This window comes from Amblyraja radiata, chromosome 32 (genome assembly GCF_010909765.2).
Source record: "Amblyraja radiata isolate CabotCenter1 chromosome 32, sAmbRad1.1.pri, whole genome shotgun sequence".
NCBI lineage: Eukaryota > Metazoa > Chordata > Chondrichthyes > Rajiformes > Rajidae > Amblyraja > Amblyraja radiata.
In genome coordinates, this window is record NC_045987.1 from 232758 (window position 1) to 376028 (window position 143271).

The following is a 143271-nucleotide window of genomic DNA, read 5'->3' on the forward strand; positions in this document are numbered from 1 at the left end:
GCTTTTTCTGGCTAATTTGTGCGCATCATCCTTCGCTTTGATACTATCCCTGATTTCCCTTGTTATCCACGGATGTACTACCTTCCCTGATTTATTCTTTTGCTAAACTGGGATGAACAATTTTTGTAGTTCATCCATGCAGTCTTTAAATGGCTTCCATTGCATATCCACCGTCAACCCTTTTAGAATTAATTGCCAGTCAATCTTGGCCAATTCACGTCTCATACCTTCAAAGTTACCTTTCTTTAAGTTCAGAACCATTGTTTCTGAATTAACAATGTCACTCTCCATCCTAATGAAGAACTCAACCATATTATGGTCACTCTTGCCCAAGGGGGCACGTACAACAAGACTGCTAACTAACCCTTCCTCATTACTCAATACCCAGTCTAAAATAGCCTGCTCTCTCGTTGGTTCCTCTACATGTTGATTTAGATAACTATCCCGCATACATTCCAAGAAATCCTCTTCCTCAGCACCCCTGCCAATTTGATTCACCCAATCTATATGTAGATTGAAGTCACCCATTATAACGGTTTTGCCTTTGTCGCACGCATTTCTAATTTCCTGTTTGATACCATCTCCAACTTCACTACTACTGTTAGGTGGCCTGTACACAACACCCACCAGCGTTTTCTGCCCCTTAGTGTTTCGCAGCTCTACCCATACCGATTCCACATCCTCGAAACTAATGTCCTTCCTTTCCATTGCGTTAATCTCCTCTCTAATCAGCAACGCTACCCCACCTCATTTTCCTTTCTCTCTATCCCTCCTGAATATTGAATATCCCTGGATGTTCAGCTCCCAGCCTTGGTCACCCTGGAGCCATGTCTCCGTGATCCCAACTATATCATAGTCATTAATAGATATCTGCACATTCAACTCATCCACCTTATTACGAATGCTCCTTGCATTGAGACACAAAGCCTTCAGGCTTGTTTTTACAACACTCTTACCCCTTATACAATTATGTTGAAAAGTGGCCCTTTCTGATTTTTGCCCTGTTTTTGTCTGCCTGCCACTTTTACTTTTCACCTTGCTACCTATTGCTTCTACCCTCATTTTACACCCCTCTGTCTCTACGCTCACACATTTAAGAAACCCTTTCCCTTTAACTCCATCCTCCACTATCCCATTCGACACCCCACCCCCCTTATTCAGTTTAAAACCACCCGTGTAGCAGTGGCAAACCTGCCTGCCAGAATGCTGGTCCCCCACCTGTTAAGATGCAATCCGTCCCTTTTGTACAGTTCCCCTTACCCCAAAACAGATCCCAGTGATCTAAGAATCTAAATCCCTGCCCCGTGCACCAGTTCCTCAGCCACACGTTCAGGTCCCGTATCTCCCTGTTCCTGCTCTCGCCAGCACGAGGAACTGGAAGCAAACCGGAGATAACAACCCTGGAGGTCCTGCTTTTCAGCATTTTTCCGAGCTCTCTAAAGCAACTTAAACAAATTGGCACCAGAGACAGATGATGAACTGGCATTGATCTTCCAGCATTCTCTAGATTCTGGAATAGTCTGGGAATATAACATTTGCAAAGGTTGGGGAGTTGAAAGGTCTTTGTGGGTGAATGATTCAACCTGACACTGATGTAATATGAGTCGTTGGTCTCATTTTGAGCAGTTACCAGGGTTAAATTGGTAACATCACCTGTTCCTTCTCTCCAGGGATACTGCCTGTCCCGCTGAGTTACTCCAGCTTGTTGTGTCTATCTTTGGTTTACACCAGCATCTGCAGTTCCTTCTTACACGTTAAATTGGTAATCAACAGTTAAACAAATGCCAGTGGTGGGCAGATCATATGGCCACCAGTTCTGGTATCAACTGAAGGTCTCAGAACCTGCCCTCGGACCACATGACAATGGTGTTAATCCCTCTCTCAGGCACCAACTCCCTACAAGCTGTGGTTTGACAGTAGTCTCACTCTCACATGGTTACGTGGCAAGTAACCTATTTTCACTTTCTTTTGAGGTGAAGTGTTTTCCCCAGCTCTCAGCACTGATCACTTTTGTCAACAATCTCTCATTTGCACGATAAACACACTTTCAGCAGTTGTGCAAACTTTATGAAAAGGTTTTCTTATTTGTGAATTGTACTAGAGTAACCTCTGTTCCCACCACTTGCTCTTGTTGGCAAGTCCTCTCAGTTTTTCGTTTGTAACCTTTGCATTTCCCTTTTGTCCAGCACAGCCCCCAGTTGCCCTTTGTCATGGTTCAGGTCTTTAACCTGCCAACAACATGCGTGAGCCCATTGTTTAAAATGGGGAGGAACCGATGCCACAGATTAGTTAGCTTGATAAAAGTCACGAGCAAAATTCTGCAAAGGTCCAGATTTAGCATTGTGTGTTGGGCAAATGAAAACCATTGCATCCAACTTCCTGATTTACAGCTGGGAGGTTACGTGTATCCAAGGTATCTGTCATCTTGTTTTCCATCCTTAATTCCCCAAGCTCTCACAATAAACAATGCTCACTTTGTTATTTTTTATCTTTCTAAATATCTGACCCCTGATTATCTGTTGTTATATTTCTGGTTTCTTTGATGTTATATTATAATTTTTCCTTCCATGCTAATCTTTAAGTTACTTATTGCAGTTTTTAATATTCTGCTCAATCATCACTCGTTTCCCAGCTTCATGAAATGAGTTGTTTAAATTTGATACCATCCTCTTAGTTAACTGTGAATAACTAATCTGCCTCTTGGAATTTTTCATTATTGCTCAAATCTGGTTATCTCCTTCAAATGCCTGCTATGCCTCACCCCCATCAGCGAGGGGGTAAGATCATCTCTGACCCCTCTCACCCTGGCCACAAACTCTTTGAATCACTTCCCTCTGGAAGGCGACTCCAGACTGTCAAAGCTGCCACAGCAAGACATAAAAACAGCTTTTTTCCACGAGCAGTAGCTCTACTCAACAGCCAAAAGTCTGTAGCCTCCTTTTGCTCTGGTATTTTCTTTCATTCTTCACATGTTTAAATTATGTTTTATTTTTAATTATATACTGTATATCGTGTTGTTATCCTTGCGAGCAAAGCACCAAGGCATACATACTTGGCTAATAAAATGTATTCAATTCAATTCACTGCCTCTCAGTAGCCCGACCCTTTCCTTTAACTTGCCGGGAACTCTAACTGTCTCTTACGTTCATTCCCTCACCACTGCCCTTCTTTACCTTTACACAACTTGTCTTGGACGCATTCTTTTCTCCTCCAGTTATATTATGATTTCTGTTCCCTTGAAGTGCCTCCACACTACGGTTATTAATTATTCCTACGTTTATGACAACACGAGACCTGCCCAAGCCTGCGCTGTTATAATAAAACATCCTTGACAATGAATTTCTAATCAGTTTTTTCCAGACAGAAGTTAAAATCACCTTGATGTCTGCTGTACCTTACTGATGAGGATTGAATCTAATCTAATTTCACCTCCTTCTTCCTCTTCCCTAGGCGATCACGTCTGCTCAACGCAGAGGAGACGATGTGGAGACTACAAAGAAATGTGAGCATGGTTTATAATTGCACCCCACTCCTTGGACGGTGGGAGCGGGCAGCATTCTTAGACCCGCAAGCAAGAATGGAGAGCTTTTCTAGACACTCCAGTTTCCTTTACCACACTGGCTTTTATATTCCAGTACAACTATTCCATTAATGCTTTTGATTATTTTGTACACATCCATGATTATTTAGATATACCAGTATTCTCATTAACCAAGAGGGTATTATCAAACTTAGAAAATAAATGTATGAAGATGAGGGACAGGTCAGATAACTGAGCAAAATATAAAAACAGCGATTAGTGGCTTAAAGATGAGCAAGGGATGATAAATTAGAATGTAATATCAGTATGATATTATAGATTAGTATTCTGCTTCACTGTTTAGAGTTTTCCGCTTTTTAACCTTTTATCTCCAGCGTTACCTTTTTGGACCCAAAAATGACATATTTTTCCGAAGTTGAAATCCATCTTCCTCAGTTCCCGATTCACAGAATTTCTTTAATATTCCCGTTCAATTAATTTCTTTCACCTGCATTCATCATTTGCAATCTTGGATAGGTGGTTTCCTCTCATATTATTTAAGGCATTTATAAGTAGGATGAATCATTGTGAAACATCTTTGTGAAACATCATTTACCCAACAATAATCCTAGGGCTGTGCGAGTCATCCTTTGAGCCAGAATGGGGAGCTTTGTTGGACACTTGTTTCCTTCACTACACCAAAGGCTGCAGTCATCCACTCCAGTAGGAATTCCAGACTTATCACTGTGATCACCTGCCCATCAGATCAATGGTGTATCAGATCATGAGCTTCACCATGTAACAGGTTTCTGTAGAGCAGTCTGAACAAATGCCTCCCGATATCGGTAGCATTCCTTTACATTTCCTGTCCATTACCGTAGTTGCTTACGGTAATCTTACCTTAAGGTAATATTACCTTACCCAGTTGTTATGTTTGTATGCGTGTAGTTTATTTGGCAGAATGTATCTGCTAATAATTTAAGATAACATCTTGTCAATCTACAAACCTTTGTTGTGCTGGTCAGCTTTATCGTGGAATCCTCAGCAATAGACAATCATCAAATTGATCTGTACTTCCTCTGTCCTCTCTCTGTGTAAACTCCCCTCTTGCACAATTATATGTAAGAATAGGCAAATCTGATTGATCACAAAGTAAATGACTGTGTAATAATTATAATCTCCACTAATCAGAATAGTACTTTATTAGCCATGTATGCTTTGCAACATATGAGGAATTTCATTTACCAAGTCAGTCATACAAATAAAAAGCAACAGATCACCCAAAACACATTTTAACATAAACATCCACCATAGTGATTCCTACACGTTCCTTACTGTGATGGAAGGCGAAACAAAGTTCAAGTCTCTTCCCTTTGCTCTAAAGATGTGGAGAAAGCAATTCAGGAACTGGAGGCTTTGAGTGTTCACCCCTCTGTTAACCAAATTGTGGGAAACTTGTAGAGGGAATAAAAAAATTAAAAAAACTGAAAATGCTGGATCTCTGAAATGGAAAACTAAGCAAGTCAGGCAGCAGGTTGTTCAAAAGGGAACTGCAGATGCTGGAATATCGAAGGTACACACAATTGCTGGGGAAACTCAGCGGGTGCAGCAGCATCTATGGAGCGAAGGAAATAGGCGACGTTTCGGGCCGAAACCCTTCTTCAGACTGATGGGGGGTGGGGAAAGAAAGAAGGCAAAGGGGAGGAGGAGGAGGAGCCCGAGGGCGGGCGGATGGGAGGGTGGGAGGAGACAGCTAGAGGGTTAAGGAAGGGGAGGAGACAGCACGGGCTAGCCAAATTGGGAGAATTCAATGTTAATGCCATAAGGACCCCAGACGGAATATGAGGTGCTGTTCCTCCAATTTCCGCTGTTGCTCACTCTGGCAATGGAGGAGACCCAGGACAGAGAGGTCGGATTGGGAATGGGAGGGGGAGTTGAAGTGCTGAGCCACCGGGAGGTCAGGTAGGTTATTGCGGACTGAGCGGAGGTGTTCGGCGAAACGATCGCCCAACCTACGCTTGGTCTCACCGATGTAAATGAGCTGACATCTAGAGCAGCGGATGCAGTAGATGAGGTTGGAGGAGATACAGGTGAACCTTTGTCGCACCTGGAACGACTGCTTGGGACCTTGAATGGAGTCGAGGGGGGAGGTGAAGGGACAGGTGTTGCATTTCTTGCGGTTGCAACGGAAAGTGCCCGGGGAGGGGGTGGTGCGGGAGGGAAGGGAAGAATTGACGAGGGAGTTGCGGAGGGAGCGGTCTTTGCGGAAGGCAGACATTGGGGGAGATGGGAAGATGTGGCGAGTGGTGGGGTCACGTTGGAGGTGGCGGAAATGGCGGAGGATTATGTGTTGTATTTGACGGCTGGTGGGGTGAAAGGTGAGGACCAGAGGGACTCTGCCCTTGTTGCGTGTGCGGGGATGGGGAGAGAGAGCAGTGTTGCGGGGTATGGATGAGACCCTGGTGTGAGCCTCATCTATGGTGGCGGAGGGGAATCCCCGTTCCCTGAAGAACGAGGACATTTCCGATGCCCTGGTATGAAATGTCTCGTCCTGGGAACAGATGCGGCGTAGGCGGAGGAATTGGGAGTAGGGGATGGAGTCTTTGCAGGGGGCAGGGTGGGAAGACGTGTAGTCCAGATAGCCATGTGAGTCAGTGGGTTTGTAATGTAAGCAGTTGTGGAAAAAGATTGCAGGCACTGCTGGGCCTTCCAGCATGCTCCATGGGTTGACCATCAGACTGAGTAATGTTCTCGTGCAAGGAAATAAGGCATAGCAGGAAAATGTAGGGAAGCTACAAGAATCTCAGCAGTGTTTAAGCCTTAAATACTCCCTACACTTGTGTTGTTTCAAGGCATCTACTGCACAGGGACATGGGCATAATATGTAAAATTAATGTTTTATTTCTGGCTTCCAGCATTTGTAGGCTTTTGTACTTCATGTGGTATTGGTTTGTTATTATCAGGCTACAGCTTTGCATTGGTTGCGATCAAGGCAGATCACCCCATATTTGAGTGCAATCATACTGCACATGAGTAAAATAGTGTTGCAGTTAGAGAAAGTGTAGATTCAAAAAAGTGCAAGGGCTGCAAAGAGGTAGATTGGAAGGTCAGCAATTCATCCGTAGCATTTGAGGTCCATTCAGAATCTAACAGCAGGGAAGAATCTGTTCTTGAACCTAGTGGTATATGCTTTCATTTTTTCCCCTCTGCTTGATGGAAGAGGGGAGAGAATAACCAGCGTGTGAATGGTTCTTGGCGGCTTTCTCAAGGGATTGATGTAGACTGGCGTATGCGCGTGAGGTTGATGGCTAGCACCTTGCTGACATTGAGGGAGAGCTTGTCATCTCAGCAGCATGCCACTAAGCTCTGGCTATCCGTTCCTGCAACAATTTCAATGGAGAACGCAAAAGGAACTTTGCTGTGTCAGATCCTCACTATATTTGCCCTGGAGCACAGTTGGGTCGCTGCAGACGGAGCGGAGCCTCAACCTTAATTGGGCCTTGTCCACTGTGAGGAATTGGTCTTTAGTAGATGGATGTCCCTGTTCGCTTGATGCTGTGACTGGCTGAAGGAGATCTCTGCTTTGTGTTTTGTCAGGGTCTGCGGGACAAAATAAGCAACACACAATAACCAAGAACACTGCAAAGCTAGATCGGGAAACGGAGGAGCTGCACCATGAGCGAGTGTCGCTCACTGTCGGCAAACTAATCCAGCAGGCCCGACAAAACATGGGGATGAATCAAAAGGACTTGGCCACCGTAAGTAAACAGGCCGACCAACATCTGAAGTTGTCTCTTCTGTGTCGTGTGGAGGAAGGCACTGGGCAGGGTGGGCTGGTGGGTGGCAAGGGGGTAAAATGGTGGCACTGTGCAGGGTGGGGGGCAGGGGGGTAAAATGGTGGCACTGCAGGGTGGGTAAAATGGTGGCACTGTGCATGGTGGGGGGCAGGGGGGTAAAATGGTGGCACTGTGCAGGGTGGGTAAAATGGTGGCACTGCAGGGTGGGGGGCAGGGGGGTAAAATGGTGGCACTGTGCAGGGTGGGTAAAATGGTGGCACTGCAGGGTGGGATGGTGGGTGGCAGGGGAGGGGAATGGTGACACTGCAGGGTGGGCTGGGGGGTAAAATGGAGGCACTGTGTAGGGTGGGTGGGATGGTGACACTGCATGGTGGGTGGCGGGGGGGAATGGTGACACTGCAGGGAGGGCTGGCATTGATAACGGATAGCTAGCGGTGGAAAGGGCTAGGACGGGTAACTGGCAGCACCGTGTGGGGTGGGGGCAGGACGGGTACCTTGGGCAACACCGTATAGGGTGGGCTGGTGGAGTGAGCAACCCTTCTGCATAATGTGGAGGTGAGGGGAGGGTGATATGCAGGCTGTTAGAGATTGATCACAGCGGTGATCCATGCCTTGGCATGTGCTTTCTTCACAGAAGATCAGTGAGAAGCCCCAAGTCATTGCCGACTACGAGTGTGGGAAAGCCATTCCCAACAACCAGGTTCTTGGCAAGGTTGAAAGAGTGCTCGGTGAGTCCACAAGTCCTACCAGGGTGGCAAGGAGCATCCAGACCAGAGCTCAGTGAAAGCAAGGCTGAAAGGTTCACAATCCATCTGTGTTTCCTTGTGAGGGAATCACCCACACCATTACTTTACTCTGATGCACATTGATTCACTCCATGTGAATACAAGTGTTTGAAAACTCCTGTTACTGCACAGGTGGAGGGTGTCAACAACTATCCAACTGCAGTATCTTGAACGATGACATAGACTAACCCCATGTAAGGCATCACCTTGTGTACACAACAGTGGTGTCATACAGAATACCAATTACAGTAGGCTGGACAAGGAGCATTCCTGAGAGACTGACCCAGTGTAGCCCATTGTCTACTTTTAATCATCAGCAAAATGATGGATGGAGCTCCACTTAACTCACCAGCATGCCCCTGGCCACCTGCACCATGAGCATCAGCTGGGGGTGAGTGTGGTTGAGTTCCATGGTTAAAGATTCAACTTCTTATCCTACAGATCACTGCAGGAGTTTGTCAGGATAGTGTCCGGGACCCAAGGTTTTCCAGTTCAGCCATGTCACCCCCAACATAGGTTCAGCAGGGAACACATTTGTCAATGAATAGACTGTTCAGATCACAGTTCCATGTACAGTAAGATCTGCTTAGTTTTAGATGGAAGTAGGGTTTTCCTCCAAGACAATCTAATCTTGTCACCTAGACTTTCCAAGGTATTCTCATCATAGGATACTCCAACTAGAAGATTCTAGCCATAGCAGAACTGGACCAGGCAACAGATGGATATCTTCCTGTCAGTAGAATACTCTCCATTTGCCTGGGAGAGCCGATTGCCATTTGCAGCTTACATCCATCTGTACAAAGCCGCTGTTCGTCCAATACTCCATCCATCATCATGGACACTCGTGTGCTCCATACCATCGCCCCACAAACTTGCCACATGGGACTGTCACCACTCTCAAGTTTGCTTACAGATGCCATGGCATCCAGATTTAGAAATCTGCTTCATGTTCGTTGCTGTTTGGTCAAAATGTTGGATGTCCATAACTGGGGGATGCTGAGGGAGAGGGCTTTTGTTTCACAAGGCTGTGGGTCGAGGAGGGTGCAGTGAATGGTGGCCGAGCTGTGGCATACATTAACCATCCCCCATTGCACTGCGTTTGTCCCGTGTGAACTTGCTTGGTGTTAAGTAAACTTTCTGTTTCATTTAAAAGGCCTCCGGTTGCGTGGAAGGGATATTGGACAACCGCTGGAGAAGGGCCCCAAGAAAAAATGAGAACAAAGCCTCGAAATCAGTTCTTTCTTTTGAACTGGTCTCCCCTGGCTTTTCCACAAGTCAGAATGACATTGTTGCCAAGCTGATTCTGGGCTGCTGTGCCCGAGTAAACCAATCCATCTGCTGGCATTATACTTCACCCAAAGAAAAGCTTGCTCTCGGATTCCCAGGCATGGTTTTGAATGCAATTAATCTCTAACCAGGACAGAAGTGTGAAAACTTTATTTGTGCTAAATTTTCATTTCCCCAACTGCCACCTCCAGGGAGGTGCTTATGATTTCCTCTCACTTTTCCTCTAACTTTCTGTAGAAATAAAGTTTAAACCTTTGGACTTTGTGTCTGAGTGTGCTGTGTGAGGATTGCGAGTCAAAGCCCTTGGTGATAAACTCCATAACCTCAGTTAGACACAAAATCTTGGAGTAAGTCAGCGGGGTCAGGCAGCATTTCTGGAGAAAAGGAATAGGTGACGTTTCAGGTCGAGACACTTCTTCAGACAGAGTCAGTGGGAAGTGTGCAGGTTAGGTAATATGAGTTTTACTTATGGAACCACAGCCCAGAACTTGAAATGTTTATTAAAGATAGGTAAATGTTGCAAATAAAGTGAATACAATAGAATATGAACTAAAATAGCTCAAGCATATTAAAGATAGCGTTATCCTACAAACTAGCATGCATTGTTTGGAGAACTGTAACTGAACTGTTGGTGTAGTTTCAGCTCTTGCCCTGCAGTGAGCTGTCTGTCCCATATCTCCCTGTGCATGGTCACACTCTAACTACACAGATACTTCATGGTTGAGACCTGGCTGGGTCTGTGCAAAGTGCCTGTCCAATCCCCTTGCAGACACATCCTAAATCACATTATTTGTGTCCCATTTAACACGTGAATAAGTGGCAGTTCTCTATACTATTCCTTCTTTCTGACTGGGATAGTTGCCTTCATGATGGACCACCTCAGCTTTCATTAATGCTATTTCCACTGGCTCACATCTGGTGAAATCCCTGTTAATTGTGTGAAATGTCCACGGCTGATTCTCCCGGGTGCATTTCCCTATTCTGTAGTCAGTTCTCTTTCCGAGGTCCCACCCATCATGCTGGGCTGCCCTGGAACTGATGTTTGACCCTCCCTGACACCTTTTCAGGTATCTGAGATAGCATTAGTGGGCTTTACATGCTTTTCTGTAAACTATCATCTCTGGCTTTTGGCCAAACATCTCCTCACCTGTTCATGTATATAGTTTCCTCATTATAACCACCCAGTCTATATTACTCAGAGTGGGTCCATTCTGCAGCCCGGGAGAGTGTAGAACACTCAAGTGTAATTGCAGCACATGGATCAGTCTTTTGGGAGGATGAATGTTCCAATCATACCCTAGTCTTTATGTGACTTGATACCTGCGGCAATGTCGTTGATCATTAACTGTCCTCTGAAGAGGTTGAGATATCTACTCACTTTGACTACAACTGATGCACCAATGAAGAATTACACTGGAAAAATGCCCGGCATCAAACTGCCACCAAAATTGGACATGGAGAAGTTGCCCTTTGCCTATTGATCTTGCGAAGTGTGGCCAACAAACGTCTGGGGACTGGTGCAAATTAGGAGACCTGATCCACAGAGCAGTGAAGCATAGGCCTGAGTCCTACAGGATCAGACCTTATATAGAAGGTGCCAGTCTTCCCACTCACATGCCCTGGTTCAGTGCTGTCCCCCACCAGGACAGAGCTCCACATGATGTCTCATGGTATTGGATCACACATAGGCGAGGAAAGTGATTTCCACCTCTCGACTCCTTCAGCTGATGAATTAATGTCCATGCGGATTAACATTTGGAAGTAGCACTGGGAGTAAACAGGGCACTGAATAAATTCTGGCTGGTAAACTTGCATGTGCATCACCCAAAGTGGCCTGTTAGCATTACCAATGTCTGGGCTGGGCTGGCCAGGTACTGAAGGATTGTTTTTGCAACAGGTAGTGTGTGAACCAGAACCAGGAATAAACTTCCTCATCCTCACTCAGCTACCTGTGACAGATTGTGCAAGGGATCACTGCACAGGCCTTGTGGAGAACTGGATGACACCCTCCACCGTGTTGTCTGACACTACGGTTGTGCTAAGTGGGTCAGACTCAGAACTGGGCATCCGTGAGATACTGTGGACCTTGTCCACCTCCATGTGTAAGGTTGTCTCTCACTCCATTACAGTCGTCCCAGGAGAACAGCGACTGCACTAACTCACCCAATTGTGTTTTGTAATCTGGGATATGCTGGTAATGTAATTTAAACCAAAATAAACCAATAATAATCGTGAAAATAGTAACAGCAGGACAGGCAGCATCTCTGGAGAGGAATGGGTGATGCTTCGGGTCGAGACCCTTCTTCAGACTGGTTAGGAATAAGGGAAACGAGAGATATAGACGACGATAAGGAACAATGAATAAGAGATATGCAAAAAAGTAACGATGATAAAGGAAACAGGCCATCATCAGCTGTTTGTTGGGTGAAAATGAGAAGCTGGTGCGACTTGGGTAGGGGAGGGATAGAGAGAGAGGGAATGCCGGGGCTACCAGACGTGTGAGAAATCAATATTCATACCCCTGGGCTGTAAGCTGCCCAAGCGATCTATGAGATACTGTTCCTCCAATTTGCCTCATTCTGACACTGCAGGAGACCGAGGACAGAAAGGTCTGTGTAGGAATTGGAAGGAGAATTGTAAGTTTAACCAATTGCATAGATGTCACCGCAAAACATATTTTCTAATAAATTCCACTCACCAACATGATATCAATGGCACTGGAATTGACCTTTGTCGCCGTTCTGTGTGGATAAATAACACAGGCACTGACCACACTATCTCGTAACTAACCAAAGGGAAAAATACCAGGGAGAACTAATTCTGGCTGCTGCTGCTCTTTATTGCCTCCCCTGTGATGGTCAGGGAGAGTGACTGTCGGCAAGGATAGTGTCCGCACCACACCCCAACCGCCAGCAGTTGGTGGCAGTGTTCATGTTGACTCCCTGAAAGAGAATGCACAAAGGTTACCTGTTACCACCTGAAGTAAGTCAGTTAACTGCAGTCTATACAGCATGACTGACCATGAGAGTGGAACGGGGGCTCTCAAGTCCCAGGGATACGAGTTCATACTCCTGCAGGCTCTCATCTCGCTGACTCTAAGCTCCAGTAACACTCTGTAGCCGATGGCCACAGCTGGATTACCATGGCCACAGCTAGATTACCATGGCCACAGCTGGATTCCCATGACCACAGCTGGATTCCCATGACCACAGCTGGATTACCATGGCCACAGCTGGATTCCTATGACCACAGCTGGATTCCTATGACCACAGCAAGCCACAACCATATAGGGGGCTAGAACATGTCCTATGTTTTTTTTAATGCCATATCTCCAAATTCTCATTTTGGACATGTTACGGTGGCAACACAGTTAATGAGAGCATCAAGACTTACCTGTATCCCAGATTCCCTTGTTGTTGTTGTTGTTGCAAGCAGGAAAATGTGTTTGACACAAATACCCGAGAGGGGCATGATGACTCGGGGTGACTTGCCAAGAAACAAACAGATCATTATTAGGCTTGTCAGTAAGTCAAAGATAAAATGATGCACAAATTACAGTACTGGGTCAGATACTCTCACCATTGGATACTTTCCCAGTGGGTCAGGCAATGTCCCTATACAGGGTCGGTGGATCAGTGCCCCAACACTGGGTCTGTGGATCAGTGCCCCAACACTGGGTCTGTGGGTCAGTGCCCCAATACAGGGTCGGTGGGTCAGTGCCCCAACACTGGGTCGGTGGGTCAGTGCCCCAGCACTGGGTCGGTGGGTCAGTGCCCCAACACTGGGTCTGTGGATCAGTGCCCCAACACTGGGTCGGTGGGTCAGTGCCCAAATACTGGGTCGGTAGTTCAGGCAGTGCCCCAACACTGGGTCTGTGGGTCAGTGCCCCAACACTGGGTCGGTGGGTCAGTGCCCCAATTGTGGGTCAGTGCCCCAACACTGGGTCTGTGGGTCAGTGCCCCAACACTGGGTCTGTGGGTCAGTGCCCCAACACTGGGTCGGTGGGTCAGTGCCCCAACACTGGGTCTGTGGGTCAGTGCCCCAACACTGGGTCTGTGGGTCAGTGCCCCAACACTGGGTCGGTGGGTCAGTGCCCCAACACTGGGTCTGTGGGTCAGTGCCCCAACACTGGGTCGGTAGTTCAGGCAATGCCCAAATACTGGTTCGGTGGGTCAGTGCCCCAATACTGGGTCTGTGGGTCAGTGCCCCTATACAGGGTCGGTGGGTCAGTGCCCCAACACTGGGTCGGTGGGTCAGTGCCCCAATTGTGGGTCAGTGCCCCAACACTGGGTCGGTGGGTCAGTGCCCCAACACTGGGTCGGTAGTTCAGGCAGTGCCCCAACACTGGGTCGGTGGGTCAGGCAGTGCCCCAACACTGGGTCGGTAGTTCAGGCAGTGCCCCAGCACTGAACGGCACGGTGGCGCAGTGGTAGAGTTGCTGCTTTACAGCATTTACAGTTTGATCCTGTCTACGGATGCTTTTCTGTACTGAGTTTGTACGTTCTCCCCGTGACCTGCGTGGGTTTTCTCCGAGAACTTCGGTTTCCTCCTACACTCCAGGCTAATTAGCGGTGTAAATGTAAAAAATTGTCCCTAGAGTAGGATAGTGTTAATGTGCAGGGATTGCTGGTCGGTGTGGACTTGGTGGGCCGAAGGATTTGTCCACGCTGTATCTCCAAACTAAACACCGGTTCTGTGGAGCAGTGGGTCACAGTGGGAGATGGGGTGCTATCAAGTGCTTCAGTGGGACAGATACTGTCCTGGCCGGCATGTGTGAGTTTGCGAACCAAACCTTGCCTCCATAGCAGGAGCACTGGTCAGGGGTGAACAGTCTATGGTCTCAGGTGGGTCAGAGTTCAGGCACAGTCCCTTCTATGGGGTGTGGAGGTCAGATCTTGTTGTGTCAGGGGTTTGGACTCGGCTAAAGGGCCCATCAGTGGTTCATTTGAGAAAAGTATGTGGAGGATGGGTGGGTCAATAATTCAGTCAGGTCCTGAGGTCAAGAGATCTGCAGCTCTACGGGGCTGGTCACTGGACTCCCAATGGAACGTAATCCACAAGAAGCTGCACTGGCCCGATCAGCTTCTGCACCATTCAGCAAGGACATGACTCAGCTGATTTGGCCTCAGCTGCATCTTCCTTCCACTCCACACAGCCCTCGCGTTCCTGTACACCATCAATCCAGATACAATCAGCAAGAAGCTTCCCTCTCTACTGATTCGGGCAGGATGCAGAGGGAGGCAGCTCTCTCACCGGTCCAGTGCTGATGAGGCAAGGTAGGGTACGAGCTGGCCTGCAGCCTGGATCAATTAGTGTAGTGGAAGATTGACAGGGGCCTGGGGAGAACAGTGGTGATATGTTAAATGATGGGGTAGCCTTGAGGGACCAAATGGCCCACTCCTGCTCTCTTGGGTTTTTATTTTTGTATTATTGGCCTCAAGAGGAATCAGAAACTGCAAGCTGGACTGCTGGGCTAAGCAATGCTCACAGGCAGTTTGCATTGTAGCCCATTCCAGGATGACAGCAGTGTGGCGACCCCACCCGTGCAACAAGGACAGGGCCCCAGTGCAGCAGAGAGGGCCCCAGTGCAGCAGACAGGGCCCCAGTGCAGCAGACAGGGCCCCAGTATAGCAGAGAGGGCAGGCACACCCTGGCCTCCTGCAGCCAAACATGGGCAAGGGGCAACTTTGCTCTGGGAGCTCTGGCTCTGGGAGCTCTGCCCCTTGAGCATGACAACACAAAGTGCTGGAGCAACACAGCAGGTCAGCCAGCATCTCTGGAGAACATGGATAGGCAACATTTCACAAAGTGCTGGAGTAACTCAACAGGTCAGCCAGCATCCTGAGCTAACATGGATAGGTGAAGTTTCAGGTTGAGACTCTTCTTCAGTCTGAAGCAGGGACCCGACCCATCACCTATACGTGTTTTCCAGAAATACTGCCTGACCTGATGAGTTACTCCAGCACTTTGTGTCTTCGTTTGTAAACCAGCATCTGCAGGTCCTTGTTTCTACATTTCACTCTTTGAGCCGACGTGATGACCTCTCTGATACATCACATTCACTTTATGATGTCAAAGTTGCTTCCATGTGATGTCATAAAGCATCCACCACCCTGGTGTGAGATGACCCTCAGTGGTCTAACTGGGCCAAGTGACTGGGAACCATGCCCGACCCTCACTGTACACACAGTACAGCTACTCATTACCAGAATCGTGTGAAACCTGGCACTGAGGCAGAGGGACTGACCAAGAGCCCCTTCTACTGATTGCGTGCCCTAATATTAGATAGTTGTGGAAGTGCAATGCCTGGGAGATGTGTTATACCACCGGTGAACTTCAGCCTGAAGCAATGGAGGATCGTTGTGTATCAGGTCAGAGGTTACACAATTCTAATTCTATGTAAAATTCAGATTCTATGCACTCAATATCAAAATTATTGAAACTTATAGACAATAACTTCTAAGACTTGCACTTCTTTTTAAAGGAATAATTTTTCTGCCAAGGTGTCAATGTTTACCTGGTGATCACGGTTCACTTCTCTGCTTGTTCGTTGATAGGTGTTTCCATCGTCTCTGCGAGAGCTGTATCATCCTCTGTTGGTTCAGGGGACATATCTGTCTCCTCTGCTGGTTCTGTGGACATATCTGCATCTTCTGCTGGTTCAGGGGAGATCACATCTGTCTCTTCTGCTGGTTCAGGGGAGACCACATCTGTCTCTTCTGCTGGTTCAGGGGAGACCACATCTGCAGGGGCCTCATCAGCCTCTTCTGCTGGTGCAGGGGCTTCATCAGCCTCTTCTGCTGTGGTTGGGGAAACCATATCTGCCTCCTCAGTTGGTTCAGGAGAGACCACATCAGCAGCTTCTGCTGGCTCCGGGGTAGCCACACCCTCCCCCTCTTCTGCTGCTTCTGTGGGAGCTGTATCTTCTGGCTCTGCTGGTTGTGTGGGACCGGTATCGGTGTCCTCTGTTGGTTCTGCGGCAGTTTGTTCTTCTGGTTCTGTGGGCTCTGTTTCCTGCTGATCTTGTGGCATCTGTTGTGGAGCTCCAGCCATTTCACCTTCCTGTATGAGCTTACAAGGGCAATAAGTCAAAGTGATCATCTCACATGGACACTGCGGCTGAAACCCAGGTATTGGAGATCTGGTAGTGTCGGGGCAAACTCCTGTGGTTGCTCGCATGCAATGCCTTAGATCGCGTGTCACGCAGTAGTCTGGGGCCTGGGTGGGTGCTATCTGCTGCTCTACAGGGGCCTGGGCACTGGCTGTTCCTTGGCTGTCCTGCCGAGTCTCCTCCTGACCACTCTGGCCGGCCTGGGCCTGGGCCTGGGCCTGGGCCTGGCCAGCTGCTGTTGACGGCCCCTGTTCGATTTCCTGGAGGACTTCCTTCAGAGCACGCTGCTCCTCTGGGGTTGGGATGTGCGTTCCCACGCATTCCAAGCCAGCTTGTGCCATCGCCCGTGCCTCGTAGTGAGCGAGAAGGGTTAGGAAAGCCTGGCTGCCGTGCGGGATGTACTTCTCCTTCATGAAGCGGCGGTGGGTTGGATGGGTGCGAGTTTTTTTGCCGCAGGGACCCCTGTTGCATCGCGTGCCATCACACTGGCCGATGTTTACCGCTGTTGGTTTGAGGAATCGCCCATGGCTGTCCACACCTATCTTTGGCCAGTGGGAGCGGAAGGGGATCGAAGAGCCCATCATTTTTCCTGCCCAATGTTCTTCGATGGCAAGCAGCAAGTTGAGGACCTACTCACTGGCGATGCTGCCAATGCTGTTGTCATGGGCACTGTCAGCTGGTTGCTTAGTAACTGCTTGACATTGACAGTAGGAAAGGGGTTGTGCCCCAAGTCTCCTAAATGTCAAGAGTTAATAACATACCTGGATTAGGAGCATGGCTGCAAAGAAACACCATCTTTTCACTCCAGAACCACATCATATACCTGGGTAAGTAGCTCTCTCAGGTTATGAATAGAAGCATTTCCTTGTTGAATAAAACAATGGACTGTAGCGTTCATTACTCCTTTACACTGAGTCAGCCCAGCAACTGCCGTGTTTTGCCATCATTGCATTCAGTAGTTGTTGAGGACCAGCAGCAAACATTCTTTGAGGTCTTGCCCATTCACCCTCTCACCAGCTCAATAACATTGCCCATCTCTGCCACATTCACCCTCTCTTAGGAAGGTTTATGAAGTTCGGCATATCCCCAACAACACTCACCGATTTCTAGATGCGCCATACAAATAATTATATCAGGATGCATCATAGCATGGTTTGGGACCAGCTCCATCCAAGACTGCAAGAAATTGCAGAGAATTATGGATGTAGCCAGACCATCACATGAAGACCTTGCTAAACTGGACGAGTACTGCAAAACCTGGCGCCCAAAACCAAGCCCAGAAAAAACGGTCTCCAGTGTGTTCCACCTCCATAATGCAGAAGCCACAAGAGAACCAAACATCTATCTGAGCAGGACCAAACTGAAGTATGCCCCCACTCCAACCTACCTCGGAGTGACCCTTGACAGGACCCTATCCTTCAAGGAACATCTCAAAAGAACGGCAGCTAAGGTGAAGTCCAGAAACAATCTCCTCAGTAAGCTTGCTGGCTCAAAGTGGGGGGCAGCAGCCCCCACACTGTGCATTTCAGCACTAGCCCTTGCATTTTCTTCAGCCGAATATTGTGCCCCTGTTTGGTCCAGGTCGTCCCACACACACCATGTGGACACCCAATTGAACTCAACAATGAGGATCATCACAGGAACAATCCGCTCAACACCACTCCCCTGGCCCCCTGTCCTATCCAACATAGCTCCTCCACACAGCCGGTGAGTAGTCCTCACTCAAAGGATGCTCCAAAAGACCAAAAACTCCCCTCACCTGCCAATTCACATGGACATCTTCAGCCCACCCACTGCTCGACTTCCATCTAGACGACCAGTTTGGAAGAACCCACCACCAGCTGATTTCACCATCCAATCAGCTTGGAGGGAGGAATGGGAGTCCAAGGACGTCCCAAATAAACATCTGGTGTCAGACCCCACCCTACAGGTCCCTGGCACCAATCTCCCAAGGAAGCAGTGGACGACGCTGAATAGATTCAGGACTGGTCATGGCCCCTGCTTGGCCAGCCTTCACAAATGGGGCAGCAGCCCAACCCCACGGTGTGCTTGTGGAGAGCAGCAAACAATGCAACACATCATTGAAGCATGCCCTCAACAAAGACTCAAAGGAGGACTTGTCACCCTTCATACAGCAGATCAAGAGGCAACTGCTTGGCTAAAGGACTTTGCATTCGCTAAATAAAATAAAAATCACACAATCCAACCTCCCTTCCATTGACTCCATTTATACCTCACGCTGCCTCAGCAAGGCCAGCAGCATAATCAAGGATGAGTCACACCCTGGCAACTCCCTCTTCCCCCTTCTCCGATCGGGCAAAAGGTATAGAAGTGTGAAAATACATACCTCCCGATTCAGGGACAAATTTTCCCCAACTGTTATCAGGCAACTGAACCAAGTTACCACAACCAGAGAGCAGTTCTGAGCTACTATCTATCTCATTGGAAATCATCGTACTATCTTTGATCAGACATTACTGTCTTTAGCTTGCACTAAATGTTATTCATGTTATCATGTAACTGTGAATGGCTCGATTGTAATTATGTATCGTCTTTCCGCTGACTGCTTAGCATGCAACAAAAGCTTTTCACTGTACCTCGGTACGCGTGACAATAAATTAAACTCAAACTCACCAGCTCAGTAACATTGCCTGTCTCTGCTCCTGTTTCGGGTTATTTTATTGCTGGGGCACCCTCCGGTTGCCTCCTGCAGATGATGATTGATATCTTCAGGCAGCCTCCTGTTACATCCCGCCTGCAGTCTGCAGCCCGTGTTCTATTCTGCACCCACCCAATTGACACGACTCCCTCACCTGACACCACAGCTTGTATCTCTTCATGGGCTCCTTCTACCCCACCTCAGTCCTATCTTCACCCCTCACCCAGTCTTTTCACTTGCTCACACCATGCCTTTGTCAGGGTTTAGGTGTTGAGCTCAATTCCCTTACTTTCTTTGCCTCCTCCTCAACACACACATCTTTGGTTCAGATTATGGTCACCCATCCCCACTCCCAATGTTTTCTCTGGATGGCTGTCCATTTTTTCTTCCATTCTGATTCCGTGAGAAATTGCTGGAATGTTACTCTCTGCATTTCAAGTTACCGACACCTCAGTGCCGAGACTTTGTGGCAGATTGCTCACTTCCTTCCATCTCATTCAGGAAGCATTAGGACCAGAAATTGCCCATTCTTCTCTTCAACATGTACAGGTTTTAAATAGTTTGTGCTATTGAATATATATAACTATTATGCATTCTGTGCATTTACTGAGTGTGTGTGTATCATTGAGTGAGTTCTGTTTGTATTTATGTGCACTGATCAGTATAATTACTGACTTGATAAAGAGTGTGTAACATTGCATGAGTAGATTTACCGGCCTGTGTGTGGCACGCAAGTTGGAGATAGCTGGGAGCTCTGTGATGTGGAACAGTGTGCCACCTCCACTGATGTTTCAGTGATGAGGTAAAGTGGATGGGGGCACGGGCGCTGGGGTGATGCTTTGGGGTGAGCCTCTTGGGCTCTGACTGCTATGAATGGTGCCTGTATGGTCCATCCAGCTGCCCTGGAGTGGAGGGAAACCAGGCAGGGTGGTGTGAACACCAATGCTGAGGAGGGATCACAGCATTTGGCATTGTTCCAGGGGAGGAGATTGATATCCAGATCTTTGAGGAAGATAAACTTGACTTTTTGAGACGAAAGTGAAGGGGCTCAGGGTAATTGTGATGGTGCTGGTGTTTATGACACCAATTTTGTTAATGGTGAGTTTAACATATTTTAGCCCGGGTTGCACAAAACCGGCCTTGATACAAACTACAGCTGTCAGGTTCAGCAGTAGCTGTACAAGGCTACATTTAACCCTGTATGTAGCTATCACTGCTCATGTGCACTATTCACTTTGTCCAACAGAGATAGTTGCAGAGAAATCCAATTTTGTCCTATCTCAACCTTATGTCATTTCTGGCCTTTGTTCAACCATGTCTATCAAAAACATCCCTCACCTGTATCTACCCATCACTCGCTAGACTTTGTCCTATGCCTCCCTTCTCCCAGCTTCCTCTCTCAAGAAGGGTCTCAACACAAAACGTCACCGATCCATGTTGTCGAGAGATGCTGCCTGACCTGCTGAATTACTCCAGCACTTTGTATCTTTTTCTGAAATGTGAATGATGCTGGAAAATGTCACCATGACCTTGAAGAAAACCTTTTTCAGGCCATTAGAGCCTTCAGTAGTCACACATCATTTCACAATAAAGACACCCACCACTCCCTCTGTACAGCAGCATCTTGCAACCTCTCACCATTCAAACAAGATTCCGCATCCTTCTTCTTCCTACCAATGTGGATAAACCCCACATTACACGCAATCTGCCATCTAGAGATGCTTCCTGACCCCTTGAGTTACTCCAGCATTTGTGTCCTTTTTAGACATAATCCATCCTATCTATGCCTCTCATAATTGTGTATACTTCTACCACATTGCCACTCAGGCTCTATGCTCCAGGGAAAACAGACCCAGCTATTATAACCTCTTCTTATACTCAAGCCTCCAATTCAGACAACATCCCTGTGAATCTTTCTTGCACCATCTCTAGCCGCGGGACTTTGTGAGCGCCCGCCGGGGCTCCAACACCAAGACCCGGTGTGTGGCCTTGCATCACCCGGCGTGGCTTTAATGGCTGCGGGACATTTAACATCGCCCGCTGGGGGCTTTGACTCTGTCATGGGGGGGAGAGGGGAGTGCAGGGGAGAGATACGTTTTTTTTGCCTTCCTTCACAGCGAGGAGAAGATGCGCTGTGAAGGATGTTTGTGTGAATTGTGTTGGGTCTTGGGTCTTTTTTGTTTTGTATGTATGGCTGCAGAAACGGCATTTCGTTTGGACCTCAACGGGGTCCAAATGACAAATAAATGTATTGTATTGTATTGTATTAATCACATTTTTCCTGTAATGTGGTGATCAGAACTGCACACAATACTGCAAGTGCAGCCTAACTACAATACTGTAAGTGCAACCTCACTGCAATACTGCAAGTGACAATAAGTGCAGGAGAAGGCCATTCGGCCCTTCGAGCCAGCATCGCCATTCAATGTGATCATGGCGGATCATCCCCAATCAGTACTCCGTTCCTGCCTTCTCCCCATATCCTCTGACTCCGCTATCTTTAAGAGCCCTATCTAGCTCTCTCTTGAAAGTATCCAGAGAACTGGCCTCCACCGCCCTCTGAGGCAGAGAATTCCACAGACTCACCACTCTCTGTGAGAGAAACTGTTTCCTCGTCTCTGTTCTAAATGGCTCACCCCTTATTCTTAAACTGTGGCCCCTGGTTCTGGTCTCCTCCAACATCGGGAACATATTTCCTGCCTCTAGCGTTTCCAAACCCTTAACAATCTTATGTTTCAATAAGATCCCCTCTCATCCTTTTAAACTCCAGAGTGTATAAGCCCAGCCGCTCCATTCTCTCAGCATATGACAGTCCGGCCATCCCGGGAATTAACCTTGTAACGCTGCACTCCCTCAATAGCCAGAATGTCCTTCCTCAAATCAGGGGACCAACACTGCACACAATACTCCAGGTGTGGTCTCACTAGGGCCCTGTACAACTGCAGAAGGACCTATTTGCTCCTATACTATCCTATACTCCTCGTGTTATAAAAGCCAACATGCCATTCGCTTTCTTCACTGCCTGCTGCACCTGCATGCTTACTTTCATAGACTGATGAACAAGGACCCCCAGATCCCTTTGTACTTCCCCTTTTCCCAACTTGACGCCATTTAGATAGTAATCTGCCTTCCTGTTTTTGATACCAAAGTGGATAACCTCACATTTATCTACATTAAACTTCATCTGCCATGCGTCTGCCCACTCCCCCTACCTGTCCAAGTCACCCTGCATTCTCCTCACAGTTCACACTGCCACCCAGCTTTGTGTCATCTGCAAATTTCCTAATGTTACCTTGAATCCTTTCATCCAAATCATTGATGTATATTGTAAATAGCTGCGGTCCCAGCACCGAGCCTTGCGGTACCCCACTAATCACTGCCTGCCATTCTGAAAGGGACCCGTTAATCCCTACTCTTTGTTTCCTGTCTGCCAACCAATTTTCTATCCATGTCAGCACTCTACCCCCAATACCATGTGCCCTAATTTTGCCCACTAATCTCCTATGTGGGACCTTATCAAATGCTTTCTGAAAGCCCAGGTACACTACATCCACTGGCTCTCCCTTGTCTATTTTCCTAGTTACATCCTCAAAAAATTCCAGAAGATTAGTCAAGCATGATTTCCCCTTCGTAAATCCATGCTGACTTGGACCGATCCTGTTACTGCTATCCAAATGTGTGGCTATTTCATCTTTTATAATTGACTCCAGCATCTTCCCCATTTGTCAGGTGCAGCCTAACTACAATACTGCAAGTGCAGCCTAACCTACGTTGGAATTAGTTGCTTTGGGTGATTGGATGCGCTGGGTTTTTATTTGTTCAAGTGCAGGAGGCTGCGTGGGGGACTTGATTAAAGTATACAAAATCATGAAGTGCAAAGATAAGATTGATCATTAATGGCAAACATTTCCCCAGAGCAGAAGTATCGGAAATATGAAGGCATAGCTTCAGGGTAAGGGGTAGGTGGTTTAGAAATTGGAAGTTTTTCATGCCTGATTGACTGGTACCCCAACAACATTCCGAGTATCCTGACTAGCACTTGAATTATCACGGCACAGAAGGCCACAGACAAGGTGCTGGTAAATGAAATTAGAATAGATGGTCGGCATGAACACGGTGGGCCGAATCGCCTGTTTATTTGCCGTTTAATTCTGTAGTTCAGCGTTACTGTCTGTAGGCTGCTTGTGCAATTACATTTACTTTTGCTCCCATGCAGATATGGAGGATACTCCCAGACATTCCCATTCCGGTTTGGCAAGACCTATGGAAGGACTACTCATGATATCCTGAAGGATCCCAAAAAGTCAAGAGCCGGCCAATCGATCCTGTGGCCAACGACACAACCTCCAGAACAGTGTTTTCCAGAAGATGAGGAATACTGTATGCCTGATGTGTCTGACCAGATCCACCCACAGAAACTTGTTCCTGGTTATACTGGTAAGCAGAATTGACAGGACAGAGGGGCAATGCTTACAATGTTCCACATGCTTTCTTCATCAATAGCCCAATCGCCTCCTCTCTGTTAAGCAAAGATAAACAATTGCCTCTATGCCCACCTTCCCTAAATGCAAGCAATTACATAATAGGTGGCAAACTATACAAAAAAAACCATGCTTGATAGACTGGAGCAAAAATATTAAGCCTGGTGTGGCAGGCAGAGGAATGGAAAGGGCCGATAGTTCAAGCTGAAATGTGATCCATTCTGGCTCTGAAGCCAGAAGTATTTCTGTATTACTAACCCCCCCCCCCCGCACACACTTGCTCTGCACACACATACTCTGCACACATCATTGCCAAAGGAGGTAGCAGGAACAGATACAATCACTGTTTGGAAAATTGGATTAGATTAGTGAGTTGAGGTCAGCGTGAATGTAATGGGCCGAAGAGGCAGTTTCTGTGCTGTATAACTCTATGGTCATTGCCCATACATTCACCACGTACATAGTACCTTGTACATAGGCAGCCTGTGCAAACTCATCTCCACTCACTCTGAACAGTCACCTTCTATATGCTTACTCTTTACACTCACCTGTACACACATTGTACTCGTACATCCACTCGTACTCAGTCACCTTTTATACATTAACACTGTGCACACTTGTCCTGGACATGCTCAGCCCTGTACACATTCCCTTAACTATCCTCTAGTTGTGACAGACGTGCACTTTACGCATTTGTCTTGCACATATTCATCCAGTGACACTATACATAATGACTTACAATAACTTAACGTACACTCACCCTGTATAGGCTTACCTGTATCTGCACTCACCTGTATATGCATATGCTGCACATATACACCTCCAGTCACTTTGTACATGGACACCTTGTACAGATTCATTCAGTAAACAGTGCCCTGTATACTCAACTCATCAACCTGTTGACATGTATATTGCTCACATTCACCTCCATTCATCCTGAAAGTGTTCAAGGGAATTTAGGGGTTCTTGTACACAAGTCATTGAGACCCAGCATACAAGTGCAGCAGGAGATTGGGAAGACAAATGGCCTTTCCCTTGATCGAGAAACAGGGGATAGACAATAGATGCAGTAGGCCATTCGGCCCTTCAAGTCAGCACCGCTACTCACCGTGATCATGGCTGATCATCCACAATCAGTACTCCGTTCCTGCCTTCTCACCATATCCCTTGACTCCGCTATCTTTACGAGCTCTAACTCTCTCGAAAGTATTTAGAGAATTGGCCTCCACTGCCTTCTGAGGCAGAGAATTCCACAGATTCACAACTCTCTGGGTGAAAAAGTTTTTCTTCATCTTTATCCTAAATGACCTACCCCTTATTCTTAAACTGTGGTTCCTGGTTCTGGACTCCCCCAACATCGGTAACATGTTTTCTGCCTCCAGCATTCCCAATCCCTCAATAATCTTATATGTTTCAATAAGATCCCCTCATCCTTCTAAATTCCAGTGTATACAAGCCCAGTCGCTCCATTCTTTCAACATATGACAGTCCCGCCATCCTGGGCATTAACCAGAAGTTAACCACAACTGTAGAAGGACCTCTTTGCTCCTATACTCAACTCCTCTTGTTATGAAGACCAACATGCCATTAGCTTTCTTCACTGCCTGCTGTAGCTGCATGCTTACTTTCAGTGACTGATGCACAAGGACACCCAGATCACGTTGTACTTCCCCTTTTCCTAACATGTCACCATTCAGATAATAATCTGCCTTCCTGTTCTTGCCACCAAAGTGGATAACCTTACATTTATCCACATTAAATCGCATCTGCCAACTCACCCAACCGTCACCCTGCATCCTCATAGCATCACACTTCACACTGCCACCCAGCTTTGTGTCATCTGCAAATTTGCTAATGTTACTCTTAAATCCCTTAATCTAAATCATTAATGTATATTGTAAGTAGCGGCGGTCTCAGCACCGGGCCTTGCGATACCCCACTAATCTCTGCCTGCCATTCTGAAAGTCTTCTTTCAAGTCTGATGAGAAAAGTTTATAAAGGTGGAAGTGAAAGTGGAGACGGATGGAATTGAAGGTGCGTAGGGCTTGAGGGACCAGTGTCCATGGTGTAGGTGGTGTACAGGGTGGAGGTGAAGGCAGCTAATATCATCAAAGTCCCATACCACACCACTATGCTATCATCTCACTGCTACCATTGGGAAACAGGTAAAGAAGTCTGAGAACCATTACCTTTTAAGGTCAAGAACAGCTTCTTTCCATCACCATCAGGTTCTTGAACCACACTGTACAACCCTAAGCACAACTCTACCTCAGCACCGATCCACTGCGGACTTTGCACGACTATAGCTTTTTTAACTATCATGGCTCAAGAATATCTAGTTTAGTTAGAATAATTAATGCTCCATTGCATATCTACCTACCTACTCCCCCATCTATCTATTAGAATGTAATTGTTCTAGTTCATATCCGGTGCATGACAATTAAACACTCTTGCTTCCTGTCCTACCAGCAGCATGTTTAGTTGAGTGTCACGTGTCCCAAGGTACAGTGAAAAGCTTTTGTTGAGTGCTAACCAATCAGCAGAAAGATAATACATGATTACAATCGATCCATTTACAGTGCATAGATACATAAGGGATACATGTTGGTGGATTCATGCAGTGCCCCTTTAAAGCCTTCCTGAGGAACAGTGCCCAACACTGAAAACTGTCTTGAACAGGGTCCAATCAGATCCCTACACAGCAGTAACATAATTTATAGCCCTTTGTACTTCACTCTCCTTAAGTTGAAGGAAGACTTCCCATGCAAAGGATAGAGCAGAGATGACCACTCAGTTTTCTCATCCCTCAATGTCTTTTCTTTACAGGCTACATCCCTCAAAAGTTATTCAAATATGGTGGGAGCTACTACAAGGAGACCCTGGAGTCAGGTCTGGACTTGCGACAACGCCAGATGGAATACATACAGAAAATGAAAGAGCCTGAGCTCATCACTTATGTGGATGGGAGAAGAAAGGTATCACTGTGGGATGTTGAGGGAAGTTGAAAAACTAAACCTCAACTCACTTTGTCAGCAGCACCACAAAAATGACTGGGAAATAAATGCTTTGTCCTTGACCTTTTACAATATACTGTGGAGAAAATTTACATTCAACTTAACTACTTACCAAATAGTGAAAGGCCTGGATAGAATGGATGTGGAGAGGAATTTTCCACTAGTGGGAGAGTCTAGGACCAGAGGCTATAGCCTCAGAATAAAACATAGTACCTTTAGAAATGTGATGAGGAGGAATTTCTTTAGTCAGAGGGTGGTGAATCTGTGGAATTCGTTGCCGCAGGCGGCTATGGAGGCCAAGTCATTGGATATTTTGAACGCAGAGATTGAGATTCTTGATTAGTGTGTTTAGTGTTAGTACGTGTGTCCGTACACACGGAGAAAGCAGGAGAATGGGGTTTGAGAGGGAAAGATAGATCAGCCATGATTGAATGGTGTCGACTTGATGGGCCAAATTGGAGGAAATATTTATATTATGGGGAGTAGGAAGAGACCCGTGAATAATGGGATCAACACCTATTATCTGGAGGAGTTAAAGATGAAGTGAGTTTAGGCAACCACAGTTTACTTGTAGCTGGACAGGGCCAACAATGCAGGATTCATTGCCAAGCTCTAAGGAGAAAGAAGCAGTTCTTCAAAGATTGGGGCAATGGACCACTGTTGGGGTAACTAAGCTTTAGGCTGTAGTTATGCAATCTTTACCTAACCTAGATACAATTGAGGATGACACAGGGTGGCTAAAATCAGAAGATGGTGCATTCCCCCAATGTCTCACCCAGATTATAGAGTCAAGAGTGTGGAAACACACACTTTGACCCACTTGCCAACATGTCCCACCCAAACCTGTCCTATTCATGCAGTAGCATTAAAGATTAGAGATTAGCATTAAAGTTCATTGGATAATGTATTACAGTAATGGATAATTATTCTGATATGAAAACATTGGCTATGCAATATTCCATACAAGGGAACATGTAAGAACCTAATGATCTACTGCTTATTCTGAAACTGTGATCCCTAATTCTAAATTCCTGAGCCAGGGAAGATATCCTCCATATATCCACCTCAATAAACCCTTGAAAGTTTTGTATAGTTAACATTCACACCCGATGCCATGAAACGCTCAGGCATTGGATAGTAGAACAGAGAGGTGCCACAGAAAAGGAGTGATCAATTCCATCTACAGGCAACCTCAGGAATTAGTTTAGTTTATTGTCACGTGTATCGAGGTACAGTGAAAAGCTTATGTTGCGTGCTAACCAGACAGCAGAAAGACAATACAATTACAATCGATCCATTTACAGTGTACAGAGGGAGTGTGCTGATACTCTCATCAGCAATATAAATGTGAAATTAACTCTGCCTCATATGCCCATCTTTAGCTGGTATCCGTCAATGAGAACAGGCCACTGAAACCTGTAGCTGCAAATGTGGATCCAATAACCTGGACTCATCTGTACAAGGACAAGCACCTTTTTACCACCCAACCTCCTGAACTGCAGAGAAGAGGTATCGCAGGTAGGTGACAAGCAATCTTGAAAAAACGGCGAGACAGAGAGGCGACAAAGTCCAAATTAACCAAAACATATTCCTGAATCTCCCGCTGCACCCGCTGAGTTTCCCCAGAAATTTTGTGTACCTTCCTGAATTTCCTGGTGGCTAAACATTTTAACTCCCCTTCCCATACTGCCGCTTCTGTCTTGGGCCTCCTCCATTGCCAGTGAGGCCAAACACAAATGCTCCACTTTCGTTTCTTCTTCTGGCGTCACAATTTGCAACTCTTCAATCCTTTTTTTTCCATTTCTGCCTTTTGTCCAATCATCCGTCTATTAAACATTACCTAATCACATTGCATGATTTCAGTCCAGTACATTGTGATTTAATTCAGCTAAGTTGAAAGAGGTCTGAGGAACATTTTCACCCAAAGTGGACCAGTAGAATTATTTCTTAGGAAGGAAAGCAGAATGGAGAAAAGGAAAAAAGTATAGGGTAATTAGCTGTTTCTAATGACAGAAGAAATTCAACAGTGATAACCAGGTTTAAAGGATAGTGTTAGAGATGGGTGCAGTCTTTGAAGTTTTGGCATGTAGTTGCGTGATGTTGAGGGTATTACAGAATAAAGTAGGTTTGAGGGACATGGTGAGGAGGGAAGATTGGAGGGATTGTAGAATGGTTAAGATGGTAGAAGGGACAGTGGGACGGATGGAGGTTACAAAGGGCTGTGGGTGGGAAGTGGGTATGAGGGGCTTTGGACTGAGGTAGGTAGGAGGGCTGTGGCTTGGAGAATAGGATTTTGTTGAATTTGAAGGCCTAATAAAAGTTAATTGCTTATTTTTAGCATGAATAGCTGAGTTCCATATTTAAGATGAATCTTAGGTTGTTTTACAATGTCCCAAGAAAGAAATTATAGCCTTAATGCAAAATGTTATCACCAGTGAGACTCATCTACTGGAGAGCGACCGTGGACTATCGTCCATAGATCAACCAGGAAAGGTAATTTGCAGGAAGGGAAGTGCAGGAAATGTAATCCACAGGGAACAGACAAGATATCTAATACATATGAGGAGGGTACAGAATGTCATCCATATGGAGGGCCAGCAAGGTACCAACAAACTGAGTGCATAACCACTATACCACAACAGCCCAAGTGCTTGGTAGTATCGACTCCTCTGTAATGGACAGTATAAGTGGCAGCTCATGACATAAAGTTCAGTTATAGCCTTTCCTATTTTTGTTTGGTGTAGGTTACACTGGATTTATTCCACGTATTGCCAACGAATTTGCACATCCTTACCAAGAACGGGCGAAGAGTGCCATGGACAAGTTTCAGCGCAAACAGGTCTCTGCAATTTCTGTCAACGTCTTTACAAAATGTTAATTGGGAGCTGGTGTAGTACACTCAGACCGTCAAATCTGCTCTGCTATTTCTTCACATCATGGCTGGTCCTCTGTAACCTCAACTTTGCATTGCAGTCAACCTGCAGTAACCTTTCACCATCTTAAACTTGTCTAATCTCAAAAGATGATTGGGCACATTGTCTTTAAAATTCTGACCCTACATTGGCTTTAAAGATAGATTTGTTTTCAGTTTTCTAGAAGACTTTTTGCAAGTCTCATCTCCAAAGCACAGTTGTGAGCTTGGAGACAGGGGCAGGAAGTTGGGGAGGGGTTGGTGTTTTCCATATTTTAATTTGAGTTCCCAATGATTAATTTGGCTCAATAGGGGTAAAGGTACCAGCATCTAGATCCTGCAGTCCGCAGGGATGCCAGGTTGCCATAATTTTGTTATGCAGAGCCTGGGTATAATGGTTGCATGTCCATGAGAAACTCAACCTGTGCCAGATGGCACCTGAACTGTTAGAAGCACAGGCTTGGAAGACAATAACATACATAATCTGATGAAACACACCCTGATATTTTCCTACATCTAGAGACATGGTCAGAAAAGCACAGGCTAAAAATGAGGAGACCCACTACTCCTCCCTCGTTTGAGAAGCCTGCTGGTTCCAGCGCTCCTCCACTGGTCTCCAGCGACACTTGAGTAACCTGAATGTCCGATGGTAATGGAGCTGAAGAGGCTGAATTTCAGCTCCTCTCGGGTTCAATTACATCCCAGCTTCTCTGCAGCTCTTTTGACACCAGTGATCTCCCAATAAGTAACTAAACACCCTTCATGGGCAGCCTCTACTATACCACTTGATGGGTGCAGGAACATGCCAATAATAGAAATAGTGTAGTTTATTATCATGTGAAAAGCTTTTGTTGTGTGCCACCATGGCCTGAATTGTGACTCAAGTCATGAAAAGTTTGCCCCAATTATGATTTTTGTTTTCTTTTCAGTACTTTGTGAGGAATAAGCTAAGAGGTTACCGTGAAGATGATCCTCAACCTAATAGTAAAATTTACATTAACAAACCGATGGTTCCCAACTACGGAGGTCACCTGCCAGGTATTTTGTTTATGACTGTACGCGTGCTCTGCAAGCAGCCCAAATATTATGCAGATGTATTCATGGCTTCTTGACTTCTCATGGAACATTTACTGAAGATGCATGTATATTTGCTGAATTTTATCCGACTGATGGACGTTTTCCAAGTAAATGAAGGAATGATCAAAGATCAGAGCGGGTGTGCCATTGATAGATCTATTGTGCTGACATCTCGAAGCTGAACACGGGTCTTCAGCCATGCTCCTATAAAACTAAATTTAATGTTGTTGTTTGGCACCATTTGATGAGATCATCTTGCCCAACAGCTTGAAGAAACTAAAGAAAATTGGAACTGCAGCAGGCCATTTGACTTCTGATCCACCTGTCAGCTAAATCATTCAATCATACCTGATCTGCCTCTTAACTTTAGCCATTTTGAGACAATTTCCCTAATATTTTTCAATTACAAGTGCAAACATTTCGATTGATCCAACCTCAAAAGCTTTTTAAGGGAGCTCTAGATCTCCTTAGTCATTTTTGTAAAATCATGAAAGTCCCAGATCTAATATTACACATGTTCTGGTCTTCACCAACAAGGGAGAGTTCTCACTTCCTAACCCATTATCTCAACCTATCTGATAATCATCCAAAAATCTCAAATTAGATTATTTTTCCATGCTCTAATGCATGTTAATTTTCATTTAAATAGGCATGGATTAATAAGGGAAGCAACATGGATTTCTTAAGAGGGCATGTCTGACTGAATATATACATATATTTTTTTAAGATTATAAAAGTGTAATGAGATTAACTCATGAATTTTAGCAACATGCTTGACATGTAAAGAGCTATTTTCCTTGGCAGGGATGTTAACAACCAAAATCCTATATTTTCAGATAATTTGTAAGAGTATTAAAGGGGTGCTACAATAGTATATTCATCTGAAAATATTGGGTATCTGGAACATATAGCTCAAAACGATTGCAGAGTGCACACTTGGTGTTATATCTACAATGCCAAGACAAAGAGTTGGGAAATAGAATCAGCTGGGGTGCTCTTAATCATTTGTCATACACATTGGGACAAATAGCTTTCTTCAGTTACTTCTGGAGAATGAGTGAATTGACATGACAATTGAGCCTATGTTCACTCAAGTTAGAATGAAGGACGACCGTACTTAAACATGGTGGTCCAAAAGGACTGTTCCTGTGCTGTACTGCTGGGAGTGGGTGTGGGAAGGCCAGTGGGTTGGCATGGTGGATGCTAAGAGTATGTTTCTCCTAGGGAAGGTTATTTAGAACTAGGAGCATAATCTCAGAACGAGGTTGCCATTTAAGATGACAATGAGGAGAATTCTCTACCTCAGAGTGTTGTGGACACAGGGTCATAGAATTATATTGAAGGCAGGGATTTAAAGTTTTTTGAACTACAAGGGAATCAAAGCATACGGAAAAAGTGAGTAATGCAGAGTTCAAGACTGCAAACAGTCATGATATAATTGAATAGCAGCATGGGTTCACGGGGCCAACTAATTTATTCCTGCTCCCGTTTCTTATGCTTAAACATTTTGCTTGACTATTTCTCAATGCTTCATCGTCTTGTGTTTTACAGGAGCGAAGTTTGATATTGAATCAACATTCGGAAAGAATTCCAGGATTGCTTCTAAACAAATCCATTGTCTCTGATTTAAGCTCAGCGTACAATCTGTAATGGTTTATATTATTGATATATGTCAAGCAGTTGTAACTCGAGCAGAAAAAAACAGAAAAGTAGCAAAGAAAGGCACTGTTAAAATAGGCTTGAATTTGATAAATAAAGGATGGTTCTGAACAATCTATACATATTACTTCTTGACTCTACAGTGTTGTCAGTATATTTTATTAAATACAATAACACAAAAACAACTAATAACTGCCAAAGATAATTCTGACAGTATCAAAGCTCACATTGATACCAATACATTTATAATGGACCAAGCCTAAGGATAATCTTAGCTGGCTGGGAAGGTAATAGAGAATGGCACACAAAATGCTGGAGTAACTCAGCGGGACAGGTAGCATCTCTGGAGAGAAAGAATGGGTGACATTTCGGGTCGAGACCCTTCTTCAGACTCATTACCTATAGGTAATAGAAAATGTTGGACAGTTGAAGATACGGAGATCACTGAGTAAGTAGAGTGTTTGATTTGAAACTGTTTTGAGAGTTATATGCTGCAGAGATTGGGGTGCCTCAGCAGTGAGGTGGCCCAAATGTATTAAAGGCTGATAAAGAGAGCAGAACTTTATTAAATACACCAACAACCTTCCAGATCTTTTCTGGCCCTCCGTTATCTTTCTGTTCCATGGATCTGGTGGGGAAGCCACACCAAACTCTCCGTGCAAGAGTGTAGTAAGAACAGGAATAAGAGGTCATTTGGCACCCCATACCTGCTCTGCTGTTTAGTAAATTCATGGTCTTCAACATTATACTATTTTCCACCATTTATCCCATAGTATTCAATTTCTTTAATATTTATAAATTTATCAACTCAGTCATGAATATACTGTTATGGGCCTCCACTCCCCCTATGAGGAGAAAATTCCAAAGATTCATAGCATCTGGGGGAAGACATTCTCGTTGGTCCTGAATGGGGACTCCTTTATTTTTAGGCTGTGTTAAATCCTTAAAGCTTTTCTGCATTCTCCTCACACTTAACATGGCCGCTTAGCGTTAGATCTTCCTACACTTATCTCCACGTCCAAAAGCATTTGATAAAATGTGAACACCTAAGGCCTCAGCTTCCCATTCCTGAATGAGTGGGATGCTGCTGCCAACTCTTAACTGGACTTGTCCAACTGGCCTTGTCCAACGACAATCACCTTTTATATTGGATAAGTCCAGTTCCAAATTAGTTTCAGTTTCCCGATGCAGAAATGAAGGCTTGTCAAGATAGAAACATCCACAATTAAATTAGCAACCATTTTTATTTAAAATTTTCAAACCACGAGTCAATATAAAACAGAAAATACATGAAACTACAAGAAAAAAGACAAACTTCAGAAACAGGTCTTAATGTAACAAAGAAAACAGGTTTAGAAGTTCATATACAATGCTGTTTATGCAGCCTCTTCCTCCCCCTCCTCCTCAAATTCACCTTCATCTCCAATTGTAGCATCCTGATATTGTTGATACTCAGATACCAGGTCATTCATGTTGCTCTCAGCCTCAGTAAACTCCATTTCATCCATACCCTCACCAGTGTACCAATGCAAGAAAGCTTTCCTTCGAAACATAGCAGTAAACTGCTCAGAAATGCGCTTGAACAGCTCCTGAATAGCTGTACTGTTGCCAATGAAAGTGGCAGACATTTTGAGCCCTCGAGGTGGGATGTCACAAACAGCAGTCTTAACATTATTGGGAATCCATTCCACGAAATAGGTACTATTCTTATTCTGTACATTCAGCATCTGTTCATCAACCTCCTTCATAGACATACGGCCTCTGAAAATGGCAGCAACTGTCAGGTAACGGCCATGTCGAGGGTCACAGGCAGCCATCATGTTCTTGGCATCAAACATCTGTTGGGTAAGCTCAGGTACTGTGAGAGCACGGTACTGCTGGCTACCACGGCTGGTCAAAGGGGCAAAGCCTGTCATGAAAAAATGCAGGCGGGGAAATGGAACCATGTTTACTGCTAGTTTTCGTAAGTCAGCATTCAACTGCCCAGGGAATCTCAAACAAGTTGTTACACCACTCATGGTTGCGGACATTAAATGATTTAAATCACCATAAGTAGGAGTTGTCAGTTTAAGGGTATGGAAGCAGATGTCATAAAGAGCCTCATTATCAATGCAAAATGTCTCATCAGTGTTCTCCACGAGCTGATGGACAGATAGAGTTGCATTATAAGGCTCTACTACAGTGTCTGATACTTTAGGTGAGGGCACAACACTAAATGTATTCATGATTCTATCAGGATATTCTTCTCGAATCTTACTGATAAGGAGTGTACCCATGCCCGATCCAGTACCACCACCTAGCGAGTGGGTGAGTTGAAAGCCTTGAAGACAATCACAACCCTCAGCCTCCTTCCTCACCACATCCAGAACAGAGTCAATCAATTCGGCACCATCAGTGTAATGACCTTTGGCCCAATTGTTACCAGCACCACTCTGACCTACAAGAAATGAAAGGACAATCAATTCTTACTGTTTTCAGGTAATGTGCACATAACGAGTTTTTAAAAAATAATCCAAAAATAACCATATGCCTGCAAACTGATCCATCTCCAGATGTAGTGAAACAAAATGTTAGTTTCCAACCATCCCCAGTTCCCTGCAATAATAAATAAGCAATCTTTTCAAAGGAAGTTCCAATAATTTTACGTCAGCTTCCTTAAATTATTTAAAACAAAAAACCTGAATAATCAAGCAATTGTTATGAAGATAAAACAAAAAAAAGACAATTCTACCGCTTGAATTGCTCTACATTCAATAAAATCATGGCTAATTCAATGTTTCTCAACAATCTTATCCCTAGCCCCGTTTCATTTCCTGATTGAACATTTTTAGTTTTGAATATATTCAAGGATTCAACCTCCAGTTGAGAAGAAATGTATTCAACTGTCCTAAATGTGCAGACTTTCTCAGGAGAAACATGTGCCCAGGATTTACCCTGTCAAGTACTCTGAAAACTGTATGTGCTTCAATGTCTTTTCTCATTCTTCTAAATGTAACCAACATATACCTAGCCTGCTCTTCATAATCCCTCCATGCCAGGTAGATTGCAGCTTCATTATTCAATAATTTTTAACAATCTGAGACAAACTCAAGTTGTGCCATCCCTATTTTCACCTCTACAGACCAAAACGGTCTGAAATAGCAGTTTCTCAAATCAGCATTTATTTAATGCAAGGTGACTATGCTTATGGCAGCCTATCCTCTGGAATTCTCTGCAAAAACCTTTGGTTCTCTTTCTTTTAAGATCTTCCTTTAAACCCAATCTTTTAGTCATCTTCCATATCCCCATATTTGTTTCAATGTCAGAAGTTCATTCATGAGTAAAACTTTGAAAGTGTCCATCCCCGACCGTTTCAATTTCTCAATACTATGGCAAGAGGTTCCCACCTCTTTAAAAAGGGATCAATAATACCGATGCCCAGAATTAGGTGACATGCCTCAATTACTACTGAACACCCATGGTGATGCGGTGGTTTGATGGGTTGGTTGTGATGCATATTAGTAAGAATCTGAACCAACTATAATTTCACTGCCACATTAGATCAATAGGCTATACGATCTCGCTGGCCCTCCCCTCTGCACTGTACCAACTGGACAATAAGAAAGCATATGTCAGGCTGTTCTTTATCGGCTACAGATTGGCGTTCAAAATCCCCTTCAAACTCAAGAAAACTGAGTCTCTGCTCATCCCTATGTAACCGGATCTTAAACTTCCTCATCGACAGATCACAATCAGTATGAATTGTCAACAGAACTTCTCCTCAAACAGCAAAGGAGCACCTCAAGGCTGTGTGCCCAGTCCACTGCTCTACTCACTCTATACCCATGACTGTACAGCCACTGTTCCTACACCTGTCAGATCATCGCCTTGATCCCAATATAAGCACACTTCAAGGACACTGAACATAAACGCTTTGTTTTATTCCATTCCTTTACATAAAGGTAACAACTCCTATGACCTTTCTGACTCTTAGTAACACATGATACATTTAAATTGGACATCAGTTACCGTGATATCCCATCCTTATCAAACAAAAAGGATATTTGCATTATGACATTGTAAACTGAACATTCCACCACCATTTAGGATATGGCATTCGTTACATTGATAACACATAATTTTCACATGTTAATATCTCATTGTCCCCATATCTCTTGGGTGGTCTTCTGACGTTTTGGTCTGACCACCGCCTCAGTTTGCACCGGTACTGGATTCTGATCTGTCACGACCAGTTTGTGATCTGTCATGACGAGTTCAGCATCTCGATTCTGGTTTCGTAGTCTCCTCCTCAGATTCGTGCATTCATGGCTCCTCAATTTAGTAGTCTTGAGTCTAATCCCAGTCTTGACTTCAGTTTGCAGCAAAGATCCTATAGCAAACTAGATAGTGCACTCCTGCTAAAACCAAAGGGCTGACGTGTAGTACGCTACGGAACGTCAGCCTTTTCAGTAAACCCGATCCGACTTTGTAAATCTCTCTCGCAGTGTAATCAGCGTTGCGGGGGAAGTTTGTGTGTATGAGATATAGGGTTAGACCCATTATTCATAATTCTGCTATTTTTGTTAATTAATGTCAACAAATTATAATTCTGTAAAATAAAAACTTTATTTTTTTCCTTCTTTTTTAAGTTTATTAAAAAAAAACTTTTTAAATGGCTCATGTGCTGTGATATCTTTAATTTATCCTTCGATAACCATCTTTGTTATCTACAATACCACCCACTTCATTGTTATCGGCAAACTTACTAAACACGAGTATCTGTCGGCAATAATGCAAACCATTAAACAGTGGAACAAGTTGATTGGCCGATTAATTCCTGTTAATTTTTCTATTTCAGAAAGTTTGTAATTACTCTGAAAATATTTACCTACCAAACACAAAGTTATCTGGCCTGAAAATCTGTCCAAAGGGTCCAGAACGAACAGAGTCCATAGTACCAGGTTCTAAATCCATGAGAATGGCTCGTGGTACATATTTTCCACCTGTTCAAAAATAAACATATGTTTCTGCATTCACAATATAAGCAAAACATAAGTGATATATTTTATTTATACCTGTAGCCTCGTTGTAGTAGACATTAATCCTTTCCAGTTGAAGATCGCTATCTCCATGATAGGCTCCAGTAGGATCAATGCCATGCTCATCACTGATGACTTCCCAAAACTAAAAGACAAACAGGAATATGGTTAGGGGAATTAGAAGGCATTTTGTCTTTTCAGTCAGTTTTATTGTAAAAAAGCATCATGAAGCAGTCATTCTATTGAGTGGCATCAGATAAAATTGGGTGGCATTAAAAATGTCACACCAAATTTTTAATGATGTTCAAAACAAAAATGTAGTTCACGCTTCAAAAACAAGGTGTCAGCCATAAAAATGACTTCAAGAGCATAACGTTATGCTTGGCAACAGGTGGTAACTTTCCTCGAGATTATAATGTTGCAACTTTAAGACCCATTTTTGGATAAAATACTTCATGATTGAAAATTCTATAATCTATTTGAAATGCCAGATGTTCAACTGCTGCACCCGCTGAGTTTCTCCAGCATTTTGTGTACCATTGAAATTATCAATACAGGCTCGACAGACTAAGGCTCAAATGTCATTAGAATTGAAGACACTTCGCGCCTTCTCCGCGGGCCAGAGCATTCCCGCGCCGCACGTGGCGAAGCGCATGCGCCCAGGCCCCGCACGAGGCGAACGCATGCGCTTGAAAGCGCGCGCTTTCCAACCGTCCTCCAACGGTCACCGACCCCTCACAGCGCCCGCACAGCCCGGCTCCATCAAAGCGGGTCCCGACCCCTCACCGCGCCCGGTCCCGACCCCTCACAGCCCGGGTCCATCAGAGCGGGTCCCGGTCCCGACCCCTCACCGCGCCCGCACAGCCCGGCTCCATCAAAGCGAGTCCCGGTCTCGACCCCTCACAGCGCCCGCACAGCTCCATCAAAGCGGGTCCCGGTCCCGACCCCTCACCGCGCCCGGTGCCGCTCCCCCACCCCTACCGCGCCCGCACAGCCCAGCTCCCTCACAGCGGGTTCCGTTCCTCCATAGCGCCGGTTCCGACCCCTCACAGCGACGACCGGCGGGGAGCTCGCTCTGCCTTCCCCCGCCCGCTGCTCGACGCCAACATCACGACGGCAGCTCCCACCTCACTGATGCGCCACCCCATCACGCCCAGTGGGTTAACTTCCTCACTCCCTGACACCTGTACAAACCTTCGCTCCAATCTGGTTGCCGCACTGGCCTGCTTGCAGATGGACAATCTCCCTCATGCTGCTATCACTTTACTAACGACAATCACCTGCAGACTGAGCGCAGCTGCCCGCGCCACCATTTATATACCCGCGCGTTACCGCCACCCGGGCGGTGGGCGGGCCTACTTGCCAGACTACTATTGGTGTAGCCCCATGTCAATCAAAGGAAACGCCCGCCCACTGCGGGGAAGCTGTGCCCTCATTGGTTGAACCCGGCTAGGCGCGTGTGTTCCAGCCGCACCATGTGCTGGGCGGGAGTTTGGCGGGAACGCTGTGGCGGTGTCGCCCGCCCGACGGCGCCCTGGACAACAGCCTCTGCACGATGCCGGCAGCCTCAGTACGATGCCGGTGCCCTCTGTCTGATGCCGGTGCCCTCAGTACGATGCCGGTGTCCTCTGTACGATGCCGACAGGCTCTGTACGATGCCGGCAGCCTCTGTACAATGCCGATGGTGTCTGGCCTCTGTACAATGCGAATTGGCACGTATAATTGCTGCAATTAAACTCCAAAAATACAGGCAGCATCAAGAGAGAGCTAGTGTACACTGCTAAATCTGCCTCCCTCCCCTTAAATATTGCTTATCCTGTTGACATTTCCAGACTTTCCTGCTTTTAATTCACAAACCATTACCTGATTATTATAAACTTATTCTGCACTTGTTCCTATTGTGCGATGAAATGAAATCCCACCAGATTTCTATGGTAAAACGCACAGTATTTATCTCGAGGCTTCCTCAAATCTGCTTCAGGCAGCAAAGGTGTCAATGAGTGCGAACTGACAGAAATATAGCACCGTGGCATATATACACACACCTATATGGGATATGTTTGCGGGGCAATGGCTCATTTATGAATGCAACCCCACATTGTTAACAAATAATCTGTGTAATCTATGGATGTCTTAATTGGCATTTGTACAACGGCAATCCAACAACCGTATCAAGCATCCCCTCATTCTCTGGAGAAAAGGAATGTGACGTTTTGGGTCGAGACATTTCTTCAGACTAGAGGTTTCCTTTAGTTTCACTCTCCCTGACTGTTTGAAGAAGGGTCTTGAACCGGAATGTCACCTATTCCTTCTCTCCAGAGATGCTGCCTGACCCACTGAGTTACTCCAGCATTTTGTGTATCTTCGGTGTAAACCAGCATCTGCGGGTTCTTCTTACACATCCAGACCATCACTCTGCTGTCTTCACGGGCCTGGAAAACAATCCATCAGATATCTGCCATATGCAGACACTATATCAGGCTCTGATAGGGTTGTAGAAGAATCCAAAGTTAGAAGATTTGAATCTGGTCAAGAGTCTAAAGTCGGAAGATTTGTGAAGCAATGGCATTCAGGTTGAACTGGCAACATGTTACCCAGAAGGACTGTTGGTGCAAGTCCATCAATTACCAAATACCAACCCAGTAATCTAGTGGACTAACAAACAAGCCATCACTGTGACCATGACACTTATACTGTTCAAATTAATTAATTTTAATAAAATCTGTTTAGTTAAAAAAATAATCACAGCCCCTGGGTGTATTTTGGTTCAGAGGCGATAGTCAAGACCAAAGGGAGTTGCTCTGCCATTCCTTAACATCAACAATAGTATATCCAATTATGAGATGCATAGATAGGGCAGACAATCAGCCTTTTTCTCAGGGTGAAAATGTCCATTAGCTATAAAGTGAGAGGGGGGAAGTTTAACGGAGATGTGTGGGGCAAGTGCCATTGGTGGTGGTGGTGGATGAAAATATGCTAGTGCCGTTTAAGAGAATTTTGGACAGGCACATAGAAGTGCAGGGAATAGAGGGATATGGATCATGTACAGGCAGATGAGATCAGTTTAAATAGCCATCATGTTAGGCGGCATAAACATTGTGGGTCGAAGGGCCCGTTCCTGTGCTGCACTGTTCTACTTTCTAACTCCTGACCATGAGTTCCTCCACAGATCAAACATGAGCCAGGATACATCCCCCTGTTTACCATTTCCCATCCTTCCCTAGCTGATGAATCAGTGCTCCTCATATTGATCAAGCCAGAATAAACAGAGTAGCACGGGCACAAAATGTACTCTGTGTGGAAAACTAAAAATGGCTCAGCAGTGCCACTAGTAACAACTGGCTGAAAAAACTCCCTACACGACAATGCAACATAGAGTGCAAAACGGCAAGCAATGGCTTACCACCACTTGGAAGACAATTTGGAATTAACCCTGACCCAACAGAGAAATACTCAAGACCATAATCATACATGACCTACTGACATAAGATCATTGTTGGAGTAATGTAGTTGACTACACCATGAGGAAGCTACTTCACCTGTTTGAGAAGCTGCCATTGCTAATGCTGGCTGCATGCAATGGCACCCCCAATCCATTCAACAAAACCTCAGCTCCAGTTCACATTTTATTGACCTTTGATTTTAAGTAGAGCTGGTCCAAAAATATCTAGAAAATGTTTGGAAAGATTTGTGGGAAGGTCATTCAGTGGCTAGACAACATAATAGCCCACTGATGGGTTACATGGGCAACATGGTTTCAAAGTAAAACAGATTCTCTTGTTTGAGTTTAGGAGCAGGGAGGTTCTACTGCAGTTGTACAGGGTCTTGGAGACCACACCTGGAGTATTGCGTACAGTTTTGGTCTCCTAATCTGAGGAAAGACATTCTTGCCATAGAGGGAGTACAGAGAAGGCTCATCAGACTGATTCCTGGGATGTCAGGACTTTCATATGAAGAAAGACTGGATAGACTCGGCTTGTACGCGCTAGAATTTAAAAGATTGAGGGGGGATCTTATAGAAATGTACAAAATTCTTAAGGGGTTGGACAGGCTAGATGCAGGAAGATTGTTCCTGATGTTGGGGAAGTCCAGAACAAGGGGTCACAGTTTAAGAATAAGGGGGAAATCTTTTAGGACCGAGATGAGAAAAACATTTTTCACACAGAGTGGTGAATCTCTGGAATTCTCTGCCACAGAAGGTAGTTGTGGCCAGTTCATTGTCTATATTTAAGAGGGAGTTAGATGTGGCCCTTGTGGCTGTAGGGATCAGGGATATGGAGAGAAGGCAGGTACAGGATACTGAGTTGGATGATCAGTCATGATCATATTGAATGGCGGTTCAGGCTCGAAGGGCCGAATGGCATACTCCTGCACCTATTTTCTATGTTTCTATGTTAGATGAGCACCAAATTTTATATATAATTAAATACTTCATGAAGCTTTCTTACATTTTATTGAAATGTCCAATTTGGCCACTGATTATCATCTGGGGATTGAGGGTTTCCCATTAAATAGCACAACGCAGGTATTAACTTTGTAAACAACACTTCAAACAAAACTGTACTGCAATTATTTAAATTTATTCCTTTTAAAAGTAGCATTTGATATGAAAACAAAAAAGTGCAGAATGGCAATAGGCAAAATGCACAATATATATCTTAATTTTCTTCTCCGCCTAATTCTTCCTCTTCAGCCTCTTCTCCAGATGTGGCATCCTGGTATTGCTGATACTCAGACACCAGGTCATTCATGTTGCTCTCAGCTTCAGTAAATTCAGTCTCTTCCATGCCCTCGCCAGTGTACCAATGCAAGAAAGCTTTCCTTCTGAACATAGCAGTAAACTGCTCAGAGATACGCTTAAACAGCTCTTGGATGGCTGTTGTATTGCCAATGAATGTGGCAGACATCTTGAGCCCTCGAGGTGGGATGTCACAAACAGCAGTCTTAACATTATTGGGAATCCACTCCACAAAATAGGTACTATTCTTATTCTGTACATTCAGCATCTGTTCATCAACCTCCTTCATGGACATACGGCCACGGAAAACAGCAGCAACTGTCAGGTAACGGCCATGCCGAGGGTCACAGGCAGCCATCATGTTCTTGGCATCAAACATCTGTTGGGTAAGCTCAGGTACTGTGAGAGCACGGTACTGCTGGCTACCACGGCTGGTCAAAGGAGTGAAACCTGGCACAAAGAAGTGCAGACGGGGAAAGGGAACCATGTTTACAGCTAGTTTTCGCAAGTCAGCATTGAGCTGCCCAGGGAATCTCAAACAGGTTGTGACGCCACTCATGGTAGCAGACACAAGGTGGTTTAAATCACCATAAGTAGGAGTTGTCAGTTTAAGGGTACGGAAACAGATGTCATAAAGAGCCTCATTATCAATGCAGTAAGTTTCATCAGTGTTCTCCACGAGCTGATGGACAGATAGAGTTGCATTATAAGGCTCTACTACAGTGTCTGATACTTTAGGTGAGGGCACAATACTAAAAGTGTTCATGATTCTATCAGGATATTCTTCTCGAATCTTACTGATGAGGAGTGTACCCATGCCAGCACCAGTACCACCACCTAGTGAGTGGGTGAGTTGAAAGCCTTGAAGACAATCACAACTCTCAGCCTCCTTCCTCACCACATCCAGAACAGAGTCAACCAATTCAGCACCTTCAGTGTAGTGACCTTTAGCCCAGTTATTACCGGCACCACTCTGACCTGCAAGAAATGAGAACACGTTAAATTCCTACAAGTCCTATGTAGTAGAACATTAAAGCTGGGTTGTGTTCTTTGGTAATGCAGTGTAACATTACCAGGATACCACGTTTAAAGCTGGTGCCTCTCTGTATGATCTTACTGGTGTCATTGATATCATTGATGACTGGCAGGAATCGAATGGAGGATGAATGACTGCACGAGTTTTGCTTCATCAATGACCCAAAGGGACCTCTCAGCAATCTTACAGATGTCCATAAACCTGCCGTCCAGGTTTACGTGTTTTAAAATAAGCAAAACTGCAGGGTTCGTTTAATGGAGATTTGCAAATTAAAATCAACCAGATATGTACCTAGAGTGGAGTGACTTTCAGAACACAGGTAAAATAGCAAGCATGTGACTTTTAAACCAGTCATATTCTTCAAACAGCTGCTGGCAGTGACATTATGAGCCAAATGGAGTCATAGAAACATAGAAACTAGGTGCAGGAGGCCATTCGGCCCTTCGAGCCAGCACCGCCATTCATTGTGATCATGGCTGATCGTCCCTTATCAATAACCCGTGCCTGCCTTCTCCCCATATCCCTTGACACCACTAGCCCCTAGAGCTCTATCTAGCTCTCTCTTAAATCCATCCAGTGATTTGGCCTCCACTGCCCTCTGTGGCAGGGAATTCCATAAATTCACAACTCTCTGGGTGAAAACGTTTTTTCTCACCTCAGTCTTAAATGACCTCCCCTTTATTCTAAGACTGTGGCCCCTGGTTCTGGATTCGCCCAACATTGGGAACATTTTTCCTGCATCTAGCTTGTCCAGTCCTTTTATAATTTTATATGTTTCTATAAGATCTCCCCCTCATCCTTCTAAACTCCAGTGAATACAAGCCTAGTCTTTTCAATCTTTCCTCATATGACAGTCCTGCCATCCCAGGGATCAATCTCGTGAACCTACGCTGCACTGCCTCAATCACAAGGATGTCCTTCCTCAAATTAGGAGACCAAAACTGTACACAATACTCCAGATGTGGTCTCACCAGAGCCCCATACAACTGCAGAAGAACCTCTTTACTCCTATACTGAAATCCTCTTGTTATGAAGGCCAACGTTCCATTAGCTTTCTTCACTGCCTGCTGTACCTGTAAGCCAACTTTCAGTGACCGGTGTACAAGGACGCCCAGGTCTCGGTGCACCTCCCCCTTACCGAACCTAACCCCATTGAGATAATAATCTGGCCCCTTGTTTTTGCCGCCAAAGTGGATAACCTCACATTTATCTATATTATGCTGCACCTGCCACGCATCTGCCCACTCACTCAACCTGTCCAGGTCACCCTGCAGCCTCCTAACATCCTCTTCACAGCACACACTGCAACGCAGCTTTGTGTCATCCGCAAACTTGCTAGTGTTGCTCCTAATTCCCTCTTCCAAATCATTACTATATATGGTAAACAGTTGCGGCCCCAACACCGAGCCTTGCGGCACTCCACTCGCCACTGCCTGCCATTCTGAAAAGGACCCGTTCACTCCTACTCTTTGCTTCCGGTCTGCCAACCAATTTTCTATCCATGTCAACACCCTACCCCCAATACCATGTGCTCTAAATTTAGTCACCAGTCTCCCGTGCGGGATCTTATCAAAGGCTTTCTGAAAGTCTAGATACACTACATCCACTGGCACCCCTTCACCCATTTTACTTGTCACATCCTCAAAAAATTCCAGAAGATTAGTCAAGCATGATTTCCCTTTCATAAATCCACGTTGACTTGGACTAATCCTGCTATCCAAATGCCCCATTATTACCTCTTTAATAATTGACTCCAGCATCTTTCCCACCACCGAAGTCAGGCTAACTGGTCTGTAATTCCCCGTTTTCACTCTCGTTTCTTTCTTGAAAAGTGGGATAACATTAGCAATCCTCCAATCCACTGTTCCTTCAATAGATTCAGGAACTGATCCTCAATTCCTGAATCTATTGAACATTGGAAAATAATCACCTAAGATATAAAATGAGTCATTTTATCTTAGGATTTTATGAACAGGAGTGCAACCTCTGGTATTATTCTGATGCTGTTTTTCAATATTTCAATCTTTTTGTAAGAATAATTATCTTGAAGAAACATAAACAGTATCAACTTGAGGGCAGCTCGGATTCTGGCACCAAAATAATTGTAAAATGGCAATAGACTCGTATCTGGTTAAATATGAGGCATCTACCTTGAAATAATTTCTAGAATACAATGGGCGGTACAGTAGCACAGTGGTAGAGTTGCTGAGAGACCCGGGTTCGATCCAGACTACGGGTGCTGTCTGTACAGAGTTTGTATGATCTCCCCGTGACCGTGCGGGTTTTCTCCGAGATCTTCAGTTTCTACCCACATGCAGGTTTGTAGATGAATTGGCTTGGTATAAGTGTTAATTGTCCCGAGTGTTTGTAGGATAGTGTTAGTGTGCGGGGATTGCTGGTTCTTGGTTCTTGGTTTCTTGGTCCTCCAAAATATTCCAAGTAGAATTTAAACCGGAGGTGGTGAAGGGAGGGCTTAAGCCAGAAAGGGTTATTGGGAAGAAAGAGCTACTTTAAATTTAGTTGCATCTGGTTGGGTAACTATAGTTGGGTGGAGATTATTCCATGCTTTAATTGTGCAGGGGAAGAACAAATTACTGTACACATCTGTCTTTGTAGCTGGGATCACAAATTGGATCGAATGCCCTCGTCTGCTCCTAATTGGTTTGGGTTTGGTGTAGGTCTTGTAGTGAGCTTCACGTCTATCTTGGAGAGGGTTCCACCCCAGAGAATTCAGAAGTTTGGTGACACTCGCTTCTCTCTCATAGGTGTTAGTAACAAATCGAGCTGCCTGTCTTTGGACACGTTCGATGGAAGAAATGTTTTTATTTGTGTATGGGTCCCATGCTGTAACTGCGTAGTCCAAATGAGGTCTAACGAGGGTGAAGTATAGCTTCTCCTTGACAGAAGTTGAACAATGATGAAAGTTGTGCCTCAGGAAGTTTAGGACACCTGTTGCTTTCATCGTTGCATGATGAGTCTGACCATTCCAACGCAGATCATTCTGCAATTTGATGCCAAGATACTTGGTTTGTTTGGATTCTTCAAGGGTGGTACCAAGTATATTGTAAGATGTTTCGCCTGGATTCCTCTTTCTGGTGACACGCATAGTTTCACATTTGGAAGGGTTGAACTGCATGCCCCATTGTTGTGACCACTCAACCATAGTATCGAGATCCTTTTGGAGAGCATCTTCATCATCAGCTGACTTAATTGGATGGTACAGCAAACAATCATCAGCGAATAGTCTGGTCGTACTTGCGACTTTTTCATGGATGTCATTTATGTAAAGCAAAAATAGGTGTGGGCCAAGTACTGTGCCCTGTGGTGTACCACTCAACACTGGATGCCAATTGGAGCTCTTTCCGTTCACACACACACGCTGAAGACGTTTTGTCAGGAAACTGGAAATCCATCGTTTCGTGTTGGAACGAATACCATAGAAGTCAAGCTTCCGAAGCAGTCTCTGGTGTAGGATGCCATCAAATGCTTTAGAAAAGTCCAGCACTACTAAATCCGTGATGACGTTACTATCAAGGTGCTTGGCCAGGTCATTTATCGTCAGGATAAACTGAGACTCACATGATCTATGCCTCCTAAATGCATGTTGGTTGTCAGCAAGAATGTTATGTTTGCTCACGTGTCGCATCAGATTACTATCAATTTAATGCTCCAGCAATTTGCAGCAAGTACTTGTTAATGAAACAGGACGATAATTCGCTGGGTTGGTGGTTGAACCCTTCTTAAAGAGAGGAGCGATGTTAGCCTTCCTCCAATCCAGCGGAACATCACCTGAGTCAAACGATTGTTGGAAAATGAACTGCAAAACTGGAGCCAGTTCTTCGGCTGCGATCTGGTTGGTGCAGACTCGGTGGGCCAAAGGGCTTGTTTCCTCGTTGTCTCTCTAAACTCAACAAAAAATAATGCCAGAGGCTAAAGCAATCTTCTTTTTCTCAGGCCGTGAGATAAGAGATAAGAGATAAGAGAACTAGAGGTAAGGGAACCGCATGGAGGTATTTTTTTTTTTTGTTTTTTTTTTTTTCTTTTAATGACCACACAGCCAGGCTGGTGGAATTTGTTCTCAGTACAGCTCGATACAGGTTCCAACATTTCATCAAACATTCAACTCGTAACGTAGATATACATACAAACAGACACATTTCATAATACATAAGGGCCACGCTTATTCGTATTTCCTCACCGTACGGAGTTTAAAAAGTTAATTGCGGTAGGAATGAAACTGTTTTTGAAACGGGTTGTTTTGGAGGCAATTGACCTGTAACGCCTCCCAGAGGGCAGTAGCTGAAAGGCATAGTGTGCAGGGTGAGTGGGGTCAGTGATGATCTTGCGGGCTTTGTGAAGTGTCCGTTTATGGTAGAGTGATTCAAGTGATGGAAGGGGTAAGCCAATAATTTTGGAAGCTCTGTTTATAATGCGTTGTAGTTTCTTCCGGGAGAGTGAGTCGAGGTAGTGATCATAATATGATTTGTTTTAATCTGCAATTTGAGAAGGAGAAGGTTAAATCGGAAATGTCAGTGATGCAGTTGAACAAAGGGGACTATGAAGGCATGAGGGAGGAGCTGGCCAAGGTAGGCTGGAAAGGGATCCTAGCAGGAATGACGGTGGAACAGCAATGGCAGGAATTTCTGGTCATAATCCGGAAGACGCAGGATCATTTCATTCCAAAAAGGAAGAAAGATTCTAAGGGGAGTAGGAGGCAACTGTGGCTGACAATAGAAGTTAGGGATAGAATAAAACTAAAAGAAAAGATGTATAACACAGCAAAGAGTAGCCGGAAGCCAGAGGATTGGGAAACTTTCATAGGACAACAGAAGGAAACAAAACGGGCAAGACGGGCTGAAAAGATGAAGTACGAGGGGAAGCTGGCCAGGAATATAAAGAAGAACAGTAAAAGCTTCTTTAGATATGTTAAGGGAAAAAGAGTAGCAAAGTCAAATGTGGGTCCCTTGAAGGCAGACATGGGTGAAATTATTATGGGGAACAAGGAAATGGCAGAAGAGTTGAACAGGTACTTCGGATCTGTCTTCACTAAGGATGACACAAACAATCTCCCAGAAGTACTGGAGGACAGAGGATCTAAGGGGGTAGAGGAACTGAAATAAATTTTCATTAGGCGAGAAATAGTATTGGGTAGGCTAATGGGACTGAAGGATGATAAATCCCCCTGGGCCTGATGGTCTGCATCCCAGGGTCCTCAGGGAGGTGGCTCTAGAAATAGTGGATGCATTGGTGATCATTTTCCAATGTTCAGCAGATTCAGGATCAGTTCCTGTGGATTGGAGGATTGCTAATGTTATCCCACTTTTCAAGAAAGGTGCGAGAGAGAAAACAGGGAATTACAGACCAGTTAGCCTGACTTCGGTGGTGGGAAAGATGCTGGACTCAATTATTAAAGAGGTAATAATGGGGCATTTGGATAGCAGTAAAAGGATTAGTCCAAGTCAACATGGATTTATGAAAGGGAAATCATGCTTGACTAATCATGATTAGTATTCTGGAATTTTTTGAGGATGTGACAAGTAAAATGGATGAAGGGGAGCCAGTGGATGTAGTGTATCTAGACTTTCAGAAAGCCTTTGATATGATCCCGCACGGGAGACTGGTGACTAAAATTAGAGCACATGGTAGGGTGTTGACGTGGATAGAAAATTGGTTGGCAGGCAGGAAGCAAAGAGTAGGAGTGAACGGGTCCTTTTCAGAATGGCAGGCAGTGGCGAGTGGAGTGCCGCAAGGCTTGGTGTTGGGGCCGCAACTGTTTACCATATATTAATGATTTGGAAGAGGGAATTAGGAGCAACACTAGCAAGTTTGCACATGACTCAAAGCTGGGTGGCAGTGTGAACTGTGAAGAGGATGTTAAGAGGCTGCAGGGTGACCTGGACAGGTTGAGTGAGTGGGCAGATGTGTGGCAGATGCAGTATAATATTGATAAATGTGAGGTTATCCACTTTGGTGGCAAAAACAAGGGGGCAGATTATTATCTCAATGGGGTTAGGTTAGATAAGGGGGAGGTACAGAGAGACATGGGTGTCCTTGTACACCAGTCACTGAAAGTTGGCGTGCAGGTACATCAGGCAGTGAAGAAAGCTAATGTAATGTTGGCCTTCATAACAAGAGGATTTCACTATAGAAGTAGAGAGGTTCATTTGCAGTTGTATAGGGCTCTGGTAAGACCACATCTGGAGTATTGTGTACAGTTTTGGTCTCCTAATTTGAGGAAGGACATCCTTGTGATTGAGGCAGTGCAGCGTAGGTTCACGAGATTGATCCCTGGGATGGCGGGATTGTCATATGAGGAAAGATTGAAAAGACTAGGCTTGTATTCACTGGAGTTTAGAAGGATGAGGGGGAGATCTTATAGAACATATAAAATTATAAAAGGACTGAACAAGCCAGATGCAAGAAATTTTTTCCCAATGTTGGGCGAGTCCAGAACCAGGGGCCACAGTCTTAGAATAAAGGGGGGGGCCATTTAAGACTGAGGTGAGAAAAAACTTTTTCACCCAGAGAGCTGTGAATTTGTGGAATTCCCCGCCACAGAGGGCAGTGGAGGCCAAATCACTGGATGGATTTAAGAGAGAGTTAGATAGAGCTCTAGGGGCTAGTGGAATCAATGGATATGGGGAGAAGGCAGGCACGAGTTATTGATTGGGGCCGATCAGCCATGATCACAATGAATGGCGGTGCTGGCTCGAAGGGCCGAATAGCCTCCTCCTGCACCTATTTTCTATATTTCTATAACAGTTTTCATTGAAGGACATTGAAGAAGTATCCCATTAGCACAACATTAGTAAGTATGCAGATGATACCAAGATAGGGGGTGTTGTGGATAATGAAGAGGATTTCCAAAGTCTACAGAGTGATTTAGGCCATTTGGAAAAATGGGCTGAAAGATGGCAGATGGAGTTTAATGCTGATAAATGTGAGGTGCTACACCTTGGCAGGACAAATCAAAATAGGACGTACACGGTAAATGGTAGGGAATTGAAGAATACAGTTGAACAGAGGGATCTGGGAATAACCGTGCATAGTTCCTTGAAGGTGGAATCTCATATAGATAGGGTGGTAAAGAAAGCTTATGCTAGCCTTTATAAATCAGAGCATTGAGTATAGAAGCTGGGATGTAATGTTAAAATTGTACAAGGCATTGGTGAGACCAAATCTGGAGTATGGTGTACAATTTTGGTCCCCCAATTATAGGAAGGATGTCTACAAAATATAGAGAGTACAGAGGAGATTTACTAGAATGTTGCCTGGGTTTCAACAACTAAGTTACAGAGATAGGTTGAATAAGTTAGGTCTTTATTCTCTGGAGCGCAGAAGGTTAAGGGGGGACTTGATAGAGGTCTTTAAAATGATGAGAGGGATAGACAGAGTTGATGTGGACAAGCTTTTCCCTTTGAGAATAGGGAAGATTCAAACAAGAGGACATGACTTCAGAATTAAGGGACAGAAGTTTAGGGGTAACATGAGGGGGAACTTCTTTACTCAGAGAGTGGTAGCGGTGTGGAATGAGCTTCCAGTGGAAGTGGTGGCGGCAGGTTCGTTGGTATCATTTAAAAATAAATTGGATAGGCATATGGATGAGAAGGGAATGGAGGGTTATGGTATGAGTGCAGGCAGGTGGGACTAAGGGAAAAAAGTTGTTCGGCACAGACTTGTAGGGCCGAGATGGCCTGTTTCCGTGCTGTAATTGTTATATGGTTATATGGTTATATCTGAATGCATTTCTAACCTTCCTTTGACAGAACAAACTAAAGAATTGCCAGTAAACGGAACAAGGAACCAAGATTGAGAAGGTTTGTACTTGGTTGGTTGAGATTTGTTGCAGTCTGTGATTTAGTGCACTTTTAATACAATGACCAAACAAGGACAGGAAATATTTCAGAATAATTCAGATCAGCAGGAGATTGATATCTATATTACTAAAAGTCTGATCTTGACCATTTCCTGTTGTTCTGTATATTGATTTTAGAAAAAACACTGCTACTTACAGCTGTGATTTTTGGCCATCTTACTCAGAGAGTCCCCCTCCGCTGTGCAGGACAAGAGGATTTTTCCCATCGATGAAAAATAAAAGAGTTATTAGTGTTTAAAAAATGTTGAGATTCACTCTCCTGAAGGCCACACCCCTTCCGGAGGGACTATAAAGCCCGGAAGTGTTGAGTGTCTCAGTCAATCTCTGCAAAATGGGGGAGCGAGAGGGTCACGTCTCTCAGTCTGAGCTGTGAATAACACTGAACACATGTCTACTAAACTGTGAGTGACTTTACTGACCTGTCAGTGCCCTTCATGTGGTTTGAAATTATAGTTTGGAAATGCTACAGCTGTGTTGCCTTTGGTTTAGAAATGCTAAAGCTGTGTTGCCTAATTAAAGTTGCCTTGCCTAATTAATGTTGCCTTGCCTTCTAGATAATTAAAAGTCTAATCTTGACCACTTCCTGTTTGCGCTTTATATTGATTTTAGAAACAACGCTACCACGTACGGCTGTGATTTTTGGCCATCTTACTCAGAGAGTCCCCCTCCGCTCATCAGGTGCCGAGGATGTTTCTCATCGATGAAAAGTAAGAGTTATTAATGTTTAACAAATGTTGAGATTCTCTCTCCTGTCAATCACGCCATGAAAGCCACGTCCCTTCTGGTGGGAGGGGGGGAGGGACTATAAAACCCAGAAGTGTGGGCGTGGTTCAATCTCTGCAAGATGGAAGAGGGAGAGGTCATGGCTTGCTTTCTTTAGTGGCCTTGCACCCTGCTTGAAATGGTATGAAACAGCACTTGAATTTGGTAGCCTTGCACCCTGCTTAAAGTGGTAAGAAACTGCACTAATATTTGGTGACCTTGCACCCAGCTTGAAATGGAATTTCAAGGAATAGCTGTGTGTCAACTGTCAACCCACCAGCTGTGAGTGACCTGCCAGCACAACGGGCTTGAGTGACTGAGCCGCCTGCCCAAGAATCCATTTGGCCCACAATATCCATACTAGCCCTCTGGAAACCAGTCCCTTCAGCCGACATCACCCATACTAGCGCTCCAGAAACCCACCCCCCCCACTAGCCACCAATATTGGAATTGGTGGAGAGGTGGAATATTGTGTTGGGGGAACCAGCCCTCCCGTGTGATGCTGGGACCCAACGGGTCCCACTTAGCCTAGTTAAGTCCTAAATTTCCTGCTCAGTCTTCAATTCAATGGTATTAAAATAACATTAGCTGAGAATTCTTACTGTATATTGGACTTTTAACCGAGCTGTTAATTCGTGTTTCTTGATTGCACCAGGAGGCTTTTCAGCCCATCGAATCTATGCCAGCTCTCCAAGCGATCCCATAATCTAATTTCCCCACCTGTTCTGTAAACTAGATTTTCATGCATGCCCAGTACCAACCCGCTCCTGATGTTACCACCGTCTACCTAGACAAGAGTCAAGAATGTTTTATTGTCAGGTGTCCCAGATAATGACATTCTTACTTGCTGCAGCACAACAGAATATGTAAACATAGTACATAATGGGAGAAAAATAAGTTCAGTGTGTGTATACACATGCACACATACTCAATAAATAACAAATATAGTGCAATAATAATAGTCTGTTGCAGTTCAGAACTTATTTGTTGTAGTGTTCAATAGCCTGATAGGCGTAGGGAAGAAGCTGTTCCTGAGCCTGGACGTTAGTTTTTAAGCTCCTGTACCTTATTCCCGATGGCAATGGTGAAATGAGTGTGTGCCCAGGATGGTGTGAGTCTTTAATGATGTTGGCTGCCTTTTTCAGGCAGCGACTTCGATAGATCCCTTCGATGGTGGTGAGGTCAAAGCCGGTGATTGGCTGGGCAGTGGTCACAACGTTTTGCAGTCATTTCCGCTCCTGGACGTTCAAGTTGTCGAACCAGGCCACGATGCAACCAGTCAGCATGCTCTCTACTGTGCACCTGTAGAAGTTCAGGAAAATCCTCTTCGACATGCCGAATCTTGGTAATCTTCTCAGGAATTAGAGTCACTGATGTGCCTTCTTTATAATTGCATCAGTGTGCTAGGTCCAGGAGAGATCTTCAGAAATATGCACACCCAGGAATTTGAAGTTTTTGACACCTCTCCTTGATGTAAACAGGATTGTGGGTGCTCATCCTTCCCCTACCAAAGTCCACAATCAGTTCCATGGTTTAACTGATGTTGAGAGCCAGGTTGTTGTGCTGCATCATTTGGTCAATCAGTCGATCTCACTTCTATACTCATCACCATCTGTGATTCGTCCAACAACAGTGGTGTCGTCGGAGAACTTGATGATGGAGTTCGCACTATGTCTGGCTACACAGTCATGTGTATAGAGTGAGTAACGGAGGGGGCTGAGCACACAGCCTTGAGGTGCTCCCGTACTAATTGTTACTGAGGATGAAGTGCTTCTACCAATTCGAACTGATTGTGTTCTGTGGATGAGGAAGTCGAGGATCCAATTGCAGAGGGATGCGCAGAGACCCAGTTCCGTGAGCCCGGCAACCAGCTTTTTTTTCTTTTTCCGCCCCCCCCCACCAAAAAATTTATTCAATTATTAAAAATAATATTACACTACAATAAAACAAGCCAGAACCCACCACCATAATACAATACAAACATGTATCCATAATAAACTACTATACAACTATGATACAATCCTTATTGAGGATACATTCAACACCCTGCGGAGCCCAGCGGTCCCGGAACTCCCTCAAGGTGCCCGCAGACAGGGCGTATTCCCTTTCTAATCCCACCCGGGCACGGACGTAACCCCGGAAAAGGGGCAGGCAGCTGGCTCGGGTAGAGCCCTCCACCGTCTGGCGCCGTGACTCGCGGATGGCCAGCTTGGCCAGGCCCAGGAGCAACCCAACCAGGACATCTTCAGCCCTACCCTCTCCCCTACGCACAGGGTGTCCAAAGATGAGGATGGTGGGTGAAAAATGCAGCCAGAAGGCAAGGAGCAGCCCCTTTAGATATTCAAACAGTGGCTGCAGCCTCACGCACTCCATGTACACGTGGTACACAGACTCTTCCAGCCCGCAAAAGTGGCAGGCGGCTGGCGAGTCTGTGAACCGCAAGAGAAGCAGGTTGCAGGGAACACCTCGGTGCAATACCCTCCACCCCAGGTCCCCAATGTAGAGGGGGAGAATCCCTGCGTAGAGGGACCCCCACCGGGGGCCCCCCTCGCGACCGGAAGGCAACACCGATCGCCACTTGGTGTCCGGACGGTTGGCAACCAGCTTGGAGAGGATGATGGTATTGAACGCTGACCTGTAGTCTATAAACCATAAACTATAAACAATTTACAATGGCCAATAAACCTACCAACCAGCACGTGTTTGGGATGTGTGAGGAAACCACACATGGAAGGCAGCCAAGGTCAGAATTGAAGCCTGTCCCGAGGGCAGTGAGGTGGATGCACAGTGCCTCCATCTCTTAAACTGCTCCCAAAATTAAACCAAATGCCCAACCACCTGTATGGAAACAGCCCCAGTATCCCAGTAAATGTTTATTATGATGCTCGCTGTGAGGTCAAAGATGTCAAAGAGGCAAAGCAAATGTGAGTCCCTTTTTGCCTCACAAACTCTACTTACCAAACACAAAATTATCAGGTCGGAAAATCTGTCCAAAGGGTCCAGAGCGAACAGAGTCCATAGTGCCAGGTTCCAAATCCATGAGGACAGCGCGAGGCACATATTTACCACCTGCACCAACAGAACACATGTCAATTACCCCTCAAAGCCCATAGCAAAGTCGAGAAACTTGTTACAGGAAATTCAACCAAAATTCATCACTTTTTGCAATTCCATCCAAAAAACAGATTAATTTCCGTACATAGCATTCCTGCGGAGTGCCTCCGGAGGATTGCTGTCTGAGTGCGATGTCCGTGCAGTGACTCTATCAGCTAGTCCTAGAGTGGGGCACTCAAAGTGCAAGGTGGAAGTTTGAGGTTCTATATCAAAAGAACATTGATACTTTAAATTGATAGTTTGATGCTTTAAAGATAGTTACACAACTGAGGTTTGTGAAAAGAGTCCAAGAGACTGCTCTAGAAAGGCTATAGTAATCTAAGCCATCTCTCCCACCACTATCTCACAACCGCATTACAATTATGTGGATAAATGTGAGGTTATCCACTTTGGTGGCAAAAACAGGAAAGTAGACTATTACCTAAATGGTGGCCGATTAGGAAAAGGGGAGATGCAACGAGACCTGGGTGTCATGGTACACCAGTCATTGAAAGCAGGCATGCAGGTGCAGCAGGCAGTGAAGAAAGCGAATGGTATGTTGGCATTCATAGCAAAAGGGTTTGAGTATAGGAGCAGGGAAATTCTACTGCAGTTGTACAGGGTCTTGGTGAGACCACACCTGGAGTATTGCGTACAGTTTTGATCTCCAAATCTGAGGAAAGACATTCTTGCCATAGAGGGAGTACAGAGAAGGTTCACCAGACTGATTCCTGGGATGTCAGGACTTTCATATGAAGAAAGACTGGATAGACTCGGCTTGTACTCGTTAGAATTTAGAAGATTGAGGGGGGATCTTATAGAAACTTACAAAATTCTTAAGGGGTTGGGCAGGCTAGATGCAGGAAGATTGTTCCCGATGTTGGGGAAGTCCAGGACAAGGGGTCAGAGTTTAAGGATAAAGGGGAAATCCTTTAGGACCGAGGTGAGAAAAACATTTTCACACCGAGAGTGGTGAATCTCTGGAACTCCCTGCCACAGAAGGTAGTTGGAGGCCAGTTCATTGGCTATATTTAAGAGGGAATTAGATGTGGCCGTTGTGGCTAAAGGGATCAGGGGTATGGAGAGAAGGCAGGTACGGGATACTGAGTTGGATGATCAGCCATGATCATATTGAATGGCAGTGCAGGCTCGAAGGGCCGAATGGCCTACTCCTGCACCTATTTTCTATGTTTCTAATCTCTCACAATTTCCATGTCTGGATTAAACTTGGACCGTCTGTGATGATAGCAATGACATCAGCCGAACAGTGCTGGCTGCATTAATCAGTGCACCAACTTTGGAGATGCATGATAACCAATTAACTAAGTTTTAAAGATCGGGGAATGTGGGTAAATTTGATCTATTTTCAGTGGATCAGAATGAAATGATTTCCACAACCATTATGTAAATAAACAGAGCCTTCACTTTGGGAAGCTACTAGGGCCTGCATTTACCTGATGGTTATCCAGCTTTAGAGACAGCCGGTGAAAGACATTAATTTTCATCCATGCAAACATTCAGCTGTGTGCGCTCCTGCCGCAGGGTTATACGTGCCAGGCTGTTCCTCAGAGAGATTGCAGAGCTCACATTCTCAGCTTGAGAAGTTTCAGACTGATCGATTTAGTTATTAGATGAACAGATTTCTTACAGAAATATAAGGACACTATTTCCTCTGATGGAAGCGTTGAGAACTTAAAAGGGATATGAGACAGGGAGCATGGAAACATGTCTTCTGGTCCAACTTACCTGCCAACCAAGATGCACCAACTACACCAGCTTACACGTTTAACAGCTTCATTATGGTTTTCACCAATACATTGTTGAAAGTTAAATTTTCTGGAGTGAAATGTGATTCCATTGCATCCCTCTGGAGGTACAACCCAGCACACCTGGGCACAGGTGCCCTTGATGCACACCTGGGCATGGGTGACCCCGATTCCCTAACCGTGGGTCAAGGTGCATTAGAGTCACATTCGGCATGTAATGTTACTCTGGAGCAACACAGGGGAACTTGGAGCAGACTTGGAGCCCCAGGAACACTCACCTCTTGGCATTGTACGGATAACCAGCTCTTTCCATTACACACATCAACCACTAACTATAGGTGGGGATGGATGGGGGGAGGACTCCCTAGGGAACATTATATTCCCAAGTTTGTACGTTCACCCCGTGACCTGCGTGGGTTTTCTCCGGGTGTTCCAGTTTCCTCCCACACTCCACAGACGTACAGGTTTGGAGGCTAACTGGCTTGGTATAATTATACATTGTCCCCAGTGTGTGTAGGATAATGTTAGTGTGTGGGGATTGCTGGTTGGCACGGACTCGGTAGGCTGAACTGCCTGTTTCCGTGCTGTATCTCTACATTAAATTACATCAGCCACGTTTATGGCACCAGGTGCCTCTGGTGTACAGGAAGGGAGGAAATAAACTGGGAGAGCTCTAATGATAGGGGATTCCATCACAAGGGGAATCACAGGTGATTCTGTGGCTGCAAATGAGAATCCAGAATGATCAGCTACATCCCCGGCCCATAGTGGAGGAATTTATGGTGTGCATTTGTGAAGTACTTTTAAACTCAGTTGTCAAGAGATCACCCAGGGAGCAGACCGTGCGGGATCCGTTGAGGAAGCGGGGCTTATCATGATGGAATTCTGCTTCAAGATGTTGGTTCAGAGTTGACCAGAATCTATATAAACAGTGAAGATATGATGTCGAATTGGCTGTCATAGATCTGTAAACACTACTTTAAAAATTGGACAATGGATAGGCAATAACAAGCATTTAAAGAGTGCAAGGATGAATTTCAACAGTTTTTCATTCCTGTTCAGTACAAGAAATAAATCAGGAAAAACCATGGATTTCAAAATAAATTAACATTAGTTAATCCTAAAGAGAAATATAAAAATGTCAGGAAAGGTAGCACACCTGAGGATTGGGAGCAGTTTGGAATTCAGCAGAGGCCAAAAGATTGTATAGATATGTGAAGACAAAAGTAAATCTCTTATAGTCAGGAACAGGGAGATTTATAATGGGGAAGAAGGGAATGGCTGGCCAATTAGATTCATTCTTTGGTCCTGTCTTCAAAATGGAAGCTGCATATGACTCCCAGGAATAGTGGGCGGGGAGTGATGGAGAAGTGCTTAGTGAGGGAAATGACAAAAGGAAATCAGTTTCAGGAGGGGAATGGTGGGAGACAAACTGACTGGATAAATCCCCAGGGCCTGATAATCTGCATCCTAATGTATCTAGGGAAGTGGCCCCTTGGTGGTCAATCTGTAAGCTTTGGATCAGTTCCAACCAATTTTAGGGTAGTTAATAGACCAGAGAGAAAACAGGAAATTATGGAGCAGTTAGCCTGGCATCGGTCATGGAAATATGCCAGAGTCCAATTGGAACAGATTTTTGTTGGGTTGGGACAGTAAGCGATATAGAATCAAGGCAGAAGTTGATTCATAAATCATACATGATCTAATTTAGAGGATGTGAATGGGCCATTCCCATTGTTAGGTTTCTGGAAACATTGGGAGGGGTTTAAATCACACCATAGATTAATGACAGAACTCTTCCTGCCAGCTCTCAGAGTGCAAATAACTTGTTGCATTCTCTCCAGTTTGCTAGAAATGTGCCTGGCAAAGATATTAAAGATTACAAAAGCAATCTAGGAGGATGTAGTACTGGGTTGGTCATGATCTAAACACATTGCAGAAAAGGTGCTATGGAGTAGTTGGTCATTTTTTAATTAAAAAAATAAAGTTTATTTGTAATAAAACATATATACAATATAAAAGAACCATGCAAAATTCTCAACACATTCTATACATTCAATATACATGATTTCTCTAGTCTATTTAAGTTTCAAAATAAACTTTTTGTGATGAAAGATATATACACACAGTTCAAATGGAAAGGGGAAGAAGTTCTACTTGAGTTGTACAGAATCCTGGCTGGGTTCTAATAGGTGAACTTCATTTAGTTTGTGGTACAGAGTTACAGAAGGGCAGAGATATTGCCTCAATGGTGGCGATATAAAAAGTCAACTTTATTTGTTACGACATGCAACCTGAAGGATCCAGTGAACATCCTGAGATTGCTGCCGTGACCAATGTCAACCCTCCGTCCATTCCGTCTGATCAACAATCAGGGAATGGATCAGGTGTAGCAATGATCACAGGTCAGGATACTGAAGCCCTGGGCTGCTGAACAAACAGCAGTTACCGTCAACGTATTCTTGTGGCTCCAGTCACACTGTGATTCCTATTGGCAGATATACCCTGTGCACTACAAGGACAAATCTAACCAGACTTTACATTAGGAAAGTGATGGAAGGAATCAACAATCAAGTGGCACCCATTCACCAGTAACGTGATCATTAAAGGTGGATTGGAATTTAGATAGGCAAGGCGTGCAGCAATACACCTCTCATCCTTAAGCATGGTTACCTGTAAAAAGTTGCACTGTGATGTAATAGGAGCTGCATTCTAAATATAATGCAAGAATGGCTGCCTTTGTCATTAAGAATGTGCAGAAGTGTGACTAAAAGTTTATAGAAAATCTTAAGTCACAAAGCATCACAATACAAGGTGGTGGCATAACTTGTCTGACAAAGATGGTTATCACTGAAGATCAATGGTCTCGGTCCAAATGATGGTTGAAGGTTCCTCACAGCAGTATTCAGGGTTGAACCATGTGTGGCTGCTTCATCAATGACTCTGTCATATGGCCAACTACTCAGGACTACACACAGTTGAGTCTGAAGAAGGGTTTTGGCCCGAAACGTTGCCTATTTCCTTCGCTCCATAGATGCTGCTGCACCCGCTGAGTTTCTCCAACACTTTTATCTACCTTCGATTTTCCAGCATCTGCAGTTCCTTCTTAAACACAATTCAGTGCAATTGGCAATTCTTTAAGTAATGAAACAATTCATGGCTACATGCAAAATTTCATGACAACATTTCAGCTTGGATTGATATGTAGTATATTAGTGACAATCACACTTCCCAAATGTCAGGCAGAGACCATTTCCAGAAACTCATCAAGGGTTTTTTATTAAAAAGCATCATCCACACCTGGAACCTCCGTTGCGTGCATGGCAGGTTTGCAACAAGACAACACATCACTTTCTCTCGATCCTGACAGTTCCACAGCTTACAACACTGTGATGCAACAATATTCGTAGCACAATACTTCACTCTCCTGCACACCACTCGTGATATGAACAATAAAAACAATATTGTGGGATGTTCACCAACTCTTAAACCATCAGTTTGCATGATTCTCACTGTTCCTTCAAAACAGCCAGGTCAAAATCCAGGAGCTGGCAACCTCATACTGACTGAGTGGCTGGCTACCTTCACATTGTAGACTCTGGGCCATTACTGCCTTCTCAGGAGCAACATCAAATCACCAAAACCCATAGGCAGAATATGAAATTAGATTTTGTAAATGGTGTGATTGATCTTGTTTGACCAAAAAGGGTCATTGAACTTTGTGGCACTGCTTGATTTTACGCAAAATGGTTGCCTTGAAATTGACCATCTAAGCTCCTAGCTCCTTTTGGGATCTCTTCATGTCGTGGTTTGTGTTAACAAAATCTCTGCTTCAGTTTCTTTTCAAAAAGGAGACCCTGCTACTACTTTTGTATGTTTGGAGATTCCTTGCTTTCTTGTAAAAGATCTTCTAAGTATTTAACAATCATATTATTATTATTATATCAGTACGCCAGAGATCCAGGCTCGTTCTTGATCCCGGGTACTCTGTGTGTGTGATGTTTGTAAATTATCCCTGTGACTGCGTGAGTTTCCTCCAGTTTCCCCTACATCCCAAAGAAGTGCAGGATTGTAGGTGAATTGGCCCCTGTAATGTGTAGGGAGTAGATGTGAAAGTGGGATAACATGGAACTAGTGTGAATTGGTGATCGACAGACATTGAAACCTACTGCTTGGCAGACTGAAATAAAAGCCTTGATATTCTGGCTGGGGCAAAGGTGACCATAAGGATTATATAATGGGACAATCACGATTGTGGGGATGGAAGCTGCTTGAATTTCAATTCATCGCCAATTTTAATATAGAAACATAGAAAATAGGTGTAGGAACAGGCTCGAAGGGTCAAATGGCCTACTCCTGCACCTATTTTCTATGTTTCTATATTAAAACTGGCGATGAATTGAAATTCAAGCAGCTTCCATCCCCACAATCGTGATTGTCCCATTATGGTCCTTATGGTCACCTTTGCCCCAGCCAGAATATCAAGGCTTTTATTTCAGTCTGCCAAGCAGTAGGTTTCAATGTCTGTCAGACACATGCAGCTCAGCCAAGGATGATAGTGCACATGCCAAATGATCATCCTATTCATATAATGAATGTTCCACTGAAACCAAAGGACCAAAGCCAAACAATAAAATGTCTGCTTCCATGGAGATGTCATTTTTTCTGAGAAGACTCTTCTGATTGTCTTTCTGAGCGGCTTAAGGTCAGAACTTGAACTCCACAAAGTTCTCCAGCTCCAGTGTGAGAATGTAAGAATGAAGAGCAAGGAGGTAATGTATAAAAAGTAAAGAGATAACCTTCAATCTCATGGAGAGTTTTGGCCAATTCTGGTCCATGCATGAAAAGGGAGTGAAGGCCCCAGCTATGGTGCATGATAAGTTGTAGTCGAATGGAGCCAGGAAGGCAGATTTCAGTTGCAGATAGACTGTAGAAGCTGGAATTCTTCTTAAAGGTCATGAAATTTGACAGGTTGAGAGGAATTCAAAATGATGAAGGATCTAAATACCATAACTGTGTGGCCTATTACAACCTTGATTTTTAATTTCACCGACAATAGCACTGTGGTTGGCCGGATTAACAATGATGAAACAAAGCACAAGAAAGGCTTTTGGACAGTGCTGGCATGTAGAGAATTGAGGGATAAGGATCATGTGCAGGCAGAGATTAGCTTAATTTGGCATCATGTTCTGCATAGGCACTGTGGGTCGAAGGGCCTGTTCTAATGCCGTACCGTTCTATGTTCTATGAAGGGGATCGGGAATCTTCTGGCCTGGTGTTAGGAAAACAACAACCCTTAATCAAGGGTTTCAAGGTGAGTTTATTGTCACATGTACCAATTAGTGAAATTCATGCCATAGCCATACCAATAAAGAGCAACAAGACACCCAAATAATTGTTTAACATGAACATCCACCACAGCGACTCCCCCACATTCCTCACAGTGATGGAAGGCAAAACAAAAGTTCAACCTTCTTCCCTTCTTTGTTCTCCCGCGGTCGGGGCACTCGAACCTTCCGTTGTCGGGGCGATCTTGGCTCCCACAACCGGCGGTCGATCAAGCTCCTGCATCGGGGGGATCTCAGCTCCCCGCGCCGGGCGATCGGACTCCGGAGTCGAGGCTGATCAAACCTCCTGTGGCTTGGAGCTTCCCAGACATCAATGACAGCAAGATGAAAGAATAAGTTGTTGAATTAGAGAAGAAAAAGGGGTGAACACAACCATATTCTCATCAACATTGCTGCTGTAGAGATGGCCGACAGCTTCAGGTTCCTCGGCATCCATATGAGCAGCAACCTCAGCTTGTCCCATCACACCAATGCAGTGAGCCTTGGCATCCATGAGAGCAGCAACCTCACACCAATGCAGTGAGCCTTGGCATCCATGAGAGCAGCAACCTCACAACAAATCACACCGGTGTATTTCCTCTCAGGTGTATTGCGGTTTAGCGTGTCCACAAAATATGATCTTGAATCTCCAGATGTGTTATACAAGGTATTCTGATGAGATGCATCCCAGCCTGGTCTGGCACTTGGTCTGCCTTCGACCTGCAGAGTGGTGAACATAGCCCAGTCCATCAGTCTCGGACCTTCCTTCCATCCTGTCCCTCTTCACAGAGCGTTGCATCAGGAAGGCTGGAGGTATCGATCGTCAGGGATGCCTGACCCACCCTGGCCATTCTCTTTGCTCTCCTCAGCTTACTGCGAGAATATACGGGCAGTTTTCCAGCGCCAACAACCATACTCAAGAACAGCTTCTTTCCCACTGCTATCAGCCTCCTTAACCAATCCATTCTCTCACAGCCCAGTCCCAGAGGTAAAAAATGTTAACTCTACCCTATTCGGTTATTCCATTATTTTACGTTAATATGTTTGCCACTATTTTCAATTTTGCTATCTAGCATTCATTGTAGGGGCATTCATCCCCCCCCCCCCCCCCCCCTCAGCAACTTAACACATCTTTGACTTCTAAAGTTTCTTATATTTCATTACAGGTCATTTATCTGAAACATTAATTGTGTTTTTCTCCACGTAAATGTTGCCCAACCTGCAGAGAATTTATAATCTTTTTTTGTTTTTCCAGGTATCTGTAAACACTCACATATCTGGTTAGGGTAACAGATTCTCAGCATTTATGAACACGAAGAGGTTTTAATCTGAAACCTATTCTCAGAGCCTCATGCCTGAAGTGGAAGCTTTGTACATAGATAATCATGTTTCTATAGTTTTAGGATATGCAGAGGCTTGAGATGAATTCCCTACACTCACGGCCCAAGCGTCAAGGTGGCAATGATCTTGGGTGTTGGAGTTCATGCCCACAACAGCGAGGAGGCAAAGAGTTACTGAAGATTGGACAAATTCACAGCTAGAGTTCTATTGATCTGGGACCATGGAGCAGGGAGTGGAAGCCCAAGTCTCTAAATATGGAGCTGCAATGAGCTTCACAGGTAAGTGAATGCCGAAAACACACATTCCTCAGTGCTAGGTGGTCACGTCTGATTGTATTGCATGCAGTGGGTACAGGTTGTTTCATAGCAAACCTATCCCGTAATAAAAGCTTCACATAGACCAGAGGGATAGTGAAGTAGACAGCACTCACTATTTTATTTCCCTGCACACCAGATGGGGGTGAGGTTATGCAGGTGAAGGCCAATCAGCAGTTAGAAAGCAGCAAAATGTCCCCAGATTATTCCTCTTGTCAGCTTGGTGGATTCACATATTCACCACACCTGTCTGAACTTGGACGGGTTCTGCGTTGGTTTGTGTTTCCATATAAACAACAGACAATTAAGCAAGTTATCAATGTTTATAATTTCCCAATGTGCATTAATTACAAAAACGTTCCTGTGATATGGAACTGTTTTGGCAAGAGAAGACATTTTAATACCTGGCATATCTTTTCAAAGCAAGTGCTAACAATAATCTTTGTAAAGTTTGTGGCAGTTTGATGCAATCCACAAGCCAGGGATTCCTCAGGAAATTCCCCCTCATTGTCCCAAAGTACAAGGTTTGCACCTTTGTGATGGGACACAATTGATCAAATTTGCCATTGGCAAAAGAAAATGAAAAAAACTACTTCTTACATAGAATTTTAAAACTGTGGGATTGATTGTTGGATGTGATATTGGGAGTAATCATCATTCTTATTCATATTATACAGCCTAAAAGGTGTAAAAAGATGCCAATGAATACCTGTCGCCTCATTATAATAGACATTAATTCTCTCCAGCTGGAGATCACTATCTCCGTGGTAGGTTCCAGTAGGGTCGATGCCGTGCTCGTCACTGATAACTTCCCAGAACTAAAAAAAGTATAAAGTCAACATTAACAAATATAAATAACTAATACACGTTTAAGAGGACTAGATCAAGTATGCATGGGCACCATCATTAATTAATTGGAGACACTGTACTTTCATTTCAGACCCCTGAGCAATTTTACTCTTTTTTGGTACATTCTTAACAGAGCCCACTTGAACGAATGAAACAATCTGAGTATTCTTCAACTTTCTAAGACCAACTAATGCAGCATATGCTAAATATGGTGGAGATATAGTTTGGTCAGTTTACCACTAAGTATTGCCCATTCCAGCCAGAATATCTGATTGGGGGATTGAGACCAGATGCTGGACTCGTTAAGGAAATAGCTTTAAAAAAATAAACATGGAATTGGGAAAGAAAAAGATCAAAAAGCTTTCTTCATTAAACACTCAGCAAGTAACAATGTACAACAATGTTCTCACCTTTGCAATAACAGGCAAGAGCAACTAAAAAGTCACTTTCTCTCAAAGGGTAAATGATAAAATTCCACTTGAATGAGCGGGTCAGAGTACACTCTATGTGGATCGGTCCGTGATGAAGCATGGATTCAGTGGGCCGAACGGCCCGTTTCCATGCTGCGTGATTCTATGACACATCTCTTCTCATTTACTCTCCAGCAGTCTGCCCACCTTATGGGCCATCTGTTTCCCACCTCAGTACAACTGAGGGCCAAAGAACCAAATGTAATGGAACTGGGGAAGGTCATGAGCTGTTGACCAGTCATTACAACACATGGACATAACCAGTCATTACAACACATGGATATGGTTGTGGGAGCTCTGAGGGCAACATCCTGTATACAGTTACCTTAAGTTGCTTTAGCAATCGCCTTTCAGCCTTCAGTCAAAATGATGATTGGCTGATGACACTCTGCAGGAATTGTTATTTATGAAGAGGTTAATTTATTTCAAAAGATGTCCAGTGAGAATACATACACAAATATTGCAATGCAGAGTTGAACTCTAATTACTGGACACCACTGGGTTGTTTCAGCTATTCAGCAAAGGTTATGTTCTGAGGTAAATTGTAAATGTCCAGTTCAAAAAGTTGCACTACAACTGTTTATATGTATATCTATGTTACAAGTTTAATGTTTGATGAAATGTTGGAACCTGTACCGAGCTGTACTGAAAACAAATTCCACCAGCCTGGCTGTGTGGTCATTAAAATACAATACAATACAAAATACAATACAATGTTTGCCCGATGCAACAAAACATGGTCAATGGAAAAGATTAAGACACCAATCATGACGAGTCAAGTAATGAAAGATTTAAACTGCTGACCCTCTCGGCAACTTTACACTAACTTGCTTCTCTCTTTCCCAGTTCTGAAGAAAGTTCTTCGGCCTGAAACAGAAAATTGTTTCTGTTCCCACAGGTGCTGCCTTCAGCTACAGAGTGCTTTTAGCATTTTCTGTTTTGATTTTACTTCCTTCCAAGTCAAGAGATCCTAGGTTTCCATGTTCACATAGGGTTCAAAACCGTTGAATATTATCGTACACATTAACTCCATAACATTATCTTCAACTTTTGAACTATAATTCTAGTTAGTGAACAACTAAGAGAGCAGGACTCCCAGTCCAGACCCAAATACATTCCAACACTCATTACACTGTCTTCGCTAGCAAGGCCAGCATTTACTGTCTGTCCTGCAGCTTGGTATTGTGACAGTGCAATAGCTGCTTAGAGTCAACTGTGTTCTGAGTCGTGTGTGGGGCAGCTTTTACTCTCTAAATCTAACTGAATCAGTTCGGTTTTTAATGTAATCTCAAAGTTCCATAATTTAATGGGTACAGGCTTTATAATTAGATTCTTAACTGAAATGTTTCTTAACTGAGGGTGCTCCATTTTGCACGTCTACATTGGGGCAACTCAAACATGCTCATGGAGGAATCAATATAAATCACTTCTATTTCCTCATAACATTTCCCATATTGGCCACACACTCACAGGAATACTTCTGTAAACTGACTTTTATTTCACATTCTTTATTGAACATGCTGATTAAATCCGGAGTTCCTTTTGCTACCCTCACAGTAGTGTCATGTTGCCTTACGGCAACCTCAAACTGGAAGAGTAGTACCATTGCTTCTTCATGGTTGCATCTTACCCAGTTTTTCAGCGCTCTTTATCTTACGTTTGAAAGCTGACAAACATTGTGAATATTCTTACATCCCAGCTATTCTTACAACCATTTGCTAGATCAAATAGGTTCTCCATTTTCCACTGAATTAAAACTGAAACAAAAGATTGGAACACACTGTCCCCTTATAGAAAATGTAATTCTCCAGCCTCCATAGTTGGCCACTGACGGATCATCATACGCCCCCCACCTTGTGGCATTGTCGCGTGTGTGTTCGCAGTGTAAGTCCAGAAGCCCAATGCATCACCTGAGCTCGGGATAAAAATCATTCTCATTTCAGAAGCCGAGCAGAATTGCCATTGCGTAGGGGTAGGCCACTGGCTGTGAACAACTGGTTACTCTGTGCAAAAATATTCACTGGCCACTTCAAACTCCAGCCTTGAAATTTGTTCTAAAACAGATTGAAGTAATTGATTCCTTCTGACATAAAGGAATGCACCAAGTCTCTGTCGGAGCCCTGAATTTCCCACTCAGCCAGGAAGCCAAATCCAGGCACTGGACTACATTGGGATCTACATACTGATGAAGAATATAATGCAACCTGAATTATTACATCAAACCACAGCTCCAGCTGTGTGATACACAATGAGGTAAGATTGAAGACATGCAACATGATGGATTCCATCAGTGGCTCATTCTCCACTGCAAACACAGCTATTTCACCAAGCAGACTTCTGCACCACAGTCAGCTTCACACACATGGACTGCTGTTGAAGATGCTGCAAAGATCATTGCTTACTGAAAATAAGCAATTCAAGTTTGCAGCATGGTGAGTGATATTATCAGATACATTCATTGCCAGCACGTCGTGCTGTGTCTACGCAGCACGTGGCAGAGGCAGCCAAACACCCACTCAGTGAGGTGGAGAGTTCCATCTGATCACATTCTCTGTCATGTGGAGCTGTTTATTAGTGCGGGGCTCTCACACCTTTCACCTCACAATATTGGATCTTTAAAAATTAAGATGACTGAATTTTTGTTAGACAAAAATATAAAAAGATACAAAACAAAGTTTGGTACAATTTAACCATCATTTTAATACACATTCTACTTGAATGGAAAGTGTCAGAAATGCTTTGTAGGTCAGGTAGCATCTGCAAAAGAAAAAGTTTCAGGTCAAAGACACTTTGTTAGAACCAAGGAAGTAAGAAAATCAATTGGTTTAAAGTTGCAGAATGGATGTCGAGAGGGATGTTCAAGACAGAGAATAAGCCACTATTAATGAGCCGTTGTATTAATAGATTCATGAAGTCCGTGAGAGGGCATGAGAACAAGGGGGCCTGTGAAATTTGTAATTGTGAGAGCTGGCAGCTACAGGAGGGTTCCACAAATCACCAGCAGACCAGGCAGTGTGTATGGGCAGGAAAAATAAAGTTCATATTACATGATAACCTTACAGTAGAATTGATCAGTCCTGGTAGCAAAAGCACGTTATCTGAAATTGTTGAATTAGATATTAAGCCCAAAAAGCTGCAACCCATTCAGATTTTCCCCAAACTTGCATTGGGCCTCTCTGGAATCGTGCAGAGGCCAGACTGATCGGTCAGAGAGCGAATGAAACAGAGATTAAACAGAAATGCAATGCACAAGAACTTGTCATCTTTGTTCTAACTTGACGCTCTCCAGGGTATGTGATATAATCAGTGGATCCCATCTTCCCGGAGGTGAGCCATTCACAAAGATACTGTACTTTCCATGACATTAGCTTTGTCTGTTCCAACAGCAGCTTGTGTCAGCTCAGTCACTTGTGCAAGTGTGATGCCTCCCCGATGGTTGAGCAGAAAATCACAAGAAAGTCTCACATCAAATCACAAAGAGAAACCACAATTTTAATCTCATAGTTAACAGATAAACCAAAAGATTTGAATACATACAAAATTAAAATAAAAGATAGTATATTAAAGCACACAAATCAAAACATTTAAAAAGCCAATGTAGCTTGAAACATGTAAGGCAAACCAAATTTGTAACTTTAGAATTACGTCAGATAATTGTGTCGTTATTAAATTGTGACGTTATTAAAAGATCAATTAGACCACATCAGAAAGCACAGCAACTGCAGCATATTTTGCAATAATACAAGTTCATAAATGCTTTAGTCAATTTGAACGTGTTCTTTAGTTGCAGCAGACTAGATAACCTACTGCCAGCAGAGGAGCACTGCACCGCTGACAGTAACTCTGGCATTCCCATATTAAACTAAGCATCCACAGAAATGTTAAAGTTGCTGCCATTTCTTCATGCAACTGCACAGTGAACCCTGAGAGTTTCATATCAGTTAATGAGAAATGCTGCCCTCAGAGTAATGCTAAATATAAATGTGCGTTTGCTCAGGTCACACATAGCACCAAGCCACCTTTAACTTCTTAAACATTCAACCCATTCTCAGCCTACACGTAACCCCCATCGGTACCACCTACATATTCTATCACTCTCTTACTCAGATTATTCTGCAAAAACTGGCCTCCTTCCATCATTCCTCAGATCTCAATGTCCAATTGGAGAGAGGCAAAACAGATAGCGATGGCTATAATCTCCAGTTCCCCCAAACCCATCAATTCCTTTACAGTTGGTCTTCTTGGGGTCTAATTTAAACACTCAATCGCTGTTGGTACATTGTCACATTTACCCAGATGGTGAAAATCTTTGTTTTGTGTGCTATCCAGACAGTCAAGTCAAGTCAAGTCACATTTATTTATATTAAAACAACTCTCGTTGGCCAAAGTGCTTTACATTTGTTATAAGAATAGTATAAACAAACAAACTACATACATATATACATATAGCCCTCGCTCAGTGGACGTCAGGAAAGGCTTGGGAGTATAGATAAGATTTTAGTCTTGACTTAAAGGAGTCGATGGAGGGGGCAGTTCTGATGGGAAGGGGGATGCTGTTCCACAGTCTAGGAGCTGCAACCGCAAAGGCGCGGCCGCCCCTAAGCTTATGCCTAGACCGCGGGATATTCAGCAGCCCCAAGTCGGCCGATCTGAGGGACCTGGAGGTGGAGTGGTGGGTGAGAAGACTTTTAATGTAAGGAGGGGGCAAGCCCATTGAGGGCTTTGTAGATCATTCCATCCAAAAGTGTAATCGTACCATACCATACACAAATACAAAGGGTAGTGCAAAAAGGGAGAGGAAACAGAATAGCTTCTGTTCACTAAAGTAACTTGGCTCCTCAAACTTCTCATCTACTAACACTCCATCCACAAATTTCTTAAATGTGTGATCAGGTTGCAGCCACCTTTGGCTATATCTTTTTCCTATTGTATTAAATGCAGCGTTCCTGTCCCTTTTAAAGTGTTTTCACTATTATAAAGGCAATACAGTAACATTCCTATCATCTGCTATTTGATTATTCACAAATCCTGACGGTTTTGGCGTTCACTCACTAGGTGAAGCATCTCAGGCTGCGTGTTAACTCACTGGGTCTGTTTTCACGCTCTTTTACCCTCCTCCCCATGGCCCCGATTCTCACTCTCTCAGACCGCAATCCGAAACATCACCAATCTATTCCCTGCTGCCTGACCTTCTGAGTTACTCCAGTACATTGTGTTCAGCTAAACAAATAGTGGTGTTGTTGATGATGACCATAGTCTTAGGCGACAGAAAGATACTGCTCAAATGGTAAAATGGACAAAAAATGCAATGGAGGCTGGTGTGGAAAATTAAGAGGGACAAGAACAGGGTATTCAAGAAGGAACTGCAGATGCTGGAAGATCGAAGGTACACAAAAATGCTGGAGAAACTCAGCGGGTGCAGCAGCATCTATGGAGCGAAGGAAATAGGCGACGTTTCGGGCCGAAACGCTTCTTCAGACTGATGGGGGGGTGGGGGGGAGAAGGAAGGGAAAAGGGAGGAGGAGGAGCCCGAGGGCGGGGGGATGGGAGGAGACAGCTCGAGGGTTAAGGAAGGGGAGGAGACAGCAAGGGCTAGCAAAACTGGGAGAATTCAACGTCCATGCCATCCGGACGCAAGCAACCCAGGCGGAATATGAGGTGCTGTTCCTCCAATTTCCGGTGTTGCTCACTCTGGCAATGGAGGAGACCCAGGACAGAGAGGTCGGATTGGGAATGGGAGGGGGAGTTGAAGTGCTGAGCCACCGGGAGTTCAGGTAGGTTATTGCGGACTGAGCGGAGGTGTTCGGCGAAATGATCGCCCAACCTCCGCTTAGTTTCCCCGATGTAAATCAGCTGATATCTAGAGCAGCGGATGCAGTAGATGAGGTTGGAGGAGATACAGGTGAACCTTTGTCGCACCTGGAACGACTGCTTGGGTCCTTGAATGGAGTCGAGGGGGGAGGTGAAGGGACAGGTGTTGCATTTCTTGCGGTTGCAACGGAAAGTGCCCGGGGAGGGGGTGGTACGGGAGGGAAGGGAAGAATTGACAAGGGAGTTGCGGAGGGGGCGGTCTTTGCGGAAGGTAGACATAGGGGGAGATGGGAAGATGTTGCGAGTGGTGGGGTCACGTTGGAGGTGGCGGAAATGGCGGAGGATTATTTGTTGTATTTGCCGGCTGGTGGGGTGAAAGGTGAGGACTAGGGGGACTCTGCCCTTGTTGCGAGTGCGGGGATGGGGAGAGAGAGCAGTGTTGCGGGGTATGGATGAGACCCTGGTGCGAGCCTCATCTATGGTGGCGGAGGGGAATCCCCGTTCCCTGAAGAACGAGGACATTTCCGATGCCCTGGTGTTGAACGTCTCATCCTGGGAGCAGATGCGGCGTAGGCGGAGGAATTGGGAGTAGGGGATGGAGTCTTTACAGGGGGCAGGGTGGGAAGACGTGTAGTCCAGATAGCCATGTGAGTCAGTTGGTTGTAGTGTATGTCGGTCAGAAGTCTGTCCCCTGCGATGGAGAGGTCAAGGAATGGTAGGGAAGTGTCGGAAATGGACTGAACATTGGGATTTCCAGCATCTACAATTTTTTTCTTTGCAATTATTGATAGGTTTCCCCACCCCCAATCCCACCTGAACAGAGGAGCAGAAGAAGCAAGGTGACAATGGCAGAATGACAATGAACAGCAGAATATTGTATCGCACACTTGACCTCATGAGGCGCCAGCTCAGATCTTGGCAGCACAGGGAAAGTGCCAATTAGAAAGGGGAATGGCACACAGGAACCACCTACATCGTCTGGCAGGGGTCAGCAGCCATTTTGGACCAGTGACTCGCTGGAGGGGCAATCCTCAGAGCACAAGTATCCAAAGGTCAGAGGAATATGACAGGTCATTGATTAGAAGGTTGCTGTGAATGTAGTGGGTGACACAAAATAATCAACAGAAACAGTCCATTGGCAGGCAGGACAGGCTGGATTAGATGGAGGTGACGTTGTAGTGCTGCATGTAATCTGGAAGCAGTTACAGTCACAATCTTCTCCACACGTATCATTTCCCATCACGTGGGACGTGATAATCCCAGCCTGGGAAAAAGATTGTGTAAACTCAACGTACTGCCTGAACCATGTCATCAATACAATGAAATGTGATTGAATCTCCATGCATCATTGTGGCATATTGAGGGTCATTGTTACATCTCCACTATTTAAATAAATAAACAAGATTCCAAACCAATCACCTCTCCGTTTGATTCACATTCCCAACATTTCTTCAATCATGTTATTGGGTATCTGGGACATATGACAATAAAACACTCATGACATGGCTAATTGCACTCATGGAATATTTGTACAAAATGGCATTCAGAAATTAAAAATTATAACCGTCATAAATATTCAAAGGAAGAAAATGCTTTTTTATTACTGAATCCCTCATCCATGTTTATAATCCCAAAACTTGTGACCACTTTCCTTTGTTCCTCACGACAAAATTATGCACTCATCCAAAATTCTCCAGCTTATCAGGTGGAATGGCCTAATTCTACTCCTATCACTTATGAACTTATGCATTTTACTGGCCGACGTACGTACTTTTTTTCATCGTGGTGCTCCTTAAACCCCAACGGGGTGGGCATCATTCTGGATTTGATACAAAAACCTCCAGTGCATTCACCAGATGAAGGGGAGATGGTGATGCGGTTCTGGGAACGTGAATGTCATAAGGACATAAGTGATAGCAGTATTACACCATTCGGCCCATTGTCTACTCCACCATTCAATCATGGGTGATCTATCTCTCCCTCCTAACCCCATTCTTCTGCCTTCTCCCCATAACCCCACACCCGTACTAATCAAGAATCTATTTATCTCTGCCTTAAATATATCCATTGACTTGAACTCCACCGCCTTCTGTGGCATAGAATTCCACAGATTCACCATCCTTCGGCTAAAGAAATCCCTCATCTCCTTCCTAAGGGAACGTCCTTTAATTCTGAGGCTGTGGCCTCTAGTCCTAGATTCTCCCGCTGGTGGAAGCATCCTCTCCACATCCACTCTATCCAGGCCATTCACTATTCGTTAGTTTTATTGAGGTCCCCCCTCAACCTTCTAAACTCCAGCAAGTGCAGGGCCAGTGCCGACAAACGGCCATCATATGTTAGCCAACTCATACCTGGGATAATTCTTGTAAACCTCCTCTGTACCCTCCCCAGAGCCAGCACATCTTTCCTCAGGTATAGTGCTCAAAATTGCTCACAATATTCAAAATGCAGCCTGGCCAGTGCCTTATAGAGCTTCAGCATTACATCACTGTTTTTGTATTCTAGCCCTCTTGAATTAAATGCTAGCATTGTGTTTGCCTTCCTTACTACCGATTCAACGTGCAAATTAACTTTTGGCGAATTCTGCACCAGCACTCCCAAGTCCCTTTGCACCTCCAATTTCTGGATTCTCACCCCATTTAGAAAATAGTCTACGCCTTTATTCCTGCCAAAATGCATGGCTCCACATTTTGCCATGCCATATTCCATCTGCCACTTCTCTGCCCACTCTCCCAATCTGCGAAAGTCTTTCTGCAGAGTCCCTGCTTTCTCCACACTACCTGCCCCTCCACCTATCTTCATATCATCCGCAAACTTGACCACAAAGGCTCCAATCCCCTCATCCAAATATGGGGTATGTGTCTGTGCCTGAGGTTGGATTGGCTGGACAGGGGCAGGGAAACGTGATGAGATAGCACCGAGTCAACACAAGTGCACATCAAGACCTACAACGCTCTGATTATGTCCGACGGCTAACTTTCGCAGAGGTTTAGTGACAAAGTTTGATATGCTCATACACCTGTAAAACGCTTTCAAAACCTTGGGCTTCTTTATAAATGCAACCTACTACTTAGCGTGATGGGACCGGGATAGGTTGTTGATGACAGAGGTGCCTAAGCACGATAACCGGTAGGTTTTTCCCACGGTAGTTAAATACTATTTGAAGTGTAAACGATGCCCCACTGTAAGGAGTGGGACAATGGTCCCAGTGACTAATGCATATCTTTCATTCATTGTTCGCTATCTCTCTACATCATCGTCTATATCTCTCGTATCCCTTTCCCGTGACTTTCAGTCTGAAGGGTCTCGACCCGAAACGATGTTATATGCGATATGCTGCCTGTCCTGCTGAGTTCCTCCAGCTTTTTGTGTTTATCTTCGGTCCCAGTGAATGCCGCGAGTTGTCAGCCGCCTGTTGCTGGCCCCAGAGGGGACCCTCAGCCGGCGGGGACGGGGACGCCGCCTTAACCCCCCCACCGCCGCCAAGACAACCCCATCCCGGGATTGGGGCCGTGCCTAAGCACTCGCCGCCTTTTCAAATGCCTAGCGGCGTCGGAGGCGAGAACAGGCTGGGGCCCCGCGCCTAACGGTCTGGGGGCCGGCGCGGGCCCGCCTCACACCGGGGTGTCCCGCCCATTATCTCCTCCCTCCCCCCTCCACCATGTGCTGTAGTGCTGCTAAGGCTGAGGCGGCCTGGGCTACACACCTTGGCCCCGATCTGGTTGCCGCACTGGCCGGCCTGCAGGTGCACGATCTCCCGCATGGCGAGGCAAGTGGAGCGGGCAGCGAGCGGTCGCGCAATGAGCGCCCAACGCCCGCCGTGCCGGTTATATCATCCCGCGTCACCGCCGCCACATCGCTATTGGCCCGCCGCGCTGCCACTCATCCACAGCGCCTCGCCATTGGTCGGTGCGCCGGCACTGGGCGTTGCTTGCGTTTGAGTGGGCGTTGCCTAGCGACGGGCATGCGCAGCCGCGTCACACTGCGCCCTGTGACGTCACACAGCGCCCGGCAACCGCCGCGCCTTCAAACAATGCGCGCGCCCTGGGCACTGGGTCCTCTCACAGGCACAGCATGGCTCTGTCCACCACAAACACCACCTCCATCACCGTCTATGTCTCTCCTGGCCCTCTCGGTCTGAAGAAGGGTCTCGACCATAACGTCACCCATTCCTTCTCTCCAGAGATGCTGCCTGTCCCGCTGAGTTACTCCAGCACTTTGCCTTTTTGTGTATGAACACACACCTGCAGTTCTTTGTTTCTCTATGAAACATAGAACTGAAATGTAATGTGCATCGCGATCAGAGTGAAATAACGAGCCATCTTTTTGCTCATGGATTGACATCAATTTAGGTATTTTTTAGCAAAACAGCATTATATCAACCATCTGGTCTTCCTGGTGTTTATCCAAATTGCACCAAGTATGACATTACAGCTGGCAAACTTAGCACTTCTTGATGAAGTGGTGCATTTTTTCACATTGCCAGTCCGGGATTAATTAAAACGTTTATTCAAGTGATTCAGAACATCCTTTCAGGATTGGGGAACTATTCCGATACCTTGGGGAAATGTCCACCAACACAAAGTTGCTACGGTAGTTGCTACCGTACATTCCAATTGTACATCATAATCGAATGGAATGTACAGGCTTCGATACGACTGATGTAGCGATACATTCCAGCTGTGCCTGCTGCCACCAATATATTGTTTTCATTTCTCCCTCCTGTATTCATCTATCTAGTTAAAGGCATTTATCAATGGGTAGTAATGAAAGAGCTAATAGTCAAATCTGAAATGGAGTTGTTCTACAAAAGTATGGACTAGTAGAAAAGAATGGCTCGGTGCCAAGTCTGAATAACATTGTAAATTATATGGAACACAATATGGAGGACAGGTTGTCTTTTTAATAAAGACATTAAGATGGCAGTCTGCAGTAATAACATGTGCTTCATTCAAGGCCATAAAGATGCTAAGATTGAAAAAAATAGCTGACACTCCAGAGATAAGTAATAACTTATTATTGGATGAGCTTGATTTGGACCCAGCTTTCCTATATTGTGAAAGGCTACAGAATCTTTCAGTCATGCCATATTCAGACTTGGTAGGAATGTTTTACTGATAAGAAAAATGTATAATTGTGCTAACTCGCCTTTGTTCTGAGAGTGGGAGCCCGAGAAGCATGCCAGGGGAATTTCCTAGCGTGGTAATTCTGCAAATTGGTTCCCATAGAAACAAAGATTCTTTTAAACAGAACGGCTTTTGTCAGAGAAGGGAGGGGAATGTAAAATTAATAGAGACATCTCTAATGTTTTGCACGATTTTTGTTTGGAAACGAGGGGGGCTACGCCACTTTAGCTCGGAATAGAACAGTGACTGAAAATGGTGATGGTGATAATGTTGCGAAGCATCAACCCGTCCCAGTGATAGCAGTCTTTCAGCCTTGTACACACAGTGGAACCACTTTGTGGTCGGTGGATGTGGACAACTCAGAATCCCCATTGAAGAAGGATATGTTCTTCTGCTCAGATCCTGAATATACAGACTGCTCTTGGGAAAAAGTTCAGGTACAAGATGCAACTCAACCATTAAATGTGAGAAGAAAAAAAAAGTTAACTGCAATGAAACAACTTGTTCTATAGGAAATAATGTTGTGGATGAATTGGAGTCCAGTGATCTTTCTGAAAGGTATTTATCAAGTGAAGATGACAGAGAAATAAAAGTTAAGAATGGCTCTTCAGATGAGTCTTTTCAACCATATTGGAAGAAGAAGAGTAAGTTACCAGTTAAGAAGTGCAACATTAAGGATGTGAAGAAACAATCTGGACAAAAACGTGGCCGGAAACCAAATTCAAACTTGGAAAGGGAAGATTTCCCCACCGTGTATCGATGTCAGTATAAGGGTTGCTGTGCTGTTTACATAGGAGTTGACGGACTTAAGAAACATATAAAAGAGCAGCATGAAGAGGTGCGTGAAAGACCTTGCCCCCACCCAGAAGGTAACAAGGTGTTTCTGATTGATCGCTACCTGCAGCATCATGTAAAGCTGATCAATACAGAGGAAAGAACATATTTACAGATCAGGACGAAGTGCAAAGCCTTTGGTCAAAACTTTGGAAAGACAAACCACATTTGATCAACAATCTTGAAGCATTTTGAGCTCCATCGTATGACCAAGGGTCTAGAGAAAGAGAAGTTGAACATTTTGAAAGGGGTGGGAGATTGTAACCTTCACGTGGTCCGCCCTGTTTCGATGAATGCAATCAACCCGGCGTGCACAATCAAATAAGATCAAATAGAACAAGTTGTCTGACAACTTTAGGCTGTGCACACCATACGCAAGAAGAACATTTTGAAACAGATGGACCTCTTGAAAGAGATTATGCATAACCCTATCCAGGAAGACAATGACTCAGACCTGGTGGGTAATCAGTGTGATGACAATCAGGACATTGATGAGGATGGCAATTATGGCGTTTCTGATGAGTAGGACAATTGCCATTTTGTTCCCAACCCTGACCAGGCTAACTGCTCTCGGATTAAATTTGTGTATTTTGCCTGTTTTTTTGTACTCGTTTTCTTTCAATGTTCGAAGGGTAGTATGTGTTCAAAACCAAAAGCTCTCTAAAAAGGCCACTCATTGATTACAGTTGATGCTCAAGCCGATACATCTCTACTGGGTGCGGATAAAGGCCACGTAAAGATGAACAGGCAGAGATCCCCCAATGGTGCCCTCCCCCCCCCCCCCTCCCGCAGGCTCTGTCCCAAGCATCGTGTGGCAAAAGCTAGATCTGCTCTCAACAAGGGGAAACACTCAGAAAGCAGCTGGCCCAGATGGACTCTGGACTTATGCACCAATCAACTGACCAGTCTTCACTGACATCTTCAATCTCTCCCTTCAGTCTATTGTCCCTGTCGGCTTCAAGATATCTCCATTATCCCTGTCCCCAAGAAGCATAATTACCAGTCTCAATGACTGCCGCCCAGTGGCTCCAACATCAAAAGTTATGAAGGACTGGTAATGGCCACTCACGCACCAATCTCTTGCAGTCTAATCACTTACAATTTGCACACAGGGGTCTAAGATTATTGTTCCTCTGCAGGGGTTCAGTCATGCACTACCCCCCCCCCCCCCCCCCACCCGTCACACAACTGCCTCTGCATCTGTAGGTCCCTCATCAGCCACCTGTGGACCCAGAGACAGTGGAAGCAAGGCATTTCTGACCGTGAGGGAGTGACAGATATAAAGGGTTCAAATAGGGTTTCGGCCCGAAACGTCGCCTATTTCCTTCGCTCCATAGATGCTGCTGCACCCGCTGAGTTCCTCCAGCAAGCTTGTGTACCGACAGATATAAAGGGTTGTGTGAGCCATGATCAGCTGGTCTGGAGGTACATGACACGACAGCTGATAAAACAGGATAAAGGTGTTCCACTTGGCACAGTGGACAACTGACACCACCGAGCCAAAGGAATATTCAATCTACACCTCCAGTTTGACTAATGTGCGGCACTGCATGCAAACACTGAACAATTCCCACGTCACCTAGACAATGTAATTTCTCATTGTTGGTTTTATTAAAAGAGAATTCCATTTCATTTGTCCACATGGTTTCACACACAGATGGTACTGGCGGTGTTAGGGGATCAGCCCAGGGGTAGGCAGGCGGCAACTGCAGTTTTATACAGAGCAGTAATGCCCTAGATACATGATTTATTAAAACACCTTTGCATTCGCTCATTTTACAATCCCTGATTCTCTCTATTGCAATAAACTCACATCCTTTGTAAAATCAGTCACACACAGAATCTTTTAAACATCATCCACTCAGTCCCTTGAATCTTTTATATTTCCTCTTGGTCAGATTCATTCAAAAACATAATGTGACCACACACGAGAGGCGCTAAACATCTGTGTATCTCTCTCTCTGTTCAACACTAGAGTTCAGGTGTAAAGGCTGGTGTCTGACAAACTACCTGGCAGGGGAGAGTGGAGGTTGGTTGGAGCAGGCTGGGGGGGCTGAGGATGGGTGCAGGAGGGGGGGAGCGAGCCTTGCATGTGTCCAGTGTCCAGGCAGAGCAACATCAAGCCTTGTTCAGCCAGCTCAGGATTTGCGGCACATAGTAGGTGATGATGATATCAGCTCCTGCAGAGTCAAGATACAAGAAATCACCAGCAGTGCCAGAGGAATCAGCAGCCCCCAGCACAGTCACCGTCCCCACCCCTCACCTCCCACATCCCTCAACCCCCCCGCTCCTCACCACCCCCGCCCCTCACTGCTCTCCACCCCTCACCACCCCCCGCCCCTCTCACCACCCCCCGCCCCTCACCCCCCTCACCTCCCACACCACCAGCCCCCGCCGCTCACCCCCCTCACCTCCCACACCACCCCCCGCCCCTCACCTCCCACATCTCTCATCACCCCCCGCCCCTCAACCCCCCCCTCCCCCTCACCACCCCCTCGCCCCTCAACTCCCCCCCCTCACCTCCCACATCCCTCACCATCCCCCCCCCCCCTCCCGTGCGGGGACTTCAGTACCTGCCCTCCTGAAGCCGGTCAGTGCCTCCATTACGGCCGTTTGCAGGTCAAACGCCCCCGCCTGGGCCCCGTGCCACAGCATCGCAAACTCCCCCGACACGTGGTACACTGCCAGCGGGTGGCTGGGATACTGGGGGGGGGGGGGGGGGGGGGGGGGAGGACAAGGAGGGGGAGAAAGAGAGGGAGGGGGAGAAAGAGAGGGAGGGGGAGAAAAGGAAAGATTAGAAATGCAACAAGCCAATGAACCCAGTGAACATAACATTTATATTTTTAAATTTATCTTTATTTGGAACAAATAGATTTCCAAAAATAAACATTAGCTGCCCTGTTCCCTTGAACATTGTCTGTGTTCCCCGTCAGGTCGGGCTTGTGCAGGGTTGTACATGAGCTGTGGAGGTGTTCAGGAGCTGTACATGAGCTGTGGTCTACATGAGGTGTACATGAGGTGTGCAGGAGGAGTACAGGAGGCGTACAGGTGCTGTATATGAGCTGTGGTCTACATGAGGTGTACATGAGGTGTTCAGGAGCTGTACATGAGCTGTGGTCTACATGAGGTGTTCAGGAGCTGTACATGAGCTGTGGTGTACATGAGCTGTGGTGTACAGGAGGCGTGCAGGAGGTATAGGGGAGCTCAGGGCTTGAGGCACCACTGTCTACGTGGCCGGTGGGAAGGATCACTGACGATGGGACAGACGGGATCGACATGAAGCAGAGTCACGTCGCTCCAGGTGTGGAGTCCCCATTGTTAACCAGCCGGCGTTACAGTTCACCCCTCAATAAAGAAAATAACCCCAACCCGTCTCACACCCAGGACACAGAACTCTGCAGCACACACAGTGCTGGGGAAACTCAGCGGTCAGGCAGCATCCGTGCAAGGAATGGACAGATGATATTTCGAGTCGGGACCCTGCTACTGACCGATGGGAATAGGAGGCAGAGATGTGGAATGGAGGGCAGGAACGACTGAGGGTGAGCAGGGAGGGAGGGTCCCACAGATCCCCCGGGGTAGAAGAGGAAAACCAGCTCCCCCCCCCCACCCCCACTTCCCCAGTCAGCCTGAACCAGGTACCAGGTACCCACTGCCCCCGGCGTACAGGGCCATGTACACAGTGGCTGTACAGAGGAGCCCGCTGGTCCCCTGTTCTACAGACACAAACCACAGCTAAGATCTGAGACCAAACACACTCTGCAATGTGGTCACAAATCAGAGCCATGTTTACAGTTTGCACGGTTATTTCCTCGCCCCGCGGCAGTGACCAGGGTGCTGGTCAGCACCTACCTTGTTCTTCACCTCACGTATCATGTCCAGGTACGGCATTCCCGGCTTCACCATCAGCACGTCGGCCCCCTCCTCCACGTCACGGCCCTGCAGCGAGGGAACAGCCCGTCACTACTGCACGCCCCTCCCCCTGTGTAGCCCCCGACCCACAACTCCCCACACAGCCGCCGACCAGCGATGGAACAGCCCGTCACTGCAGCACGTCCCTCCTCGTGTAGCCCCCGACCCACGAGGGCACAGCCTATCACCGCACCACTGCAGCTGAATGCATGCCCCTCCCAACGCAGCCCTGCAGTGAAGGAGCAACCCGTCACCGCACCACTGCCGCCGGATACCCACCCCCGGGCAAACCCTGCCCCCCCCCCCCCCCCACCAACCCCTGCTCCCCCCCCCCGGGCAACCCCTGCCCCCCCTCCCCCCGGGCAACACCTGCCCAACTCCCCCCCAGCAACCCCTACCCCCCCTCCCCAGCAACCCCTGCCCCCCAGTGTACAGGGGCCCCTGACGTGGCCAGACACTCACCACGGCCCGCATGGCGAGACCTCGGGCACCCGGGGGCAGCTGGTAGCATTTGCGGTCTCCAAAGGCCGGCTTGGACAGGGCAGCGTCTCTGAAAGCAGAGCGGTCAATGTCAGTTAGTGGCTGTGGCCCCCAAGTTCAACACAGGCCCAAACGTACAAACAGCCCGACCCCCACCACTCTGTTCAACACAACTCACCGGAACGGCCCATAGAAACACGAAGCAAACTTGGCACTGTAGCTCATCAGGGAAACCTGACGGAAATATCACATCCACATTATCACCTGTCAATCACCCCCCCCCTCCCCCATACCTAATGTCCCCAACACACTCCCTCACCCCTCCCCCCATCTCCCCCTCTCCCCCACATCACTTGTCCCCCTCCATTCCCCCTCCCCCACACTGAATGTTCCCAGACCCCTCACCCCATGTAACCCCTCCTTCCTCCACCACATCTCTTGTCCCCCTCCACCCCGCCATCACACCTAATGCCCCCAACCCATTCCCCATCTAACACTCCCACCCCTTCCCTGTCCCATGTTGGGTGTGTGCGGGCTGGGGCTGGCGCTGGGTGTGTGCGGGCTGGGGCTGTCGCTGGCGTGGAGGCGAGCTCACTCGGCAGCCTGGGGGGGGGGGGGGGGGGGGGGGGGGGGTACCAGTGTCCAGTCACTGGCAGAGGGCCAGTGAAAGCCACTGGCTGGGATCCAGTGAGCCCACTGGCTGAATCACCCAGTGCCCAGACTGGGAACCATTTAGTGACACACTGAGCTTGCTTGTCCCACATCAATGTGTTCAAGAGCAGCGGACACTGCACACAAGCCCTTCACCAGCAGGCAGGTTGTTGCAGCGGTTAGAGCCACTGCCTCACAGCGCCAGAGGCCCTGACTTCCTCCGGCTGCCTGACCCGCTGGTTTCTGCTGCCTGAGCCGCTGAGTTCTCCGGCTGCCTGACCCGCTGAGTTCTGCTGCCTGACCCGCTGAGTTCTCCTGGCGGTTGGCTTTTACCTCTCTGGATGCCCTTGTTCAGCATTACCTTGTTTCCCAAGTCATTGGAGACGAGGGCCTGCTTTATGGAGCCCACTCTGCCGTCCATCATATCAGAGGGGGCCACGATGTGACAACCTGAAACAAGAGTGGCCGGAGTCAGTGTCCAGCTGGACATTTAGTCCACAGGGTCTCACCCGCGTTAATAATCCCACAGCAACCACCACTACCCTCCCAGCATTGTTCCACCACACCAGGCAATCCATTCCTGGAGGCAAGAATGATCCCAGGAATGAGTGGGTTAACATATATGTGTTTGTTGGCACTGGGCCTGTACTCACTGGAGTTTAGAAGGATGAGGGGGAAACTTACTGAATAGTGAAAGGCCTGGATAGAGTGGATGTGGAGAGGATGTTCCCACTAGTGGGAGAGTCTAGGACCAGAGGCCATTGCCTCAGAATAAAAACATCGAACCTTTAGAAAGACGAGGAGGGATTTTTTTAGTTAGAGGGTAGAGAATCTGTGGAGTTAATTGTCACAGACGGTTGTGGAGGAAGTCAATGGGTATTTTTAAGGTGGAGATTGACAGATTCTTGATTAGTACAGGTGTCAGGGGTTATGGGGAGAAGGCAGGAGAATTGGGTTGAGAGGGAAAGATAGATCAGCCATGATTGAATGGCAGAGTAGATTTGATGGGCGAAATGCGCTATTTCTGCTCTTAGAATTTATGAGCTTATGAAAGTCAAAGTCAAATTTATTCGTCGAAGGTGCAGTGAAATGAATTTGCCAGCAGCGATACACTTAAGAAAAACTACAATCCACAATAGAATTTAACACAAACATCCACCACAGCATTCTTCATTGAGGAGGATCATCCTTGGACAATGCAATCCATTCCTGGGATCATCGTGAAACAACACCGTGTGATCAAGGCTGCCTTGGGCACTTTGGAAGGAATGTACGAACAAATGATGGATTAAAGTTAGCTCCAAGTTTGTTCAGTCCCATTAACGTGACGAGATGTGTCAGAGTTAGTGATTTACGCAGTGGGGGGGGGGGGGTGGGGAGGGGCAACTGCCTAAATCAATCACAGTAATCGTGTCGGTGGAGCTCCCTCCAAACCAGCCTACACCACGGGTCACCCTTGCCCCATGAACTCACAAGGTGACTGGTCACTGCTGGGTAGAGCCCAGGTTCAAGGCTTGCTGTTGGGTTGCCTGTGGGGATGGTCACTGGGTTACACGTGTACAGTAACACAGCGGTTGCCAGTTCTCCCTCACTCTATGTCACATAAACATTGTCGTAAGCTGCTGCCTCCTGCTCTCACCTGCCTTGGCGTAGGATAGTGCCACCTCTGCCAGCCGGTGGCAGCTTGCTTCATTGTTCAAAGTCCCATCCTCACGCAGTATTCCTGCAACAAACAAACCAACAGTCACGTAGAAACAAGGAACTGCAGATACTGGGCTACGAAAAAATGCAAAGTGCTGGAGTAACTCAGCGGGTCAGGCAGCATCTCTGGAGAACATGGATAGGTGACGTTTCAGGTGGGGACCCTTCTTCAGTCTGATTGTGAGAGTGGGGGTGGGGGGGATGAAAGCTGGAAGGGGCCAGACAAAGTCTGGCACGTGGATACAGGTAGGGAATGTTTGATTGGCAGATGGTTGGATAAAGGCCAGAGATGAAAAGACAGAATGTGCGAGATGAGGATTGCAAAGTTGTGAATTGTGAAGCCAGAAGAAGGACAGTAAGAATGTCATTGTTCTACCAGGGACACAGGACGATAAAACACTCGACATGAGCGGTCGGTGTGAAAGTGTGTAACAGAAAGCCAGAGGCGAGGGATTTGCTGCTGGGTGGGGCGGCTGCGGACACAACCAATCCCGTTACTCACCACAGTGGCCGTGGGCAGTGTAAGGGCAGAGACAGACATCACAGGCGATCAGCAGATTTGGGAATGTGCTGCGGAGTTTCTGAATGGCCAGGATGGCCGGTGTGTCCTGAACATCTGCTCCTGACCCTCTCTCATCCTGCCAACAAAACTCAGTCTCAGTACAACCCATCAGTGACATCAACAGAGACCCTCATCATCGCTCAGTGGAGAACCCCAAACAGTCTGAAAAATACTCGTGGCCACAATCAGGGAATCTCCTATCACACACTCCCGGGGACAGGGCGGGGTAGACAGTGAAGCTCCCTCTGCACTGCCCCGTCACACACTACCAGAGTACAGAGGGGGGACGGTCGGGAGGGAGGGATCTCCTAGTCCATCTGCTCCTGGGCCTGGCCAAGATGGCCATTCGCCGGTCCAGGCAGTGGGTCGTCGACAGCCGCACTAGGGTTGACTGCCTGCCTCTTGTCCAGGCCTACGTCCGTGCCCGCGTGTCCCTGGAAAGGGACCACGCACGCGGTGTCTACGGGGACTGTGGAGGCTTTCCGTGAACGCTGGTCACTGCGGGATGTTGAATGTTTTGTTGATAAAGTTGCCGTTATATTAATTTGATGATCGTTTGTTTGTAAAACTGTCAACATAGGCAGTCTTTGATTGTGCTAATTTGTATATTAATTTTTATTCTTTTGAATAAAAGTATTTGTATAATTTAAAAAAAGAGTGAAACTCCCCCCGTCACACACACTCGCGGGGCAGGGACAGGGCGGGGTAGACACAGTAAACCTCCATCTACACTGTCCCGATACACACACTCGCGGGGCAGGGACAGGGCGGGGTAGACACAGTGAACCTCCATCTACACTGTCCCGTCACACACACTCGCGGGGCAGGGACAGGGCGGGGTAGACACAGTGAACCTCCATCTACATTGTCCCGATACACACACTCGCGGGGCAGGGACAGGGCGGGGTAGACAGTGAACCTCCATCTACACTGTCCCGTCACACACTCGCGGGGCACGGACAGGGCGGGGTAGACACAGTGAACCTCCATCTACACTGTCCCGATACACACACTCGCGGGGCAGGGACAGGGCGGGGTAGACACAGTGAACCTCCATCTACACTGTCCCGATACACACACTCGCGGGGCAGGGACAGGGCGGGGTAGACACAGTGAACCTCCATCTACACTGTCCCGTCACACACACTCGCGGGGCAGGGACAGGGCGGGGTAGACACAGTGAACCTCCATCTACATTGTCCCGATACACACACTCGCGGGGCAGGGACAGGGCGGGGTAGACAGTGAACCTCCATCTACACTGTCCCGTCACACACTCGCGGGGCACGGACAGGGCGGGGTAGACACAGTGAACCTCCATCTACACTGTCCCGATACACACACTCGCGGGGCAGGGACAGGGCGGGGTAGACACAGTGAACCTCCATCTACACTGTCCCGATACACACACTCGCGGGGCAGGGACAGGGCGGGGTAGACACAGAGTGAAGCTCCCGCTACACACTCCTGGGGCAGGCTTGGTGCTGGACTCTTACCTTGGTGACTTTGGTTGGAACTCCAAAGATCAACACACAAGCCAGCCCCTGGTCGACAAGAGGCCGCAGCATCGCCTCCAGCTTATTGACTCCATACCTGGAGAGGCGGAGAGGCAGAGAGGACAACAGCCCGTTACATCACACTTCCACTGTCCAGCTGTTACCAGGCTAATAAACCATCCTACCATAACCAGAGAGCAGTCCTGAGCTACTATCTTTCTCATTGGAGACACTCGGACTATCTTTGATCAGACGCTACTGGCTTTATCTTGCACTAAATGTTATTCACGTTATTGCCATTATCATGTATCTGTACACTGTGATTGTAATCATGTATTGTCTTTCTGCTGACTGGTTAGCACGCAACAAACGCTTTTCACTGTACCTCAGTACACATGACAAACTAACTAAGTAACAAGTAAGATCTCATTGTTCTATCTAGGACATATGACAATAAAACACTCCTGACTAGCTAACAACCACCTCACCCCCCAGAGGGGGTAGACAGAAGCTGCCCACCCTCCCCCAATCAGCTTCCCCAGGCTATCACTGCCGGGCGGGCGGGGGGATCCTCAAACACGCGGCTTCCCTCCCTCAGGAGGGGGCCGGTGAGAGATTCACCTCCAGCAGGGATCCTCGCAGGTGGACTGACCTGGCTTGTCCTGGGAGGCTGGCAATGGGTTCCACAGCGTTCGCATCATCACTGCAAGAGACGGGAAAAGCATCAGCGCCACGGCAACAAGGTCACCACTAAAGCTTCCACAACCCGCCTGCCCAACCCCAACCCTCCCCGACCCCTGCCTCCCTGACCCCAACCCTCCCCGACCCCTGCCTCCTGACCTCCAACCCTCCCTGACCCGTCCCTCCCCGACCCCAACCCGCCCCGACTCCTGCCTCCTGACCTCCAACCCTCCCTGACCCCAGCCCCTCCCCGACCACAGCCCCCCATGATTCCCGACCCCCAACCCTCCCCATGCTTCTCCTCGGGCCCTTCCCCAATCCCTCCCTCGTGAAATTAAACACAGGCTCTCCGTGGCCCGGGCTGCCAGTACTTACGTTACAAAGATGGGGTAGATGAGGTTGTTGGCGGTGAAGGTGGTGGCGCATGTCTGCCAGGCGCGGAGTGAGGGGTGCGAGTAGCCAGCGTGGAGCAGCGATCCGGACTGCATCGTCCCGGCCGGCACTCAGCGCCTGGAACACACGGGGCAAGGGGCGATGAGATCCAGGACCCAGAGAGGCAGGGAGACAACACCACCAGGACCCAACTCACAGGACAACTGTGTCACCGGGACCTTCAGCCCAAGAGTCTGGATTCACAGGGAGGGGTTCTTGTCTCTCAGCTCCCCAGTGAAGCCCCACCCCCCTCATAACCCCCCCCCCCCCCCCCCCCTCCCCCTCCCTCGTCACACCCACCCCCTCACTGCAGTGGGGCAGAACGCAAACACCAAGTTGCCTGGCATGGAGCTAACTGTGGTGGGGAGAGAGGGGAGAGAGGGGAGAGAGGGGAGAGAGGGGAGAGAGGGGAGAGAGGGGAGAGAGGGGAGAGTGGGGAGAGTGGGGAGAGTGGGGAGAGTGGGTAGTTACCCCGTGGCGGACCTGTTTCCAGAGGCCGGGACTCGGACACGATGGTGGACCAGATACTGCGGCTAAACCCCACCACAGCGACCCTGACCGTGTGTGGACCCGCAGCACGGAGACGGGAAGTCAGGCGGAAGGAACCGCCCAATTCCCCGCTGACCTGCAGAGCAGCTAGTCTGTGGTCAGTCTGTCCCTCCCTCCCTGCTTGGGCCTGTCGGCAACTTCGGCCCCACCAGTCCAGTGTTTAACCCGTCGCTGCCCAATGCACAGGCCTGCTCCTCTGGTGAACACGATGAGGAAAGATAACGATGTCTCACTGTAGGGGGGCAGCGAGCAGGTGAATAGTCAGATGCCGTCCACAAATACACAGTGAGTGAGTGAGTGACTGGACAGCAATGTCAATGTGGGCCCTGTAGTGTACAGATGCTGGAGTAACTCAGCGGGTCGGCTCGGGTCCGGCAGCATCTTCAGGCCCGAAACGTCGCCCATTCCTTGTCCCCAGAGGCTGCCCGGGCCCCCTCCCCACGCTCAGGCTCCATCCCCCTCCCCGGGACCCCATCCCCCGGGCCCAGGCCCCATCCCCCTCCCCCGGGCCCCATCCCCCTCCTCCGGCTCCATCCCCCATCCCCGGGACCCCATCCCCGGGACCCCATCCCCATCCCCCGGGCCCAGGCCGCCCCTCTCACCTCTCACCCGGACGCGATCGCCACTGCGGGGCGGACACGGACACACACATGACGGGTCCGTGGCTTCGCCCTCTGATTGGTGGATTGGTGTCACTGGGCGGGCGCTGCGGAGAGCAGCAGCCAATGGGCGAGGTGTGGAGGCGGGACAAGCTGCGGCCCTTCAGCCCGTCCGGGCGCTGCTGGACATTCCTCAATACACACAAACGGCCAAAGGGAGCGGGAATGTAAACACGAAACTAGTTCCACAACCTCACCAACTATAAAATAACACCAGTGGCTCTTTTGTCAATTAACTTTCATGAATGACCTTCGGTTAACGACTAAATCGTAAATGAATGAATGGAACTTCCTTTAGTCTGTGAAAAACCCTCCTGATTCTGGACATCACTTTTCCATCCTTTAATGTTTTCCCACTGCCTCAAACGCACACAAGATTCTCTCACCTTTTCAAGTTACTAAAGTCCAAGATTCCTGGGACTAGTAAATCCCTTCTGTATTCTCTAAAGCCGAACATATTTCCTGAACGTAACCAAACTTTATAAATTATTAGCACAACAATCTTGCATTTTAAGCAGTAGCTTTTAATACCACATTTTCTCAACTTGCTTTTCAAACTGAGTCTTATGCACCTGCATCAGTCATGAATATCTTTTTATAATTGTACTATTTATAAATGATCTCAACTTCCATTAGAGAAATTCAAACAATATCTTCTAAATTAATTGACAGGGTAAGCAAACCATTGTCAATATCCTCTGTCTAGTTTAGGTTATTACTGTCACATGTACTGAGGTGCAGTGAAAAGCTTCAGTTTGCGTGCCACCCAGACAAAGAACACAATGACAAGCAAGGTGTCCACAGATAAAGGGCGCAACATTCAGTGCAAGTTAAAGTCTGATAAAAGTCCAATCACAGATAGTTTGAATGGCTCCAATGAGGTCGATGGGAGGTTCAGGATTGCACTCCAGCTGATAAGAAGACGGTTCAGTTGCCTGATATCAGTTGGGAAGAAACTGTCCCTGAATCTGGAGGTGTGTGTTTTCACACTACTGTACCTCTTGCCCAATGGGAGAGGGGAGAAGAGATAGTGACTGGGATGAGACTGGTCCTTCATTATACTGCTGGTCTTGCCGAGGCAGCGTAAAGTGTAGGTGGAGTCCATGGATGGGAGGTTGGTTTGTGTGATGGTCTGGGCTGCATCCACTACTCTACACAACTCTCTGTACTGACTCCACACAGGACTCTTCACTCTCCTCACAACGAGTGGAAGCAAGTTATCCTCAACTGTGGGACAGTCTAAGAGAAAGATTTCTCATGGCAGCCTGACTGTATTCCAGGAGTTTATTTCTATTTCCATCCTTGCCCTTTCCTGTTTCTGAAACTTCCCTCAGTACTGCAGCACTTTAAACTCTGCTTTCCTCCAACTAGTCTCTCAGCCTTTACTTGTTCATTGTTTTCAACTACCTAACACATAAACTCCTGAACCTCCCTTTCCGTAACACACTGTGAAGTGAGTTGCAACATTTATGTCAATGGAACTAGAATCAGATGATATTCCTCTCCATGTAAGAGCTTTGCAGCCAATCGAGTACTTTTATGGAGATGTGTGTGCAACTTTTTTTTTCACACAGAGGGTGGTGAGTGCCTGGAACGTGGTGGTGATGGCAGATACGATCGTGGCATAGAAGAGGCTTTTGAATAGGCACATAGATTTGGAGGAATATGATTATGTGCAGGTAGATAAGAAATGGTCTTGGCACGATGATTGGCAGAGATATTGTGGGCCGATTGACCTGTTCTATGTTCTAAGATGCAGACTCTGTTACAATGTAGGAAACAGTGGACAATTTGCGCACATCATTGTGAAGATTCTCAGGTGATTGTACCTCGTGAGGTAGGAGTGTGCTGCATCTCTTAATATTACTCCTGATAATAGTCTGATTGTTGATCTGAGGGTTAACATAAGGTGTTGCAAGCATTTTTATTCTTGTTTCGTGTGGATTTTAGACAACAAGACAGCCAAGTCTTCACCACTCACATGCATTGATCAGCGAGAATGAGACAACTGGACAACCGTGCAATCAGCACCTTCCTGGCCATCACTTCTCCATTTTGAGTGCCAGGGATTCCTATGAATTTGTGATGCCATTACTTTTTTTTCCATCTTCCTGGAAATTCTTGTTGTGACAGAATGACAGTTTCATCCCAGCTGTTATCAGCCAACTGAACCATCCTACCACAACTAGAGCAGTCTGAACTACAATCTACACCTCATTGGAGACCCTCAGGCTATCTTTAATCAGACCTTGCACTAAACGTCATTCCCTTTATCCTGTATCTGCACACTGTGGACTGCTCGATTGTAATAATGTATAGTCTTTCCGCTGACTGGATAGCACGCAACAAAACAACTTTTCACTGTACTTTGGTACATGTGACAATAAACTAAACCTTGTATATCTTTCCTCAGGACCAAATGAAGCCATTCTTCCTGTAGCTGACAACAGGCTGAAGTTCTAACAGCAATGTTCACTTATTAGGACAGCATGAACCTCGTGATTCCAGCATTGCTCCATTGATCCTTCCCCCATTGAATACTCTGGACATTTATTAGCCTGACAGTGAATGCACTAGCCAGTGTGCTGCTGCTGCTTCAAGATAAGAATGCATTCCTATCTATCTCTTTCAGGGCTCCTCCTGCCTACCATAATCCACACAGACTCTTTTAGGTTTTAAGTACAGCCAGCATAGATAGAGTCACACAGCACGGAATCAGGCCCTTCAGCCCAATGTGCCCATGCCAGCCAAGATGACCCAGCTTCCATGCATATCATAGACACAAAATGCTGGAGTAACTCAGCGGGTCAGGCAGCATCTCTGGAGAGAAGGAATGGGTGACGTTTCAGGTCCAGAACTTCTTCAGACTGATGTCGGGAGAGGGAGGTACATATACTATACTCGTTACCCTGACTGATGACTATCATGTGAATTGAAGAGACCTGCTAATTCTCAGTACCTGTCCTATCAAGGTCCACTAACATCACTACCTCACACACTCTAGATTCCAGCATCTGCAGTTCCTTGTGTCTCCACCTCACGCAACCACGTCGACTCTTCACATGTTCCAACGCCGTCTCTTTTCTAAAAAAACCTTCTTCCCGATGACTTTTACATTTCTCACTCTGATGCCAAATCTCCACCTCTGCTTCACAGGGTGACTCACAGGCTGCATATTGTTGTTTTAATTTAAACTTCCCCTCGGGAATGTTCAAAACAAAGTTCAGTTGATGCAAGCTCTTGCATTCCACAGTAACTTATGAAAACAGTATGGGATTATCTTCAAAATAGTCATCAAAAAGTTTAAACAAAATTAGACAACACTGGATAATAGAAAGATCTTGGATAGTTGCCCTTGTTATTTCAGTCAGCCTCATTGAAGATTAACATCTAAAGCTTCAGTCATGTGTCTGTCCCTGGATACAGGCAGCAAAGAGCCTCCTGTACCACACACCACCCCCTGTATCACACACACCTGTATGTAACTGCCCTCTGTGGATCATTCCTACTATAATTATACCTTTCTTCTGTCCATCCAAAGTCTATGCTGTCTCCATTTCATCTGCTTCAATCCATAATCATATGTGGCAGTTGCTCAATACAGTCAATCATTGCCTTGTGATACAAAAATCAGCTTTGGAATTACATGAACCATTTCACAATGCACTGTTGCCAAGTGTGCCTGAGACCTGTGTAACTCTTGCCACAGATGCTGTGGACGCCAAGTCAATGGGCATTATTAAAGCAGAGATTTACAAGTTCTTGATTTGTACTGGTGTCAAAGGTTATGGGGAGATGGCAAGAGAATAGGGTTGAGAGGGAAAGATAGATCAGCTAAGATTAAATGAAAAGTAGACTTGATGAGTTAAATGCTCCTATATGATCCTATGAACATATGAGATATATATATATATTTATCAGTTACATTTCCTCAAAACCATTTATCACTGATGAGGAAAAAAACCTTTATTTAGATATTGTGAATAATTCATAATCAATTATTAAATATAGACCATAATAGGAGCAAAATTAGGCCATTCAGCCCATCAGGTATACTCTGCCAAGCCATCATGTCTGATCTATTTTTCTCTTTCAACCCCATTCTCCTGCCTTCTCCCTATAATTCCTGACACCCTTACTAATGAAGAATCTAACCATCTCTGCTTTAATACCCAATGACTTGGCCTCCACAGCTGTCTCCGGCAATGAATTCCGGATTCACCACCCCCTGGCTAAAGAAATCCCTCCTCATCTCCATTCTGAAGGTACATCGTTTAATTCGGAGGTTGTACCCTTTGGTCCTAGACTCTCCCACTAGTGGAAACAGCCTCTCCACATCCACTCTATCCAGGCCTTTCAGGAAGAACAGGATACCTAACGCACGTGTAGCCTCAGATCTGTGATCACGCTCAGAACATCACAAGCAAGACCAAGGGGATCCATCCTGCAGCCCATAGCTGCTGCTCTCCATTTTATTTCATTACATTGTCACATTCAGTCTGGTCAGTGTAATCACAGATTGTAACTTGGTCAGTGCCAGAACGTGGTGACACTTGTGCTGAGGTGAGGTCGGAGTCATGATTGTACCGGGCTATCACTGTACTTGTGAATCATTGAATGACCAGTGATGTTACAGCGTGCAATCTCCTTCCCCTCAGCAGTGAGCAGCAGGCTGATCCCAGCCTGAGACCGGGCACCCTGCAGGGGCACTCACAGCTGTCCAGGGATCTGGCCTCCCACCCATGAGTGCCGGAGACCCTCAAGACCAGGTCTCGGTCTGGAACCGCTTGCAACGTTCCAGTTCCACCAGCAGGTTCTCAGAGTTGGTGTCAGACAGGCCTCCCTCTGACTGGAACACGGACGTCAGGGCATCAGTGACCTGCATTGGCATCATCTTGGCATTGCTGCGGAGAGAGAAGGCAGGGTGGGATGAAAGAGTGGGCTTGGTGCGGCAATGTTGCTGATGGTGAGGGCTGCATTGACGGATTAGCAAGAAGGGAGGAGGGTTGGAATGAAGGGCAGAACTCGAGTAGTTGGAGTATAAAGCCGAGCTTCAGGAGAGCTAAAGAGGCAAGTGACCAGAGAGAGTATTGCAGGACAGAGGGATCTATGAAAGCAGCAATACCGGTAAATACGGGGGTGAAGAAAGCATACGGGTCACTTGCCTCCATTAACTGTGGCAATGAATATAAGAGCAGGATGTTTATGGTACAGTGAAGATGATTATTAATAATTACAGCAGCATCTTGATCAACTGGGCAAGTGGGCTGAAAAATGAACAAAGGAGTTTATTTCTGGTAAGAGTGAAGTCAAACCAGGGCAGGACCTTCAAAGTGAGTGGCAGGACCCTGGAGAGTGTTGTTATAGTCAGAGAGTGATACAGCGTGGAAGCAGGCCCTTCGGCCCAACTTGCCCATACTGACCAACATGCCCCATCTACACTAGTCCCACCTGCCTGGGTTTGGTTCAGATCCCACTAAACCTGTTCTATCCATGCACGTGTCTAAATGTATTTTAACTGTTGTAGTAAATGCCTCAACTGTCTCCTCTTTCAGCTCGTTCCATAAACACATCACTCTCTGTGTGAAATAGTTCATGTGATAGGAGCAGAATTAGGCCATTCGGCCCATCGAGTCTACTCTGCTGTTCAATCATGGCTGATCTATCTCTCCCTCCTAGCCCCATTCTCCTCCCTTTCCCCCATAACCTCTGATACCCGTATTAATCAGGAATCTATCAATCTCTGCCTTAAAAATACCCAATGACTTGGCCTCCACAGCTGTCTGCGGCAATGATTGTTCCTTTGCACGGTTACACAGCCACGTGTACTTTCGGTATCTTCACTACTCGTAGATGAGCATCACACGGTGGGTAAGGGACGGAGTGTGTCACTGTTACAGCTCCCTCACCTGCTCATCGAGATTGTCACAGATGCCACCCCGCAGCCCACTCACCCTGCTATATAGAAGGATGCTTCGTGCTGTCCCTGGATCGGGGAGCTTGTCGCCCCCAGCCCACTCACCCTGCTGTATAGACGTATGCCTCATACTGTCCCAGGATCGGGGAGCTGGTCGCCCCCAGCCCACTCACCCTGCTGTATAGACGTATGCCTCATACTGTCCCAGGATCGTGGAACTTGTCGCCCCCAGCCCACTCACCCTGCTATATAGAAGTTTGCCTTTTTGTTCCGAATCAAGTCCCAAACGACATCTCCATGCTCCTTTATCAGATGTTGGACGTATATTTTATGCTCCTGCATTGGAACACAAAAAGCTGCCATTATGTTAAAAGAAATGCAAATTGATGGCAAACAAAGAAGATTTCAAGGTGCTGAAGGTTCCAGAGCCTGGTGTTCTGATTGCTGATAGTCGCTGACTGGATGCACAACCACACAGCCTTTCCCTGTACCTCAGTACACATGACCGTGACAAAACTAAACTACTCATCTCTATCATCAATTGGTTCTTTCTGGCTGCTGTAGGTGAGCAGAAAGCTTCTCATCTGAGTTTGCACATGTCCCTACAACTCAAGACGCAAAGTGCTGGGGGAACTCAGTGGGTCAGGCAGCAGATTTACTTTACTTTAGAGGTGAAGCGTGGAAACAGGCCCTTCGGCCCTCCGAGCCTGCACCGACCAGCGATCACTCCGCAAACTAACACTATCATAAACACTCGGGACAATTGTACAAATTTACCAAAGCCAATTAACCTACAAACCCGCATGTCTTTGGAATGTGGGAGAAATCCAGAGCACCTGGGGAAAACCCACACGGTCACGGGGAGAACGTACAACCTCCACATGGACAGCACCCATAGTCAGGATCCAACTGGTGATATTTGGGATTGGGATCATTCAGTCTGCAATGCTGAGAGATAATATCACCATTGCCACTTAAGAGAACTTGCCCAAGGCCAGCAGCATAATCAAGGGCCAGTCTCACCCTGGCCACTCCCTCTTCTCCCATCGGGCAAAAGGTATAGAAGTGTCTAGATTCAGGGACAGTTTCTTCCCAGTTATTATCAGGCAACTGAATCATCTTACCACAACCAGAGAGTAATCCTGAGCTACTATCGACCTCATTGGAGACCCTCGGACTATCTTTGATTGGACATTACTGGCTCTACCCTGCACTAAATGTTATCCATGTTATCATGTATCTGTACACTTTGGACGGCTCTATTGCAATCATGTATCGTCTTTCCGCTGCCTGGCTAATACGCAACAAAAGCTTTTCACTGTACCTCGGTACACGTGACAATAAACTGAAGTGAAGCTAAGTGTGTGAATGTTGTGGCGGTCCAGCTCACCTGGTCGCGAGAGAACGCTGTGTAGAGAGTCAGGCAACCCCGCTGCTGCAGATCCTCCCACTCGGCCCCGCAGAAGAAATCCTTTGTTTTCCCACGACAGCCAAAGAACAGGTAGTTGCCTGATGGTGGAAAGCACAGTCACAATGCAGGATGTTGTGGATAAAGTTCCCACTGCCTTTAATTGTCAAATGGACCGACACGGAACAGTGAAATTCCTACTTGCAGCAGCATAACAGGTCTGTAAACCAGGTACTCAATGGATAACATCAAACAAACAAACACATTGTCAGGGCACGCTCAGGTATCAGTGATCCCAGTACATTCTGAATACCTTTCCCCACACAGCCCTCATTACCGAGTGTGTTCATCATGAGATGAGTGGGGGTTCAAACATGGGGCCGGGGCAATGCTGCACAGACCGCAGGCGCTGCACATCTTACAGTCAATTAATTTCTGCAAGACTCTGTGGGAAGTATTTTTAAGAATCAACAGAAAAGCCCCGGCATTTCAGAAAGCTTCAGGAAAATAAGCACAGAGGCAACATCTTTAAGCTCAGGAATTAACAAGATGAACAGAGGTTGATCTTCTTGTTATCAAGTCAGGAAAAACTCATTGGGGTATTGGTCAAATGCAAGCAAGCGGGACTGGTTCAGGAAGGCACCTTGGTCAGCATGGATGTTTTGGGCTGAAGGGCCTGTGACGTGCTGTGAGTTAATATGCATTCTTCAGGCAACTCCACTTGAGAAGATATCAGGTGGTCTGGTCAATGACTGAAGAGTCCCGGCGGGTGGAGTCTGGAGCTACAGCTGAGGTTCAGCATCACAGCTGGAGATCCCAGGCCTCTGCCCACACACATGGAGAGCACTTACTCACAGGTCAGCAAGGTCATATCTGTCTGTACACCTTCCCTAATGTAGAGGAGAGAGCAGTACAAGCACCTCTTGGATCCCGCACTGGGCTAGACTTGGCTGAGGTACAGTGAATGCAGACTCTGGGTCTGCAGAATAGGAGGCATCAGAAATGGTTAGCTTTAAATAAATATTGTCGTGATGTCATTAATTATTTAAATACTGTATTTTTGTTATAGATACTTATTCAAATATCATTAGACTGCTGTGGAGCAAAGCCCGTGCATTGTACACTCACAGCGCAGGTGCTGTGCAGACATTGTCCCGGACTTTGGCACTGCAGCACCAATGCAACTGCTGATGCATGCTGCACCATCGGTGGTGACTGCAGGCCTGCGACATCCCAACTCTCCTATGCAGATGGAAATTAAGTTCAGTTCAGTTTAGTTTATTGTCATGTGTACCGAGGTACAGTGAAAAGCTTTTTGTTGGGTGCTAACCAGTCAGCAGAAAGATAAAACATGATTACAATCGATCCATTCCAGTGTGTAATACAGATTTCAAAGTGTGGAGCGCTTGTAGATCTGCTTCTGATGCAAGCACACAAACAGTCGCCTGGGTTGGGGACAAAATTATTCCTTTATTCTCTCCCAAAATAAGGGAAGCTTCCCAACACACGGAATGCTACATCCCAGTAGAGGCAACATGAAGTCTACACAATAAACTTTAACTGCAGCCACAACTCTGACCTTTCCTCCCACTTGCGACCCGTTCTTGTATTGCCGCTCGGAACGGTGCCACCCCTGTGCCTGGTCCAACCATGATAACGGGCGTGTCAATGTCTGCTGGAAATTGTAGCAGCCCCTTCTTCACCCACAGTGGCACGTACACATCACCTACAGGAAGGAGGACAAGGAGGTTTAGTCACAGCTGATGGCTTTCCCAAAGGCAGGCATTGAGCGAGGAGATGAAGCCACATTGCACCCGGCAACACCATCATTTACACCTAAGGTTAAGCAGCAGATACATGTTATGGACTGTCTCCCTCCCGCCTCTCACACGCCTTGGGACACATCGGAGATACATGCTCCAATCCACAGCACCTTATTGACATAAAGACAAAAGGATTACTGCTAAGTATTTGGGCAAGATATGTGAGAGGAGGTTGAGAGTGAGTATCTGCAGAAGCTCCTCATAGTCCCACGATTCAGAACAACATGTACACAAAGCTGTGCTTTACCACATTAGCACCCCACGGTAGGATTGTGTGTCGTCACATTGAGAACTATCAACAAGGATATTCATCTTAGACAAAGATTTTGATGTTGATCAAAAGCAGAGAATTCTGGAAACAGGCAGCCGGGAGAGGAAAAAATGTAACTTAGCTCAATGATTAGCTTGGGGATTGTGGGTGGGGGTGGGGAGAGAGAGGGGGGGGGGGGGGGGGGGGCTCTGACCTGCTGGGTAACTCTGGCATTTACTTTGTGTTTCACATTTCCTGTATCAGCTGCTTAACCTCAGGAAGGACGACTCTTGTGTAAATATTGTAAAGACTGTAAATTGTTCCCAGTGTGTAGCATAGTGCTAGTGTATGGTGTAGTCGCTGGTTGGCACGGACTAGGTGGGCCGAAGGGCTTGTTTCCGTGCTGTATCTCTAAAATCTAAAAGCCTAAAGTTTGAGTTTAACAATCTGTGCCATGAAGTGCCGCTGTTACACCACAGTTCAGTGCCAAGGATCCCAAACTACAGCTCAGATGAACCTAACTGAAGCTTCAAAATGATAATACCCAATTACTGAAATAATTGTGCACTAGATGAACAGTTCCCGCTACCTGTCACTGGGTCACATTGTAAATCCACCCACGTGAACATTCATCATTAACTAACTGTAATTAACTGTTCATGTCACGTCTCGTAGTTCACATGGGGGTTGACGAATAAAACACGGTGGTTCAATGTGAGTTAATTAGTACGTGACATCTCCTCACTAGACCTTTGGATGAAGACGGCAGCACAAGTGAATCCTCCTCCATTGGTTCTGCCTTCTGCCACAGTTATTGACACAGGATTCACATTCAGACAGAACCAAACTTGTCTTTGATCGGCCTGTCAACGGGGTGGTCATGCACGAGAATGTGAATGAGCAAATCAACCTGGGGGAGACTTCGACCGGAACCCCCTCCCACCACCCACAGCTCTGATCCCCCCACCCCCCTCCCCCCACAGCTCTGACGCCCCCCTCCCCCCACGCACAGCTTCTTTCTCCACCATCATTAACTCAGAGAGGAGAGGTGCATTGATTTGCTACAGAGGCACATCAGATAGCTGTGGTTGAACTGTTTCACCGTGCACTGCAATCCTCACTCCATTCCCCTGCTCTCTCACAGACCTCCTGAAACCAGTTGGGGCTGGGAATCTGTGCAGGGAGGAACTGCAGATGCTGGTTTATACCAAAGATAGACACAAAGTGCTGGAGAAACTCAGCGGGTCAGGCAGCATCTCCGGAGAGAAGGTACGGGTGATGTTTGGATCGAGATCCTTCTTTAAACATTCTCAAAATCTGTCCATTTCCTTCTATGGTAGAGAATTCCACAGGTTCCCTTCCCCCCCCCCCCCCCCCCCCCCCCGAGTCCTAACCTCCTCAGCCCTAATTCTGGACGTGACAGTAGAAACCACAGCCAGAGCAAACATCCACGCCCATCTCGGCTGCCTGGCCCTGTTGCAATCTACAATGTTTCAACAAGATCTTCTCTCATTCTTGTAAACTCCAGCAAATTCTGGCAAATTCCACCTAATCTTTCCTCACATGACTGTCCCACAGTGAGGATGGGTCTGTTTAATCTCTCTGACAAGGACCTCCTTTCTGAGAAGAGCAGACCATATCTGTACAGTTCTGGTGTGGCCCCACCAAGCTCCTTTACATTGTAGCAAGATATTCATGCTCCTGTTTTCAAAACCCTTTGCAATGGTCCACACACACACACACGCACGCGCACACACACGCACGCGCACACACACACGCGCGCTCACACACACACACGCCGCATCTGCACCCAGGATGAAGTGTTCCAAACCAGGGCATCGGAGATGTCATCATTCTTTAGGGAACGGGGGTTCCCTCTTTGACTATAGATAAGGCTCTCATCAGGGTCTCTTCTATACCCCGTAACTCTGCTCTCATTCCCCATTCCCCCACTCGTAACAAGGGCAGAGTCCCCCTTGTCCTCACCTTCCACTCTACCAGCCATCACATACAACAAATAATCCTCTGACATTTTCGCCCCCTCGGACGGGACCCACCACTGGCCACATCTTCCCATCACCTCCCCTTACGGCTTTCCGCAGAGACCTCTCCCTCCGTAACCCCCTGGTCAATTCGTCCCTTCCCACCCAAACCACCCCTCCCCTGGTACTTTCCCTTGCAACCGCAGGAAATGCTACACTTGTCGCTTTACCTCCCTCCTTGACTCTATCCAAGGACCTAAACAGTCTTTCCAGGTGCGGCAAAGGTTCACCTGCACCTCCTCCAACCTCATCTATTGCATCCGCTGCTCTAGATGTCAGCTGATCTACATCAGCGAGACCATGCGCAGGCTCGGCGATTGCTTCGCCCAACACCTCCGCTCAGTTCGCAATAACTAACCTGATCTCCCAGTGGCTCAGCACTTCAACTCTCCCTTCCATTTTGAATCCAACCTTTCTGTCCTGGGCCTCCTCCATGGCCAGTGAGTCCCACTGCAAATTGGAGGAGCAGCACCTCATATTTCGCTTGTGTAGTTTACACCCCAGCGGTATGCACATTGACTTCTCCAATTTCAGGTAGTCCTTGCTTCCTCCCTCCTTCCCCTCCCCTTCCCAGCTCTCCCACAGTCCTTGCTTCCTCCCTCCTTCCCCTCCCCTTCCCCTCCCCTTCCCAGCTCTCCTCGTCTTCCTTTCTTCTTCCCGCCCCCCCCCCCCACATCAGTCTAAAGAAGGTTCTCGACCCTAAACGTCACCTATTCCATTGCTCCATAGATGCTGCCTCACCCGCTGAGTTTCTCCAGCATTTTTATCTACCTGCGATTTTTCCAGCATCTGCAGTTCCTTCTTAAACACCTTTTTGTACTACGAACATTTCATAAACTACCACTATTTCAATCTTACTCTGTTTTTCCTACCAATGTGAATAACCTTACAATTATTCATATCATACTGTATCTGCCATGTACTTGCACACCTGGCAACATGTTTCACTTAAGATGCACACAAAAATGCTGGAGCAACTCAGCGGGTCAGGCAGCATCTCTGGAGAGAAGGAACGGGTCTCGACTCGAAACGTCACCCATTCCTTCTCTCCAGTGATGCTGCCTGTTCCGCTGAGTTACTCCAGCTTTTTGTGTCTACGGTTTAAACTGAAGATAGAAGCAAAAAGCTGGAGTAACTCAGCGGAACAGGCAGCATCTCTGGAGAGAAGGAATGGGTGACGTTTCGAGTCGAGACCCGTTCCTTCTCTCCATGGTCGCCGTTGGACTTGACAACCACCTTGGGAAAATCCCATTTATTCCAACTCTTTGTTTAAACCCACACTAGTCCATTACCCACAATCATTTCTGCTTAGATTTTGCACGCTGAGACTTTAACAAAGGCTTTCTCAGAGTTTGGAGATACAGCGTAGAAACAGGCCCTTCGGCCCACCGAGACTGTATGGAGAAATTTACAGAGCGAGTTTGAGATAGTTGAGCCAAAGCAACCGAGAGCCTTGTGCCAGAGGGCAAGCCTGTGGAAGAGCTCAGGGTAAAGCAATCTCTGCGGTAGCAATAGGGAACTGGAAGAAGCGGCAGACGCCAGTCACTGATGGGTGCAAGGACAAGGACAAGGACTGCAGGGATGAGCACCGGCTGTGGGTGGGATGTGGTGACACATGAAGACGGGAAGCCTCTTGGAAGTGCGGACCTCTGGTCCAGGTGAGGAGGACTTACCTTTCTCTGGGCTCTGAGCTGCCAACCAACTGGAACATAGGCCACAACGAGGCTTCTTCAACTTGGTCTTGTACTGAACCACGGCCATGAGAATCTGGATGTGTTTGGGCTGAGCCTGCAGACCAGGAGAAACATCAGGCATGATCTTCATCCTACCCTCTACTCAAATGTGATCACAACACGAGGGAGAACAGGGCAGGGAGTGGCTCCTTCTCATCTCTACTCTTGTCCACTCATCTGCCAATGAAACCCTCCCTCACCTGTATCCACCTATCACTCGTCCACCCCACCTCTCTTTCACTCCCCTACTACACTCAGCCCGAGTCAGAATGTCACCCATCCACGAGACGCTGCCTGACCCGCTCGGTTACTCCAGCTCTTCACAGTTTCAGAATAAGAGGTAGGCCATTTAGGACTGCGACGAGGAAACCCTTTTTCACCCATCGGGTCTGTCTGACTCATCGGCAACTTTGATGCTGCATCAACATGTGGAAAATGGAGCCGGTCTTGTCCAGCAAGCGGTTCCCCAATTAAACCCCATGTGGAAGTCGGGTACCCTCACCCTCACCTACTGGGCATGAGGTGCTGGAGGAACTCATACGGCCATAAGGGATTGGAGTAGAATTAGGCCATTCGGCCCATCACGTCAACTCCGCTATTCAATCAAGGCTGATCTACCTCTCCCTCCTAACCGCATTCTCCTGCCTTCTCGCCATAACCTCTGTCACCCGTACTGATCAATACTGGAGTAACTCAGCAGGCCAGGCAGCATCTCTGGAGAACAGGTGATGATTTGGGTTGAGACTCTTCTTCAGAAGAAGGTTCCAGAGATGCTGCCTGACCTGCTGAGTTACGGCCAGCACTGTGTGTCCATGTGTGTGTTAACCAGTATGTTTATGTTTCTACCTTACCAACTGGGAGGAGGCAATGGAAAATGCCCGAGGTCGGATTTCAGGGATGAGGTCAAAGAGGTAGTCAACTGGGACTGCGGCCGTGGTCCGTGAGAAGTCAAACAGCACCTAGAAAATCCCAGAGAAATTAAAAATCTGACAACATCCTCTCCAAGTACCCCCCCCCGTCCCTGCCCCCCCACCCCCGTCCCAGCCCCCCCCACCCCGTCCCTGCCTCCCCTCAACCCCCACCCTACCTCCCCTCACCCCCCTCCCTGCCCCCCCACCCCGTCCCCATCCTCTCCGCCCACCCCACCCCGTCCCCGTTCCTGCCCCCCCCACCCCCATCCCCATCCTCTCTCCGCCCACCCACCCACCTCTCGTCTCCACGCCCTCCCCGTCCTCATCTACGCTGCACCTACCCCCCACCCGCTCACCCTTCACAACCCCTGTAGTTGTAATTGAAGTTTAATTAGCAGCTGTCCCTCCACCCCCCCTTCACCTGCCCGGTATACTTCACCACCCCCTCCACCCGCCCAGGATACTTCACCCACCCGGGATACTTCACCGCCCCTCTCCTTACTCCTCTCTCCTTCCTGAAGCAGCTGCTAGGAACCTGTCCTTTGACTGATCTTTCCATCCTGTCATAACACAGTGGCTATAGGTAGAGCGGGACACTGTCTCATCGAGTGCCGGTCAGTACCAGACCTACCTCCAACGTGGTCCGTCTCAGCCTGTTGCAGTAGCTGTACAACTCTTCCTGTCCCTCTGCTGAGCTGAATTCCTGCAACTTCTCCTGCTCCATCTCGTCAGTGGAGAAGCACGACAGAAGCTGGAAGAAGGAGCGTCGGGGGACGGCGGTGATGTCCAGGTACCGCTCCACCAGGTACTGAACTGTGCAGGGTTGTGGCAGTCGAGCGGGAGCTGGTGTTGCTAAAGAGACGGAGATATTAGTCACCACGGGACAAAAGCACCAAGAAAATCTGAAGAAGGGTCTCAACCTAAAATATCACCTATTCCTTCTCTCCAGAGATGCTGCCTGACCCGCTGAGTTACTCCAGCACTCTGTGAAACGTCACCTATCCATGTTCTCCACAGATGCTGCCTGACCCGCTGAGTTACTCCAGCTTTTTGTGAAACATCACCTATCCATGTTCTCCAGAGATGCTGCCTGACCCGCTGAGTTACTCTAGCTTTTTGTGTCTATCTGCAGTTCCTTCCTACACAAAGTGGGAGTAGGGGTGGGAATAGAAGTAGGGGTAGGATGAGGGGTTGGTCATTCAGTGAGTTATCATGATTGTTCTTTGGCACAGCTCCACAAACCCATCTCACAGCCTTTGTCTTTTAAAAAGTAATTTGTTCCATTCCTTATGACCCCATACTGGCCTACATTGAAATTTATGTGTCAAACTCATCCCATTTATTTGACAATCTAATGCCATGAAACAGAAATACACGAAACTGCAAATATTCAGTTTGAGTTTAGTTCATTGTCACGTGTACCGAGGTACAGTGAAAAGCTTTTGTTGCGCGCTAACCTGTCAGCGGAAAGAACAATAAATGCTGGAAAAAAACAAGGTTGTGGAGGAACTCAGTGGGTCAGGCAGCATGTGTGTAGGGAATGGACAGACAACATTTCAGGTGGGAAGCCATCCTCAGACTCAGGGACTGGGTGTGGTTGTAAAGATGAGGTGATGGATGGGGGCCGAGGCATTGAAAGTTGCTGTGGTGGTGGAGGCTGTGAGGAGGTGTCTTGGATGTAGGTTGGAAGGCACTGGAGAGAGGGGACAAGAGGGGAGAAGGTATTTGGAGAGTCCCGACACACAATGGCTTCTTTCATTCCCTCCACAGATGCCTCCTGACCCACCAAGTACCTCTTTATGTTTTAATTAATACCCTTAAACAATCAGAAGCCAGTGGGCGATTTTACCTGAACGAACAGTAGTTTTTGGACAGAACAGTAAGTGTGGCACAAGGAAATCACGGCTACCACTTAATTCCAGTGGAGAGTTTGGGAAGTTGATGTTGAGACGCGTGTGGCATGCCGAGGGGTGGGAGGGAAGATGGAGGTGGGTTTACTCAACCCGTCCCATACCCAGCCGCTCTGGGCATGCAGACGCCAGCAGGGGAAGCACATCGTATGTCTTCATACGTAAGACAACAGAGTACGTGCAGAGTTCACCTGTCGCTACAGGATCAGCGCAAGCATCCAGCAGAATGGGCAGGAAAAGATCGTCAATCACCAGAACCAGGGGCCACAGTTTAAGAATAAGGGGTAAGCCATTTAGAACAGAGACGAGGAAACACTTTTTCTCACAGAGAGTTGTAAGTCTGTGGAATTCTCTCCCTCAGAGGGCGGTGGAGGCCGGTTCTCTGTTACTTTCAAGAGAGAGCTAGATAGGATTCTTAAAGATAGCGGAGTCAGGGGATATGGGGAGAAGGCAGGAACAGGGTACTGGTTGGGGGTGATCCGCCATGATCACATTAAATGGCAGTGCTGGCTCGAAGGGCCGAATGGCCTACTCCTGCACCTATTGTCTATTGGCATCAACGGGGAGAGGCTGGGTGGAAACTATGTGAACACAAATATTGCGAGCAAGTATCATACTCAATATTTGGATCCTCATCATCCTCTCAAGAAAGTAGCCCAAGGCAATAACTAGTAACGTACACAAATATAAAATGTTACCACTGTTCTGTGTGCCTTTAGATAGAGGCCTCTAACTTGGCAAAACTCCTGATCCACTGAGTAATCCCTTCACTGCACACTGTGACATGGTGATTACCTCCAGTAGGCACCTCACATCACTGGACAAGTCCCACCAGCATCATCCCTACAGTGGCAGGACAAGGCAGGACAAGATTACTGCCTCCCCTCAACCCAATGTTCACACTGACTTGTCTCCAGTGGACAGGACACCGAGGTCCATGATACATGGCATGAAGAGTGCACCGCCACCCACACAATTCCAGCAAGTACCTTCTGCCATCGGGCGTCAGACTCTACGTCCCACATTGGACGCAACCATTTGTGGGATTTAAATTAATTGATTGAGGACTAGGAAGTGAAGAAGAGAATATTCACCCAGAAGGTGGAGAGTATCTGGAACTCAGGGCTTAGCTCAGCCAGCACAGAACGATGGGCACAATCACCACCTTCTGCATCGTACATTGTCTGTCATTCTGTGAATAAATGTACAAAAGCAACAATCGGTGGCTAAAATATCCAACCTGGATCATTGGGCTTCAGGGTAAAGGTTTTGTGTGGATCAAGATGGAAGAGTTGACAGAACTGGTCCACGCTGTCCGCTGGGTTTCGAGGTTCAATCATTACAACGTCCCCTGCTGAATATCTGCAGGTCAGAAGGAAAGGTTAGATCACAGAGAAGGTACAAAACTGACAGGCCAGATACTCCAGTCTCTGCCCAGCTTCGTCACAACAGACTATTTCAAAGTGAAAGTGCTTGGTTTGGAGACGGATGCAGACATGTCTTACTGGATGCCAGAGTCAGTGACATCGAAGGTGATGAGCCGCACGTCCTGGAAGTGGCTTTCGTCGGTCACCCTTTCAATGGTGATCATCCTTGCTGGGAATGGCTGGAGCGAGGAGGGAGGGCATGTAGAGTGTTTGTTGGTCACGTATGGTCCCACCGCTGAATCATTGCTGGCATCCCCCTCAAACTGCAAGCTGTACTTTGATGGCAATCTGCACATGAAGTTAGATGTTACATAAAGTACCTTCATTCAAAAGGCTCCAGACCTGAAACACACAAACTAATGTAACACTCAGAACGGTTTTAGTCTTTGAGACCAAATAAACAACACTGAAGCTGGAGTGATCAAATCTAGAGGCCAGGAAGCAGGAACCTGTTCATACCATTGCTGGCCAAAGATCTCAGACTTTCTTCTTTCTGAATGCATCCCCTGCTGCATCTGTAACGTCAACGTGACAGTCTCCACACGCCCACTATCTTGGCCAAGACCGTACAAGTCTGATCAACAGCTGTGACCCTCCGCAGGCGTGTCCCACAGAGTAACAGCCAGCTGCTGCAGTGCCACAGAGGTGGGAAATGGTTCCTCGCATGTGAGGGCTGAGCTTCCTTTTCAGTCACAGTCCTGAGAGATGGATCTCGAACACCAAGGGAGACCTGCTCACCCACTGATTGCCCAACACGCCACTATTTCCAGCTCTCCTCCTCCTCTCCTCTAACGGATTTACCTCCATGTTGTCATTGAGCCTGTGTTTTGGGACCCACCCTTGTGTCTCATGTATAGCCCTCCTCCCTGACTGGCAACTTGGGATTGCAAGCAAAGGATTCCCCCCCTCCCTCGCTCTGCCCCCCCCCCCCCCCGATCTGCCCCTTCCCCCCCCCCACACTCTGCCCCCTCCCCCCACTCTGCCCCTCCCCCCACACTCTGCCCCCTTCCCCCCGCTCTGCTCCCTCCCCCCCACTCTCCACTCTGCCCCCTCCCCCCCGCTCTGCCCCTTTCCCCCCGCTGTGCCCCCTCCCCCCTTGCTCTGCCCCTCCCCCCCGCTCTGCCCCCCCCCCCCCGCTCTGCCCCTTTCCCCCCACTCTGCCCCCTCCCCCCCGCTCTGACCCTTTCCCCCCGCTGTGCCCCCTCCCCCCTTGCTCTTCCCCCTCCCCCCCACACTGCCCCCTCCCCTCCACTCTGCCCCTTTCCCCCCCACTCTGTCCCCTCCCTGTACTCACATGACGTGATCTCCAAGCACGGCTAATCCTGGTGGCAGCGGGTAGATTGTTAAAGCGAGGGCCCAGAAGTCTTTCAGCCAGGGGTCGATGACAGCGTCGGGTCTGGATGGGCAGGGACGTTCACATTAACTTTGCTTCATCGCTCTGTTACTGTCACCGTGCCAGATGATGTCAACATTCCAGCAGAACACATGGACATTAGTGGGGGGCAAGCTGCAGTCAGCAAGGAGTCAAACACTGATGGGTTGCTGGGTATAACTGACTACAACAGATAATGCACGCACTATAACGGTCCTTGAAATTAATCTGTTAGCAGGAATCATAGAGTCATAGAGTGATACAGCGTGGAAACAGGCCCTTCGACCCAACCTGCCCACACCGGCCAACATGTCCCAGCTACACTAGTCCCACCTGCCTGCATTTGGCCCATATCCCTCCAAACCTGTCCTATCCATGTACATGTCTAATCAATCAAGGATGTAAAGTTAAAGGTTTTTGTGGCTATATTAGATTTCAAAGAACTTCAGTTTCCTTACTGTGTGAGGGCAGCTTTGTTTACACACTATACACTTGCTATCTCACAGCGCCAGAGACCCAGGTTCGATCCTGACCACGGGTGCTGTCTATATGGAGCTTGCATGTTCTCCCTGTGACCGCATGGGTTTTCACCGGGTGCTCTGGTTTCCTCCCACATTCCAAAGACGTGCAGGTTTGTAGGTTATTTAGCCCGAGTGTGTAGGATAGAACTAGTGTACAGGTGATCATTGGTTGGCACGGACACAGTGGACTGAAGGGCCTGTTCCAATGCTCCATCACTACAACTAATACACACAGTCCTGCTCCATGAGATATCCGAATGATCATTAGACACAGGGGAGGGAGGTGCCGGATAACTGGAGGCTGGCTAACGTGCCTTTATTTAAGAAGGGATGCAAGGAGAAGCCTGGGAACTATAGACCAGTGAGCCTCACATCTGTGGGAGGCAGGTTACTGGAGAGGATTGCGAGGGGTAATATATATATATACACACACACACATTTGCATAGAGAGGGGAGGATTAGAATGGTTTTGTACTTGGGAGATTGTCTTTTATGGACCTGAACCAAAAAGGTTGATGGGGGCAAAGCCCTAGACGTTATCAATATGTTCAGCCTTTGATAATGATAAGGTCACCCCTCAGCCACCTCCAACTTATCCATCCTCTCCTTAACCTCAAACCCTTTAGACCAAAAACCACCTTCGTAAATTGTTATTGCACCCTTTCCAGTTTAATGGCATCCTTCCTACAGTAGGGTGACCAGCACTATACACAGCACACCAAATGCTACCGTATAGATGTCTGATATAAGACCATAAGATAGGAGCAGAAACAGGCCATTCGGCCCATTGAGTCTACTCTGACATTGGATCAAGGCTGATCTATTTTACTTTCTCAACTCCATTCCCCCACCTTCTCCCTGTAACTTTTGATTCCCTCCCTAATCGAGAAGCTGTCAATCGCCACTTTAATAATACCCAATGTCTTGGCCTCCACAGCCACCTGTGACAATTCATTCCACAGATTCAATACCTTGAGAAACAACATGGGCTTGAATTTAGCGGCTCCATTTTCACGGGTGTGTGTCGGTCTCACTGTGCTAGTAATCAAGCAAAGCATTTAAGAGAGGTTTTGAAGAGGAGTGTGGAGAGGGCTCTTACCCCAGATCATGCTGGTCGTCTCCCAAACCCAGGGGTAGAAGATTCTTAGATCCCAGCTGCATCAAACGCTTATTCAGCTTCTTGGCAATGAAGTTAAACCTTTAATTCAGAAAAAGTCACTCAATTTGGAAACTCCATCATTCACGTAAATAAATTATCCAAACGCAGAAAAGTCCACACACAACACATCAGCTGTTTCTTCGCCACAGATGCAGCTTGACCTGCTGAGTATTTCCAGAATTTCCTGCTCCTCATTTTTACTGATTCACACCAAAGTCACATTATGTTCAATCATTGTGCCTTAATCATGAATGATCTAATGATGTTTCAGGTATCTTCCAATAACAATCCTCCATGGTTAAATGCTGTGTGGGGCATACCTCACTGCATGTGTCACTAATACATGCCAGATTATTGGAACAGATATGGGCAACATGCCACTGGTGAACCACACACCTCGCGACACTGTGCAACACCGGGTAACACCGTGCAACACCGGGCAATACCGGGTAACACCGTGCAACTGTGCAACACCGGGTAACACCGTGCAACACCAAGTAACACTGAGTAACACTGTGCAACACCGTGCAACTGTGCAACACCGGGTAACACCGTGCAACACCGGGCAATACCGGGTAACACCGTGCAACACCGTGCAACACCGGGCAATACCGGGTAACACCAAGTAACACCGGGTAACACTGGGCAACACCGGGTAACACTAGGCAACACCGGGTAACACCGGGCAACACCATGCAACACCGGGTAACACTGGGCAACACCGGGTAACACCGTGCAACACCGGGTAACACCGTGCAACACCATGCAACACCGGGTAACACCGTGCAACACCAAGTAACACTGGGCAACACCGGGTAACACTGGGCAACACCGGGTAACACCGGGCAACACCGTGTAACACCGGGCAACACTGTGCAACACCTAGTAACACCTTGCAACAATTCGTGGATAACATTCAATGAAGCTATTGAGAGACATGTTAAACAACTGTCACTCATCATTGTCTACGATCATGACGACATTGAACGCCGATCACTCCAGATTCATTGTTCCACTCACTTGGGGTAGGAGGAATCTCCGAGACCAAGGACAGCGCTGTTCACCAGCGAGAGAGAGGCAGCAGGAAGATTGCGTCGGAAGATAAACCGCCAGAACTTCTGAAGGTGAAAAGAGAGTCAACGTGAATGAGGGAAGGGATGTAGGAGGACAGGTTGGAAGAGGCTGAGCAATAGTGGGCAACAGGCCAAGATCAGCTGAAGAGGAAAGACTGTAGGTCGAGAGGAGAACCCACACCCCTCTTGGCCAAACAGGCAGCGATACAAAGTCACTGAGCAACTTTCACCTGTGTCTGGAGGCCTGGGGAATCCGACCAACTTCCGTGCTCCGAACTGCACCAGGACTGCTCTGAATAATTTATTCCCCATCTCACCGAGCGACATGGATAGGCCTTGTAACCCACTGGACCCAGAACGTGTAACAGATCACAGCAGGAGAACATGCAATAAATATAACTCTTCCTTCTGCACTGTGCGAGGATTATTCACGGTTTATTTAATCCAAATGAATGTCCAATGTTGGAGCTGCTTCATGAGCAACATTTTCATAAAGCCTGCACTGCAGGGATGTGTTTCCCTGCCACTAACGAATACAGGTGCAGCAAAGTGGCACGAGGAGGTTTGGGCTGATGTCACTCTACCTTCATGTTGTCTGGAGGTTCACCCTGGCCTGTGGTGGAACACACAAACACCACCAGGGGCTCCTGGATCAGGTCAGCCTGAGGGCAAGGAGATTGTCAGAACATCAGACTAAAACGTGAGCACACAAGGTCAATACATTTAAAGCCACTGTACAATCACAAAAGAACCACCAAACTCTCTGTGAATCTGTACCCAGTCCTATCAAGGTCGGGTCTGTTGTATTTGTTATACTGGGAGAAACAATCAACATCCTTTTTATACATTGCTTTAACAAAATCCAAGGCATTCCCAGAAGCAGGAGCAGATATAATTTGATATTGGAAAGCTATTAATATAAGAGGCAAGAATACAAAAGGTCATTGTGTAAGGGATTGTGAAGGAGATGGGAAGAGCATTCCAGAGCCTCAGGCTGAGGGAGCTGAAGGAAAGGCCTCAATAGAAACAATTAGATGTTTAAGAAACAATTAGACAGGTACATGGATAGGACAGGTTATGAGGGATATGGGGCAAACACAGGCAGGTGGGGCTAGTGTAGATGGAGCATGTTGGCCGGTGTAGGCACGTTGGGCTGAAGGGGCTGTTTCCACTCTATGTTTCCCTGTGAGACTCTATGATAGTGAGGTGCAATAGGCCATAAATGGGAGGCTGAGGCAGAATGAGGTGGCAAAGAGAGAGGGAGTGAGACTGAGAATTTTTAATTATAATCATTGCTGGATATTGTGGTAAGATTGGTCAACAAGGGCTGAGCTGATGAATGGGAGTTAGGAAAGATCAGCAAAGATTTGGTGAGGTAGAGTTGTTGGAGAATGGAGGATGGCAGATAGTCGGGGATGCTTTGGAATAGTGAACAGGATGCAAATTAGTGCAGGAGCTGGAAATCTGAAATACCAAAATAAACTGCTGGAGATACTCGTCAGGTCAGGCAGCGTTCGAGAGAGAGAGAAACAGAGCATCTGGTCAACGACCTCCACAGCTGCCGACTGGAATGTCAGGTTATCTCCAGCGGTTTCTGTTGTGGAGAATCTGGAGATAACAAAAGCGTGGATGAGGTTTCCAAATGTTCACGGGGGTGAAGCCTGAAGCGTCGATGATGGTGTGGGTATGTGCTCAGAGGCTCCACTGATGGGCAAACAAGATGCCAAGATCACAAACATGTTAGTTCAGCTCCATCAAGAATGAAGGCATTGGAAACGGAACTTCTGGTAGAAAATAAAGTCAGTGGTTTCTATATTTCCATTATTTAACCTGGGGAAATTCAATACAAGGAGCGGGACAAATCAGACACTGCTGATGAAAGCTCATTGGTATATTTCTCTCTTCACAGATGCTATCTGAGCTGATAATTTCCAGCGTCTGTAGTTTGTTTTTTGGTGGCTACCTTGGAGAGTTATTAGCTCATTGCTGTTGGTGGGATCATGCCGTGTACAAACTGGCCACTGGATTTCCTGTGTTACAAGAAGCACAACACTCCAATTGTATAAATCTACTGTTATACTACTGGGGCAACCCACAGCGGCAAAATGCATACCATGTTGTCTGCATCCCCAGGATCACAAAGCACTTCACACGCAGACACACACAGGCAGACACACACAGACACACACACACGCAGGCACACACACACACAAGCAGGCACACACACACACAAGCAAGCACACACACATGCAGACAGACACACATACATGCAGACAGACACACACACACATGCAGGCACACACACAGGCGCACGCACACAGGCGCACGCACACACACACACACCTATTGAAGTGCTATAATACTGGCAGATCTATTTTTTGAGTAAGCATGCCCCTAATAAACCATAGCACCTCAAGCAGTGATCACAGCAGAGAAACAATATTTGGTAGCACTTTAAGTGAAGGTCAGCCTTGTCCAGCTCATTTACCAGCCACCGCTACTCACTATTGTGTAGCTATCCAGTGGCAACACTCTGCACACAAAGTGGCGCCGCACTCCTTCTCTGCCGATCCGCTCAGCCACATCCTGCGCTGTGCCAGTCTGACTGCCAAACAACACCAGCAGCCTCCGTATTACCATCTGCAAAACAGCAGCAAGACAGTGACAGATCCAGACAGAACTACACACACGGCTTCATGCTGCTAGCTGATGCCATCTATTGTCAATAATCAAATATATATCGCACTTGGCACCCATCACCCCCATCACACCTACACCCCCCACCCCTACACCCCCCACCCCTACACACCCCACCCATCACACCTATACCCCCCCACCCTCCCACATACTCCTCGCCAACCCCCCAATTCACCCCTCTCTCCTCACCCTCTCTCACACACACACCCCTCACACACACCCATCACATACACCCTCACACACACACCCTCCTCACACCTCTCACACACACACACACACCCTCACACACACCCCTCACACACACACACCCACACACACCCTCACACATACACACCCTCACACACCCTCCTCACACACACACCCTCCTCACACACACACACCCTCCTCACACACACCCCTCACACACACACACCCACACACACCCTCACACATACACACCCTCACACACCCTCCTCACACACACACTCCCCCCCACACACACTCCCCCACACACACCCCCACTCACACACACCCTCACCACTGACCGTGACCTGACGGCTCCCAGTGCACATGCGCAGCCGCCCGGCATTCGGTGTCGCGAGAGGCGAGCTCCCCGCGCCTGCGCACTGACGGCGCGCCCCCTGCTGTCGGTCCGGCAGCGCCGAGTGTCCGGTCACCGCAGCGGCCCGGCTCCGCCCCCCGCCCGCCCGCTCCCCAACACCGACACCGACACCGACACCGTGCTGTGCTGTCCGCTCCCCGAATCCGACACCCCGCCCCCCGACCGCTCCCCGACACCGCCCCCGCCCGCCCGTTCCCCAACACCGACACCGTGCTGTCCGCTCCCCGGCGCGGCGTGTGGGCTCCGGGCGGAGCGCTGGGCCCCGGACGACGGATCGGATCGGACTGGACTGGACTGGCCCCGGGTAAGCACGGACTCGAGGCCGGGGTGGAGCTGGGCCTGGGCCTGTGCCGCCCCGGGCTGCATTAACCCCCACGCCGGGTCCCGGCCTCCAATGTGTCACCACATCTGGGGGGGGGGGGGGCATACATCTACAGAACGGGAACAGGCCCTTCGGCCTACAATGTCTGTGCTCAGCATAATGCCAGGACCACCACATCCACCTGCACTTAAACCATGGCCCTTTAGTCTCATATTGGATGCTTGAAGTCCAGGCTCAGGACCACTCAGGGGAACATCTCGTATCTGTCGAGCATTCTCTGATTGTATTTTACATTTCAATAAGATCTCCTCACATTCTTCTACATTCTAGAGAATACAAGTGCTGCCTTCTCAGTCATTCCTCATCCCATCCATGGAATCAGCCTGGTCAATCTTTGATGTACTAACTCTACAGTGAATACATCATATTTTAGGTAAACGGACAAAAATTGTACAGAATATTTATGCCACCTCACTGACTCCCGATGTAATTACAATTAAACATTTTTACCCTTGTACTCAGAACCTCTTCAATAAAGGCCAACAGATCACTGCCACCATAATCGTTTGCTCACTAACACGTGAGGCTATCCATGTTCTCCAGGGATGCTGCCTGATCCGCTGAATTACTCCAGCACTTCATAATTTCATTTGTTATATGAGTAGAATTAGGCCATTCGACCCATCAAGTCTACACCACCATTTAATCACGCATGGCTGATCTATCTTTCCTTCTTAACCCCATTCTCCTGCCTCCTCCCAATAACCCCATGACCCATACTAATTAAGAATCTGTCAATCTCTGCCTTAAAAATACCCACTGACTTGGCTTCCACAGCTTTCCGTGGCAATGAATTCCACAGATTTACCCCCATTCTGACTAAAGAAAATCCTCCTCATCTCTCTAAAGGTACGTCCTTTTATTCTGAGGATGTGACCTCTGGTTCTAGACTCTCCCACTAGTGGAAATATCCTCTCCACATCCACTCTATCCAGGCCTTTCACTATTTGGTAAGTTTCAATGAGGTGCCCCCTCATCCTCCCAAACTCCAGTGAGTACAGGCTCAGTGTACTTTCTGTCCTGACATGTTAACAATTGTCTCTCAGCATTTAAACAAACAGTATTTGACTTTTCTACTAAAGTTTATAATGTCCATGTACACCAGTCACTGAAAGTAAGCATGCAGGTACAGCAGAAGAAAGCTAATGACATGTTGGCCTTCATAGCGAGAGGATTTGAGTTTCGGAGCAAGGAGGTCCTACTGCAGCAGTACAGGGCCCTGGTGAGACCACACCTGGAGTATTGTGTGCAATTTGGGCCTCCTAGTTTAGAGGAAGGATATTCTTGCTATTGAGGGAAATTGAGGTTCACCAGCTTAATTCCCAGGATGGCGGGACTGACATATGATGAAAGAATTGGTCAACTGGGCTTGGATTCACTGGAATTTAGAAGGATGAGAGGGGGTCTTATAGAGACATATAAAATTATTAAGGGATTGGACAGGCTAGATGCAGGAAAAATGTTTTCCATGTTGGGGGAGTCCAGAACCAGGGGTCATAGTTTAAGAATAAGGGGTAGGCTATTTAGGACTGAGATGAGGAAAAGCGTTTTCACTCATAGAGAGTTGTGAATCTGGAATTCTCTGCCAAAGAAGGCAGTGGAGGCCAATTCACTGGATGTATTCAAGCGAGAGTTAGACATTGTTCTTGGGGCTAACGGAATCAAGGGATATGGGGAGAAAGCAGGAACGGGGTACTGATTCTGGATGATCAGCCATGATCATATTGAATGGCGGGTGCTGGCTTGAAGGGCCGAATGGCTGACTCCTGCACCTATTGTCTATGTTTCTATGTCAATGTTCCCATATTGCATTCACTTTACCTCTATTGCCCATTCACTGTGTTGTTGGGACTGAAGCAGATTTCTTAGTTTGTGAGGGTGGATCCATCTCCTGGTCTCCCCGGCCAGAAGAAACCCCGCTAATCTCACTTTGAAGTTGCTATGTTTCATTAATATAATCTCTAATTTTCCAAATCCCCATGAGTAACGGTTCCTCCCAATCAATTGTTCCTGTTGCGCAAATCTGCCTCCCAGGATTCGTACTAATGGAGACAGTGCTGGAGTAGCTCAGCGAGTTCGGCAGCATCTCTGGAGAATAGGGAAAGGTGACATTTTGGGTTGGGACCCGTCTTCAGACTGATTATGGTGGGGAGGGGAGAAGAAAGTTGTAAAAGGGGGGGGCAGGCAAGTAATAGGTGAGTACAGGCAAGGGTTTTTTTTACAGGCAGGTGATTGAAACAAAGGCCAGGGATTAGAGCAGAGATATGAAACAAAAAGATTGAAGAGATACGAATTGTGAAGCTAGAGGAAGGATTGCACATCTTTTAAATAGGAATAAATTTGTTTTATTTTAGTGTAAGCTACAAATACTGATGGCTGGATTGATAGTTTAATGGAGTATCATTGGACGAGTGCCAAGAGAAGTGATTGGTGTCAATTTTAATGGAACCCCGCAGTTAATGTAACAACTACGTTGTTAAGAGTCAGTCATGTCTAATTATTCTAAGGAGGTTATTCCCCTAAAAGGTTTTTTTTGCAGCTTGACAGTTTCCATAGTAACTTCTAAGTAGTTCTGTAGTTCCCGATTGAATAGAATAGTTTCTTTATTGTCATTGTAACATGAACCATGTACAACGAAATTTAAAAATGTCAGCCAGTCAGTGCACCATTCAAACATTTCTAAAAGCTAACGATACATACAAGGTAAAATATTAAAAAAAGATAAACAACTAAAATAAATATCATGAAAATAGCACGCATAAACACCCAACACTACATCCTTCTGTCGATTTCACAGTGTACTACAGTCCCTTAGTATGTATCGCCCCTGCGTTCCTTGGTTGCTACATTTAGTGCCTTTATAGCAGTGGGGTAAAAACTGTTTTTGAGTCTGTTTGTCCTTGTCCTTGTAGATCTGTACCGTCTGCCTGACGGCAACAGTTCAAACAGGGAGTGTCCGGGGTGGGGAATGTCCTTTATAATACTCTGGGATTTTTTGATGCAGCGGGAACTGTGTAAGTCCTCCAAGGTAAGGAGAGGGCAGCCGACAATCCTCTGGGCGTTGTCAATGGCCCTCTGGAGCACTTTCCTCTGAGCCGCTGTGCAGCTGGTGTACCATACGCATACACAGTATGTTAGGATGCTCTCAATGGAGCACCGATAAAAGGACAGCAGCAGTCTCTGAGTGATGTTATTCTTCCTGAGCACCCTCAGGAAGTGCAGTCTCTGCTGGACCTTTTTCAGCAGCGCAGAGGTGTTCACGCTCCACGTCAGGTCCTCCTCAATATGGATTCCCAGGAAGCGGCAATGATGTTACCAATTTGGCCCACATATTACAAATGGTGTTCCCTAATTTATCATGCACGTTCTATCAAATTGGGGTTATAGAAACAAGGATTCTAGCAGAACTACCTACACAAACATTTTTTGAATATGTTATAATCTGATGTAATTATTAGGAGGACTGCCAGCTGTTAAAACATCATGTTTGTGTTGTGTTCCAGAAGCTGAATGAAGAGCTTGTTTACTGAAAGTGGACACCAGGAGCTGGTGCTGCACTGATGTGAGCCCTGGTTACTGTTGACTGACTCGGGGCACTCTGGGCCCAGGCAACACCGCCACCACAATGCTGTTCTCACTGCGTGAGTTGGTGCAGTGGTTGGGCTTTGCCACGTTTGAAATGCTGCTGCATCTGGCAGCCTTCCTGGTATTTTCCATGCTACTGGCCGTGAAAGTGGACAACTTTGTGGGACAACTGGACTGGTGGTACGTCTTCATCCCGCTTTTCACTGCAGATGGGCTGAGTACCTACTTCACCATGATTGTGTCTATCCGTCTCTTCCAGTACGGTGAGAAACGACAGGCTATCCTGCGCCTCTTCTGGATCCTGACTGTTCTCAGCCTCAAGTTTGTCTTTGAGATGCTGCTGTGCCAAAAGCTGGTTGAGCAGAGCACCCACCTGTGGTATGGCCTCATCATGTCTCCAGTCTTCATTCTCCTTCAATTGTTGATGATACGGGCCTGCCGGGTGAACTGAACCCTGAAACCGCCTGCTCTGGCTTTCACATTCAAGTCGATGGACTCCCAGATAGACAAGTCACAGGGATATTGGGACGGTTGCAAGGAGGGAGGCTTGGGTTAAACGAAAGCTCTTGTCTGGGTGAGGGGATGTGTTGCTCTATTCAAGCACAGAACGAGCAGATGAAGAACTTGGTGCTGGCCCCTGGTGAGGAGAAGCACAGAGAACTCGGCAAGGAAACAAGCTGAAAGCAAGCATATTTATGTTCCTCAGCTCCAGTGGCCCGGACCGCCCTCGATTTGTTCCATTGTTCTGTAATCAGAGTCCACAGTCGAAAAGGGTTTCGTGATTCCTCACGCCCTTCCCCGAATGTGTTAATGTTTTGGTGAAACTTCAATCGGTGGATGTCTCCACAGATTCCCTTTGGCTGGTATTTGGAATATTGTGTTTGGATAGTCATTATTCAAGATTCTCAGAGGTTGGAGATACAGTGGAGTTTATGTCCTGCGATTCTTGCAGAAACGTGGCTGATATATTTGTTGGACCAGAAGTGAGAGAATGAATCCAGCCTGATGTTAAATTAAGTTTAGAAATTGTCCCTGATCCTCCTTTCTTCCTGTTTCTCCTTTTCCTCATTGTTCAGCAACATCTGTCGCTCCACTCCCTCTGCTATGTTGTATTACCAAGTCGCCTGGCTGGACTCCAGGAGAGTGGAATAAATATTTTGTAAGCAAACTACCTGGTATGGATTGAGTTTCACATTTTTCATCTGAAAACGACTGTTGATTTCACGTCTCTGAAAATGATGTCATGAGTGATTGACCAATAATTTGTTTCCATTCTTAACAGAGCTGACAATTATATATCTACAGAGGAGGTGTTTTAGTTACTGTGTCCCTTGCATTAATAATTCACGTTTGCCAGTGTCAAGAGACCCTTGCAGTCGTTTGTAGTTTAAATCCAGGCAGCCTATTCACTGCTGCCAACACACTGCCTCCTGTACACTAGTGCACGGAATGTTTTAAGCACATTTGTTCAAACATCTGTACGTGATGTGCATCTTTCGCGTGGGCAGCTTACATCACAGCGGTATGAATATTGATTTCACCAACTTCATGTAGCCCATGCTTTCTCTCTCTCTCCGTCCCTCCAACTTCGTAGTTCTCTGACTAGTTTCACTCTTCTGCTGATTAAATTTTACTGATTGTATGCCTCATTGTCACCTTCCACTCAGCTAACAATGAACCATTCTACATTTTTCTTGATCAACATGGCCTTTGATCTGTCATGTTTCACACCTTACCCACCCATATCTCTAGTCTCCCTCTCCCCTGACCCTCAGTTTGAAGAAGGGTGTTGACCCGAAACGTCACCCATTCCGCTCTCCAGAGATGCTGCCTGTCCCGCTGAGTTACTCCAGCATTCTTTGTCTATTTCCATGTTGTGTGAAAGATGGCCATCCTGTGCAGTGTTTACTCTACACCGAGGCATCCTGCCAGTGAAATTGTATTTATTTCCCTTGTCTTCTAAGATACATCGGTCTAGCTTAAGGAGCTTGACTGCAATGACCTAGTGAGAAGAGGTACAGTATTGCTCAGCCGAACATCGAGACAAGGCCTGCACTTAACAATGTGTAACAGCAGGGTCACTATACTGAGTGACGTTAATCAGAATCTACTGCATCAAGGTTAAGAATGACCTGCCCTTCATATATCATAAGGTCATGTGATTGGAGCAGAATTAGGCCATTCGGCCCATCAAACCTCCGCCATTCAATCATGGCTGATCCATCTCCCTCTTAACCCCATTCTCCTGCCTTCTCCCCATAACCCCTGACATGCGTACTAATCAAGAATTTATCTCTGTCTTAAAACTATCCACTGACTTGGCCTCCACAGCCGTCTGTGGCAAATTATTCCACAGGTTCACCACCCTCTGACTAAAGAAATTCCTCCTCATCTCCTTCCTAAAGGACCATCTTTTAATTCTGAAGTTGTGCCCTCTTGTCCTACACTCTTGCACGAATGGAAACATCCTCTCCACATCCACTCTATCCAGGCCTTTCACTATATCAGAGGAATGCTGCATGGTTAAAGGTGGTGTTATAGATTCAGTGTTAAAACCAAAGTTTGTTGGTGTTGCAGGTGAATTTTGAGGAGCTGTAAGTTTGCTTTTCACACCCAACATTCCTTCTTTAGTCAACAATGGCTGAAAGATTTGGCAGTCATTCATTTCATTGTTTATTATGGGTTTTGCTGTGTACATAATGGTTGACCAGTTACTGAAGGAACAGTAACATCATTGCAGTGATTTGTTGTGATGTGCTTCAGGTAATACTGAGAGGCTGATCAATTATTTTACAGTTGTAATTACAGTCCCTATTTCAACATCACACACTGCAAATAATTCACACAGTTTGTGTTGTGTCAGTTCTGTGAGATATTGGGCCTGGTCCTACTAACAAATAAATCCCTGAAGAGTGTCTGAAGGGTCTCGACGCAAAACGTCACCTATTCCTTTTCTCCAGAGATGCTGCCTGTCCGGCTGAGTTACACCAGCTTTTTGTGTCTATCTTCGGTTTAAACCAGCTTGTGCAGTTCCTTCTTACACAAATAAATCCCTGTGCCGTACTGAGCTCGACCTGATAGGTATCCTGGACCTGTAGACGGCAGCAAGAATATTGCACCTTGTGCAGTTATTGTGGACGCAGGACCTGGTACATTCTCATACTCCATTCACAGGTATCCAGCTGTAACGCTACTCCCACAGCTCCCTGGCAGTGGTGCCTGCAAGCTTCACATTGTCTTTCACTCTTGTTTTAAGTTCTGCATTTCAGAGAATTATAGAGAAAATGTAATCTGCATTCAAACAAGAATTTTAATTGAGCTGATACTTTTACTTAAATGGATGCTTTTATAGACATTTAATCATGATGATCTCGTGCAGTTGTATTCCAGTCGATTCATTCTTCTAACCTGAAGTAATAAAGATCTGTTTCTCATCATCTTGCAGCTGTACATCAACTATCTATCGGTGGTTTAAGATTAAACAAATGTAACAATGTAGGAAAGGGGAGTAGGTGATCCACGATGCCTTCTCTCTCAATAAGATTATGCCTCATCTTTGGAGCCTGATGTATCAGGGAGGGGAAGGTTACCTGGACACTTTGTTCCAGGAGATAGTCATATCCCGAGGGTTAGATATTTTAGACTTGGTCAGTGTAGAAGGGCTGGAAGGTGTGAATACTAGTGAGGCAAGAGTGGGGATCTAGAAGAGGTTCTTCCAGTCTGTGTAGTTTAGAACAGAGGCTGTGAGATGAATGAGCATACTGATCCCATTACCTTGCAGAGAGGGGCATTAAAAGTGGGGAGTGAGAAGGGATGAGGTGGTAGGAGGGGGCAATATCATTAGGAGGGTGATATTGTTCCACTGGAAGATTTCTGGACTGCCTGGGTTAAGGACATCTCTGGGCTGGTGAGAAACATGGAGTGGTAGGGAAAGGATCTGTAGGCACTCTGATACAGACGGGACAAGGAAGTGGACATCATTAAACTGGAAAATATGCAAGATCGATTTTTGCAACAAAAAAAAACAAGACACAATTAAAAGCTTTTGTTTATGAGCTATCCATTCAAAGAAAAGGCTATACATCTACAGTGCACAAATAAAGGATATTAAATGGTACAATATTTGGTGCAAGATGAAGTCTGATCAAAGATGTAGATGAGAGGACAGTTCATTTGCCTGATAACAGCTGGGAAGAAACTATCCCTGAATCTGGCGGTATGCTTTTTCAAACTTCTGTACCTCTGGCCTGATGGGAGAGGGGAGAAGATGGATTCACAAGGGTTAGACTGGTCCTTCATTATGCAGGGGGCATTGCCCGGACAGTGTGAAGTGTAGATGGAGACCATGGAAGGAAGCTGGTATTTTAGTGTCGTGTATCTGGTATTGTCTAATAAGCAGGTGATCTGGTCTTTGAAGAAAAGTGACCATAATATGAGAGTGTAATATAAAGATTGACAGTGAAATAATTCCGTCAGGAATCGGAGCATTACATCTGAAAAAGCAACCGGGAGATCTGAACCTTTAGTTGGCGAACCTGTAACCGCATCTGTAATAGTTACTAGATCTTAGAGAATGGTTGCACTGTGGTGCAAGGATAGAGTTGCTGCCTCACAGCGCCAGAGACCCGGGTTCCATCCTGACTACAAGTTCTGTCTGTATGGAGTTTGCATGTTCTCCCTGTGACTGTGTGGGTTTCTCCGGTTTCCTCCCACACTCCAAAGACATGTAAATTAGTTGGCTTGGTATAATTGTAAATTGTTCCTCGTGTGTGTGTGTAGGATAGTGTTAGTGCGGGGATCGCTAGTCGGCGCGGACTCGGTGGACCGAAGGGCCTGAAAACTAAACTCTAAACTAAATTAGCTCTAATCTTATCTGATCCTATGTCAGTCGGCTGAGTTGGCAGAACTGCATTAAAGGATATGGGAATAAACAAGCAATGGCTAACGTTTAAAGAATGTAAATATAATCTAAATGTAGAAAATATCCATTTAAGGCAAAATAAAAACTCAATAGAATAAATGGTTCAGCTATGGCCATCAAACTAAGTTTAAAAATAGGTCAAAGCAGAAGACTGCTGATGTTACCAAAAAAGCAGCAAACCTGAGGATTTGAAAATCCTAAGAAAAGGGACATTGGAAAAAGGAATCTGGTGAGCAACATAAAAGCCTGTAGATACTAATAAAAGGGGAAGATTAGCTGCGGCTAATGCTATAATTGACTATTATAGAGCACTCATAAAGTTACAGATTTATTTAGTCAAAATGGAAACGAGAAAGGGATGACATTTCACGGTTGGGCTGGTGTGTAACTGGGAAGGGAACCTGTAGGTGGCGGTGTTCCCATGAACATGCTGCTCCTGCTCTCCAAAGCAACAGCGTTATGGTAGTTGTGACTTTAACTTCCCCAATATTGACTGGGACTTGCTCAGTGATAAAGGCTTACATTGGGAAGAAGGTTTCTTGAAACAGTATGTGGATACTCCAACCTGAGAAGGGAATATGTTCAAAGGTCAGTTTATTGTCACATGTACCAATCAAGGTACAGTGAAACTCGAATTACCATACAGCCATACTAAAAAAAAGCAACAAGACACACAACTACATAAAATTTAACATAAACATCCACCACAGCGGATTCCTCATGTGATGGAAGGCCATAAAGTCTAGTCTTCTTCGTCTTTATTCCCCCGCGATCGGGGCAGTCGAAGCTCCGTGTTGGAAAACAGCCATGTGACTAGTGTTTCAGTGGGGGAGCATTATGGGGATAGTGATCACAACGTACGTTTTAAGGTTGTTTTGAATAGGGAGGTTGGACCATACAGGAAGCGTTTAAATATTGTTGTAAGGTAATCAATAACGTTATTAGGCAGCTCTGGAGGGTACAATGGGAGCAGTTGTTAATGGGTAAGTCCACATCTGACGTGGGAGTTGTTTAAGGGCCAGTTGATCGAAGTTTAGAACCAGCATGTTCTAGGAAGGATAATGATGAGGATAAAGGAACCTTGGATGGCCAAACAGTTATAAATTTGGTCCAAAAGAAAAAGGTAGCCAATGCAAGGTTTAAAATGATGGAATCACACAGGGCCTTTGAGGAATATAATAAAGGAGGAAAAAAGTGGTTGCAGGGAGACCTGACTGAAGTATATAAACTATGAGAGGCACAGATAGAGTGGACAGTCACAACCTGTCCCCCAGGGTGGGGAAATCAAACGCTGGGCGGCAAAGCTTTAAAGTGGGGGCAACGTTTAAAGACGTGCAAGGGGGGGGGGGGGAGAGTGGGGGAGAGTTACTTTACACAGAGGGTGGGTTTCTGGAGCGCATTGCAGGAGCTGGTGATTGATGTCGAATGGCATTTAAGCGACTTGTAAAGGCATTTGGACCTGTAGGAAATGGAGGGATATGGATTATGTGCAGGCAGATAAGAGTTGGCCTTGGCATCATGTCCAGCACAAACATGGTGGGCCAAAGGGCCTGTTCTTGTGAGTACTGTTTTACATTCTATGATTGAGTCCTAGTGACTTGGTGGTCGAGGTTATGAATTTAGCTGGTGATGTATCAGTGCATCTCAAGGTTGGAACGGCTGTGCATTTAGTAGCTGGTAATAATTGTAGTCTCTGTTGCATTTTGCTCTAGTACTACATATACCATTGGAACCAAAGGCTTACTTAGACTTGATGGCTTATATCTGATCTATATAAATATAAGAAATAGTGGACAGGTTGGAAGTGATGTTCCAATATTTATTAAACACTGGAGAGTTATCAGTGAATGTACCTTTAGGAAGGGGATGAGGAGGAGTTTCTTTAGTCAGAGGGTGGTGAATCTGGAATTCATTGCCACAGATAGCTGAGTAGTTGTCATTAGGTCATTTTAAGGCGGAGATTGGCAGATTCTTGATTAGTTCGGGCATCAAACATCACAGGGAGAAGCAGGAACAGTGGGATGAGGGGGAAAGGTAGATTATTGTGATTGAATGGCGGAGTAGACTCGATGGGTCTAATGGCCCAACCCTGCTCTTATGACATGAACTTATGATTGAAAAACAGCAAATGTAATTCAAGAAAGGAGAGAGAAAGCAAGAAACTAGACGAGCCACCTGTCATCGGAAAAATGCAGCAATCCATCATGCAGGAGGTGGCAGCAACACGAGAAAATGATGGAAAAGTAGGTTTGTGGGAGAGTCCAGGACCAGAGGGCACAGCCGCAGAATAAAGGACATACCTTTAGAAAGGAGATGAGGAGGAATTTCTTTAGTCAGAGGGCGGTGAATCTGTGGAATTCATTGTCACAAAAGGCTGTGGAGGCCAATTCAATTTAAGGTGGAGATTGGAAGATTCTTGATTAGTACGAGTGTCAGGGATTATGGGGAGAAGGCAGGAGAATGGGGTTGAGAGGGAAAGATAGATCAGCCATGATTGAATGGTGGAGTAGGCGTGATGGGCCGGAATGCTCCTGGAATTTATGAACTTGTGGAAGAGTGACATTACCTGGCATGGAAGAGCAACAGCAGGCCATTATGTGAACCGTGTGTTGCTCATTACTAAACTAAAATGGAGTGCTGAAGAATCACTGCACATTCTCTGTCTCTTGGACAGTGACAACGACGCAGGTTGAAGGAGTGTGCGGCAGAACAAGCTGTAACAAAGACCTGCCCAGGGCGCAATGCATCGCCCTTTCACCGTGTAGTTAGATCACGTGGAGTGGTGCTTTAACCCTTTGCCACAACCAGCAGAGGAAGGTTGTCACTAACTGCTCATCAGTTGCTTTCAGGGCTACAGTCCCTGTGTGGTTCTGTTCCTGGGACAGGGGGAGATCTTCAAATTCCACCAAAATATTTCAGAAAAATGATATCACCAATGTCACATGGAAACTTTGGATAGATTTTAAAATACAAATAATTATCTTATGTCTGTTAGGGAAGGAAAACTGCTGTTAGATTCAGATTCAACTTTAATTGTCATTGTCAGTGTACAGTACAGAGACAACGAAATGCAGTTAGCATCTCCCTGGAAGAGCGACAGATTTCAATATATAAATCTATTTACATGCATACAGTCATAGTGTTTTTCCTGTGGGAGGAGTGTCCGGGGGGGGGGGGGGGTGATTGGCAGTCACCGAGGTACATTGTTGAGTATTGTGACAGCCGCAGGGAAGAAGCTGTTCCTGGACCTGCTGGTCCTGTAGCGCCTCCCGGATGGTAGGAGGGTAAACAGTCCATGGTTGGGGTGCGAGCAGTCCTTGGCGATGCTGAGCGCCCTCGGCAGACAACGCTTGCTTTGGACAGACTCAATGAAGGGGAGCGAGGAACCGGTGATGCGTTGGGCAATTTTCACCACCCTCTGCAGTGCTTTCCGGTCGGAGACAGAGCAGTTGCCATACCATACTGTGATACAGTTGGTAAGGATGCTCTCGATGGTGCAGCGGTAGAAGTTCACCAGAATCTGAGGAGACAGATGGACCTTCTTCAATCTCTTCAGGAAGAAGAGACGCTGGTGAGCCTTCTTGACCAGAGTTGAGGTATTGTGGGTCCAAGAGAGGTCATCGGAGATGTTGACCCCCAGGAACCTGAAGCTGGAAACACATTCCACCTCCGTCCCGTTGATGTGGATGGGGGTGTGCGTGCCACCCCTAGACTTCCTGATGTCTACAATGAGCTCCTTGGTCTTCTTGGAGTTAAGGGCCAGGTTGTTGTCAGCGCACCATGCTGCTAGGAGCTAGACCTCCTCCCTATAGGCCGACTCCTCCCTATAGTTTGGTCTGTGGCCACTGATGTGATCAGACAAGGCTAATAGTGGTCAGATCCAACCTCTATTTGCCACTGGGGGCTGGTGAGATTTGCCAGCCTTGCATAGCGATGCCCGCTTCTCAAGAACGGGGGGGAAACATGCCAAGGTTTCTGCATATGATGCTATTACCAGTGTTAAAAGTATGATTTGACTGGGCAGCAGGCAAAGCTTTTCATTGTATCTCGGCACAAGCGACAATAATAAACTGATACCGATACCAAGTCAAGGAATGAATCACGCCTATTAATGTTTCAAACTCGTGCTATTGCAAGCCTAAAGATGCACATGTTCCTCTCATTCTGGGAGCTCAGTATGCAAAGCTCACAGAGTGTGAGGCAAACTCCCCCGAGAAGAACAGCAACTTTCTGTAAGGCTTTATTCAAATCCCTGCATTCAGTATCATCCCTTGTGTGGTATGTTAACATAGAAACATAGACAATTGGTGCAGGAGTAGGACGTTCGGCCCTTCGAGCCATCACCGCCATTCAATATGATCATGGCTGATCACCCAGAATCAGTACCCATGTTGTGCCTACAGAACCTTGTGTGGGTGCGTGTTTGGGGTGTGGGTGTGTGTGCGTGGGTGTGTGTGTGTGTGCGTGGGTGGGTGTGTGTGCGTGGGTGTGTGGGTGTGCGTGGGTGTGTGTGTGTGTGCGTGGGTGTGCGTGCGTGGGTGTGTGTGCGTGGGTGTGTGCGTGCGTGGGTGTGTGCGTGCGTGGGTGTGTGCGTGCGTGGGTCTGTTTTTCACCACACTTATTTCACTAACATGCACAAACCCAAGCAACCAGTCACAGGCATCACCGGATCATAGAAACAATTTATATACTAACATGTCTGTATAGTCTCCACAATTGTTCCTTTTAGTTTAGTAGTTGTTCACATACTGATTGATTTATCAAACTAGACTTTTATTGTTTTTTTGTCTCTCTGTGTGTTATGGAAACGAGCTGCAGTAATCATCACGCAGGGTGTTGACTGTGTGAATGCCATAGTGGGTGGAACACGCAACATTACTGAGAGAGTTTCTGCATTCCAGTGTGTGACCTGTTACTATAACACCGGGGCAGAAATATTTAAAGAGCGGAAAAGAGGGTGGATAAATACCATGGAGTGGAATCACCCCACTGATGTTGGGAGACATTGCAGACTCAACAGTGACATCAGATATAAGAGCAGCAGTCGGTGATGTGACCTTGAGCCTGTGGTGTCAGTCAATGAGATCATGGATGCTCTGGTCTTGCCCACATTTCTGCCCATTCCCCTGCGCCTCAAACTGGCTCTTCTCCAGAAATATGTCTCTGCCAGCCTTAAATAAATTAAATAAAGACATCAATGGAGGCGATTCTGCTTTTAGGGCTCTGGGGTAGGTAAATCTGGTAGACATTCCTCTTCATCTCCATCTTAAATGATGCCCCTTGATTCTAGATACCAACTCTGGCAGCGTCTACTATATTGGAAATACTCAACAGGTCAAAGACACTCTGTCAACTCTGTTGTGAAAGGATGGACTGTGAAAGGACGGACTGCCGGAAGATACAAATGCTGAAAGCATGTACCACCAGAGTCAAGAACACATTCTTCCCTTGGTCACAGACTCTTGAACATATCTCACGTGCTGAGGATGAAATCCCGATCTTCCAATATACATCATTGCAGCCCTTGCACTTTAAAAAAAATCTGCATTTTCTCCGTAGCTGTAACACTACATTCTGAACTTTTATTTTCTCTTTTGCCTTATTTGATGTATTCATCTATGGTATGGTTTGCCTGAATAGCACACTAATGTTCTTCACTATCTCGGTACATGTGACAGTAATGGATACCAATATCTTCTGCAGCTTTTTCCAGATTTTCAAGTAACCTCACAGCTGAACATATCCATCAAGCCAGAGGTCAGAGAATGGTTTCATGATGTAAGTCAGAGAGAATTCAGGGAGCAGTTAGTGCCTCAGTTCAATGGCAGGGTGACGTCTTATCCGCTGACCTTTGGAGGAGTATTAACTTTTACAGTGTGATTAGACAAATATGTATGTCTGTCCTCATACATATTTTTTGAATGATTACAAGGATTTGCACTTTGTCACACTAGTCAATTATCTTACTGAATTGAAACATTAACTCTTTCTCCTGAACTGATAATGTTTTATTTCAGATCTGTAGCATCGACTGTGCTTTGCCTTATTTACCCAGTACAGGTATCCTGACAGATTATTTCTTCACTGTTAGATCTATATACCAAAGCTCCAAAACCACAGCACAGTGACATTATCTTTATTGTGCATCTCGCAGGGCACACTAAAGACGTGCAGGTTTATAGACTTTTAGACTTAAATACTCTGCTGAAACAGGCCCTTTGGCCCACCAAGTCCATGCCGACCAGCGATCATCCCGTACACGCACTATCCTACACACTAGGGACAATTTATAATTTTATCGAAGCCAATTAACTTACAAACCTGTATGTCTTTGGAGTGTGGGATGAAACTGGAGCACCCAGGGAATACCCACGTGGTCACAGAGAGAAGGTACAAACTGAACCCAGGTTTCTGGCGCTGTGCGGCAGCAGCTCTAATGTTGCGCCCTTGTAGGTTAATTGGCTGTTGTCTATGGTCTCTAGTATGTAGGGAGTGGGTGATAAAGTGGGATAACATAGAACTAGTGTGAACGGATGATCGATAGTCAGTGTGGACTCGGTATGGCCAGGTTAAGATTCAAACATTTAGAAAAAACGGTGAAGGTTACAAAATGGCACCTAAAATGTGGCGACGCTTGTGTCCTGCCTCACTATAGTCTAATATCTTACACTCTAGTCTAGTACTTAGTATGAAAGTGACAAATGTGTAGTAGATTTGTCACTGAATTGCATTCAAAAATAAGAGTTTCACTGTACTTAGGTACACATGACAATAAAGTACCATTGATAAAAATTAAACTACTTTGCCAGTGAGTACCATCTATACATTGTTAGCCTGTTGGGTAACAGATAAACATGGACGCACGTGGTAAATGAGGAGAGTCGTGGGAAAGGAAAGAAATACCAGAGTGGACCATTCGGCCCCTTGTCTGCTTCTTCATTCAAATAAAACCACTGGTAATTTATTACCTCCAGCGCTTTCCTGAGTTGATCAATGTTCCTTAAACATATTTTAAAAAACAACAGCTTCGAAAGGATGTGCGGAGGAAGAGTTGAAATTTAGGGGATGTTACCTTGTCACCTTCTCCTCAGCTAACCATGAACCATTCTACATTTCCTTGAGCAGCGTCTGCTCTGCTCTGTCGTTTTCACACCTTGCCCTTCCATACCTCTAGTCTCCCTCTCCCCTGACTCTCAGCCTGAAGGAGGGTCTCGACCCGAAACGCCACCCATTCCTTTTGTGCAGAGATGCTGCCTGTCCCGCTGAGTTACTCCAACACTCTGTGTCTACCTCTGGGGATAAGTGAGTGCCCCAGGTGGGTTCTCTCTCACACACCTGTCAGTCTGCAGCACCTGCCGCCTCCGCCCGCCTGCCGCCAGATGGCGATGCCGAGCGCTCCCGGGCCCGCCCACCGGTGACTGTATGGCGGTCGCCATGGAGACGAGGGCGGGGCGCGTTGGCCGGCGGGACGTTGGAGGAGAGGAGCCGGAGGACCGGGGCCGGGCGGGAGAGGAGAGTCGAGTCGGCAACGCTGAGGGAGGCAGGTCGGGCGGGCATGTCGCTGAGTGAACAGAGGCCGCTGCCCCGCGCCCTGGAGCCGGGCCCAGAGGCGCAGGCGATGGGGAGGATGCCGGCCTGGAAGCGGGAGATCCTGGAGCGGCGCAAGGCCAAGCAGGCGAGCCCGGGCTGGGAGCGAGCTCGGGCCGGGAGCGCCCCTCACGGTGGCGGCTGGACACAAGGCCCGAGCCGGGAGCTGGGTGAGGAGGAGGTGGATGGCGGCGCCGTGCTGCTGGAGAACATCGCTCCCGTTCAGGAGAACCTGTTCATTAAGCGGGAGCGGTGGCAGCGGCGGCGGGAGGAGCGGGAGCCGGCGGGTCTGGGTCTGGGATCGGGCCCCGGCCGCTCCGTGCCGCAGCTCCTGGAGCTCTACAGCCAAATCCCGGGGGTGCGCACCATCCGCGCCGACAACATCATCATCATCGAGTCCGACCCCGATTACTTCTCCGAGGTCGGCCTGAGGCACGACGACTCGTCCCGGCTGAACGAGGCCGGCGTGGCCGAGATCCGAGCCGCAGAGGTGTTCGTGTACGAGGCGCCACTGAGCCGCAGCGAGGAGAACCTGAGCACGCTGGGCACGGAGGGCTCTGGACACCTGCACGGCAAGGTCAGCCGCCTGCTAGAGAAGTTCGACCAAAACTACGTGAAGCCAGCCCGGTCGCGGAGCACGGAGAATCTGCTGGACGGCATCTCCGCCAAGGAACGACAGAGCAAGCCACTCTTGTTGCCAAAACCTCTGGTCCTTACAAAGCACAACCCAGGGCCAGTACGGCCCGACCCCCACTCCACAGCCTGGGGCTCCTCGCACTCGGAGCTTGCACGATCACCTGACCCGGACAGCGCGGCTCCCTCTCATCCCAAATCATCTCCGCTCTTCTCCCCCACCAGGTATTCCGCACCACTGTCTCCTGGGCGGATGCCTTCTCTTTCCCATGTTGCCTTAAAGGATCAGGATACCAGCATTTCTGAAGATCGGTCGTACTCGGTGTCTTCCTATCGTAAGCAGTTTGAAGGTATGCATGCCGATGGGTGGCAGAAGCAGTCGCTGGTTAGGAAAGTTCCGTCACACAAGAGCAACCAGAACACGTTGAAAGATTGCGCCGATAAGGAGAATAAGGTCATGGAGAATGGTCACCCTGAGGTTGATTTTGTGGGAAATGATGTACACTTAGTGAAGGAGGGCGAACATCAGGCTAATGCAAGTCACGTTGCGAATGGCGAGGTGTCTCCTCTTCAAACATCCAGCATGGAGGTTTCTAAAGGAGCTGATAAATGGAGGCCAAAATATGAAGTGGATGCAAGAAAATCTCTCAAATCATGCCCTGACGCACCCCCACCCACTGTATCTGATGGTTACTATGTCCCTTCATCTGTGAATCCCAGTGCCATTCCCTTGGGGAAAGTGAAGCAGAATCATAAGGTGGAAGGTTCAGCCAAAGTCACTCCAAACCAATGTAATGGCGTGTCTGCTTCCACTAGTCTCAATAACTCCTTTGAGATCATTCCTGCCACTCCACCAGATTTTGCATCCATTCCAGAAGATGATATCCAGGCAAGAGCATTAGCAAATCTTAAAAATCAATCCAAGAACTCATTTGTTGTGATTCCAAAGAAAAGAGCAGAAGCCTCTGTGACATACCTTGATGTTTGTAATTCTTGGGAAACGAGCAATAAATCTGATGAAGAGCCAAATCCTGACATTAGTGCTTCCATTCCCACTGAGATTCAAACAGACATAATTTCAGCTATTTCACAGGAAATAAGTAGCCCATCTGACTGTGATCAGGGAAAAGAAGAAATGCTATCTGATGCAGAATCTTCTCCCTCACACGCAGATTTTGATATGGATAACTTTAATAAGCCTACATCCATGGGTAGCTATAGCATTGCTTCCAGGCACACATCATTTTCACCTGGGGAAGAAACTTCGAGCATATTGCCTACAGAGTTGCCAGAGGCAGAGCAGAATGACGAAACTAGTGTGACATTAATTAGAAAAGGTGATCTCCCTGTTACTAATATAGATGATATTTTGGACACTGAAGAAATTCTTAAACAGCCAGCCATAGCAAAACCAACAGTAAAAAAAGACAAACCTTCCGACAAATCTTTTGGTGAACCACAACACCTCTTTATGCAACGGAAGAGTGGGAATACATTTACTGTTGTTCCTCAAAGAAAACCAGCAAACACTGGCCAAGAGGCTCCTGTTGATACAAATGGAACTGCTGAGCAGCTAGTTGAAGATCTTGATCCGGCATTTGTTAAACTGGAGGTGTTATTAAAGAAGCGCTATCCAGCTGCCGAAGATATCCAGGTGATAGGAGGGTATCTGTCATTGGAGAGGTCTTGTCTGTCCAAGAATGGCTCCACCAGGAAGAAGGTAGGCATCTTATTTCAAGTGATAACCTGCTGCCTATAGGCGAGCTGAATTCTTATGGACAGGTGGTGTCCTTTGCCACATTTCCTTGTCTGTTTGTGCCAAAGAAGATTAGCTGGATGAATTATGTGATTTCATTTTTACAATTGCCTAATTTAGACCATAATTTTGCAAAAACATTCAGGTCAAGTTGCAACCCAGCAGCACGTTATCATTTTAAACCTCCCTTCCCCAGTCCACTTTCCCAACTTCACAAATGACCTAGGTCTGAAGAAGGGTTTCGACCCGAAACGTTGCCTATTTCCTTCGTTCCATAGATGCTGCCTCACCCGCTGAGTTTCTCCAGCATTTTTGTCTACCTTCGATTTTCCAGCATCTGCAGTTCCTTCTTAAACATTCACAACTGACCTTTTGGCTTCTGTAAGAATGCCAATTTGGTCCAGGGTCACATAGTTCTGTGCTTTTGGCAAGGTCCTATGGCATTCAACAAGGTAATAGTCCTAGAGCCTTTGCAGCATGGAAACGGGCTCTTCATCCATAGAGTGATATAATGTGGAAAGAGGTCCTTCGGCCCAACTTGCCCACACTGGCCAACATGTCCCAGCTACACTAGTCCCACCTGCCCGCTTTTTGTCCATATCCCTCCAAACCGCGCCACATGTCCATTCAAACTATGTTGCCTAACTGAGCTAGTTATACTTGTCTGCACCATCCCATGTCCCACCAAACCTTTCCTATCCATAAAGCTGTCCAAGTGTGTTTTAAATGTACCCGGATTTACCTTTTCACCACCGACTCCCCCATAACTGATGGGGAACATAAGCCTTTATATTAAGTGGCTAATGGGGTGTGTAGTAGAAGTATGACTGTCTAAATGCTACAGGCTGTTTGAAACATTTATGGGCAGTAATCCAGTTCAGTGTACTGAGGCTTTTTTGTTGCGTGCTAACCAGTCAGCAGAAAGACAATCCATGATTACAATCCACTCATCCCAAACATAAACCTCCATTTATTATCTGGGCAGGAGATTCCCAAGCAGGAGATTGTGGGATGATGACTAATTTTATCCGGAAATGACTGACAATGTGGAGTTGCTTAGCAGCTTCCTGTTCAACCTCCTCTAAATTCATGTTTACCATTTACTTCAACTCATTCCTGTGGGGCTAAATTCCATATTCTCTCTCTCATTGTTGGTCAAAAGTGAATTCTGAATGCTTTGTTGGATTTCTGTGACCATCTGTTATTGACTGCCCTAGATCAGCTCTTCTGCACAAGTGCAAATGTTTTCTCTATCTACTCTAGTGCATCTTCTTGCGCTTGTTGGATATTTGTCTCGGGATCTTTCAGTTCCCCTATCCCATGTAGAACTATTAGCTACCTGGTACTAAATGATCCTTCATCCCACCCCTTTCCAACAACCTTGCATTTATTTGTATTGAACTTCATTTAACATTTGTTTGTCTATTCTGCAAGTATAATTTTATTCTGCAGTATTGACTATAGGGAGGTTTCATGGCAGTCGGGTCACGACCCATGACCCGTACTGTTTCTACACTACTCCAAATGGAGTACACGCGGTGAACTGCAGGTAAGCACTTACCATTGTTTCCAGCGTAGCGGGCCCGTTAAAACCAGCCGAAATTGTCAATTTTTTGCGCTGTAAATAATGATGGAAATCGGGATAAGCGTGTGAGACATTTAGCCTACTTCAGAATTCCAAAAGTGAGGAGAAATTACGGTAGATAGAAGCGAGAGCTGAAGGGACAACAACAGCCAGAGTTCTTGGCGAATATTGGCCGTTTGCTCACTGCATTTCATCAACTAATGCATTATTTGTGTTTTTCTTGATTCCTTTGGCATCTAAAAAATTTCAGAAGTGATAAATTTGACTGTAAAATTTTAAAATCGCCCATGGTTCTCAAGTGGGTTTTTACATACAAAAAGAAAACGCCTCTGAAGCAAAATTTACATCCAGATTTATCACTTCTGAGACTTTTTAAATACCAAAGGAATCAAGAAAAACCACAAATAATGCCTTACTTGATGAAATGCCGTGAGCAAACGCGATAATTTCCAATATTCTCAATTCCGATATCTGCACAGCCAATGTTTATCAAGCACTTTAGCTGCTGTTGTCCCTCCAGCTCTCGCTTCTCTTTACCTTCATTTCGCTTCACTTTTGGAATTCTGAAGTTGGGTACATGTCTCTCACACTTACCCCGACTTCCACAATTTTTTACAGCGCAAAAATTCAACATTTTGGCAGTTTTTAACAGGTAGGAAAGTACGCGTTTCTTGCATTAATAACATATACCGGAAGTTACAGATGTCCTGCAGATGGATTGAGTGGCTCCGTGCATCAAGCCCTATGACCCAGTGACCTTGCGTGCAACCTCCCTATTCCCCTTGCCCCCATCCCAAATGTGGTCCAACTGCAAATGTAGTAGTTGTGCTTTTGATTCCAGAGTCTAGTGGTGAATGTAAATAATGGTGGTCCCAGTGAGAGCCCTCCTGAAACCCCTCTGTGAATAGCTACCCATTGCTTCCACACACTGCTCTGTGTCCTGAGTTGAGCCAGTAATCCATTCTGCTACCTGTTCCCTGACTCCACATTCCCAGGTCTCATTACACTATTATACAGAATATTTTTGGAGAACTCCTGAAAATCTAAATAAAGTGTCCTTACTGCAATACCATTGTCTGCATGCTCTACTGCCACAACATTCACAGGTTTGGGAAGGAACTGCAGATGCTGGAAAATCGAAGGTAGACAAAAATGCTGGAGAAACTCAGCGGGTGAGGCAGCATCTATGGAGCGAAGGAAATAGGCAAAGTTTCGGGTCGAAACCCAGTTTGAAGAAGAGTTTCGACCTGAAACGTTGCCTATTCCCTTCGCTCCATAGATGCTGCTGCACTCGCTGAGTTTCTCCAGCATTTTTGTCTACATTCACAGGTTTGGTCAAGGTTGTTCCATTTTCCATGACACATTGTTCTCCTGTTCACTCCCATATGTTCTTCTATCCTCTCCTTGGAAGCTGCTTCCATTATATCTGTTATCATTGATGTTGAGCTGACTGGTCTCTCTTTCCTTGACTATTTTCTCCTCGCCGACCATCGATCCCTGCACATTAACATTATCCTGCACACACTAGGGACAATTTACACACTTGTACCAGCCATTTAACCTACAAACCTGTACGTCTTTGGAGTGTGGGAGGAAACAGGAGATCTCAGAGAAAACCCATGCGGTCACGGGGAGAACGTATTAACTCCATACAGACAGCACCCGTAGTTGGGATCGAACCCGGGTCTCTGGTTCTGCAAGCGCTGTAAGGCAGCAACTCTGCCACCGTGCCGCCCTTTACAACAAATTATTAAATACGTGTAGTAATATCTTTACTATCTCTTAGTTCTTTTAAATATTTGACTGGTCAAGGAATTGAGGATTATAGGGAACTGGCTGTGAAGAGATGTTGAGGCTGGCATGGATCTGCCACGATCATAATGAATGGTGGGGTAGACTTGAGAGGTTGAGTGGCCTACTCGTGTTTCTGTTTCCTTGTGTTCTTGGTCATCTCTTTTTCCCATGCAGCTCTCCACTGACTTTGCCTATCCCCCACTTCTGACCCTCAATTGTTCTCTTGTATCTTTACTGGCCCATGAATTCTCATGTGTTTTTGTACGTTCTTTTCATTTTGTGGTGTGTATGCTCTTGTGAACGCTGTTTTAAATGTCTCCAATTGTTTGTCAGCTTTGTTCATTTCAGAAACTGCAATCTTATGTGAATTGGGGATAGTTTAGCTTTCATAAAAGCTTTTTTCTATTTTCATTATTGATTACTGAGAAACATTTGAGTAGATTACTGTTCTGGGCCTCTGACAGCTCCTATTTCTGTTTAAATGAACGTGACACTGTGCAATAGCAGGTGATGAAAGTAATTGTTGTGCCTGCCATATGTTTCAATGAAAACCATTTCTTGATTATATATCTACGCCTTCATTCTGAGCTCATTTTAACTAGCTGTAATTAGTTCATCTACTGCCAGATTCTGGAGGTTTTTGGGCTCATCAGCAGGATGCAAGGTTCAGATAAATGCACGGTACTTGACTGCCAATAGTATGAGCACAGATTTCATCTTGGTTGTAATAAACTGAAGTGTTTACAAAAATTGTATGATACTTAATTATGGTGAAAGTAAATCTTGATAGTTACTTCAGTAAATGACCAGATACTGGATTAGAAACATAGGTGCAGGAGTAGGCCATTCGGTCCTTCGAGCCTGCACCGCCATTCAATATGATCATGGCTGATCATCCAACTCAGTATCCTATTGTACATGAATATTGTACATGACGACTAGGCCACTACAATACTCTAATCTTTGAGAGAATTTGAAGACTTGGTTTTCTGTTGCTAAATCTGTTTTTTATTTTTTATTTTGCATGCAGAGAATGTGGGTATGGGCCGTTTGGCACCCTGTTCCCTTCACTGTAGGCAGTCTCTTTGTATTGCTATTTGAGGATTTCAAAAGACATGTTAAAGAAAATTGTGATACAAAGGAGATGGAATACACAATTGTCTTATTGCTTGCCTTGACATAAGCAACACAGAGATGCTGCCTGAGCCACTGAGTTACTCCAACTCGGGGTGGCTACCGAGCCCACTGGCAAGGGCCAGTACTCCTTCATCTGGGTAGAGATGCTGAATTTAATGTGAGGGCCATGTGCTGGGAGATTTGCTACTCCTACTTGTTATGCGTGCAAGGGAAACACATTATTTCTACATGTGAGTAGCTGCAGGGATTATGCAAGAGTCTGATTATCTGGGAATAAAGTACAAGATTATAGAGTCATAAATTGGAAATGGGCCCTTTGGCCCAATTTGACCATGACAATCTACACATCCCACCTGCCCGTGTTTGGCCCACATCCCTGTAAACGTTAGGCGAACTTGTGAAATGAATTAATTACCTGTCATGAATTATGATTTCCCCATCGTGAAAATAATGAACTTAGTGAGTTGGAGTGAAGTATAAACTGTTTACCTTCTCTGCATTTATCCCACCACTGCATCACTCGTGTATTATAACTGTGAATTTCCTTATTGTTTGTGCTCTGACATCACCCTATGCAAATAGTCATTTATTAGGATAACATAAAGTGATAAAATGAGTCATCCGAAGGTTAAGAATCTCCTGCTCATTACATGGGATCAAAACTCCAACTGTGTTGGCAGGTTTTTATCAGGTTAGCAGAGCTTTTCATTGTGGTTGGCCTCAATCGTCAGCAGAAGGAAGTGGGTGATTTCATGTACAAATTGGAACTTGGTCATTTCCTGCTTTACACAACAGCGATGCTTTCAGTATGGCTCATGTTTTCCAAAATGTGATCTTACCATCGAGTGTATACCAAGATGGTCCATTTGTTCACTCCTGCAAGAAGGGCTTTCCCATTTTTGGGGTCAAAGCCATATATTGTTAAATCTAGAAGAATTGTGGTGTGGTTAAAATAAAGGGCACAAAGTGTTGGAGTAACTCAGTGGCTCAGGCAGCATCTCTGGAGAACATGGATGAGTGACGTTTCGGGTCTGGATGCTGCTTCAGACTGCGGTGTGGGGGGGATGAAATGGGCGACGTTGTTAGTAGCTTAGTTAACTGAGATTGGCGAACTCAGTGTTCATACCATTAGATTGTTTATCCAAGCAGAATATGAGGTGCTGTTCCACCAGTTTGTGCACCCCTTCACTTTGGCAATGAAGGCACAGGTCAGAAAGATCAATATTGCACTGGGAAGTGGAGTTAACCTAATCCTTGACATAACCTTCCAAATTAACTGCTTTGAGTAAAAAGATTTGGCAGACCGAGCACAAGTGTTCTGTGAAAAGGTCACCGAGTCTCCACTTAGTCTTGGCGATGTACAGGAGGCCACATGGAGTATGGAACACCACATGCAGTAGATGAGGTTAGATAACTTTTTTTTTCTGTCTTCACAGATGCTGTGTCATCTCTTGTGTCTTTTTTGCGATATTCTGACTTTTTTACAACCAATTAAAATTTTAATGTTTATTGCATTTTGCAAATATATTGAGAACATGCAGAGTGTGAACAAACACTTACTAACAAACAAACAAAGGGATTCAAATCTCCACCACTCCCTGTGTTGCTATAGAGTTACTATTTAAGGCATACTATTTATCTTGCAGTTTCCTGCTTTACCTGCACTGCACATACATAGTGAACAATGTGCTAAATATATCAGTTGTAACAAAGGCTCGCAATTAAAAATAAGGGTCACAACATATTGGCCCCGTGTTTTAAGTATTAGGAGTAAAATCATATAATCAAAGTTTTTCAGAGTATTGTCCTATATTGAATTTAAGATAAATCTTTTTACTCAAGCAATTAGAATTTGGAAAGTTATGTCAAGGGTTAGGTTAGGTACATTTAACGGGGACTTCTTTGAAAAGAGGTGGCAGGAAATGGTATGAAATTTGGTGTAATTAGTTGAAGGGTGTGAGGAAACAGGCAGGATATAAACTGGCATAGATGAATAGGAATGAAAGGTCTGTTTTGTACCATACATTCGGTGTAAGCAAACCTTGATCTTGGTGGCAATCTGGGATGGACATTTGCAGAATTCAACCACAGTAAACTGCCTAGAGACTGATTTATCTGCTGTTCCAATGAAGCTCAAAACATTACAAACCCACTGACTCACATGGCTATCTGGACTACACGTCTTACCACCCTGCCCCCTGTAAAGACTCCATCCCCTACTCCCAATTCCTCCGCCTACGCCGCATCTGTTCCCAGGATGAGACATTTCATATCAGGGCATCGGAAATGTCCTCGTTCTTCAGGGAACGGGGATTCCCCTCCGCCACCATAGATGAGGCTCACACCAGGGTCTCATCCATACCCCGTAACACTGCTCTCTCTCCCCATCCCCGCACACGCAACAAGGGCAGAGTCCCTCTGGTCCTCACCTTTCACCCCACCAGCCGGCAAATACAACACATAATCCTCCGCCATTTCCGCCACCTCCAACGTGACCCCACCACTCGCCACATCTTCCCATCTCCCCCCATGTCTGCCTTCCGCAAAGACCGCTCCCTCCGCAACTCCCTCGTCAATTCTTCCCTTCCCTCCCGCACCACCCCCTCCCCGGGCACTTTCCGTTGCAACCGCAAGAAATGCAACACCTGTCCCTTCACCTCCCCCCTCGACTCCATTCAAGGTCCCAAGCAGTCGTTCCAGGTGCGACAAAGGTTCACCTGTATCTCCTCCAACCTCATCTACTGCATCCGCTGCTCTAGATGTCAGCTGATTTACATCGGTGAGACCAAGCGTAGGTTGGGCGACCGTTTCGCCGAACACCTCCGCTCAGTCCACAATAACCTACCTGACCTCCCGGTGGCTCAGCACTTCAACTCCCCCTCCCATTCCCAATCCGACCTCTCTGTCCTGGGTCTCCTCCATTGCCAGAGTGAGCAACAGCGGAAATTGGAGGAACAGCACCTCATATTCCGTCTGGGGTCCTTGCGTCCTTATGGCATCAACATTGAATTCCCCCAATTTGGCTAGCCTGTGCTGTCTCCTCCCCTTCCTTCACCCTCTAGCTGTCTCCTCCCACCCTCCCATCCGCCCGCCCTCGGGCTCCTCCTCCTCCTCCCTTTTTCCTTCTTTCTTTCCCCACCCCCCATCAGTCTGAAGAAGGGTTTCGGCCCGAAACGTCGCCTATTTCCTTCGCTCCATAGATGCTGCTGCACCCGCTGAGTTTCCCCAGCAATTTTGTGTAAGCTCAAAACAAGGATCCTCGACTTGTTTCTCTACCTGGTATGGTATGGCCAAGCAATTAATACTGAGTTCAATGATCAGAAAATGCTCCTTGCTCCATTTACATATCTTCTACCATCTTTTTATTCCGATTAACATCCCTCATTGCTTTGCATCTTTTTCCAATTAAGCTTCTTACAAAACCCCTATCACCTCCCCCCCCCCCTCTGTATTCTATATGCCTTTCAAATCACATTATCTGCTTATGTCACCAGTCAAGGTCCCTCGGTTCTTCAATACTCCCTGACATCCGGTCATTCCTAGTGTACTCATTAATATTCCTAAAAAGGAGCAGCTCAGATGTCTGCATTAAATTCCATCTGCTATTTTTCAGCCCAGTTTGCCAACACATCAATATTTCTCTGCATACTAAGATTAACTACCATACTATAAACAACTTCCTCAATCTTAATATAATTTGCAGATTTGCTGATCATGCATCCCACTTGACAGACTAGGCATTCACGTATATTACAAGCAGCAACGATCCGAGCACTGATCGTGTAGGACACTGCTAGTCACAGGCATCCGATCACAAAACAGCCCTCTGTACTATTGCCAAGCCAATCTTGGGTCCTGTTTGCCATGTTGCCCTCACCTTAACAAAGGTGCCATATGCGATGCTGACCTTTACATAAATGGCAGTCATCAGTAGTGTATGTGCTCTGTTGTCTGAAGTGTCACTTGAATAATCGTTGCCCCGACCGAATGCTGTTAGCTGAGATCTAGCTAATGTAAAACTTGTGTTATTAGAATGCAGGTGGCTCAGCATATATAGAAACATAGGTCCTTTGAGCCAGCACTGCCATTCAATATGATCATTGTTGATCATCCAAATCAGTACCCCGTTCCTGCTTCCCCCCCCCCCCCCCCATATCCCTTGATTCCTTTAGCCCTAAGAGCTAGATCTAACTCTCTTGAGCAAGAACAACTTGTGTTCACAAGTCTCTGACGTGGTGTTTGAATCTCGATCTGACTGCAACAAGGTTGCTGACTCTGAGTTAGCACTAAGATTGAAGTTGAGGTGTGTGTTTAGACATGTTTAGTTCATCAGTAAAACACATGGTTTGTTCACAATTTCAATCCATTAATCTTGCCTGGGGGATGCATATGACAACTCTTTTGGGATTGGGATTGGAAATATTAATGTGACGGCTGCTGTTCTGTCAGGCTTCTTACTTCTAGGCTTTGCTTTTAAATAATCCATGATGAGATGCAGAGTATTAAGGATCTATTTCTACTAATGAGTTATCAGGAATCAGAGCTCAAATTTCACGTTCCCTTCTGGCATTTTAAGAGAACAACTTGCAACTTGCTTTGTCAGGGCAAGATTTTTTTTAGCACTTGTGTTGAGCAGAATTATGTGGAACTAATGAATACTTCTGGCAGAACCTGGTGAGTTGTAGTTCCCAGCCTTCTGTCAATTACTTCTCCCCTTTTTGTTGCTTTGTTCCCTGAATTGAACTCTGCTGACAGACCAACATGATGCATTAAGGGATTTATTGACAGTTTCTGCAAAGCATAAGTGCCTGCCATGCAAGTCCATATTTTATGGCTAAGTTATGACCCAAGAACTTTGCACTGTGTTGGCCGCATCCTGAAGTAATGCGAGCTTTGCAGCTGCACCTTTTGTGCAGTTTGTGTTATAGGGCCTGTCCCCCAAGTTCTCCTACCTTTTGCAATAGAAAATATTTCCTGATTTCACCTACTCAACAGTCAAAAATCTGTAGCCTCCCTTTGATCTGGTATTTTGTTGCTTCACATTCTTGATCCATGGCGTTTTAACATTAATGTTTTATTATTATTATTAATGTTTAGTGTTTTCTGAGTAATTCGTAACTGTCACTGTATGTCATGTTGTTATTTGTGGCGGAGCACCAAGGCAAATTCCTTGTATGTGAATACTTGGCCAATAAACTTACTTAAGCAGCTTGCTCTGACTTAAATACATTAGATAGATTTGAGGTGCCTTATAACTAATTTCTTTGGGGATTTGTTGGCTGTTACCATGAGGCTTCAGTGCATCGAGAATTTCTGCCGGCTCCTGGCCTAAGGTGTTTAGAGATGCAGAGATACAGCGCAGAAACATGTCCTTCGGCCCACCGAGTCCACGTCGACAAGCGATCCCTGTACACTAATACGATCCTACACACTGAGGACAGTTTACAATTTTACCAAACCAATTATCCTACAAATCTGTAGGTCTTTGGAGTATGGGAGGAAACCGGAGCTCTGGAGAAAACCCACACAGGTCATTGGGAGAATGTACAAACTCCGTACAGACAGCACCCGTAGTCAGGATTGAACCCGCGTCTCTGGCGCTGTAAAGCAGCAACTGTACCACTGCGGCACCGTGCTGCCAGAATATTTTTTCCGGTTGTCTTTATTACCTTAATGCTGGAACATCACATCTCTCTCTGCCATTGGGCACAGCTGACAAACACCCACATTTGGGAAGGAGTCTGGAAGCCCACTACTTTTATACCAGAAATGGCTGATGTGAGAATGACAGAGAAACGTGAGCAAAAGTGAATACTTTGTTTACTCCACTTTGCTTTATTTTGACTTTATATACGTATTTAGTAATGAATTAGTAATGAACAAACAGCACCTCTGGAGAACATTGATAGGTTTTGGTTCGGGATGCTTTTTCATTGGGGGGGGCTGGAGTAGAAAGAAATGAGAGGAGAAGCGGAACAAAGTGTGGCAGGTGAAAAGTAGACACAGGTTGGGGGGGGGGGGGGAGGGGGGAGGGGGTTGATAGGCAGATGGTTGGAACAAAGACCAGAGATCAAAACTGAAGGAAAGTGAGAGGGGTTGGGGCACGCTGGAGAGGTGGGGAGGGTAAAGGGGAGGGGTTGAGGGGCGTTTTGGGGGTTGCCTAAAATTAGTGAATTCAATGTTCATACCGTTGGGTTGCAAACTACCCGTGTGTAGATAGATGTTTGGCATCCAGCCTGTGGGCTGTTTGCACCTGTCCTGACCCTACACTCTTTGCTTTCCTCCAACAGAGAATCTACCCTATCAATGTATTTTGCTCTTTTAACCCCTTAATTTAAAGGGATCTTTTAGATCCTTGAATATACAAACCAAATATGTTCAACCAGGCTTCAGTATCATTCTGGTGAATTTGTGATCCACACTCCAAAAACCTCTAATATCTGTCTTCAGAAGCTGCCTATCGTTCTCCAGAGAGTGTCTGCCCAAGGCACTTCCTTTTTTTTTCAGCCTTAGCGTAAAGGTCAGCATCCTGTGCATTTGTTTTAACAGACATCTGCATCCTTTTCTCATGTACAGCTCATCACATTTCACCATAAAGAAAATGTCTTACTTGGATAATCTCACACTTTCTTACATCAAATTGTATCTGCAATAAATTCTAACCATGTAATGTACCACCTGAGACTTTAACTTGCTGCTCCCCACTGTAGGACTAACTACACCATCTAATTTGTGGTAATTCACCAATTTAAATATACAGAGCCATCTTTCTTTCCATCTTGAAAACCAGAAACTTGTTAGTCCAGAACCTTAAGGCATATCCCGTATCCCATTGAGAGTGAGTGCTCCTGCAATAATAGCAAATACTGAACCAGCCTCAGAGCTGCCTTATTAACCAGTCCTGCTACCATCAGAGGTCTGTGGACATGCGCTCCAAAACTCCTCTGTTACTTTACACAAATCAATATCCTACCATCTAATATCGAATCTGAAGAAGGGTTCAGACCCAAAGGGTTGTCTGTCCATTCCATCCACAGATGCTGCCTGACCCGCTGAGTTCCTCCGGCACTTTGTTTTTTGCTCAAGATTCCAGCATCTGCAGTTTCTTGTGTCGCTACTGTATGCACTTGTTTTCTCTCCCCAAATACATCAGGTTGAACTCCATTTTCCACTTCCGTGCTCTTCTAATCAGTCCGTTGATTTCTTCCACCGCCTAGAATCTTCTTCCTCTGTATCATCACACTGCCAGTTTCAGTTTCATC

General features: G+C 46.4%; 8 protein-coding genes across 14 annotated transcripts in view; 4 read left to right on the plus strand and 4 right to left on the minus strand.

The window, feature by feature from the left end:
• edf1 (endothelial differentiation related factor 1) overlaps positions 1-9653 on the plus strand; it is a 14188-nt gene extending 4535 nt beyond the window's left edge. For both annotated transcript variants that reach the window (XM_033049164.1, XM_033049163.1), the window contains 4 exons: positions 3451-3502; positions 7118-7278; positions 7952-8045; positions 9256-9653. In XM_033049164.1, the coding sequence (XP_032905055.1) occupies positions 3451-3502; positions 7118-7278; positions 7952-8045; positions 9256-9317 (369 nt within the window). In that variant the 3' untranslated portion in view covers positions 9318-9653. The remainder of the gene's footprint in view (positions 1-3450; positions 3503-7117; positions 7279-7951; positions 8046-9255) is intronic.
• Positions 9654-17274: 7621 nt separating this feature from the next.
• Positions 17275-30677, plus strand: fam166a (family with sequence similarity 166 member A). The gene is made up of 6 exons (XM_033049395.1): positions 17275-17327; positions 23376-23596; positions 26467-26615; positions 28037-28172; positions 29399-29493; positions 30495-30677. Exons 1-6 carry the CDS (start codon positions 17275-17277, stop codon positions 30675-30677), a joined length of 837 nt encoding a protein of 278 aa, XP_032905286.1.
• A 2850-nt stretch (positions 30678-33527) lies between these two features.
• On the minus strand, positions 33528-37464 carry LOC116990769 (tubulin beta chain). The gene is made up of 2 exons (XM_033048714.1): positions 37173-37464; positions 33528-34738 (listed from the first exon to the last, which is right to left on the minus strand). The coding sequence occupies exons 1-2, from the start codon at positions 37252-37254 to the stop codon at positions 33678-33680; spliced, it is 1143 nt and encodes a 380-aa protein (XP_032904605.1). The 5' UTR covers positions 37255-37464; the 3' UTR covers positions 33528-33677.
• Positions 37465-41944: 4480 nt separating this feature from the next.
• Positions 41945-74675, minus strand: LOC116991080 (tubulin beta chain-like). The gene is made up of 4 exons (XM_033049424.1): positions 74409-74675; positions 64282-64390; positions 54690-54800; positions 41945-43035 (listed from the first exon to the last, which is right to left on the minus strand). Exons 1-4 carry the CDS (start codon positions 74463-74465, stop codon positions 41978-41980), a joined length of 1335 nt encoding a protein of 444 aa, XP_032905315.1. The 5' UTR covers positions 74466-74675; the 3' UTR covers positions 41945-41977.
• A 3871-nt stretch (positions 74676-78546) lies between these two features.
• alad (aminolevulinate dehydratase) lies at positions 78547-87840 on the minus strand. 3 transcript variants are annotated; one of them, XM_033048596.1, is made up of 12 exons: positions 87736-87840; positions 86521-86655; positions 86117-86167; positions 85465-85561; positions 83909-84044; positions 83345-83428; positions 82067-82155; positions 81233-81288; positions 81037-81124; positions 80515-80601; positions 79236-79365; positions 78547-78842 (listed from the first exon to the last, which is right to left on the minus strand). In XM_033048596.1, the coding sequence occupies exons 2-12, from the start codon at positions 86631-86633 to the stop codon at positions 78781-78783; spliced, it is 993 nt and encodes a 330-aa protein (XP_032904487.1). In that variant the 5' UTR covers positions 86634-86655; positions 87736-87840; the 3' UTR covers positions 78547-78780. The 3 variants fall into 3 exon arrangements, with proteins under 3 accessions (XP_032904487.1, XP_032904485.1, XP_032904486.1); XM_033048594.1 differs by lacking the exon at positions 87736-87840 and adding an exon at positions 87061-87329; XM_033048595.1 differs by lacking the exon at positions 87736-87840 and adding an exon at positions 87049-87329.
• Positions 87841-92222: 4382 nt separating this feature from the next.
• ndor1 (NADPH dependent diflavin oxidoreductase 1) lies at positions 92223-112648 on the minus strand. 3 transcript variants are annotated; one of them, XM_033049333.1, is made up of 15 exons: positions 112553-112648; positions 111837-111971; positions 109916-109993; positions 109279-109376; positions 108199-108297; positions 106501-106602; positions 105285-105494; positions 105020-105141; positions 102501-102721; positions 101810-101917; positions 100899-101013; positions 96690-96836; positions 95093-95211; positions 93944-94038; positions 92223-92689 (listed from the first exon to the last, which is right to left on the minus strand). In XM_033049333.1, the coding sequence occupies exons 1-15, from the start codon at positions 112577-112579 to the stop codon at positions 92545-92547; spliced, it is 1821 nt and encodes a 606-aa protein (XP_032905224.1). In that variant the 5' UTR covers positions 112580-112648; the 3' UTR covers positions 92223-92544. The 3 variants fall into 3 exon arrangements, 2 of the variants coding, with proteins under 2 accessions (XP_032905224.1, XP_032905223.1); XM_033049332.1 differs by having other exon boundaries at positions 112546-112634; XR_004416686.1 differs by having other exon boundaries at positions 92561-92689; positions 93944-94058; positions 112546-112634.
• Positions 112649-112782: 134 nt separating this feature from the next.
• On the plus strand, positions 112783-117764 carry tmem203 (transmembrane protein 203). Of its 2 annotated transcripts, none has more exons than XM_033049335.1 (2): positions 112783-112933; positions 116515-117764. In XM_033049335.1, the coding sequence occupies exon 2, from the start codon at positions 116637-116639 to the stop codon at positions 117045-117047; it is 411 nt and encodes a 136-aa protein (XP_032905226.1). In that variant the 5' UTR covers positions 112783-112933; positions 116515-116636; the 3' UTR covers positions 117048-117764. The 2 variants fall into 2 exon arrangements, with proteins under 2 accessions (XP_032905226.1, XP_032905227.1); XM_033049336.1 differs by lacking the exon at positions 112783-112933 and adding an exon at positions 113921-113961.
• An 11217-nt stretch (positions 117765-128981) lies between these two features.
• The window catches only part of tprn (taperin), a 49143-nt gene continuing 34853 nt past the window's right edge, over positions 128982-143271 (plus strand). Inside the window, exon 1 of the mRNA XM_033049159.1 lies at positions 128982-131457. Within this exon, the coding sequence (XP_032905050.1) occupies positions 129073-131457 (2385 nt within the window). The 5' untranslated portion in view covers positions 128982-129072. The remainder of the gene's footprint in view (positions 131458-143271) is intronic.

What these genes read in the sequence shown, in the direction of transcription:
- fam166a (XM_033049395.1), top strand. Translation starts at nt 17,275, where the DNA reads ATGGCTGCAAAGAAACACCATCTTTTCACTCCAGAACCACATCATATA. An exon ending in GAACCACATCATATACCTGG is followed by an intron (nt 17,328 to 23,375) that starts GTAAGTAGCTCT and finishes GCTCCCATGCAG; the next exon opens with ATATGGAGGATACTCCCAGA. An exon ending in ACAAGTTTCAGCGCAAACAG is followed by an intron (nt 29,494 to 30,494) that starts GTCTCTGCAATT and finishes TTTTCTTTTCAG; the next exon opens with TACTTTGTGAGGAATAAGCT.
- LOC116990769 (XM_033048714.1), bottom strand. Translation starts at nt 37,254, where the DNA reads ATGGATTTAGAACCTGGTACTATGGACTCTGTTCGTTCTGGACCCTTT. An exon ending in GCCAGATAACTTTGTGTTTG is followed by an intron (nt 34,739 to 37,172) that starts GTAGGTAAATAT and finishes CATTTCTTGTAG; the next exon opens with GTCAGAGTGGTGCTGGTAAC.
- LOC116991080 (XM_033049424.1), bottom strand. Translation starts at nt 74,465, where the DNA reads ATGCGGGAGATCGTGCACCTGCAGGCCGGCCAGTGCGGCAACCAGATC. An exon ending in GCAACCAGATCGGGGCCAAG is followed by an intron (nt 64,391 to 74,408) that starts GTGTGTAGCCCA and finishes TACTTTTTTTAG; the next exon opens with TTCTGGGAAGTTATCAGTGA. An exon ending in ACCTGATAATTTTGTGTTTG is followed by an intron (nt 43,036 to 54,689) that starts GTAAGTAGAGTT and finishes CATTTCTTGCAG; the next exon opens with GTCAGAGTGGTGCCGGTAAT.
- alad (XM_033048596.1), bottom strand. Translation starts at nt 86,633, where the DNA reads ATGCAGTCCGGATCGCTGCTCCACGCTGGCTACTCGCACCCCTCACTC. An exon ending in TTCCAACCAAAGTCACCAAG is followed by an intron (nt 84,045 to 85,464) that starts GTAAGAGTCCAG and finishes TTTTGTTGGCAG; the next exon opens with GATGAGAGAGGGTCAGGAGC. An exon ending in GTCTCGCCATGCGGGCCGTG is followed by an intron (nt 80,602 to 81,036) that starts GTGAGTGTCTGG and finishes CCCTCGCTGCAG; the next exon opens with GGCCGTGACGTGGAGGAGGG.
- ndor1 (XM_033049332.1), bottom strand. Translation starts at nt 112,596, where the DNA reads ATGCCGGGCGGCTGCGCATGTGCACTGGGAGCCGTCAGGTCACGGTCA. An exon ending in AACCTCCAGACAACATGAAG is followed by an intron (nt 109,377 to 109,915) that starts GTAGAGTGACAT and finishes TTTCACCTTCAG; the next exon opens with AAGTTCTGGCGGTTTATCTT. An exon ending in GCAAACTTCTATATAGCAGG is followed by an intron (nt 92,690 to 93,943) that starts GTGAGTGGGCTG and finishes CTCTCTCCGCAG; the next exon opens with CAATGCCAAGATGATGCCAA.
- tmem203 (XM_033049335.1), top strand. Translation starts at nt 116,637, where the DNA reads ATGCTGTTCTCACTGCGTGAGTTGGTGCAGTGGTTGGGCTTTGCCACG.